General features: G+C 41.1%; 3 protein-coding genes and 1 pseudogene across 9 annotated transcripts in view; 2 read left to right on the forward strand and 2 right to left on the reverse strand.

The window, feature by feature from the left end:
• The first annotated feature begins 5890 nt into the window (after positions 1–5890).
• SHISAL2A (shisa like 2A) lies at positions 5891–29434 on the forward strand. The gene is given in 4 exon segments (XM_057710906.1): positions 5891–6072; positions 12165–12304; positions 29185–29312; positions 29314–29434. Coding segments are annotated over 4 exon segments (540 nt in total). The 3' UTR covers positions 29404–29434.
• Positions 27055–70031, reverse strand: LOC130838143 (cytochrome c oxidase assembly factor 7). Of its 2 annotated transcripts, XR_009049631.1 has the most exons (5): positions 69857–70031; positions 66286–66426; positions 52256–53798; positions 45044–45102; positions 27055–27351 (listed from the first exon to the last, which is right to left on the reverse strand). XR_009049631.1 is itself a non-coding variant. In XM_057710900.1 (3 exons), exons 1-3 carry the CDS (start codon positions 69960–69962, stop codon positions 53350–53352), a joined length of 696 nt encoding a protein of 231 aa, XP_057566883.1. In that variant the 5' UTR covers positions 69963–70031; the 3' UTR covers positions 50029–53349. The 2 variants fall into 2 exon arrangements, 1 of the variants encoding a protein (XP_057566883.1); XM_057710900.1 differs by lacking the exons at positions 27055–27351; positions 45044–45102 and having other exon boundaries at positions 50029–53798.
• Positions 70032–76137: 6106 nt separating this feature from the next.
• Positions 76138–78832, reverse strand: LOC130859517 (serine/arginine repetitive matrix protein 1-like; annotated as a pseudogene).
• A 21166-nt stretch (positions 78833–99998) lies between these two features.
• ZYG11B (zyg-11 family member B, cell cycle regulator) overlaps positions 99999–144179 on the forward strand; it is a 73066-nt gene continuing 28885 nt past the window's right edge. For 3 of the 6 annotated variants that reach the window (XM_057710920.1, XM_057710924.1, XM_057710930.1), the window contains exons 1-6: positions 99999–100196; positions 126126–126291; positions 130062–130816; positions 138442–138582; positions 140608–140784; positions 141721–141785. In XM_057710920.1, coding sequence (XP_057566903.1) covers positions 100167–100196; positions 126126–126291; positions 130062–130816; positions 138442–138582; positions 140608–140784; positions 141721–141785 — 1334 coding nt within the window. In that variant the 5' untranslated portion in view covers positions 99999–100166. Of the gene's footprint in view, positions 100197–118468; positions 118582–119479; positions 119554–126125; positions 126292–128318; positions 128376–130061; positions 130817–138441; positions 138583–140607; positions 140785–141720; positions 141786–144179 lie in introns of those variants that run through there. The other 3 variants (XM_057710947.1, XM_057710938.1, XM_057710934.1) reach the window with 3 other exon arrangements.

A 144179-nucleotide genomic window follows, 5' to 3' on the forward strand; every position in this document is an offset into this window, starting at 1 on the left:
AAAGGAAGGAACTACTCCTAAATGCAACAATTTCTGTGTATCTCAAAGGCACTGTGCTGAGCAAAAGAGGTCAGGCACAAAAGAGGACATACTATCAGATTCCATTAAGACAAAAATTCAAGAATAGGTAGAACTAATTTATAGGGAGGGAGAGCAGAGCAGTGGTTGTCTAAGGCAAGGCTAGGTGTGGGGAGGAGGGCTGACTGCAAAGGAGCATAAGGGATGGTGACAGGTGATGGAAATGTGCTGTATCATGACTGTGGTTGTAGTTACATGAGTATAAAGTCACTAAGATGCACACTTTTACTGTTTGTAAAATATACCTCAGAAAAATTAATTTTAAAAGGAAAAAATCTCAAGAGAAACAGCTTTGTATAGTAATAAAAGAAATTGGAAGGAATCTAAACTTTGAAGAAAATGGGTAATAAATCATCATATATTCATTAAGTGGAAAACTATATAGCAGTAAAAATGAATGAGCCAGATTGAGCATATACATCAATATAGACAAAACTCAAAAACATAAGACTGAGGGACTTCCCTGATTGTCCAGTGGGTAAGACTCCATGCTCCCAATGTAGGGGGCTTGGTTTCAATCGCTGGTCTGGGAACTAGATCCTGCATGCATGCTGCAACTAAGACCTGGCGCAGCCAAGATAAAGAAGCAAACAAACAAACAAATAAAGCAATAATTCCTAATAATAATAATAATGAATGAATGAAAAAAAGCAGGCTCCACAAGATTACATGCAGTGTGATGCTATTTTTTTTAAGATGTAATCACATGTAAAGCAATTCCATACATTGTTCGAAGATCCATACATATGTGATAAATGCATGAATAAGAGCATGGGAATAATAAACACCAAACTCAAGAGAATAGTTATGTGGGGGGGAGGCGAGCAGGGAGGAGTATGGAGGGCGGGAGGTGGGGCATCAAACAGGATTGATCAAGTTTTTATTTCTTAAATTTGAGTAGAGAGTACATGGATGGTTCTTGTATTATTCTTTATGTTGTTTGTGTGTTTTAAAGATTTCGTAGGAAAACAAACAAACAGCAAACTAATGAAAATCGAAACCCAAAGAGTGACCACCTAGAGTTGGCAGAGAGCCTAGCTGGTATCAGGGGATCTGAGCCTAGGTCAGGTTTGTCCCTGGATTTCACATTCCATCGTGGCAAAGTGACTTCTCTCAGGATGAGATGCAAGAGCCTCATTCTGGAAAAGAAAGGAAAAAATCCGTCTTGAGCATCAGGGGAGTGGGCTTGCGAGGAACTGGCACTTTCACTTAATGCACGTGGGAGTCCTTTCTTTGCTTCCCCAGCTGCGGTGACCTGCAAACTGGCACCGGAGCCGGGTCGGGAATGGGGGGAGCCATAGGGGAGGGGGTCGGGCGGGCACAGATGGAGGCAGTAGAGCAAGGGGAGAGGGGGTGCTCCGTGGTGTCCAGGGCCCAAGGACTCTGGGCAGACCACCCAGTGAGTGAAATGAGTCCTCACCACGGGGGTCGTGCCTGGGTTTTCGGCCTGCGTGGACTCCTGTGGACTTCCGTCACTGAGCTGCGTGGTCCTCGACAGCAAGGGGCGTTTCTTTCCAGACCCCGGAGGACCGGGCTTAGGAGCAAGGCTGCCAGGTCTAGAGCTCACTGTTTTGAGAACCAGGCAGAAGGGGCTCACCAGTTGCCAGGCTTCCTGCTCTTCCATCTTCACTACTCCCCTAATGCAGAGAGGGAGAGCGACCGGCCTAAGGTCACAGCGCAGGTAACTAGAACTTATTACTTGTATATCCTTGGGCAAGTTACTTAACCTCTCTGGGTCCAATTTTCCGGTGGGTAGAGTGGGTGCAAAATTGTGCGCATATGTGTGTATCTGGAAGACTCCATACCAAAGTATTAGATATTTCTATGTGGTGAGGTTATAGGTGGGGTGATTGTCATTTTTTCTTTTGGTTTATCTATATTTTTTTTAAGATTTATTATTTATTTATTTATTTTAAAATGTTTTTATTTTTGGCTGCGTTGGGTCTTCGTTGTTGGGGCTTTCTCTAGTTGAGGCAAGCAGGGGCTACTCTTCATTGCAGTGCACAGCCTTCTCAGTGTGGTGGCTTCTTTTGTTGCAGAGCACAGGTTCTAGGCCCGCGGGCTTCAGTAGCTGCAGCACATGGGCTCTGTAGTTGTGGCTTGTGGGCTCTAGAGTACAGACTCAGTAGTTGTGGTGCATGGGCTTAGTTGCTCCACAGCAAATGGGATCTTCCCGGACTAGGGATCAAACCAGTGTCCCCTGCATTGGCAGGCAGATTCTTAACCACTTCACCACCAGGGAAGTCCCTATATTTTCTAGTTTGTTGTTTTATAATGAATATGTGTATAGTTATTTCATTATTATTTTTATTAAGAGAGCAACACTTCACAGAGTTATGAGGATTGAAGGAGACTATGAAAAGCACAGAACACAATTTCCAGTTCACAGTGTGTTCTCCATAAATGTGAGTTCTCCCTGCTCACTCTTCCCTCCTACACTTTCCTTCCCTTCTGGTTGGAGACTCTGGTCCCCAGACCTCAGGTCAGGAGGAAGGAGTGGTGATAAAGGACTCTGACTGTTTACTAGCTGTGTGGCTTTGGATAAATGACTTGACCTCTCTGAGTCTCAGTTACCTTGTCTGTAGAATGGGAGAAAAACACCAACCTCAAAGGAAGTTTTCAAGGACAACATGACATATAAGATGGGAAACTGCCCGGCACATACTAGGTCTGCAGTAAGTGTCTGTAGGAAGAAACATGACACACGTGATGAAGGAACAGGCATTAGAGTAGGTTCTAGACCGGAACAGGTAGAAGATTTTAGCATAGATTCCAAAGAATGGCCCAAGGGGTCCATACATAGAGTTCAGCATGGGAGAGGTCTGGGAACTTGTACTGAAAAAAATTACATCCTTGTTTTCACTACCTCTAAGTCAAATTTAGCATTTCCTTCTATCATGCATGCAAGCAACAAATCACAGTAGTATTAGCAGAACCTGTGACTTTGTCCCCAATAAAAATCATAGTTAGTTTTGTATTGCATTACAGTAGCAATGTCTTTGAAATACTGTTTACACTCATTCACCACCTCAAAGTTACAATAGTTAATAGACATATCTCTATATCTTATTATTTAATATGTTAAAAAAGAACTAATTCACAAAATAACTATTTTGATAATGATTCTACATAACTGGTATCCTTTGTAACCCTAAGTAATTTACTTTTTGTAGTTAAAAATATTCTTCTGAATAGGGGACCATAGTCTTCATCAGACTGCCAGAGAGGACCCTTGGCTGGACAGACATGGGTACTAGTCCTGCCTGGGCCATTTGCTGCTTTGTGACATTGGGCTTGTTATTTCTCTCAGGGGCACAATCATCCCTGCTTGGCTCACTCCACAGGGTTTCTGGAGGAACAAATTAATTCTTGGCTGGAAAAGGGCTTTGGAAACTCTTGGCAGCTCCCCAGTTTTGCCAAAAGCCAGAGCAGAGTGCTTTGTACCTCATAGCGGAATTTCAAGTCTCCAAGAGACCTCACTCCTTTCCACAGGACTCTACCCTTCCTCTTTACTGCCCATCTGATAAAGAGGCCAAAGTGCACCTCCATTAGAGTAGTCATCCAGTTCCCAGTTTGCAGAGATTCGCAGTTGGGGGGAGGAATTTTCTGGAGGATAATAACAATTCCGTCCAGTTTTCATATTTGACCTAACAGTGACTCTTGAAGACACTACCCCCTCAAAACTCTTCCCTTCTCCTCCAGATGATGATCCCTCTGTGGCCATGGTCCCTGCATTTCCCCTTTCACTGCCCTGTCCTGTGATCACCTGTCTGACTCCCCCATTATACTGTGTTTCTCAAGGGCAGACCCAGATCTGATCTCTCTCAGGGGCCCCAGAGGCCAGGTCAATGGCAAGGCACACATCAGCATCTGAGGAGCTGGCCTGGATGAAGGAAAGGAACTTGAAGCACAGAGAGAAAAAGCAGAGAAGGGGTAGAGCTAGGGCTTGAGCCCAGATCCCCTGATGCCCGTGATTTATCCCCTATACACTGAAAGCAAGGGATGGAGGAACTGGGGACTCCCAAGGCATCACATTAGCTATTTCCTACTCTACCCATTGCTGTGAAAAATGAGAAGAGGCAAAGATTTTGTAATCTTGAGTGAGACCCTGCCCATCTGTACAGTGGGAGCTGTCAGATTCAGTGGCTTTCAAACCTTTTTGACCTGACTCAAAATAAGAAATGCATTTTACATTGTGATCTGGACCACAATATATACAGACATATGTAACTGAAACAAACGTCCTATGAAAGAATACTTAGCTTTGCTATTTGCAGTGCAGTTTTTCTATTCCATTAAAAAAATTTTTTTTCTGCTAGCTGTAACTCAATAACTGATTACATGACCCATAGGTCCTTTTCAGACCCAGCACTCTGTGATTGGCTGAATGGGAATCATTGACAACTAAAGTTCAGCAGTCTCTAGCCCTGATTCAGTGTAATTGGGCCAAACTGTGCACCTCGCAGAGCCTGGGTTTCCCCAATGTACCCTGAGAGGACAGACAGGCCATCTCCAAAGGCTTCAAATAGTTCCTTAAGAATGTGGTCCTCTCAACTGTAAAATAGTCAGTGGGAAGTTGTTGTATAACAAAGGGAGTCCAACTCGAGGATGGAAGATGCCTTAGAGGACTGGGGCAGGGAGGGTGGGGGGGACTCGAGGGGGGGGCGTCAAGGAAGGGAGGGAATATGGGGATATGTGTATAAAAACAGTTGATTGAACCTGGTGTACCCCCCCCAAAAATAATAATAATAATAATAAAAAAAAAAAAAAAAAAAAAAGAATGTGGTCCTCTGATCCTAGTGAGAACACTGACCTTGTGATCTGGAAATGACTGTGTGAGAATGGAGAGGTGTGCTGGCTTTGCTCCCTGGTGGATGGAGTTACCATCAGGACATCCACTAGCTGCCTTGTCCTAGGCCAGTGTGGCAGGGAGTAGTGAACAGGGGAGTGCGAACACGTCAGTGCATGAGCTACCTGCTCAGGGAAAGGAAGTGGCAGGCAAGGAAGCCACTTCCTTTTTGAGAACCACAGAAAGAGCAAGGGCTTGGGAACAAGACAGACCCCCCCCTTAAAATCCCATGGGCTTAAGAGCCCTGGAAAATGATTTTCATCTGACCCTTAGCTCTCATTTATAAAATGAGTTTGAAAATCCCTGGTCCTCTGGGTTGTTGTGAAGGTTAAGTGAAGTCGTGTATTAATCACCCCCATACTGACCCTCCTGTGGGGTCGATGGCAGGTCCCTTGTCTGTGTCCTGCACTAGCCTGGAACTGCCCCGAGATTCCCAGCGTCCCGCACAGCGCCTAGCACCGTGGCTGGTGCTCAGCGCAGGTGTGGAAACCAAACCGGTGGCTTCGATTCCCGCTCTGGACACGGGCTGCCTCTCAGAGCACCCAGAGCCCTGGTGCATAAACTGGGAACTTAGTGGGGCCGGTGGGGGACGCGGGCAGAGCCGCTGGCGGCTCCCCCCTCCCGGCTCCGCGGGTCGCCCCCCGCCCCGCGCTCCAGCGCCGGCTCCCGCCCGCCTTCCCGCCGCGCTCCACTCCCACCGCTGCTCGGCCCTCCTCCCTCCCTCTCCCTCCTCCATCTCCCCTCCTGCCGAGCCCTGTCCGCGTACCTGGTCGCCTCTCTCGGGCCTCGGGGACTCTGGGTCTCTCACCTCTGCGTCTCCACGCCCCTCGCTGTGTCTTTCTCCGTCTCTGCGTCCATCTCTGCCTCTCTGTGTGTCTCTCTCGGGCTCAGTTCTCTGCGTCCGGCCGTCTCTCGCCAGCCGTCTGGCGGCCCGCGGAGGCGGCGGGCCGGGCGCGGGGCGCGATGAGCGGCGCCTGCACGAGCTACGTGAGCGCCGAGCGGGAGGTGGTGCGCGGCTTCAGCTGCCCGCGGCCCGGGGGCGAGGCGGCCGCCGTCTTCTGTTGCGGCTTCCGCGACCACAAGTACTGCTGCGACGACCCGCACAGCTTCTTCCCCTACGAGCACAGCTACATGTGGTGGCTCAGGTACCGGCCCTGGCCCTAACCCCACCTAGAACGCACTCCAGTCTTAGACTGCTTGCTCCATCCTCGGCCCAACCGCGTGCTAAACCCTCAGCCCTCATCCGAGTGCCCACCCCAACGTCAACACCGACCCCCACCCAGCATTTACTCCCTCGGGGTCTCGCCCTGTCACCCGGCTCCCCCTGCAGCCACTTCTCTGCTCCATCCCCCCATTTTGACGCAACCATTACTCAGATCCATCCTTGAATCTCACCCCAACTCCACCCTGAAAAACCTTCACTTCATCCCCACTCCAAACGTCGTCGTCATCCACCACCCTCAACCCAACCTCAAATTACATAAAACCTCCACCCTAACAGCAAACTCCCATCTTGCAACATTCACAGGATACCCAAACCCCTCGCTTATCCAAGTACCCACCAGGGCCCCCTTCCTAATATCATCAGCCTCATCCCTGACCTTACCCTCTCCCCAACAGTGATCCCAGCGCTTACTCGATCAGCAGCCCCAACCTCCCCCTCAGTCCTCCCTGCAACCCCACCTCAGCTCTCCTTCCTCACCCTGACTCCAAACATTATCTAGATCTACATTCAAACTTTACTCTCATATTTAGTCATTCTTTCAGCCACCCCTTCCTGAGAACTTAGCAATACCAGGCCTTGTGGTGAGTTCCAAGCTAAGGCAAAGACCAAAGATTCAGAGTTGCCTCCAAGTTCATCATGAGATGATGACAGAATGCCACAGCAGAAACCAGATCGGTGAAATCTGGGTGAATCCCCACCCACAGGACCTCAGTTTCCCCACTAATTCAGAGGTGGTTAGGCCAGTGCTGACATCCTGGAACCTAAGTTTGGGGCTGAGAGAGCAATAGGTTTCAATCTCTCTGGGTTTCCAAAGGCCTTACCCAGAAAGTAGGACCTGATCCTGAGCCTGCTGTGGGAAACAGGCATCAACAAAAATGGAGTGGGCCATCTCAGTAAACAGTGATCTCCCTGTCCCTGGAGGTATGTGACCTGAGGCTGCCTGCCCTCTGGGTGGGAAAGGACAGTCTGCCTCTAAAACTTCTCTGAGCCTTTGTCTTGTCATCTATCAGATGGGGAGGATGATTTCTGACTAGGGCATGGACCAAATGAGATCAAGAGGTAAAATCAACTTGGCATATGCCACTAACAATCACAGATATTACTGCTTTTTCTAGACTGCTCAATCTGTAATTCTATAGGATTTTCAGATGGCCAGGTTTTCAGATCCTGCACATTTGGCTTCTGTTACCTGGGGAATTATATTCTTTTATTCTCTTCATCCATATTTTCATTCATTCATTATAGCCTTTGCTTTGTGCCAGGTGCTTTGCTAGGCACTAGACACACAAATCAATGATTCCCTCCCTGAGAAGCTCACAGTCCATTTGAAGAGATATGACATGCATCTAAAGTATAGCAATGGAGTATTGAAGACCCCCTGTGTACTTAGTACTGAGCTGAGTACTGAAATATGACAGTGCCTCCCTCCCTTTGAGGTATGGAAATGATGTGGAGCTTTGGGGCTGGTTAGAACCTGGTCCAAACTTTGGCTCTGTCACTTATTAGGTATGTGAATTTGGACAAATTATCTCTGAGTCTCTTGTCATCTTTGAAATGACAATAGCAATACCTGTCTCATGGAATTGTTGTGAGGATTAAGTGGAATAATGCACGTGAAAGTGACTAGTGCATAGAGTAAGCGCTCAACAAAAGGGAGTTCCCTTTCCCTGGTTCATAGGTGGGGAAATTGAAGCTCAGAATATGAAAGAGAATTGTCATGGTAGACTGAGATTTAAAGAACATTACCTAACACCATCCAAGAGCTGGATGTATTCACACATTCACAACCCTGGCATGTCTTCTCTCCATTTTACAGATGAGAAAACTTGAAAGAGGTTAAGTTACTATCTTAGAGTGCCCCAATGAGAGGAAGTGGCAGAACTGGGATGAAAACTCAGGCCTGTCTGGTCCCAAGCCCAGGCTTGACCTGCTGCACAAATGTCTAAATCTAGCCTGGCTCTCCTAACCTGTTCTACTCAGATCACTTGAAAAGACACTGACCCTCTGCTGTCTTCTTGGCACTGTTGTAGCACTTGGAGGCACAGAGGTGAGTAAACCCCTCAGCGCCCAGCCAGGATCCCATCCCTCTACTAACACCCCCTTCCCTATACACCCCTTGTGGTCCCTCTCCTTGCCTTGGACCCTCTTAAGGCATAGAGAGCTTTAGTGGCTCAGACAATGAGGTAGAGGGCTGGATGGGGTGACCTCTGAGGTCACATTGCAGGTTGTGTGCCTCCATTCAGTGACCCCAAGGGCAGCTGAAAGGTTCTAGCCTGCAGGGCTGACTCTTCCTCGGTGTGGATATAACATGATTCACAAACATCACAGACAATTGCAAAATGGAGGAGAGGAACTGGGGCTCTCAGGACATTAGGTGATCAGTATACTCCAAACCCTGAAACAACCCTACTGGCATGTTCCTGTCAGAGCCCCACTATTGCTGGGTGAAGACCTTGTTTTGTTCTGGACTCCATTTGGCCCTTTTCATGAAAGCTGGCCCTTAAAAACAAAAAAATCAGCAGGTAAACACTGTTTCCTTGGCTAGTGCTCAAGGAGAATTGCTGTCTTTAAAAGCATGTCTCAAATGAAGACTCCCTGTGGGAAGCAGCTGGTGCTATCACATCTGGTCGACTTTCCAAACATCCTTTATCCTTAGTTCTGTTTTTTATCAGGATGTGAGCCAAAGGCAGCAGCCTTGCTGGAGGGCAGAATTGGCGGCCAGGCACTGTATATACACCATCTCATTTAATCGTTATGGACGCCTGGTGAGATAGTAACTTTTATGAATGAAGAAAATGAAGATCAAAATGAAGGTGAAGGATTTTTCAGCTTATATGTGAGAGAACCAGGATTCAGACTTAGAACTGTCTAACTCAAAAACCCTAATGAATGTTAGACCACCCCTCTAGTTCTTTCCTAGACATCGCAGTGGGTTACCTATCTTTCAGAGTCATAGATCTGTGAAATCCTAGAAGGCTATCGGCTCTTCAATCCAATTTCCCACCACAGGCAGGAATCTCTAACTTCACTGAAAGGTGGATTCATCCAGGTCTTGTGCAAACCTGTCCAATAATAGGCAACTTACCACCTCTTGAGGTAGTACATTCACCATGGGACAATTCTGATCATTTGAAGTGCATCTTATACTAAGTACAGATTTTCCCCTTGGACCCTCCCCCGTTGTTCCCAGCTCTGTCCTTGGGAGCTGGTTCCTCTGTCCCCAGACAGACCATCAGAGCAGTGCCCATTACCTGACTGACTGCTGATCTGAAATATATCCCTCCAGCTCTCTCATCCACTCCTCAAAGGATCCTACTTTTAGAGGTGTTTTTTTTCCCGCCAGGTGCCCATAGATGTTCCTTGTAAAGGGTATGGTCCCAACCTGAGCACAAGTCCTCCAGATAACAGCCTTATAAATAGTGAGTAGATTTCAAGAAAGGAAGTAGTATTTAGATACTAAACTAAAAAGTACTAAACTAGTACTAAATAACTAAAAAGTACTACATGCTCAATGTGTACCATGTGGAAAGGACAGGAGAAACAAAAAAAAAGTAAAGCAATCATGGGAGATCCAGTGTCTTAGCTTGGGTTCCCCAGAAAACTTGGAAACAAGGATTTGAGGGCGAGTAGTTTATGTGACAAGTGATCCTAGAAAATACTCGTACAGAGTGGCGAAGTGAGATGGAAAGGGAAAGGAGCTAATGATGGTGTGTTACCAAGCAAGTCACCACCAAGGGCCACAAGCACTTAAACTGTTGAACTCTGCCAGCCAGTGTAGATAGAACATATATCTCAGAATCATCCCACCTGAGGGCCAGGAAGCTGGGTATTTACATACCAATTTCTGTCAGTCATTGGCTGTGTGCTGGTGGTACAAGGGAGACATTAATCTTCCTGTACTTCTAACCTGTTCAATATGCAGACAGAGACTCTTCTGGGCCCAGGGAAGCCCTCAGATGAAGAAATACATATGTGGGCATTTGAAACCCTGGCCAGAATATTCCACAATTGTAAGACCCAATGGGACATGGACAGGACATCCACAGCCTGTGCTACACCCGTTAGCATTTTAGTGTATTTCTATCCAAACTTACCTATGTTATGTCATGTATGTATACGTTATTTTATTTTTTTTAAGTTAGGGCTACGCTCTATATTTAGTAGTGGGTCCTGCTTTTTTACTTAACATTATCTCATCAGAATTTATCCTTGATTTTAAATATTTTTTAAAAACACGTTTTTCGTGGCTCTATACTATTCCCCTGCAAGGATATCCAATAATTTATTTAGCCTTGGGAAAACAGACCCACCAAAGCTCTAAGGCATTTCTGTTTAGTGGAAATTAGCCATCAGCTAGCTGGGAGTGAAAACCAACAGAAGTGGCAAAGGCAGGAATAGGGGGCTGGGGTCAGGGTTGCGGGGTGGGCGGGAAAGCAGCAGAAGGAGTCGCAGGCAGAAAGGGCACACAAACAAACCTAACCCCTACTCTTGGGAGAACATCCCGCAGTGTCTGACACAAAGTAGGTGCTCAATATTAGTTACTAACCGCCTACTGTGTGCTGGGGCTTGTACAAGGAGAGAACAAAGCCAGTTAAATATGGTCTCAGTCTGCCTACGAGGAACACAAGAGGAGTGTGTTGAACTACTCTGCACCAAGAATATTGCATATATCATTCATCCTCACTACCACCTGTGAGGTGCTGTGTTTTGATCATTCTCACTTTTCAGACAAAGCAGCTGAGGCTCAAAAGGCTAAAGAATTTCATCAAGATCTCACATCGAAGTTACAGCCTACTTTTCCATAGTTGTATAGTTGCAAACTTTTCCAGACCTCTTTCCTTGTCTTTCCCACCCAAGTTCTTTTCTTTATCTCTTCCTTTTATTTCCTTGTCTTCCCCAACTCTCCCTCTAAAACCCTGAAGTTGTCTTACCCCATAACTTCAATTCTTGCCTCCATCACTATTGAAAAAAAGACAAGTCTAGATGAGATGAAATGGCCTGTTTTGCCTAAAACTTGTTAAAATTCCAGTGAGAAGTTGAAAATGAGATTAATCTGTCAGCAGCTGTCTCCTTCTATTTTTCAGGACCACTTTTAAAAACAGGAGCGTGTGCACACACACACACACACACACACACACACACACACACACACACACATAAAAGATCTCACATCAAGTTAGTTACAGAAGACCTGGGTCCTAAACCAGGTGGGTCTGTAAGAGTTCCAAAGCTCTTTGTTCTTTCCCTACCACATTGGGCTAAATGACCAAATAGAAAGTGCTAAAGGCCCTGAGTAAGGTGTCCTGGCTGGGTGGGCCTCACCTAGGAGTAGAAAGGAGAGAGAAAGAGGACCAAAGAAAGCATTGAGAAGGAGACATTTGAGATGGGCCTTCAAGGACAGGTAAAATTCTGATGTGGGGAGATGATGGGAGGGATCATGTGAAACAGGAAAGACAGTGGCCCCCCAGACGACCCAGAAGGTGGTTGTCTGGAGACCAGGTAACTAAGGTCTGACGTGGGGCAGAGGCAGTGAGGTTGGGGGGTGAGGGACCAGTAGCAGGGAGGTGTTCTAGATGCGGAGTCTAGATGATCCACTAGAGACTGGGTCAGAAATTACTTTGAGGCTGGAAGGACAGCTGGTGTTGAACTAAGATCTGCTATGTGTCTTGATTTTTAAGAAACAGCAGTGTGGGAAGGGCTTTTTAAGATCATCTGTAATTTCTTGGGGTAGGAGCAGGTTGAGAAAAGGAGAGGAGAAGAAAGGGGACACATACTGGGTCCCACCTACATGGTGACACTGAGCCATGTCAAGTTATGTATGGGGTAGGTACTTGCCACGTAGCTGATGTTCTTTCCCATGCTTAGGCCCACAAAGCCTGTTTAAGGCAAGTAGAGACAGAACAACACTTAAGGTTGGCTGATTCCTATAACACCTACAGTGCTTCTCCTGTAACATGCTGCTTCCCGAGGCCTTTCCTGACACTCTGCTCCCCTATGGTTTTCTCTCCCCAGCATCGGCGCTCTTGTGGGCCTGTCCATAGCGGCAGTGGTCCTCCTGGCCTTCATTGTCACCGCCTGTGTGCTTTGTTGCCTGTTCATCCGCTCAAAGCCCCACACAAAGTTGGACCCAGGCTTAAGCTTACAGACTACAGGTAAGAAAGAGGGCACGTGATTTCCTTGTATTCAGCAGGTTAGCACCTTTCCAGAGGGGAGATATTTAGAAATGATGTTTGGAACTGTTGCCTCTTGAGTGTTTCTGGAATATTCTGGAGCTGCAGCACATTTCTCAGGAGGTTTCATTATATGAACATGTCCATCCCAGACTCTTCCATGTGCTCATTGTTAATCAAAATAGTTTGATATAGTCAGCATCCTATTTGTTACAGGAAGATATTATTAAACATCCTACAATATATAGGACAGCACCCTACAATAAAGAATTATCTGACCCAGAATGTCAATAGTGCTGATGTTGAGAAACCCTAGAATAGAGACTCCAGGAACAGAGTAATTAAAATAACATGAACAAAATGTTTAATTTTAAAAATAAGGGAAATATTGGCAAATTTGCCTACATCAAATACAAATAGACATCAAATACAAATATTACAAAAGACACCACACATAAAGTTAAAAAAACAAGTAGTGGACTGCAAAGATATAAATATAAATACACACACACGGTCAATCCTTATTATTCACAGATTCAATGTTTGTGAATTTGCCTACTTGCTAGAATTAATTTGTAACCTCAAAAATCAATACTTTCAGTGTTTTTGAGGTCATCTGCAGATGTGGATGAGCACAGAGCAACAAAAACATTTGAGTTGCCCTATCACACACATTCCCAGCTGAGGTTGGACAAAGCCATGCTCTGCCTTCTTGTTTCAGCTCTCAGGCTTGTTAATGTGTCCTTTTTGAGGTGTATTTAGCGCCATGTTTTTGCATTTTTATGATTTTTGTTGGCAATTTTGCTGTTGAAAATGACCCCCAAATTTAGTGCTGAAGTGCTGTCTAGTATTCCTCTGCACAAAAAGGCTGTCGTGTGCCTTGTGGAAAAAATACATGTGTCCGACACACTTCGTTCAGACAGGAGTTATAAGGCCGTCGGCCATGAGTGAAATGTTAATGAATTAGCAATATATATTAAATAAAGTGTGTTTAAACAGAAACACACACAAAACAAAGTTATATATTGATTGGTTGACAAAAATGTGACCAGAGACTCACAGGAACCTAACTTTGTATTTCTCCAAGAAGCAATGATTCAGTATTCGCTAATTCAGTGTTTGTGGTGACTTTTTAGAATACAACTACAGCAAATAATGAGAATCAACTGTATATAAAATAGAGACAGGATTGATATCCAGAACATATAAGCACACCTTTGAACAAATGAGAAAACCATAATCCACTAAAAGATACAAATACCCAACACACATGAAAAGATGCTCAACCTTACTAATAATCAGGAGAATGCACTTTAAGAATGACATACCTTTTTTAAAAATGATTACATTGGCAAAAATCCAAAAATGGATCACATTAATAGTGAGAAGGTTACGTGGGAGGAATGGATACTCTCATATACCACTGGTAAGAATAAATTGGTAAAACCACTTTGTTGAGCAATTTGGCACTATCCATTTAAACTAAAAATGTATATACCCTATAACTTAGTAATTCTACTTTTCTAATTATCTGCCTTAGAGATATAGTTGCACTAGGAGAGGACTTGTAAAGATGGGTCCCATGACAGCTTGTCACACTGGAAACAAACTAAATGTCCATCAGTAGAGGAATAATAAAATATGATACTGCTGTTAAAAGGAATAAATTAGCTCTAAATAGACCATCTCATTTGCTTTTCACAATACCCAGGCAGAGTACAGATCTTATTACTATCCATTTTACAGATAAGGAAACTGAGACCTAAGCCACCTAGTGAGTGAGTGACAGAGCTAACTCCACCTCCACCTTCCTTCCTCTCTTTATCCCTGTGCTGAGAAAGGGAAGTCACTACCTTATGCCAGATACCATTTGAAACTTTACATGCACTATCTTGTCTAATTTTCCAAACTACCCCAGAGAGGTAGGTGTTATTATCATCCATGTTATAAATGTGAAAACTAGGTTTCAGAGAGGTTAGATGACTTGCCCAAGGGGTCATGGTTCGTAAATTGCGGAGCTGGATTCAAAGATGTGTGTTTTTCTGCCTCCAAAGTCTTACTCTTTCTACCTCACGAGGCCAGTGTGTGGGGTGCTCCCGCTTGTGCCCTGCTCCCCTCATCTCTCCCCACCCCGCAGCCTTTCTAACTTATGGGAACACAGTTCACCCGTTGGTCCTGTGAATGATAACCACCCTCCTGCTTTTCACTGTTCAGCCATCAGCTAGATTATTTGATTTTTCGGTCACCAGGGTTTGACACAGCTTGTGTTCCTGCTTTTTGCTTCTTATTTTTAAGATGGAAAATGCACTTCCTGAGTGTTTACTAAATGACAGCTTTCGGCTCTCTCTGCCTTTTGCCCAGACTCAGCTCTTAGTTCCTCCCTTTCTTCTTCATTAAGTGCAGTCCTCTCCTTCCTCTGAACCCACAGCATCCACCCAGGAGCCTCTTGTCCCTTCTGCATCTGAGATGTTTACAGGCCTCTACCTTACACTCATCGGAGCTTTGCCTCTTATACAGACTTTCATCTGTTTCTGTCTTCCTCTCCAGTAGGACATTTAGAGAGATCATTAATCCCACTTTACAGGAGAGGAACTCAAGGCTCAGCCAGGGGAAGTGAATTGGCCAAGTCTACACAGCTAATGAGCATATGTTGCTGGGATGTCAACCCTGATCTCCCAACTCTAAAGCTCACAATCACTGCACACTGTACCTTGGGTCCTGCTCTCTGAGACTTGGGGCAAGGGCGTGGTGGGGAGTGCCTTGACGAGAGCAGAGTGGAAATAGAACAGAGTTTCTGAAAATAAGCTCCTTCTGCTGCCCAGGTGTTCTGTACTGTCCCATCACCCCCACCCTCCCCCATCTCCCAAACTTGGGATGCAATAAAGAGCGTAACTTTCTTATTCTCGTACTTTGTGAGGAGCTAGCTTGATCAGAACGCCGACCAAGTTCCTACTTTTGTGCTAGGCACTATGCCAAGGACTTTATTTACTTATTTTTATTTATTATTTGGGTGCATTGGGTCTCTGTTGCTACACACAGGCTTTCTCTAGTTGCGGCAAGTGGGGGCTACTCTGTTGCGGTGCGTGGGCTTCTCACTGCAGTGGCTTCTCTTGTTGCAGGGCATGGGCTCTAGGCGCGAGGGCTTCAGTGCTTGTAGTGCATGGACTCAGTAGTTGTGGCACACAGGCTTAGTTGCTCCATGGCATGTGGGATCTTCCCGGACCAGGGATCCAACCCATGTCGCCTGCATTGGCAGGCGGATTCCTAACCATTGCACCACCAGGGAAGTCCTATGCCAAGGACTTTAAACATATTATCTCATTTAACCTGTTCAACTACTATATCAGGTGGTTATTATTAACCCTATTTTGCAGGTGAGATGAGCAAGTGTGGAATTGATTTCCAACCTAGGTATGTCTAATAAGAGACAAAATATTGGGGGGAATAAAAGAGTTCAGTTCTCATTCTCCTCTGAAAAGTGTTGGTGGGGATATCATTAATCAGTTATTCTCACTGACTCACAGGGCTCCTAGAAATCAAACCTGATGTTCTCTCTGCATCAGTGGGTAGCCAAGGCCCAGAAAGTGACAGTCATATCCCATCCCAGCCAACTGGCCAAGGTTTTGCCTCCTGAGTCAAAGATCTTTTCCTGAAGCAGGCCCTCTCACCTTCCAGGAAAGGATCCACTTCCTCAGAGCCCACTGCTTTCTAATTAACCACACTTGGGGAGATGGTACCTATGACCCAAACAAGCCCCAGTGATGGGTCAGTCTTGACTCATCTCCAAGCAGGGAGAGGATCTGAGGACTCCTTTCCTGACTGGTCACCACAGGCTAAGACCCCAGGCAGTGGGGGGACTGGCTGAAAGGTCCCCAGAGAAAGATGTCAGAGAACCTGACTGTAATCCTGCCTTTGTCACTCTTATTGTGTGGCCTTAGGCAAGTCACTTCTCTCTGGGCCTTCATTTACTCTGTAAAATGTGTGCAAAAATACCCACTAAGAAAGTTTGTAAAACTAGAGGTGATGCTACTTAATCTCCGATATGTGGTAGGCTTTTAAAAATGAGTAACCTTCATTTTTATATGTTAGTCTTCTCAAACTGCCTGTTAATATCTCAAATATAGGAATTATGTCTTTTTTTTACATACAATAAATGCATATATTTAAAGTGTACAATTTGATTTTTTTTTTCTTATTAGTAATGTATATATGCCAATTCCAATTTCCCAATTCATTCCCCCCCCAACTCCCCCCCCTTTCCCCAGTTGGTGTCCATATGTTTGTTCTCTATATCTGTGTCTCTATTTCTGCCTTGCAAACCAGTTGATTTGTACCATTTTTCTATACCCTGCATATGTGTTAATATACAATATTTGTTTTCCTTTTTACAGCTGAGTAATATTCCATTGTATATATGTACCACATCTTCTTTATCCATTCCTCTGTTGATGGACATTTAGGTTGCTTCCATGTCCTGGCTATTGTAAATAGTGCTGCAATGAACATTGGAGTGCGTGTGAGGAACTATGTCTTAAATGTCTTTGTATCCCTAACACCTAGCAGAGTTCCTAACCTATACTAAGGGTATGCTTGCTCTGTGAAAAGAGCCCAAGCTTTGGAATCAAGCAAAATAGAAAGTGTATCCTGGATCCAATACTTAATAGCTATGTCAGTGTCAACCTTCTTTGTCTGGGCCTCAGTTATTTACCTATAACATGGAATAATAACACCCACCTCAGAGAGTTGTTAGGGGAATTGGATAAGATTGTTGTACCAGCATGTTTTAGCCAAACATGAATCTTCTTCTTGTAACTTGAAACTTTAACTTTTTATATTTGCCTTTAGGCATCTTTCTCTCCAAGTGCCTTTTGGCTAGCACCTTTATGCGGTGGAATTCCCTCCCCCAGGCTTCAGGCACCCGGGCTGAAGCACTTTAATGATTCTCATTACATATTAGCTAGAAGAAGAGGCAGAAATATGTGTACTCAAGAGTTGGACCACTGCTTATTCTGCTGGTTTCCCTGGAAGGCTAGGGTTGTGGAATTGAAGGCCCTGGGATACACATGTGAGGGAATCCCTGGGATCTGGGAGAATTAGTCATATAAAAAAAGACATGGTGGGTCTACGAGTTCAGTATGAACCTGCATTATGATGCATCTGCCAAAAACAAAGGGGGTGGTGAATGGAATCTTAGGTTACATTAACAGAATTGTAGAGTCTGGAAGCGAGAGAATGATGGTCCTTCTTTACTCCCAATTGAATAGAACACATCAGCCATCACATCTCAGAGGTAACATTTTAGCATCCACTCCACAGGTTCCCAAATGTGAGTTCCAAATATATCACCCAAGCATTCTCAAATATAGCAATGAGGATTCTTGAGCAATTTCCAATATTTCAAAGGTTTTACCAGGACCAAGTTTCTTTGCTTTGAGCTAGAATTATATTAGTCCAAGGAGGGTAATTAACATGGGCTCTTTCCTGCTAATCAGAACTCTTTGACTAATAGGAAATGGAGGAGGAAAATAAAAGATAATAAAAGCAGCCCATTATACAGACAGAATCCTTTACAATTTGGAATTCAAGGGGGGAAAAGATATAGAAAAACGAGGCTAGCCGTAGCTTCTAAACCATATTATAGAACAGTAACAGAGATCCTGAGAGGAGAAGGGGTTAGCCCAAGGTAACACAATGATTAAATATCAGAATGAGGATCCGAGCCAAGGTTTTATAGCTCCTAGAAGTCCAAGGATTCCCCCTGAGCCCTAACTGTCTGCTGCTCAGAGCCCCACAATTTAAGAGGAACTTTGACCAGTCAGAAGGTGATCAGAGGCGGGTGACCAGCTTGGTCTGAGAACCAGAGTATGTGAGTATCAGCTGAAGAGCTGGGGACATTTGGCCTTGAGCAAAGGAGTCTCACAGCCTAGGGCCTGAGGTCTCTGCAAGGCTGTCCTGGGGCACAAGGAAGAGATATTTTGTGAGAAGCTAGAGAACAGAGTTGGGATCGGTGATGGAAACCATAGCGAGGCAATAAAGCTCGGTCTTTCTTAGAATAAGACCTGAAGTACCTTCATTACTGCGGGCTGTATTTGGTTCATCAATTGTAACTCTTGGTTTGAAAAAAAAAAGAGCACCCTCAAGCCTGGAAGGTAACCAGGAAAAGGCTAAATGTGGGATTCAGTGAAGGAGATTCTTGCATTGAATAGAAGATTGAATTAAGTCCCTGTACCAAATGGAATGCCTTAAAATGCATTAAATAATAACAAAGGATCTTAAATAACAAAGGATCCCAAAGAATCTACAAAGCATACACACAGATGCACAAAACAATCTCCTAGACCTAATAAGTGTACTTAGCAAGGTCATAGTATGTAAGGTCAGAACCAAATGTCAATTGTATTTATATATGTCAGCAACAAACAACTGAAGACCAAAATTTTAAATATATCATCTATAGTCACTGAAAAAAATTAAATGCCAGGTATAAAACTAACAAAACATGTACACAGTCTACACGATAAAAACTACAAAATGCTAATGAAGAAAATCAAAGACGACAAATAAATGGAGAGACATACTGTCATGAACTGGAAGACACAACATAGCAAAGATAAAAACTTTATCAAAGAGCTCTTTGATATATACCAAAGAGAGCATCAGCTCTTTGGTATGTATTGACAAACTGATTCTAAGATTTATATGGAAAGACAAAGGAACTAGAATAGCTAAAATAATATTGAAAGACATAAAGTTGGAGGAAATCAACTACTAGATTTTAAGACTTATTATAGAGCAACAGTAATCAGGACAGTGTGGTACTGGAGGAGGGACAGACACATAGATCCCAAGATAGAGTCCAGAAATAGACCCACATCATACATCTGTCCGACAAATTTTTGACAAATGTATAAAAGCAATTCAATGGGGGAAGGATAGTCTTTTCAATAAATGGTGTTAGAACAACTGGACTTCCATAGGTTAAAAAAAAAAAACTGTTACTTAAACCTCATACTTTATATAAAAATTAACTCAAAATAAGTCATAGATCAAAATGTAAACTATACAACTATAAAAATTTTAGAAGAAAACAGGAGAAAATATTCATGAGCTGGGGTTAGGCAAAGAATTCTTAGCAAAGGCCTCAAAAGCACAACTCATTAAAAAAAAATACATTGGTCATTGGTCCAGATCAAAATTCAAAATATTTGTGCTGATAAAGACCCTATTAAGAGGATTAAAAGAAAAGCCCCCAAATACAAAGAAGGAAGGAAGGAGGGAGAAAGGAAGAAAAAGGAAGGAAGGAAGGAAGGAAGGAAGGAAGGAAGGAAGGAAGGAAGGAAGGCAGGCAATCCCAACTGGGGAATAATATTCACATATCTGACAAAGGACTTTTACCCAGAACATATAAAGAATCCCCTAAACTCAACATTAAGAAAACAAACAATCCTGTTAGAAAATGATCAAAAGACTTGAAGAGATACTTCACTGAAGAGGATATACAGATAGCGAAAAAGTACATGAAAATATGTTTCACCTTCATTAGCCAGTAAGGAGACACATATTAAAGCCACAATGAGATTCCACTTCTCATCTCTTAGAAGACCAAAGACACTGACAATGGCAAGTGAGGACATGGAGCGGCTGGATCTCTTATACACTGCTGGTGGGAGTTAAAATGGTTTAGCCACTTGGGAAGACAGTTTGGTGTTTTCATAAAGTTAAACATACTTACTATATGTTAGTTTCCTATGGCCACTTCCTATGGCCAAATTACCACAAACTTGGTGGCTTAACTTAATAGATACATATTCTCTCACAGTTCTGGGGCCAGAAATTCAAAATCAGTTTTGCGGAGCTGAAATCAAAGGCTCCATGGACCCCTTCTGCCACCTCAGGATGCTGGAAGAATGGCTATACTGAATATTCGTCTAATCCAATACTTGGACATTAGTCTGAGGCTTGGACAGTCTTCTATAAACACCTCTATCACCAGGACAAGCAACCCCAAAAGCTTGGACAACCATGAGGAAACAAAGAAACACCATGCAGGCAAAGGAGCAGGAAAAAAACCCACAAGACCAAATAAATGAGGAGGAAATAGGAAAAATGCCTGAAAAAGAATTTAGAGTAATGATAGTAAAAATGATACAAAATCTCGATAACAAATTAGAGAAAGTACAAGAAACAGTTCATAAGAACTCAGAAAAACAAACAGCAATGGATAACAAAATAACTGAAATTAAAAATACTCTAGATGCTCTAACCAGCAGAATGACTGAGGCAGAAGAACGAATAAGTGAGTTGGAAGATAGAATGGAAGAAATAAACGCCACAGAGCAGGAAAAAGATAAAAAAATAAAAAGACTAGAAGACAGCCTCAGAAACCTCAGTGATAACCTTAAACGTACCAACATTCGAATTATAGGCATCCCAGAAGAAGAAGAAAACAAGAAAGGGTCTGTGAAAATATTTGAAGAGGTTCTAGTGGAAAACTTCCCCAACATGGGAAAGGAAATAATGAACCAAGTCCAAGAAGCACAGAGAGTCCCATACAGAATAAACCCAAGGAGAAATACACCAAGACACATATTAATCAAACTAACGACAATTCAACACAAAGAAAAAATATTAAAAGCAGCAAGAGAAAAGCAACAAACAACATATAAGGGAAAACCCATCAGGATAACAGCTGACCTTTCTACAGAAACTCTGCAGGCCAGAAGGGAATGGCAGGATATACTGAAAGTCCTGAAAGAGAGAAACCTACAGCCAAGAATACTTTACCCAGCAAGAATCTCATTCAGATTTGAGGGAGAAATCAAAAGCTTTCCAGACAAGCAAAAGTTAAGAGAATTCAGCACCACCAAACCAGCCTTACAACAAGTGCTAAAGGAACTTCTCTAAGTAGGAAACACAAGAAAAGGAAAACACCTACAAATACAAACCCAAAACAATGAAGAAAATGGTCATTGGAACACACATGTCAATAATCACTTTAAATGTAAATGGATTAAATGCTCCAACCAAAAGACACAGACTGGCTGAATGGATACAAAAACAAGACCCTTCTATATGCTGCCTACAAGAAACCCACTTCAGACCAAGGGATACATATAGACTGAAAGTGAAGGGATGGAAGAAGATATTCCATGCAAATGGAAGTCAAAAGAAAGCTGGAGTAGCAATACTCATATCAGACAAATTAGACTTGAAAGTAAAGACTATTAAAAGAGACAAGGAAGGGCACTACATAATGATCAAGGGATCCATCCAAGAAGAACATATCACAATGGTAAATATCTATGCCCCCAATATAGGAGCACCTCAATACATAAGGCAAATGCTAACAGCTATAAAAGGGGACATCGACAGTAACACAATTATAGTGGGAGACTTGAACACCCCACTTACATCAATGGACAGATCATCCAAACAGAAAATAAATAAAGACACACAAGCTTTAAATGACACATTAGACCATCTTGACTTCATTGATATTTATAGGACATTCCATCCAAAAACGACAGACTACACTTTCTTCTCAAGTGCACACGGAACATTTTCCAGGATAGATCACATCTTGGGTCACAAATCAAACCTCAGCAAATTCAAGAAAATTGAAATCATATCAAGCATCTTCTCAGACCACAACGCCATGAGACTAGATATCAATTACAGGAAAAAAACTGCAAAAAATACAAACACATGGAGGCTAAACAATTCACTATTAAACAACCAAGGAATCACTACAGAAATCAAAGAGGAAATCAAAAAGTATCTAGAAACAAATGACAACGAAAACACAACAACCCAAAACCTATGGGACGCAGCAAAAGCAGTTCTAAGAGGGAAGTTTATAGCAATACAGTCCTACCTTAAGAAACAAGAAAATGATCGAATAAACAACCTAACCTTACACCTCAAACAACTAGAGAAAGAAGAACAAAGAAACCCCAAAGTGAGCAGAAGGAAAGAAATCATAAAGATCAGAGCAGAAATAAATGAAAAAGAAAGGAAGGAAACCATAAGAAAAATAAATAAAACTAAAAGCTGGTTCTTTGAGAAGATTAACAAAATTGATAAACCATTAGCCAGACTCATCAAGAAAAAAAGGGAGAAGATGCAAATCAACAGAATTAGAAATGAAAAAGGAGAAGTCACAACGGACACCTCAGAAATACAAAACATCATGAGAGACTACTACAAGCAACTATATGCCAATCAATTGGATAACCTGGAAGAAATGGATACATTCTTAGAAAAATACAATCTTCCAAGACTGAACCAGGAAGAAATAGAAACCATGAACAGACCAATCACAAGTACAGAAATTGAGGCAGTGATTAAAAATCTCCCAACACACAAAAGCCCAGGACCAGATGGATTCACAGGCGAATTCTATCAAACATTTCGAGAAGAGTTAACACCTATCCTTCTCAAACTCTTCCAAAATATTGCAGAAGGCGGAGCACTCCCAAACTCATTCTATGAGGCTACCATCACCCTGATACCAAAACCAGGCAAAGATGTCACAAAAAAAGAAAACTACAGACCAATATCACTGATGAATATAGATGCAAAAATCCTCAACAAAATACTAGCTAACAGACTGCAACAGCACATTAAAAAAATCATACACCACGATCAAGTGGGGTTTATCCCTGGGATGCAAGGATTCTTCAATATACGCAAATCAATCAACGTGATACATCATATCAACAAATTGAAGGATAAAAACCATATGATCATTTCAATAGATGCAGAAAAAGCTTTTGACAAAGTTCAACATCCATTTATGATAAAAGCTCTCCAGAAAATGGGCATAGAAGGAAATTACCTCAACATCATAAAAGCCATATATGACAAACCAAAAGCCAACATTGTTCTTAATGGAGAAAAACTGGAAGAATTCCCTCTAAGAACAGGAACAAGACAAGGGTGTCCACTCTCACCACTGTTATTCAACATAGTTTTGGAAGTGTTAGCCACAGCAATCAGAGAAGAAAAAGAAATTAAAGGAATCCAAATTGGAAAAGAAGAAGTAAAATTGTCACTCTTTGCAGATGACATGATACTATATATAGAAAACCCTAAAGACTCTACCAGAAAACTGCTAGCACTCATTGATGAGTTTAGTAAAGTAGCAGGATACAAAATTAATGCACAGAAATCTCTTGCATTCCTATACACTAACAACGGAAGAGCAGAAAGAGAAATTAAGGAAACTCTCCCATTCACCATTGCAACCAAAAGAATAAAATACCTAGGAATAAACCTGCCTAAGGAGGCAAAAGATCTGTATGCAGAAAACTTTAAGACATTGATGAAAGAAATCAAAGATGACATAAACAGATGGAGGGATATACCATGTTCCTGGATTGGAAGAATCAACATCGTGAAAATGACTGTACTACCCAAAGCAATTTACAGATTTAATGCAATCCCGATCAGATTACCAATGGCATTTTTCACAGAACTAGAGCAAGAAATCTTACGATTTGTATGGAAACGCAAAAGACCCCGAATAGCCAAAGCAATCTTGAGAAGGAAAAATGGAGTTGGTGGAATCAGGCTTCCTGACTTCAAACTATACTACAAGGCCATAGTGATCAAGACAGTATGGTACTGGCACAAAAATAGAAAGGAAGATCAATGGAACAGAATAGAGAACTCAGAAGTAAGCCCAAACACATATGGGCACCTTATCTTTGACAAAGGAGGCACGAGTATACAATGGAAAAAAGACAGCCTCTTCAATAAGTGGTGCTGGGAAAATTGGACAGCAACATGTCAAAGAATGAAATTAGAACACTTCCTAACACCATACACAAAAATAAACTCCAAATGGATTAAAGACCTACATATAAGGCCAGACACTATCAAACTCCTAGAGGAAAACATAGGCAGAACACTCTTTGACATACATCAAAGCAACATCCTTTTTGACCCACCTCCTAGAATCATGGAAATAAAATCAAGAATAAACGAATGGGACCTCATGAAACTTAAAAGCTTTTGCACAGCAAAAGAAACCATAAACAAGACTAAAAGGCAACCCTCAGAATGGGAAAAAATAATTGCCTATGAAACAACGGACAAAGGATTAACCTCCAAAATATACAAGCAGCTCATGCAGCTTCATACCAAAAAAGCAAATAACCCAATCCACAAATGGGCAGAAGACCTAAATAGACACTTCTCCAAAGAAGACATACAGATGGCCAACAAACACATGAAAAGATGCTCAACATCACTCATCATCAGAGAAATGCAAGTCAAAGCCACAATGAGGTATCACCTCACACCAATCAGAATGGCCATCATCACAAAGTCTGGAAACAACAAATGTTGGAGAGGGTGTGGAGAAAAGGGAACTCTACTGCACTGTTGGTGGGACTGCAAGTTGGTACAGCCACTATGGAAAACAATTTGGAGGTTCCTTAAAAAACTACAAATAGAACTACCATATGATCCAGTCATCCCACTCCTGGGCATATACCCAAAGAAAACCATAATCCCAAAAGAAACTTGTACCATAATGTTTATTGCAGCACTCTTTACAATAGCCAGGACATGGAAGCAACCTAAATGCCCATCAACAAATGAATGGATACAGAAGATGTGGCATATATATACAATGGAATATTACTCAGCTCTAAAAAGGGATGAGATGGAGCTATATGTAATGAGGTGGATAGAACTACAATCTGTCATACAGAGTGAAGTAAGTCAGAAAGAGAAAGACAAATATTGTATGCTAACTCACATATACGGAATCTAAAAATGGTACTGATGAACTCAGTGACAAGAACAGGGAAGCAGATACAGGGAATGGACTGGAGAACTCGAGGTATGGGAGGGGGCGGGGGGTGAAGGGGAAACTGAGAAGAAGCGGGAGAGTAGTACAGACATATATATACTACCAACTGTAAAATAGTGGGAAGTTGTTGTATAACAAAGGGAGTCCAACTCGAGGATGGAAGATGGCTTAGAGGACTGGGGCAGGGAGGGTGGGGGGGAATCGAGGGGGGGGCGTCAAGGAAGGGAGGGAATATGGGGATATGTGTATAAAAACAGTTGATTGAACCTGGTGTACCCCCCAAAAAAATAAAATAAAATAAAATAAAATAAAAAAAAAAAAAAAAAAAAAAAGGCTCCATGGGCGAGTCTCTTCCTTGCCTCTTCCAGTTTCTTTTCTGGTGAATGCCAGCATTCCTTTGCTTATTGTTTTAGCATTCCCATCTCTACCTCTGTCTTTACATCACTGTCTGTGTCTGTCTCCCTCTGGCTTTCTCTTATAAGAACACTTGTGATGGCATATTGGGCCCGTCCAGATAATTGAGGATAATTTTATCTCAAAAGCCTTAATTTCACATCTGCAAAAACCATATAAGGTGACATTCACAGGTTCCAGAGATTGAGACCTGATATCTTTGGGGGTCACCGTTCAATCCACTTTACCATACAAAACAGCGATCACACACCTAAGTTATCTTAGGGAAATAAAAATGTGTGTCTGCACAAAAACCTATATACAAATATTCATAGCAACTTTATTTTCTTTATTTACTTATTTTTTTACTGCTTAATTATAGCTCTTTATTTTTAGCTGCTGAACTGCCAAAACAGTGTGGCCATTTTCAAGGGCAAGGGAAGGGGAATAACCAGTGTATTTTTGTTGTATGTGATGGAATATTTTGCTGCGTATGCATCAGTAAATTACAACATATTTTGTACACAAACACATAAAAATGTAAGTTTTGGCATGAGCAGCTTCATTTTTAATAGACAAAAACTGAAAACAACCCAGATGTTCTTCAGTGGGCAAATGGTACAACCATACAGTGGGATATAAGCAGCCATAAAAACGAATGAACTGCCAATACACAGGACAACTTGAGTGGACTGCGAGGGTATTCAACAGTGTGGAAGAAGCCCATCTCAAAAGGTTGTGCCCTGCCGTAATTCCATCTATATAACACTTCTTAAATGACAAAATTACAGTGTGGAGAAGGGGTTCGTGGTTACCAGAGTCAGGTTTAGGAGGAAGGTATGACTATAAAGGGGTAGCATGAGGAAGTTTCTGTGTGGTAATGGAACAGGCCTTTATCCTGATTGTGGCAGTGCTTATATAAATCTATACATGTGATAAGCTTTCATAGTACTATACACCAAAGGAAAGTCCATATAAAAAAATGGGTAGAATTGAATAGGATCTGAGGTTTAATCAATTGCACTATATCAGTATCAGTCTCCTAGTTTTGAAATTACTCCATGGTTTTGTAAGATGTTCTCATTGGGGAATGCTGGGTGAAGGGTACAATGGAACTCTCTACTATTTTTGTAACTTTTGGTGAGTCTTAAGTTATTAAAAATAGAAAGTTCAAAACAAAACAACAATGGAAATTTATCGTCTCTGTAGATGAGAAGACCAAAAGTAGGGTGCGCTTTAGGAATGCTTTCAATATAAGTTCACAATGTCCTCAGCCTTACAGCTCTGTGCTCTAAGATTCTCTCAGCACTGCCCTCTATCTTGTGTTGGCTTTCTCTTCAGACTGACTTTTCCCATGGTAGTAAATTGGCTGCCAGCAGTCCATAGGACTGTGTGCTTTTTGTTCCCATCTAGCCAGGAGGAGAAAGAGGGAGCTATCTCTTCCTTTGGGCGGGGGCGGGGGGGGGGGGGAAGGCCTGAGCTCTGCTCTGATTGGACCACCTCAGGTCATGTGCCCACCCCAAACCAATCACTGTACCCAGGGAAATGCTATGCTCTGATTGCCCATCCCTGTAGCAAAGGGACAGGATTTCTTGATGGGCTCAGGTCAGTCAGGCTCCACTCCTGGAGCAGAAATGGGGCCAATCCTACCCAAATATAATTGCCATTACTGGGTGGGAAGAGGTGGAATGGATGCTGTGTAGCCAACTCCAATGTCCTGTACAGCCTCCTTCTTGAAATTCACTCTTCCCTTGGTTTCAGAGGTGCCATTCATCCTTGGTTTCTTCCATCAATGGTCTTAAAGCATAGGAGTTTTCTAGACAAAGAAGATATAAAATATCATTCCAGACAGAAGAAATAGTAAAAATAGAGACCCAGAAAAGTGAAGGAATGGACCCATTCAGGGAACAATGAAATTTTGGTGTAATAAAGCATAGAGTTCTTTTTTTCTTTTTTTTCATCTTTATTGGAGTATAATTGCTTTACAATGTTGTTAGTTTCTGCTGTGCAACAAAGTGAATCAGCTGTATGTTATACATATATCCCCATATTCCCTCCCTCCTAAACCTCCCTCCCACCCTCCCTATCCCACCCCTCTAGGTCATCACAAAGCATCGAGTTGATCTCGCTGTGCTCTGCAGCAGCTTCCCACTAGCCATTTATTTTACATTTGGTTGTATATATGTCAATGCTACTCTCTCATTTCGTCCCAGCTTCCCCTCCCCACCCCTGCCTGTATCCTCAAGTTCGTTCTCTGTGTCTGTATCTCTATTCCTGCCCTGCCACTAGGTTCATCAGTACCATTTTTCTAGATTCCATATATATGCATTAGCATATGGTATTTGTTTTTCTCTTTCTGACTTACTTCACTCTGTATGACAGACTCTAGGTCCGTCCACCTCACTGCAAATAACTCAGTTCCGTTCCTTTTTATGGCTGAGTAATATTCCATTGTATATATGTGCCACATCTTCTTTATCCATTCATCTGTTGATGGACAATTAGGTTGCTTCCATGTCCTGGCTATTGTAAATAGTTCTGCAATGAATATTGTGGTGCATGTATCTTTTTGAACTATGGTGTTCTCAGGGTGTATGCCCAGTAGTGGGATGAGGGAAGAGTAGCAGTAAAAAAGTTAGAGAAGGTATGGGGCTACTACATGAAGAACCTTGAATGCCACCTCAAGGATCACAGCTAATGGGAAGACATTGAATGCTTTTGAGAAAAAGCAGTACATGGACTCGACCTTAGAAAGATCTCCCTGGCTATAGCCTGGAGGATGGTCTGGAGGGGGCCTAACTAAAGGCTGTTTTGTCTGGGCAGAAGAAAATGAAAGCCTGACCTAGTATGGTGGTGTTGAGGATGGAGAGAATGGGTGGACACGGCAGATGGTGATTTGGTAGAATCAAGAGGACCTGCCGAATTGCTTGACTTTGGAAAGAGTAGGGGGAGAAAGTGTGACAGTTGACTCACATTTCTGGGTTGAAACCTTGATACACATTTTATCCAAAAAGACAAGAATGCTTAATTGTGTCAAATGTTCCCGATAAGCCAAGGGAGACAATGACTTATAAGTAACCATGAGATTTAGTGACAAAAAGTTTTAAGTTCTGTTGAGGGCAGAAACCAAGGAGGTTGCAGCAGAATAAGTCATGAATGGGAAGTGGGAAATAATAAGGCTAAGTGAGCTTCCTATCAAGATCAGGTGTAAAAGGAGGAGAGGATAAGTCAGTAGATGAAGGGAGTCATGAAATCTATTCTTAAAGCAGAGCATAATATATGTTTTTAAAATTTCCAGCACTTCCCTGCAGGCTAGCTGTGTGGTAAGCCTGTATCTTCATCTATAAAATAATTTTTTAATAGTACCTACCACATAGGTTTATGGTGAAGGTGAAGTCTTCACCTCTCCTAACTATTGTTTATCGTCTATCTCCCCCATTAAATTTTAAGTTCGTGAGAGACATCGACAGCTCCTAGTTCATGATGTGGTATATGGATAATGAATATTTGTTAAATAATGATGCATTTAAGACTCTGAGCACAATCCTGCCCAAGGTAAGCACTCAGGGAAATTCAGCACGTACATGATTCTGATGGAAGGGAAGGGCTGCAGGAGGACGCCCCATGCCCTTGGCTTGCTGTCTTCCAGACCCTGACGAGGTACCCCCTGACTGCCAAGGTGGGAATTCAGTGGCGGTGCCAAGAGGGAGCCCTCTCGGGCAGAGTCACCCCTTGCTGAACCCATGGCTGGACTGCAATGAGGAGCAGGCTACGGACCCCCAAACGCCTCCTCCAGCACTGCTTCATGGCTACAGTGACCGCCGGTGACATTCTGGGCAGCCCTAGGAGGCCCCAGTCCCCAGTCTAGACCCAGCCCCATAAGCAACCAATAAACGTCTCTACACCATCCTCTTCTGGAGTCTCTCATTTTGGTGGGGATAATCAAAGGGACTTTGGAACCTAGCGGGATACATGAGGGCTTTTCCTAGCAAACCCACTCAGGTCCTACTGTGGACCCCGTTATAGTGCTCTGCCTGCCCCACTGTGGGCCAAAGGGACATGGGTCCCCAGTAAAATGGTCATAACAACTCTGTGCGATCAGCGAGAAACCTGGGGCCTGTGGAGACTCAGAGGAGCCCCTCACCTAACCTGGGGAGTCAGAGTATTCTGACTTGGTCTTTCTGCCACAGAGCAGATGGACTTAGGAAACCCAGGGAAGATGACCAGGACGCAGAAGCAGGTGACTCCTGCCCCTCCGGCAGCTCTGCGTCGCTCCTGGAGTGAGTCCCTTGCCAAAGAACAGAATGAGAGGGTGTGTAGCGTACAGACACAGGGCCCAGCCATGTTTAATATCATTCAGTTCCTCACGTGAATGAAAGAGTTCGTGATCAAGTGATGGGGAACGAATGGTTAATAGGCTCCACGGTGTGGCCTTGACAAAGTCCCTTAGTCTCTCTGAGCCTCAGGTCCCTTGCAGGGTTATGATGAGTGTTCAATGAGATGATGGATACGAACTCTCTTCCTAAACATGAAAGTGCTACAAAAACTTAAAAAATTACAGGTGAGTGTTTTTCCATGTAACATAGTGATTAAAAGCAGGGACTCTGGAGCCAAATGCCTGGTTCAAATCCTGTCCCTGCACTTACTTGCTGAGTAACATTCGTGCCTAATCATCTGTACAAGCAGGGATAACAGTAATATCTACTTCATAAGGTTTGGGGGAGGATTAAATGACTTAGTCCGTGCAAAGTATCAATACTTAGGACAATGTTGGCAAATGGAAAGCATTGTGTTAGCTATTATTATTGGGTTTTTTAAAATGTCATTAGTCTGATAGCAAAAAAATCTTAGGGCAGGATGCTGACCGCTGCCCCTCTCTCTCAGTTGCTTTCCTTATCTTAATTTTGGCAATGATTTTAGACTTTGCCTTGGGGGTGCAAGGCAAGGATGGGGAGACTCAGTAGCCACTGAAAGCAGTTCTTGACATTTCTGACAGTGACATGACCTGCTGCTGGATTTGGCAACAGTGAAATGGTCACTCTTCGATATCTGTGCATGGGGCCTGAACCAGCCAAGGGCATATGATGGGCAGGGAGGCAGGGCGAGTCACCCTCAGATGTGCCCTAGGCTGCAAATCAAGGGACCTCGGTTCTGGTCTTGCTTTATTTGTGGTCTTGTGTGTGTGTGTGTGTGTGTGTGTGTGTGTGTGTGTGTGTGTGTTATATCCAGCACTCTAAACCCAGTACCTTTGTCCCCTTATTGCACATTCTGTGGTGTCTATCTTGTGCAGGTTACCAGAAACAACAGGGAATCAGCCACAGCTCCCCCTCAAGGGAGCTGTGGGGTTCATATGGAGGGTGAGGCGGACATACAAAACGGCAGTGGGCCCAGTGGTAGCCCTTCAAGCAGCTTGAGGGAGGAATAGGTGATGTCTGAGCTGAATCATCAAAGATGAGTCAAAGTTTCCAGGTGAGACAGTCAGAAGAAATTATGGCCACAGTACAACCTGTTCAAAAACAGTGAGAGAGAGCCTAGCACAGCCCAAGTTATTTGTTGTAGAGAGAGCTTAGGGTACGTGTCTGTGTGTGTGTGTGTGTGTGTGTGTGTGTGTGTGTGTGTGTGTGTCCCCATGTGTGTGTCTGTGTGGTGGGAATGGGTGATAGGTGGGAGGTTTAGTCCCTGATGCTCTGTGTGACCTTTCACCGGACAGATCCTGTCTCTCCTTGGTATCTCCATTAGGAAAATTCAATTTTTCTCAGAACATTTTCCTGCTGGCCTTTTGGCAGGTTACAAGGTTACAAGGAAGAATCCTATAAAGACCTTATTTTTAGGCTGCTCAGGGTCTGTTAGGGGGAGATGAGCTGTAAATTCTAAAAACTCAAGTGGCCATCAGTGGCCTACGACCCTGGTTCTCAAACGTCAGCTGCATCAGAATCAGCTGGAGGGCTTGTTTAAAACACAGGCTAGCTGTGCTCCCCCTCCCCTGCCCCACTCTGCCCTCAGAGTACCGATTGGGTAGGTCTGGAGTGAGTCCCCAGAATTTGCATTTCTAACTAGTTCCAGGGGATGCTGATGCTGCTGGTCTGGGACCACACTTTGAGCTTGACTGGCCAGGAAGAACAAAGAGAATTCAGAGCTGGGTAGGCTAGGAGGAGACCTCACACTGAGCAGGGCCGAAGGCCTGGTAGAATTTCCCCAGCCGGAGCCTGTGTGGATGGGATGGGGATAGGTGGAAAATAGATTTCTGTGCTGCCTCTGCTGACCTATGCATCCCAGGCCGCATAAAGCTCCTCCCCATTGCCCGTGTTCAGTTTCCCTCATTTCAATTCAATCAGCCCCTAGAGCTGGCTCACACTGGGGCTGGCTGGCCTCAGTCGGAAACAAACTGCCCCACCTGCGAAGCAGGAACCCCCTCCCCCAGGGCAGCCGAGGAAGAAGGAAGCTGGGTGGGCTGACGCACAGACAGAAATAGCCTGAGCTCATCGCTGCTCCCGAGCACACATCGACCAGCAATTATTTCTTGTAAATTGATTTCCTGGTTATGTTCAGAACATGTGCGTGCCTGCCTGAGAACAAACACTCAGAGGGCACAGGGTGGAGGTGGCTCACTGGGGAGGGGGCTCCAGATGGGGTGGAGCCCAAGTCTGAATCTTTGGCCGAGAATTAGGGAAGTGTTGATTCTTAGAACTTGGAAATATTAGAACCTTCCGGTCGCCTTTATAGCACTCCTGTGAGGTGGTTTTCCACCCCTCCTCAAACATGCACATTTGTTTGTTCCTTCAACATTGATTGACAATGATTGCCAGCATCTGGGCTAAATGAAGTCCCAGTCCTCATCCTCAAGGAGTTCATGGCTATGGTGTCTACAAGAGATCCCTAACCCAGCCAAAGGCTTCAGGAAAGGCTTACTAGAGGAAGTGATGCCCGAATTAACTCTTGAAGGACTCACTGATGGGGGAAAGGGAGTCTGTGGTACAAGATGGAGAAGAGAATTCAAGGCAGAGGGAACTGATACACAGAGACCCAGAGCTAAGAGACAGCATCTGATGACTTCAAGGAACAATCAGGAGTTGAGTCTGGTGAACAGTGCAGTCAAGGTGAGGGGTGGTGAGAGATGAAGCTGGAGGGGTATAAGGGCCAGGTCCTGAAGCCTTTGCCACATCAATGGGCTTGGGCTTCATCCTGCAGGCAAGGGGGAGCCATGGGAAAGGATTTAAAGCACTGGAAGCAACCCAGCACCTTGTGTGATAGCTTTTTATGCTTTTTATGACACTGAAGTGAAATCTGCCACCCAGGAGCTCTGCTTTTGGGAGCTATTCAACAGCTGCCCCTTTGGTTCCTGAAACGTCAGGACAGTGATGGATCATGTGCCCACAAGAAAGGGCTCAAGCTCTGGACATCTCTCCTTTTGTCAGGAGGAGGACATTCCACTGTCATTTGAGACACTGCTCCTCCTGGTCTCGGTCCAGTTAGTTCAGGGGCCAGAGTATAGGCAACTGAGGACCAGGGCACAGGCCGGAGCCCAGGGGAGCAACGTGCCTTGCTCTGTTCCAGAGACCTGGGAGGCTCTCACGTGCGGAGCATTCAGAAGGGTACTCACAGGGTCAAGGCCATCCAGAGTGCGTGGTCCACTCAAGGAGTGGGTTTTTTGTTTGTTTGTTTGTGTTTTTGCCACACCGTGTGGCATGTAGGATCTTAGTTCCCCCACCAGGGACTGACCCGAGCCCCCTGCATTGGAAGCACGGAGTCTTAACCACTGGACCACCAGGGAAGTCCCAGGGAGTGTTGACTGAGGATATGCTGTGAGCCCAGCACTGTGACAAGCCCTAAGGAATAGACAAGGGCAGTCCTGCCCTTAGGGAATTACTCACTAGGGATGAAAAGTAGGTTTGACCCATGAAACCCCTAGAGAGCAATGAGATTTCATTAGCAAATGCCAGGCTGTGGGGTAAAAGGCCATTAGAGTTGCAGAGTCTTAAAACAGGAGAAAAGAAGTACTCTGGACACCTCTGTGGAGGAAGAGGGGGTTGAAATTGACCTTGATGGACCATGGCAATATTTGAAGGGTCTCAGTGAGGTAGAGGAAGGATTCTATAATGTCAACTTTATAAAGTGAGTACCACTTGTGGCTCCAAGGGCTTTGGACAAGTAGACCATTCACCAGCCCCACCCCCAGCCATAGTCGTTCAACAAACTACACTTAATATGTTTTTTGTGCCTTGCCCTGAGCTCTAGAAACAAAGAAATGAATTATTATCATAATTCCTGCTCTTGGGGAGTTCTCAGGCTATTGTGGGGGAGATTGATAGGTTAATACACAATTATAATAGTTTGGAAAGTGCTATGATTTCTTTATTCATTCATCAGTTGAAAGATGGCTTACCACTAAGATAGGTTATACAAACCTACATGGCATAACATTGGTGCAATGTAACTTTGCCACCCCTCCCATCAAGCAGTGGAATGTATTTTCCCACCCGTTGTTTCTGTGCTGACTTTGCGACTTGCTTTGACAAACAGCAAGTGGCAGAAGTGACACTGTGCTATTTTGAGTCTAGGCCTCAAAAGACCTTGCAGCTTCCTCTCTCACCCTCTTGGAATGCAGTGCCACCATGTAAGGAAGTCTGGGCTAGCCTGCTGGCCACTGAGAACATATGTGAGCTCTCCCCTGAGACCCCCCCAGGCCAACCAACTCCAGCTGAGCTACCAGATAACTGCAACTACCGAGTGACCCACGGTGAGATCAGCAGAAGAATCACCAGCTAAGCCCAGCCCAAAGTGCCAATCCACAGACTCATTAGCAAATAAATGGTTATTGTTTTAAGCCATATGTTTTGGGGTAGTCTGTAACACCGTGATACATTATTGGTATAGTTCTTTTCACATATTTCATTACAATTATGAATATACCTGTCTTCTCCATGTTTTGGTAAGCTCCTCATTAGAGGAAAGAAACGTCTTCATGCTATCTTCTGTTTGCCACTCCAGACCCACTCTCCATATCGTAGGAGGATGGTTTCTATGGTTTACATTAAGGCACTACTGCTGTGCCCTTTGGATTCTGGTAGGGTTTGGTCAACTAAAGTCCCAGCAGAGTATAAATTCCCCTAGCTTCCTCCCTGAAATTGCATCATGGGCTGCCTGCATCTCTATACAAAAGACATAGCTCCTGTCAGGCTGCCCTTACAAAACCTCTCTTTGACTCCAGATTCTTGTAATTGCTCCTTCCTTGCTCCGTTAGGCGTAAGGGTAGTAACTAGTGCCCTAACATTACTTGCCCTGGAGTATTGCCCTATTCCTTGTCCCTGTGTTACATAATCACTTTATTAAGCTCTTCCCAAATTACCCAATATAAGAAATGCCATCTATTTCCTCCTGACACCATGATTGATACTCTTACTAATCTATCCCAGCTGCCACCTAGCTCATGTTATATGCTCAATAAATGTCGTTTGGTGAAGGAATAAAGATTCCAAGGGATCTGCTGTTAGAGTTATACTTTGGTCAGAAAGACTTGGGTCTGAATCGCGCCTCTGTGGCTTCCTAGCTGTGTGGCTGTGGGTAAATTTCTTCACTCCTCTGAGCCTCAGTTTCCTCATGTGTTAAATAACAAATAGCAACACTGCAGGATTGCTGCTCAGATTACATTGATAATGTTTGTAAAACCTGTGGATCACAGTAAATGATAAATATGGCTTTGGTGAGGAGGCAGGAAGGATTTCATAATCATTTTCCCATTTGATCCTCACTACACCACTATGAAGATCACTATCCCCATATTTTTTTTAGCAAAGTAAGACCAGGGAAGAAAAACAAGCTGCCCAAGGCCACACACTGACCTGGAGATAGAGTCAGAATTTAAATCCAGGTCTCTGACTCCCAGTTCAGTACTGTTTTTGCCATACCAGGTGAGGAAGAGGCATGACCTCAACACACCTCCCATCCTATAAGCCAGCTGGGAAAGAAAACAAAAGCAAAGTGGGCCCTCCTAGGAGAAGCCAGCAGGGGCCACGTGCCCCACCCTCTCCTTCAAAATAATTTTTTAAGCTTTTCCAAGAAAAGTCTTGGCCCCGCTGCCTGCCTTGCTGCCCAGCAGGAGCCTTGAGAATGAAATTGTCCTTCTGGAGACTGGGGATGGGAAGAAATCATGCTTGGCTGGGAAGCTCCAGGACATGAATGCAGGGTATTTTGCAGGGCAGCTCAAAGCACAAGAGTCCTCTCCTTCACCTGCGCCCACTTGGGCACCCCTTTCCCTCATCCAGGGCTTCCTCCTCCAGCAAGACTTCAGGCTCCAGTGAGTGAGCCCTTCTCTGAACTATCACAGTACCTGGCACACAGTAGGTGCTCTTTAAACCTTTTGGAACAAAAGAATGAATGTGTCCATTTCCACAAACATTCATTCCACAAATACCAGATGTCCCCTCTGTGCCTCCCCATATGTTGGGGTGGGGGACCCAGAGACAAATCAGCCCATGGCTCCACAGACTGCATGACCCTCATCTTGGTATCCACCATCACCGGTGTGTTTGCTAATAGTATGCGCAAACACTGCTAGAGCTCAAAGCGCCCTTAGGAGTCTACCCTTTCAACTGTCTCATTGTATAGACGAGAGATCAAGGTTCAGAGAAACAGCATTCTGGTACAGAGAAGAGCACAGATCAGAGGTCAGGACATCTGGGTTCGAATGCCCGCCGTGCCAGTGACTTGCTGGCGACTGTCGACCTCTCTCTGGACCTATTCTCCGTGTCTGTAACAGGAGGCGAGAAGCGAAGTGAACTCGGCCCAGAGAGCTGTTCGAGTGCAGAGCTCGGTCTCCGGGAGGGCCTTTCTCCAGGGAGGAGGGAGCTTTCTTTGTGAAACCTTCATTTTCAAAACCTCCTGCTCTGGGTTCCCAAGCCCCGCCTCCTCTCCGGGCTGCCTTGCGTTACCATGGAGATCGTAAGCCCCTCGCAGCTCCCTGCTGTTCCGCACCCTTCCCCCTCCAGGCTCTCTTTAAGCTGTTTCTCCGGAGACTGCAGATCTCCCCCAGGGTTGATAAACTCCCGAACGTTCTTTCCCAAGACAGGAATTATTATCCCCATTTGAAATCGGGGAAAACTGAGACCCAGAGAAGGGCAGGGATTTGCCCCAGGTTACCAGCAGCCTGTTACTGGCAGAATCATAAACACAGCTTTGCTCCGCGAGGCGCACCCCTTCCTCACCACAACCACCTCTCTGTGTGGCCTTATGTGCTCCTATGCAGGGAGGTTTGTTTTCCCTGTTTTCTTCTTTCTGCATTTTCGGTAGTTTAACTTTTTATTCTAAGGAGATCAGAACATGTCCTGACTAAACCTAGAGTGATTTGAAGTTCAGTCTTTACATTAGTGACTTTAAATCTATTCTTGGATATGTTGTTTAAGTCCTTTGTTCACTGAAAATAGTGCTGGATGATAAAACCTGCCAAAAAGCTATGGCAGAATGTACCAGCCCTGATTATGCTGACGCAACAAGGATAATCACATTTTAGAGCACTGCAGTATGCCAGAATGCATTAAGAAAAAATGGTACATGACCGTGCAGAATTTACACAACAAACGCCCCAAAATTTGGACACGTTATACCAAGTAGTTAAAAGTGTTTTCACAACTCTTGAAGACAAGGGTATCAAAACTTTGGCATATGAAAAATAGAATTCATTCCGCAAAGCTGGATTCCAGTCCCAACTGGCTCATTTTGATCTGCACATTACTTAACCTGAAGGTAGAATACCACCCACTCCAGTGTGATGAAATGACGTGAAAGGACCTTGGAAATTGTGATATGTTCAACAGATGTTATTTATTGTTATTACAAGAAAGTTGGAGAAGGATCTCCTAAATTTTTCCCAAGGGTCTCCAATTGTCAAACGATTAGGTTCCAAAATTTTCTATGACTAACATATGTGATGCTAAAGTCTATGATTGTAGACTCCTGAGCCTGATTCTAATCCCAGAACCTTGTGAGTCTGACATTCTCTGATTCCATACACGTGTGAAGTCAAGGTCTGAAGGCCAGGGCAGGACAGAGACCCAGGTCAGCAGCATGGTCCTAGGCCCCTGCGGCAGAGCAGCTGTCCCTGCTGTCCACCTTCTTGGCTCACCCAGGGAGCCTTAGCCTAATTCCCATCAGACCTGTCTTCAGCTCATCAGCCTTCCTCCAGCCAGCTTTTGTTGGCGCCTCATTGCCTATATCATCCATATTCATCACGCATTTTCTCCCATTAGATCCAATTAAGCCATTTTGCCAACACTGCAGGAATCAAAACCTCCCTTGATGAGTAGCCCAGCAGAGGAGGCCCCAATTTAGGATGACTCCACCTCCCACCTCCCCACCGCCACCCTGTACCCCAAACACCCTGATTCCCTTGCACCCCAGATCAACACAGTGGCTTAAGGAGCATTCCTTTCTGTAGGTTCTGGTACATGACGTTCCCTCCCTGCTGGCCTCACAGGCAGCTTCTGACTCACCCCAGGTCGCTCATGTACCAGGTATCCACGTATTCACAAGGGGCTGCTTCACAGGATGCAGCAGCATATGTACATGTAACTTCACATGCGTGGATACCACCAGAACACAAGTCCTGGCTGCAAACTTGAGACCTGAATTCCAGGCCACTACTATTTACAGGGTTACCATGAGGTAGTACCTTCCTCTCTATCTAAAGAAAGGATTCTGATTCTGTGGGCCTCATGGGTTGTTTTGAGGCTTTTGAACCAGTGTATCAACAATAAACTGTTCAACAATGTGTGATGGGAAGTGATCTACAAATACACTGTACCACTAAGATGTTCATGGTCAGTCCCATACCAGCACTGCTGCCTTGCTGTGTGACCTCAGGCAGGTTATTTTACTTTTTTTTTTTTTTGGGGGGGGGGGGTGGCACGGGGGAGTGTTTTTTTGGCCACACCACATGGCTTGTGGGATCTTAGTTCCCCAACCAGGGATCGAACCCATGTCCCTCTGCAGTGGAAGTGTGTAGTCCTAACCACTGGACCGCCAGGGAATTTTCTTAATTTACTTCTCTGAACCTTAGTTTCTGTGTGTGTGTGTGTGTGTGTGTGTGTGTGTGTAATTTTTTTGAGTGCTTACTATATGCTAGGCACTGTGTCTGGCATGTTACATGATTTACTCCATACCAGTTAAGATTCTCAGTTGCAAACAATTGAAACCATCTCTGGAAAAACTAAGCAAAAATGAGCTTTTTCAAAAAGCTACTGGATGGCTCACTGAAACGACGGGGAGACTGAAAAGCTAGACATGAATCGGGGTAGCTAGGCACAGCCGAAGTCCTGCCATAGGAACTGTTCAGTACAGACTCCACCCCAGGCCACACAGTCTCCTGTTGCTCACCACTGCAATGCTGGGCTCTGGTCCCCACTGCAGCCTCCTCCTGAAGTAAGCTCTGCGTGTCCTCACCCCTCTAATTCCCATCAGACTCAAGGCCCAGCTGGGGCACCAACCTGGCCCAGCCCAGACCCACAGGGGTCAGGGGAAGAGCAGCTGCCCCCTTCAACTTCCATGTAGCTTGGAATTCTTCCGAATAGGCAAAGAGTTTGGATGCTGAACAGCCGAAAGCAGTCAGTGTCCACTACAGCCTTCAGCAACCTTGAGTCAGGTAATATGACACTTGACAAATGAAGAGACTAAGTCTCTGAAGGGTTTATTTACTGGTCACCCAGGTAATAAGTGGGTACACTAACACCCACCTGTAGGAATGGAAGAAACAAATTGACTGTGGGTAGTTAGCAAAGATTAATTCCCCTTGCCTCCTCAGCCATGGGGAAGGCTTTCAAAACCTTGTTCATATTCCCTGTGGCTCTGGAGCTGTCCCCTAACTTTCTGGCTACATGCATAATTGTAATTTATCCCCAGAGACTGCTGTGCAGACAGATCATCATCACCACTACCACCACCACCATCATCGTAGTGCTTTTATTTTTTTAAAATTTATTTCTTTATTTATTGGCTGCATCCGGTCTTTGTTGTGTGCAGGTTTTCTCTAGTTGGGGGGTGAGTAGGGGCTACTCTTCATTGCAGTGTGCGGGCTTCTCACTGTGGTGGCTTCTCTTATTGCAGAGCATGGGCTCTAGAGCGCAGGCTTAGTAGTTGTGGCTCACGGGCTTAGCTGCGCCTCGGCATGTGGGATCTTCCTGGACCAGCGATTGAACCCGTGTCCCCTGCATTGGCAGGCGGATTCTTAACCACTGTGCCACCAGGGAAGTCCCCATCATAGTGCTTGTAGCTCATTGGAGCCTCACAAAGCCCTGGGAGGTAGGTATTACCCCACTTTACCAAACGAGAAAACTGGGGCTCAGAGAGGTTTGTGTCCCAAGCTCACAAAACAAGTCAGAATCGAAGTCATGTCTAGGTCTCCTCTCCAGAGTCTGCTCTGTCACATGGCCTCTATTCAAAGGAACAGGCTGAAAGCAGAACATCGAGGATTCAACAGAGACACAGAATTGTCAGGGCAGGAAGAGGCCTTAGCAATCTTCGCATCCTTTCCCTCTTTTCACTGATGGCAAAGCTGAAGCCTAGAGAGAGGATGTGCCCTCCCCAACCTCACACAGTGCCATCTATGAAGCCTCATTCAAGAGCCAGGAATTGAATGCAGTTCCTTTGCCTCCCAGTTTAGTGAGCATTCCCCACGCCACTATGGAGCTCATTTTAAAGTTGATGTAACTGAGATGGACAGCAGGCAAGTACGTGGCCCACCCAGCTGCTGGGATGAGGACCTGGCTAAGGTGTGGGCTCAGAAGAAAGGGCATGGCAGCAGGATGGCTGGGAGGTAGGAGGCTTTGTGCCTCCATAATATCCTGTTCTCTCATAATCAGGACATGTCTCCAGGCATTAAGAGCCAATTATCTTCTCCTGGTTGGAAATGACTGCAAGAGACTTAAATTTGTCAGTAATTGGAATAGCTGAGGAGAGGAGTCTGAAGGCAATAGATTAGACCTGGACAGATCAAACTTGTGGGCCTAAAGAAATGGACAGTCTGCAATCATTAGCACCTTGATCTGAGGCCCACAACTAGATGCTAGAGAATTTCCATGTGCTTTGGCCCTTGAGGCAGCCTTCCTACCATACAGATGTCCCCCAACTGCATCCTGACTCCAGAGTCAGCTCAGACAGCACTCCTCTGGAACATTTTTTAACTTCCACAGCCCCTACAACTTCCCTATGCTGTGCAGCCCTCACCACACTAGGTTGTCATTGTTTGTGCTGGTCTCCTCTGTTACAGACTGTCAACTCCAGGGCACAGACAGGTCCGCCATTGAGGGACCTTAGCAAACGTTAGCTAATTAAATGGATGCTTGGAGAAAAGGAGAGAACATCTAAGCATCCAGCCCTCACCCAACTCCTCCATTTCCAATCTGAACTTCAGGCTAAGGGCAGCAGTCTCTGTCCTAACCCAATTCTTGTATTTGGCCTTTAGGTCAGGTTCCTTTCGTAATGAAGTCTCAACTTACTCTGACCTAGCTTCCCCTGCTCATGACCAGCTCCAAGGATCCTAAGCTGCCTTCAGCTTAACATCCCCAGAAGCTGAACTCTAGCCCCGAGAGGCCCATCTGCAGGTGGTCCACTGGCCAGCAGCTTGGCATGCCCTAGAGTAGCCATAAACTGGGCATGTCCTCTGAGCAGCCTCTGAGACAAGGACTTGAAGACACAGAAATGGAAAAGGTGGTCTACTGGGGTCCTGAGCCTGCAAAGTATTTGAGATGTATCTCAAAGGAGAATAGGCAAAGTCAGAAAGGAATAGGCATCTCAGTGTGAAACTGACAGAAGCCCATGAGCCAGCCTGGTGCCCATTAGTGCAAGGCTCCAGCAACCAGTCTTCACTGGGCTCTTATAGGGCACTGAGTAGGAGATGTGGGAGATTTAGAGGCTGAATCTAAAAGATAGAAGCCCAACCCTAAGGTACAACTAAGCAAGGAGGATGCCAGGTCATCTAGAAGGAGGTGTTCTACGAACCCAGTCACATGAACATTCCAGAAATACTAATATTCTCATACACTAATATCCCAGCACACCACATTCTTTCACCTTGCCATTCCATTACGTGGGGCACTCTACTCCACCAACATTCCTCTCTCTGCCATTCCAATGTTCTGCCCTACCAACATTCCTCCATACCATCACTTTACTCCAACATTTTAAAATACTATTATGTACTACAATTGAAACTTTCAACCTTCCAAATTCCTTTGACTAAAAGCATTTATTTATTCTTGGTTCACGTATACCAATGGCTCTTAATATTTTGAGGAATACACACTTCTTTGAAAAATTAAAATCCATGGCTCCTTCTCCCCAGGAAAAAAAAATGTATGTACACATAAATTTTGCAGATCATTGCAGATTTTCAATGACTATCGGCAAGGTTCATAGACTCTAAATTAAGAACTGTTTAATTTTACCCTATCTTAATCCAGAAAGACATTTACGTAAAACAAAATCAAGTTTAAGATAGGACAAGATAAGTTTGAGAAAAACAAAACAGAGACAAAATGGAGCCTGGAATGATGGAAAAGTACAGAACATAGTGACCAGCACAGCTAAATATGCGTCCCACTTATTTAGCTCTAGGACTTCCAGTGGCCAAGGCAAAAAGGGAAACCTGTTCACTTACACAGTTCACTGTGTGCATGGGATAAAAACAAACCACTTGCTCCTTAGGAGACATACAACTATTCTTGGTATGAAGATCAGACAAGAAGTTCTCCTTAGAGCCTCGTAAAGAATGATAGAATGGACCATGACCTCAATATGGCTTTCACAGAGCCCCAGAGATGTGTTATGTGATAGAGAGACCAAGTTGGTCCGGTTTGCCTGGGACTTGCTTGGTTTTAGCACTGAAAGTCTCACGTCCCAGGAATCCTTTAGTCCCAGGCAGACTGAGATGGTTGGTCATTTATTTGTGAGTTAAAGTTCAGTCAAAGGTTACCTGGGCTAAAGTTCTACAAAATTGTGTGCAGTCAAAATTATCCTTGGAAAGCCTTTCAATCACCCACCAAGTAGGAGTACAGAACCATCTCTCAACAGCACAGCCAATTTGTCCTCTAGCAGTGGAACAGACTGCTGTTTCTTTAGGGAGGTTTCTGATGAAGAGACTGGCTTGCCTGGAGGCAAGAAATACTAGAATCACACTCAGTGTGGCAAAATGAGCACAGACTGTGGATTGTACAAGGCATGTAGGAACTGATACCAACAGAAGGGACAGCAGATTTACCTGTCCCATGACACACGCATCCTGCGGCATATGCTGAGTGAGTGAAATATTTAATATATTACTGGGCTTTCTTTTTCCGTCTCTCTTTTTATTCATAGCAAGTAAAATTTTATTTCTGTAAGTTAAATAAAAACAGTGCCCACCTCACTGGGTTTAATATTACACAAGTTAATATTTACAAAGCACTTAAAACAGTACCTGACACAGAGTGAGTGTTTGCTTTTATTATTAATATAGATACGGTGGCACTCCACTGTGTGTCCTACAGCAATCCGGAATATAAGCTCATGGCAATTTGGAAAAAAGATACACTGTTGCAGGGGTGAGTTTTAGGGCCCCAGCCCTATGCAGGTTGGAACTTTCTAAACTTCTAGAGGAACTGAGGACTGCCTGCCTTCAGACAATCCTCTCTGAGCACTGGTTCTGAATCCAAGATCTTAAGTGTGAGTGGCAGTGAACACTGGTGAGGGCCTTGCCCCTTTCAGTCCACTCCTTGCCTTAGAAGATCCCCAAATACACCCAGACAGCAGGAACACACCAAGCTCCACCATGGGCCAGACTGCACACTGCTCTCATGCAGTCTGCTCTGGTCCTAGGGCAGGTAGCCCTGGCTGGCTGGGATCTATTCAGAGGCCTGCACAATGCAAGATGATCTGCAGATGTGAGAGACCAGGGTCAGTACACAGTGGTGCTAAATTCAGAGTCCAGAGGGATGATAAGACTGGAGCTTGGGTAGTGCCCATAGGGAGGGAAGGAGGAAGCACCTAGGCAATTAATTCAGAAGGCATAGAGCAGGCCTTACTTGATATTTAATTATGTGGAGGTCAACAATTGGTAAGAAATCCCAAGACAGCTGGGTTCCTGAATCCTCCTCCAGCAAAGCACACACTTCCCAGAGGCTTAGCATCTCAGAGATGAAAGAAATAATGACTAATTGATTAATCTAACAAAGAGTAGTTACCTACTCTGGCCTAAGCATTGGTCATGAAGTCTGACTCCTAAGGTGGAAGGTGAAACTTCCTTGACTGCTGGCCAACGAAGTTTACATATCTATTAAATGGGAATAATGCTAAATAATACCTATACCACAGGAGTGTCTTGAAGATTAAATAAAGCAATAACTGACAAACACTTAGATACAAGTATACGTCAAACACTGTCCTAAGTGTTTTCCATGAGTGAACTCATTTAATAACAATAATGCCAGGAGGTAGGTATCATTCTTATCACCATGTTCCAGATGATGAAACGGACACAGAGAGGTCAGTTAAGTTGCTCCAAGTCACACAGCTAATAAGTGGTGGAGCCAGAATTGAAAGAAGGCAGTCTGGCTCCAGAGCCTGCGTTCTCCACCACCCTGCTATCCTCTATGTTTTCAGTGCAGTACTTAGCACAACGCTTTGCACACTGTAAGCATCCAGTCGATGTTAGCTGCCAGTATTATGATTATATTTTTAACAGTTTAATAGAGGTATGCTTTATATATTGGGGTTATAATTTGACTAGTAGAGAAGTCTTTCTCACACTGAGCTGAAATCCCCCTCAGATCATGCCTCTTCTCTGCGGGTTCCTGTTGCACCCCCAGAACCTCCGTAGAGCCTGTCTTTCCCTTGTCCAGTTACAGCCTCTTAGTGATTTGCAGTCACAGGTCAGACCTGTTATGGGGGAACTTGGTCTGGCCTCCTTCCTGTCTGTTGGTGACTCAGCCATTCGCCCATAGGATTGACAAGCCTCTGACAAGTCCCAGGACCACTGCAGGTCAGGGGCAGCTGCCTCCCACCGCAGAGCACAGCACCTACACAAATAAACTACAAAATATGTGGGGTCCAGTGGATTAAAAATGAAAATGCAGGGCCTTTTGTTCAAAAATTTTTAAGAACTTCAAGACGGTGACGGCCGAGCATGAAACTGAGCACAGGGCCCTGTGCGAATGCGCGGTGGCACACCTGTAACTCTGGCCCTGAACAGCACCCCACAGCTTCAGCTCAACACCCCACCCCACCCTCAGGCAGTCCTACCTTGTGCTCATGCGGAGGCAGGGCCTGGGGAGCTCCTGGCACACTTGAGAAACACAGGAAGCATCTGGCACCAAGAGAGAGCCCACTTGGGCTCTGGAGTCTATCAACTAGCTAAAAGCCTAACCTGAACCTCACTGGCTCTAAGACTCAGTCTTCCCCCCTCCCTTCTTGGCTCCTTTGTCAGAGATGCCCTCTGGGATTAGTGGATGGTGGTACAAACACCGGACTAGAAATCTGGAACTTACCACTGCCTTGCTAGACAACTGGAGGCAGTTCATGGCCTCTTCGGTGTCAGTTTCTTTACCTATTAAATTAAATGGTTAAATTCAGTATCAAATAAAATGTTTTTTCACTGAGCACTGACCAGGTAAGTTCACATTATAATCATATCATTAAACTAACTACTTATTATTTGTCAGACACCATTACGTTACCAGACGTATTACACCACTGTACATTCCTCCATTTAATCCCCATGACAATCCTATGAGGTATTTTCCAGAACTCTAGAATATAAACTTGACAGGGGTGGTGATTTTTGTCTGCTTTTTTCATTGATGTATCCCCAGCTGCTAGAACAATGCCTGGCACACAGTAGGTGCTCAAAAGCTATTTGTGGAACAAATGAATGAGGAAACAGGCTCAGAGAGGCAGTGATGTGATTTGTGCAAGGTCTCATCATTAGGAAGCGCCAGAGAGGATTTTAATCCTGCCTGGCTCCAAAGTCTAGGCTTATGCTTATTCACCTGCCATGTGGGTGTGCTTCTCATTTCATAGATGAGGAAATAGGCTCAGGTGAATGGGGATTTCTGCTGCCTCTCAAATACTGTGTTTCTAAGTACATGGGCCCCATTTTGCAGGAATAACATCACTTTGAAAGCTGATGTCATTTGTTTCCTCTGCCCAGGACTCTTCTGGGGTCCAGAGAGTACTCTTCTCTTCTCACAGAAGCAGGATCACTGGCAAAGGCTTACCAGGCTCAAATCCTACCCTGCTGCATACTCACTGTGACTTTGGGCAAGTTCTCAATATCTTTGAGCCCCAATTTCTTCATCTGTAAAATGGGCCCCATACTTCCCAGACCTCCCTCCAAGGACGTCCCCTCCTTCAGGAGGTGCCCTGCACACAGTGGGCCTTAATAGACGTGGTTTTTATTACCTCACCCCAGAGCAGTCCAAGGTCAAAGCTTGCTGCCGCTAATGGCCGGAGTCTGGTGGAGCCTCCTGGAACCTGATCAGAGGCCACTGGCTTGGGGAGAGTAGGGTCAGCTGCTATTCTTGGAGTTGATGGAACCCAGCCAGGTTTCAAGTTCCCTCAGGGAGTCCTAACCCAGGCAGCTCGGCTGGTCATGTGAGCAGTGAGCTCTGACCTCAGCATGTTCTCCTGGGCCCTCCACATGGCCCAGGCTGGAGAGAACCCTGGGGCACAGAGTGTGCTGCAGCGAGACCACGTCCTCCTGAAGCTGACCTCAGCCTTTTAACTATGTTCATTAGCATCTACTCGGTGCCCAGGAGGGTGCTATTTGGGGAATCTCCCAGAGACTGCAAAGGATTTTCAACATCTGGATGACAGGCAGCCTTAGACAGAGGAAAGAGGGATTAGGAGACAGGCTGGACTAACTTTTAGCCCCAGCAGCACTACTTTCTGGGTCTGTGTGTCTTTTTGCAAGCCACTTTGTGTATCTGGGCTTCAGTTTGTCTAAAAAATGGTGAGAATAAAAACTTCCTTGGAGAGTTGTTGACAGGATGAGAGAGCATCTGGCACATAGCAGATGCTCAGTAAATGATCATTATTTAGACTGTGAGCACATAAATGATAGGAAACTTATCAGATTCAGCTATGACTCCAGTGCCCAACCTAGGACCCAGCCAAGAGGACACTCTCAGTGTTGGCTGAATGAATAATGAATTACAGAGGCATTAAATGGAAACATCTCCTGGGTCTCCCAACCTTTACCACACTCACACCCCCATCCCCACCCCAAACCCCAGGGAGAATGAGTCACCTCTATGTCAACCCTGACAGGTGAGCATCCCTTGGCTTGCACACTCCTATGATAGGAAGTTCACCTCTTCCAATGTCTTTCCATTCTGTCAAGTAAAAAGTTCTTCCTTCTACTCAAACTTCTATGAACTGAAGTCGGCTTCCTTGCAGCCTCCATCCACTGAGCCTAGTTTTGCTCTCTGGAGCTGTATGGAATAAGCCTAGTTCAACTTCCAGAAGAGAATCCCTCAGTGACTTATTACACAATTAGAATGTGCCAGGCATTGAGCTAAGCACCTCACTTACTTTATCTTGTTTAACCCTTTAACCCACATATTAACCCTGAAAAGTATTATCCCTATTTCAGAGATGAAGAAAATGAGGCTCAGAGAGGTATCATAACACATTTGTATGTGACAGAGAAATGATTTAAATCCAGATCCTTCTCCAAAACACTACCTTTCCAATGCTCAATGGACTCACTGGAAGATAAGATTTATTCCCAGAGTCCCTTCCCTTCCCTTTCCTTCAGTAAAGATTTATTTGGTGCCTTATCTGTGAGGTCCTGATCTAGGCCCTGGGAATAGAGATGAGTCAGACAAAATCCATGTGCTTCACACACTTACAGCCTGTTCCACACCATGTGAAATGAACTACAGTGAGAAGCACAAGCATTGTCAGAGCACCACACACCTTGGGGGTCCAGGAGGGCTTCCTGGAGGAAGTGACATCTGGGCTGAGTTTTGAAGGGCTATCAGGAGTTGGCCAGGCTTGTCTCAAGTTGGGCAAGAAAGCAAGATGTTTTCGTGGAACTAGCGCGCAAAGCGCTGAAGCTGTGCAGCCCAGACTGCCCGGGGGTACTGATGCCAAGAAGCTTCGACTATATACCACTTGAGTGGGTGCATAAGAATATCCCGGGATTTGCTTATTTAAAATTCTGATTTTCAGGAATTCCCTGGTGGTCTAGTGGTTAGGACTCTGTGCTTCCACTGCAGGGGCCTGGGTCTGATCCCTGGTCAGGCAACTAAGATACTGCAAGCTGCATGGCACAGACAAAAAAAAAAATCCAATTTTCTTTTAGTATGTCTAAGTGGACCCAAGAATCTCTATTTTAAGTAGGTGCCCTAAGAGATTGAGGAGTAGGGGGTCAACACTGCTGTAAGGGATAAGAAGTCTTTGAAAGATTTCAAAGAGGATAAAATGCTGTCTTTGGAATCTGATAGACTAACCAGGGAGACAAGAAAATAAGTAATTATAATTAGGAGCAAAGATCATTAACTCTTAGAATTCAAGAAAGATATTCTTAGTATTCCAAGAAAAAAGTGTGGCATATTTGGGCTTGTGATTCTTTAGCCATGAGAATATTAATACTGGTTTGCTGGCATTAAGTTACTGAGCATGTACTTTAGGGTGTCAGGGTGGCCCTGTGTTGGGTCCTTTTCCTTCATTGTTTCAAAAACTTTAAAAAAAAAAAATTTATTTATTTATTTATTTGGCTGGGCCTGGTCTTAGTTGCTACACACAGGATCTTCGTTGCCGTGTGCGGGATCTTTGCAGCATGCAGGATCTAGTTCCCTAACCAGGGATAGAACCTGGGCCCCCTGAGTTGGGAGTGCAGAGTCTTAACCACTGGACCACCAGGGAAATCCCCTAAATGTTCTTTTTTTTTTTTTTTAAAAGACATCTTCTTGAATAGAATCCAAGAAGGAGTACCAATCCATTCATGTGCCAGCTCCAGCTTAGACAGGAGATTTCTTGATAAGCAGTTAGTTTCAAAACCAGTACAGCCCTGTGGCTTACACCAGTTCTTGGATGTGCAGAGGAGCCTGAGCCTGATTTGTCTTAGGGTGGTTGGGAGGCTAAGATGCCATGCTATGCTGTTCATCTCAGCAAGCAGCCACTGATGGCCTAGATGTGCCCAGGCTCAAGTCCTTGTTCTCCAGGAACTTAGAGTCCTGTTGGACGTGGAGACCATAAATACACAAATAACACAGTGTGATTAGCTCTGTGACAGATGGAAACTCGGGACACTAGTGGGCAGAGAAAGCCTCCATCCTGGCCTGGGGGTGAAGGAAATGCTTCCAGAACCTTAAAAAATGAAGGGCATTCTACTTAAAAGGTAGAAGGGCATTCCAGAGGAACCAGCAAAACAAAAAGCATGGCAGTAAAAAAAAAAAAAAACCAGCCTGGGTATTTCTGTTTTTATTTTTGTGGGGCGGGCAGGAACAGGAGGGGGTAAAGCAGAAACTACAAGCAGTTCCCTGTTGCAGAAGCTTGTTAGGAACAAGATGGGGCTAAATACGGAGAAGGGACTGTATCATGGGGGTGGGGAGACTTATATGTTGGGGAAAGAATTTTGGCCTTTCCCCTTTAGACAGTGGGGAGGCCTGATTTATAAACTGTAACACAATCACCATTCCTCAAGCCTGGGGAGGGGCACCAGCTGGGAATAGTTTCCACTCTGGGCCCCCAGCAGGTGCAAGTCTTCTCAGTGACTCTCTCTCCACTGAGGCAGCAGAGAAGGGAGGAGGCAGGAGGCAGGCCCCACCCCCACCTCCTCACCAGGCCTGCCTCCTGCAGCTGTTTTATGCCCTGTATACCCCTAGAGAGCTGAGGCCCATCAGCTCCCTGGATATGAAAAGAATGGCTGCAAAGGCAGCCTGTTATAAAACCTAGACTACCTCACAAGCTAACATTGCCACCTGGAGAGAGAACAATCATCTAATTGTAAAATCTGGTCCCATAAAAATGTTTTTAAAGAAATAGTTATCATTCTATGATAAGAGCTACTATTTAATCTTCCTAACAACCCTACTAGAAGGCATTGTTACCCCCATGTGAGAGGTGACAAAATTGAGACCCAGAAGGTCGGGTAACTTGCCCAGGGTCACATAGCCAATAAAAAGCAAAACCCATATTGGAACCCAGGTTAAGACCTTTAGACCTAAGAACTGGAAAGAGTCTGGTGCTCCCAAGCTTAACACAGAATTCAAAATAAGAGATTTAAACTGCAAAATTAATGTCGGGAAGCCAATGCAGCCCGAAGTGATTACTTAATGCTTTTTAAATACATAAAATTATTTTGTAATTTGTATTTTCTCATTCTTTAACACTCACGCTTAGTAATTCTTTGAGTAAGCCAGAGTTGCCCACATCCGTAGGGTCTGAAGTCTAGGCATTTTCCCTCTGCCATGCTGCCTCTCACAAAACTTTTCAAGAAATTTCATCAAACTTTGACAAATTAAAATATAAAGTATTTCAAAATTTTATTTTAAATTAGCAAACAGCTCAAAAAAGCTTTTTTGTTCCCATCTTGATCTCACAGGCTCCAAATCAATATGGATGGCTCCCCTATCCATCTATACGCTCAGGCTAAAAATGTGGGTTTTTTTTTAACCCCATGCTTGACTCCACCCTCCTCGTATTCCTCTTTAATCCATTTTCCACACTACAGAGATCTAATTTCCAAATGTGATCATTTCATTCTCCCGCTCAAAACCCATCAGTGACGCAGCATGACCAACAAGATAAAACCCAAATCTCAAGCCCCCCCACCCCACCTCCCCCTGCCTCTCTAGGACTCCTGATTCCTTTCTTTCTCACAGCACCAAGTGCTACACTGTGAGACTTTAATGAGAATACTAACGAGAACACAAACCACCCATCAACTATGGAACTTCTTCCCCATTAGACCACCCAGCCCAAGCCTGGGACGGAGGAAAAATGTTGGAAATAGTTGCCTGCTGGCCAACAGACAGACTAATGATCTTGCTTGCTGAGACCAGAGTGTGAAAACCCATTTTCAAACCTTGCCTCAGAGGTTGCACAAAAGTGAGAAACTCAACCATGCTGGCTCTTATGAACCTACTCCTTCCCATAGCAACCTGTGTATGAAATGGCCTTGGCCTCTGCTGGACAGTATATTATTATTCTTTGCATTTTAATAGACTTTGTGAAACATAACATTTGGACACTGTTAATGCTCACTCCATCGTTCCCAGCCCCATCTCAGTGTGTGATCCAAGGAAGGCTGGCACCACGGGTCCCAGGCAGGAACTGGTCCATAAAAATAACCCAGCACGTCTGACACCAAAAATCAAGTTAACTTAATTCTTCAAGATTACAAAACCCATTATTCAATTGAAAAGATGTGATTCTTAAAAAAAATGGTTAAACAACAACACTATTGGGCCAAAGTATGCTGGAAGGTGATTAATAGATAGCGAGGGATAACTGTTTCTTCTGCTGTGTACCAAACTGCATTTCATGAGAACATATTACTTTTAGAATCAAAAACTTAAAATCCTGCATTAAAAAAAAATGTTTACAGCTTTTTAAAAATTGTGGTAAAATATACATTAACATAAAATTTATCACCATAGGGACTTCCCTGGTGGACCAGTAGTTAAGAATCAGTCTTGCAATGCAGGGGATGCAGGTTCGATCCCTGGTTGGGGAACTAAGATCCCATATGCCTCGGGGCAACTAAGCTCATGTGCCACAACTAGAGAGCCTGTGTGCCACAATTACAGAGCCCCACACACTCTGGAGCCAATGCACCACAACTAGAGAGAAGCCCACACCACAACCAGAGAGATGCCTGTATACTACAACAAAGAACCCATGTGCCGCAACTAAGACCCGATGCAGCCAGGAAAAAAAAATGTATCATCTTAACCATGTCAAAATATACAGTTTGGTAGTGTTAAGTGTATTCACATTTTTGTGCAGCTTAATCTCCAGAACTTTTTCATCTTGCAAAATTTAAACACTATTATTCATTAAAGAACTCCCCACTTCCCCCTCTCCCCCCAACATGTGGCAACCACCATTCTACTTTCAGTTCATGAGTTTAGGTATTTATAAGATAAGAATACCTCATCTAAGTGGAATCATACAGTATTTCTTTTTGTGACTGGCTTATTTTACTTAGCATAATGTCTTCAAGGTTCATCCATTTCATAGCATGTGTCAGAATTTCCTTCCTTTCAAAGCTGAATAACATTCCATTTGTATGCATGTACATTTTGTTTCTCTATTCACCCATCTATAAACATTTGGGTTGCTTCCACCCTTTGGCTTTTGTGAATGCTGCTATGAACATGGGTGTCCAAATATTTCTTGGAGACCCTGCTATCAATTCTTTTGGATATATACCCAGAAGTGAAATTACTGGACCAAATGGTAATTCAATGTTTAATTTTTTGAGGAACCACCATATTGTTTTCCAAAGTGGCTGCACCATTTTACACGCCCACCAACAATGTATAAGGCTTTCAATTTCTCCATATCCTCTCCAAGACACATTACTTTTTTTTTTCTTTCTGATAATAGCCATCCTAAGAGGTGTGAGGTAATTATCTCATTGTGGTTTTGATTTGCATTTCCCTAATGACTGGTGATGTCGAGAATTTTCTCATATGCTTATTGGTCTACACAACTAAAGTTTCTTTGCATTTTAAAAATAAACTCACTTTTTAAAACTTCTCTGCTCTTGGGAAAGTCTCTCTCTTCTATCAACTTGAGAAGCAAGCAGGCTGTGCTTACAAGTACCTTCATCCATACAGTATGCGTTCCTTCTAGAACAGCTGCAAAACTGAAAGCCCAAAAACATTAAGTGATGACAGAAATAACGATCATGTCACCAGCAGGAAAATGACAAGCTCGCCCCCTAGCGTCAAGTAAGGAAGAGAATAGAAAAAGCAAACATGAAGAACATAATCTCTAACCTACCAAGACTCTGGAGTGAACACTAATAACACAAACTACTAATCAATCAAAATAGTTCATTCACAGGTACAGTTAAGAAGGTTCAGTTCTGAAGGACAAAATGTATCACCAAGCCCTTGCTTACAAAACCCTAGCTCAAGTTACCTTATTAGCAGTCCCAGATGAGTGGCCGGGGGATGTTAATTTTTAACATGTGAATGCCTCCACTAAAGGAAGGCTTATGTTTTATCCTCTTTGGCAACCCTGAAGCATAATGACCTTTAACTTTTACATCAAACATAACTCCAAATCTCTGAATGTGTTGAAAGATTTGACTCTAAAGGCAAAAAAGAAACCCACACCAATGATTATGTAAGTCAGAGGGTGGCAGTCATGATTATTTAACTGTTCTTAGTTCCTTAAACCCTCTATTATACAAATCAAGATACTTTCTGATTTTTTAAGCCCTCCCAACTAAAATAATGATGGTGATGGTGATGATGATGTTTGATTCTTTCAGGCCCTGTGGCTGCTAATTTTTCCAACTCCCTGCTCTGTCCCTCCTTCCCACCCCCACAATCTCTACGGCTCACTGGTTTGCTTTTTTTCATAGAACTGCAGAGTTTGAGAACCAAGATCCCATAAATGTGGATCACACTAGATAGAGGAATATTGACTGAAATAAGCATCTCAGACTACATCCCAGTAGGTGACACTCTGGGGCACTGGGTCTACGTAATCAGAGTTACTGATATTAAATTCCAAGTCTTTCTGCTCCAGCAGGTTGACCTCCAAGGGCTGCATCAGAAATAGGAGGTGCCAGCCTCAAGCTGTCTGTTGCCTAGGAGGGTGAGCCACACTACCCAAACATTAAAGGCTGGACATTTTTCTGCTGTTCCTTGTGCAGCTGCCGGGCCCGGTTTTTTAGCTCTTCAGCCTTTGCTTCGTCCTTATCAACACCATCCCCCAGCTTGTACATGCGGCTGGCATTGGCACAGGCCCAGACATGGCCCAGGTCACAGGCTTTCATTGAGTATTTGCATGCCAGGCCCATGTCCTTGGGAAAGCCTGGGGCGCCCTGCAGGAACATGGCACTGAGGTTGAAGCAGCTAGAGGCATAGCTGCCATCACAGGCCCTTGTGTAGTAGTCTCTGGCCCTCTCCAGATCAGGCTGGCCATCCTCATTGACTTGTCCATCATGTGCCAGGAGACCAACGTTGTGGCATGCCTCCATGGACTTCCTTCCCGGCTTCTCACATGCCATCAGAAAGCAGCTGGAGGCAGCTTTCAGATCCTGGGTTAGTCCACCTGGGAGGAAGGAAAAAAAAGTCAACCCAAGCCAGGGCAGAACCTGAATGTCTCAGGCCAAAGCCAGGGAGCAAATCCTGAATAAAGTTTATATACTTTGAGCTAAGGCAGCATGAAAAGAAGATGGTCTGGTATAGTGCACACACCTTCCAGCTTTTTTAGCCATGGAATCTTCTGTTCAAATGGTATCCTACAAGGAAGCCTAAACAGGTAAAAAGGGTGAAATGATAATATCTACCTCTGGGGTAAACAGCAAGATCATGGCATCTTATAAGCACTTCATTAATTGTTAATTTTAATATATACTAAATGTATATTATTTGCCAATTAATATGCTAGGTTCTAAGTACTGTCCCTGCCCTTGTGAATCTTGCCGCCTAATGAGACAGGCATTAAACAACCACACAAATAAATGTATGATTATAAGTGTGACAAGCATACGGAGAAAAAGTACAGAATGCTATGAGAATGTTTCAGGGCTCTGAACTAGGAGGAGAGGTCAAGAAAAGCTTCCCCAAAGAAGGGACATTTGAGCTGTGATATAATGGAAAAAAGAAGGAAAATAAAATAAAATACGGAGTGAAAAAAAAAAAAAAAAACCAGAACAGAAAAGAAAAAGGCAAAGACAACTGCTCCAGGCAGCAGGAAAAGGATTCAAAGAGAAAAGGAGCCCGTGTGGCTAGAACCCAGAAGTCACTAAGGAAGGGAGGCTGGAGAGGCAGGCAGGGGCCAGACATGGAGTGTCTGATGGGTCTCCTTAAGGACCCTGCACTTAATCCTAGGAGCAATGGGAAACTGCTAATGGATATTTTAAGGAGAGACAGTAACAGGGCTCACTTTTTTCTTTAGTTTTGCTCTCTTTTTTTAAATTTTCTTTCTTTTTTTTTTAAAGTGGAACATTTCAAATCTCCCATTCTCAAAAAGAGAAACATTTTAAGTATCTCAACATTAGTTTTTTGTTTTTATTTTTTTTTAATTTACTTATTTATTAGCTGTGCTGGGTCTTTGTTGCTGCGTGCGGGCTTTCTCTAGTTGTGGTGAGCAGGGGCTACTCTTCATTGTGGTGTGTGAGCGTCTCACTGTGGTGGCTTCTCCTGTTGCGAAGCACCAGATCTAGGTGTGCAGGCTTCAGCAGTTGTGGCACACAGACACAGTGGTTGTGACTTGAAGCTCTAGAGCACAGGCTCAGTAGTTGTGGTGCAGGGGCTTAGCTGCTCTGCAGCATGTGGGATCGTCCCGGACCTGGGACTGAACCCTTGTCCGCTGAATTGGCAGGCGGATTCTTAACTGCTGTGCCACCAGGGAAGTCCCTCAAGATTCGTTTTTAAAGAAGCCACTCCACAGAAATAGAGACACAGATGTAGAGAACAAACATATGGACACCAAGTGGGGGAGAGGGGTGGGGGGAGGGGGGTGGTTAGGGTGGGATGAATTGGGAGATTGGGATTGCCATATATACATTACTATGTATAAAACAGATGACTAACAAAAAAATATCAAATTGTACACTTCAAATATATGCAGTTTACTGTATGTCAATTATATTTCAATAAAATTCTTTTTAAAAGAAAAAAAATAAAGAAGCCACTCTAAATATACCACCTAGAAATAACCAGCATTATCATGAGAAGAACACCATTCCAGTCATCTTTACAGCATGTGTTCAGGTTAAATGTTTGCTGGCTGAATGGACAGCTAGATAGAAGCACAGCTGACCCTCGAACGATACGGGGGTTAGGGGTGCCCACTCTCCACACAGTCAAAAATCCAAGAATACACTTAAGAGTCAGTGCTCCCTAAACGTGGCTCCTCTGCATCTGCAGATGAAGCCAACAGAGGATTGTGCAGTACTACCATATTACTGATTACTGAGAAAAATCCACCTGTAAGTGGACCTGCATCGTCCAAACCTGTGTTATTCAAGGGTCAGCTGTAATTCAAAGGACTGGATTGTCATAAAAAATTTAACTTTGATTTTACTTGCAATTATTGTTAAGACAACCAAACTGAAGTGAAACTGAAGAAACTAACTTCATATGAATATTTTTTTTAACGCATACAATTTGATATTTTTTTCTTATTAGTAATGTATATATGGCAATCCCATTCTCCCAATTCATCCCACCCCAATCCACACCCCCCCCGCCCCCGCTCCTCTTTCCCCATCTGTTTGTTCTCTACATCTGGGTCTCTATTTCTGCCTTGCAAACTTGTTGATCTGTACCATTTTTCTATAGTCCACATATATGTGTTAATATACGATATTTGTTTTTCTCTTTCTGACTCACTTCACTCTGTATGACAGTTTCTAGGTCCATCCACGACTCTACAAATGTCCCAATTTCGTTCCTTTTTACAGCTGAGTAGTATTGCATCGTATATATGTAGCACATCTTCTTTATCCATTCATCTGTTGATGGACATTTAGGTTGCTTCCATGTCCTGGCTATTGTAAATAGTGCTGCAATGAACATTGGAGTGCATGTCTTTTTGCATGATGGTGTTCTGTGGTTATATGCCCAGTAGTGGCATTGCTGGGTCATATGGTAACTCTATTTTTAGTTTTGCCAGGAACCTCCATACTGTTCTCCACAGTGGCTGTATCAATTTACATTCCCACCAACAGTGCAAGAGAGCTCCCCTTTCTCCACACCCTCTCCAACACTTACTGCTTGTAGATTTTCTGATGATGCCCATTCTAACCGGTGTGAGGTGATACCTCATTGTAGATTTGCATTTCTCTAATAATTAGGGATGTTGAGCAGCTTTTCATGTGCCTCTTGGCCATCTGTATGTCTTCTTTGGAGAAATGCCTATTTAGGTCTTCTGCCCATTTTTTGATTGGGTTGTTTGTTTTTTTGATAATGAGCTGCATGAACTGTTTATATACTTTCGAGATTAATCCTTTGTCTGTTGATTCGTTTGCAAATATTTTCTCCCATTCTGAGGGTTGTCTTTTTGTCTTGTGTATCATTTCCTTTGCTGTGCAAAAGCTTATAAGTTTCCTTAGGTCCCACTTACTTATTTTTATTTCCATTACTCTAGGAGGTGGGTCAAAAAAGATCTTGCTGTGATTTATGTCAAAGTGTTTTACCTATGTTTTCCTCTAGGAGTTTTATAGTGTCTGGCCTTACATTTAGGTCTTTAATCCATTTTGAGTTTATTTTTGTGTTTGGTGTTGAGTGTTCTAATTTCATTCTTTTCCATGTAGCTGTCCAGTTTTCTGAGCACCACTTATTGAAGAGGCTGTCTCCATATCCTCGCCTCCTTTGTCATAGATTAGTTGATCATAGTTTATCTCTGGGCTTTCTCTCCTGTTCCATTGATCTATATTTCTGTTTTTGTGCCAGTACCACACTGTCTTGACTACTGTAGCTTTGTAGTCTGAAGTCAGGGAGTCTGATTCCTTCAGCTCTGATATTTTCCCTCAAGATTGCTTTGGCTATTTGGGATCTTTTGTGTCTCTATACAAATTTTAGGATTTTTTGTTCTATTTATGGAAAAAATGCCATTGGTAATTTGATAGGGATTGCATTGAATCTGTAGATTGCTTTGGGTAGTATAGTTATTTTCACAATGTTGATTCTTCCAATCCCAGAACACGGTGTCTCTCTCCATCTGCTTGTGTTGCCTTTAATTTCTTTCATTAGTGTCTTATAGTTTTCTGAGTACAGGTCTTTTACCTCCTCAGTTAGGTTTATTCCTAGGTATTTTATTCTTTTGGTTGCAATGATGAATGGGATTGTTTCCTTAATTTCTTTCTGATCTTTCATTGTTAGTGTAGAAATGCAAGAGATTTCTGTGTGTTAATTTGTATCCTGCAACTTTACCAAATTCATTGATTAGCTCAAGTAGTTTTCTGGTGGCATCTTTAGGATTTTCTACGAATAGTATGTTATCTGCGAACAGGGACAGTTTTACTTCTTTTCCAATTTGGATTCCTTTTATTTCTTTTTCTTCTCTGACTGCTGTGGCAAGAACTTCCAAAACTATGTTGAATAGAAGTGGAGAAAGTGGACATTCTTGTCTTGTTCCTGATCTTAGAGGGAATGCTTTCAGTTTTTCACCATTGAGAAGGATGTTTGCTGTGGGTTTATCGTATATGGCCTTTATTATGTTGAGGTAGATTCCCTCTATGCCCACCTTCTGGAGAGTTATCGTAGATGGGTGCTGAATTTTGTCAAAAGCTTTTTCTGCATCTATTGAGATGATCATGTGGTTTTTATCCATTTGTTAATATGGTGTAACACATTGATTTGCGTATATTGAAGAACCCTTGCATTCCAGGGATAAACCCCACTTGATCATGTTGTATGATCTTTTTAATGTGTTGGATTCTGTTTGCTGGTATTTTGTTGAGGATTTTTGCATCTAAATTCATCAGTGATATTGGTCTGCAATTTTCTGTTTTTGTAGTATTCTTGCCTGGTTTTGGTATCAGGGTGATGGTGGCCTCATAGAATGAGTTTGTGGGTGTTCCTTCCTCTGTAATTTTTTGGAAGAGTTTGAGAAGGATGGGTGTTAGCTCTTCTCTAAATGTTTGATAAAAATTCACCCGTGAAGCCATTTGGTTCTGGACTTTTGTTTGCTGGAAGATTTTTAATCACCGTTTCAATTTCATTACTTGTGATTGGTCTGTTCATATTTTCTATTTCTTCCTGATTCAGTCTTGGAAGGCTATACCTTTCTAAGAATCTGTCCATTTCATCCAGGTTGTCCATTTTATTGGCATATAGTTGCTTGTAGTAGTCTCTTATGGTGCTTTTTATTTCCATGGTGTCTGCTGTAACTTCTGTTTCATTTCTGATTTTATTGATTTGAGTCCTTTCCCTCTTTTTCCTGATGAGTCCTGCTAGAGGTTTATCAATTTTATCTTCTCAAAGAACCAGCTTTTAGTTTTATTGATTTTTGCTATTGTTTTCTTTGTTTCTATTTCATTTATTTCTGCTCTGATCTTTATGATTTCTGTCTACTAACTCTGGGTTTTGTTTGCTCTTCTTCAGTTTCTTTAGGTGTAAGGTTAGATTGTTTATTTGGGATTTTTCTTGTTTCTTGAGGTAGGATTGTATTGCTATAAACTTCCCTCTTAGAACTGCTTTTGCTGCATCCCATAAGTTTTGGATCGTTGTGTTTTTGTTGTCATTTGTTTCCAGGTATTTTTTGATTTCCTCTTTGATTTCTTCAGTGATCTCTTGGTTATTTAGTAGTGTATTGTTTAGCCTCCATGTGTTTGTGTTTTTTACAGTTTTTTTCCTGTAATTGATTTCTAATCTCATAGTGCTGCGGTTGGAAAAGATGCTTGATAAATATGATTTCAATTTTCTTAAATTTACTGAGGCTTGATTTGTGACCCAAAATGTGATCTATCCTGGATAATATTCCACGTGCACTTGAGAAGAATGTGTAATCTGCTGTTTTTGGATGTAATGTCCTATAGAATATCTATTAAGTCTAGCTGGTTTATTGTGTCATTTAAAGCTTGTGTTTCCTTATTAATTTTCTGTGTGGATGATCTGTCCATTGGTGTAAGTGGGGTGTTAAAGTCCCCCACTATGATTGTGTTACTGTCAATTTCCTCTTTCATAGTTGTTAGCATTTGCCTTATGTATTGAGGTGCTCCTATACTGGGTGCATATATAATTGTTATCTCCTCTTCTTGGATTGATCCTTTGATCATCATGTACTGCCCTTTCTTGTCTCTTGTAACATTTGTTATTTTAAAGTCTATTTTATCTGATATGAGTATCACTACTCCAGCTTTCTTTTGATTTCCATTTGCATAGAATATCTTTTTCCATCCCCTGAATATTTCAACAGAGAAATTTCCTAAATGAGCCCCTAGAGTTACAGAGTATTAAAAATATTAAAAGGTTAGAGTCACTGTTTTTATTTTTTTAACCAAATTTCAGACAGTATTGACTCATGAGAATGTTGTCACCTCACATTTCTACCCACCTCTCTTCTCCCACATTCTACTTTTTGTTAGATATATTATTTCAACTTAGGGAGACACAGAACACAGTGGTTAATGAAGCCTGGGCTCTGTAGCCAGAAAACCTAGGCTCCAGTCCTGGCTCCATTACTTGCTGGTAGTGTGATCTCAGACAAGTTACTTAAACTCTACAAAGCCTCAGTTTTCCTTATGTGTAAAATAAGCACAATAGTATCCATATTCTGTAGTGTATCATTACAAAGAGCTCAGTACACAGTAAGTGCTCAGTAAATGCTGTAAAGGTTTACATTATCAATATTTACATTCTATTAGTAACCCTAATTAGCCCAATATTCATTCTAAATGAGATTGTGCTCATCACCAGTCTTTTCATCAGAGCTTCTCCATTCCTGAATTATTTCTCTTGATTCACCTATTTACTGGTTATCAATAGATTTTTTTCCAGAAAAGTGTATAGATTCTACAACCTCTAAATTCCTTCAGTTTTGAGAATTCCTTCTTGCCAATGTTCTATTTAAACAGTATATAGTTACATCTTGATTTTATATCCAGCTTGACAAATCTTTTACTGGATTGTTTACTTAGATTTTATGCATTATTGATATAGCTGGGTTTAAGTCTACAGTCTTACTTGTTTCCCATTTGTCCCAAATGTTTTTTGTTTCTTTTTTCCCTTTCTTACAATTCTGCTGAATTGTATGTTTCTAGCAGCCCATTTCATTCTCACCATCGGCTTTTTCATAATACTTCTTTTTATCAGTGGTTTATCTAGTGATAATACTGTGTATCCTTAACTTAATCACAATCTACCAAGAATTAATATTACACTTCACATATAATGTAAGAATCTTACAGTAGTACACTTTCATTTACCACATTTCTATCCATTGTACTATTGCTGTCAAGTTTTACTTCTAAATATATTACTTTTTTGTTTGGCTTCTATATAGTGTAAGCCCTATAGTATAGTATGCATTACTATTATTTGTGCTGCAGTCTTTTAAAGACATTAAGAAATGAGGGAAAAAGTCATATATTTACATGTATATTCTAGTGTGCTTTCTTCTTCTGTATGGATCCTAGTTTCCATTTTTTATCATTTTCCTTCAATCCAACTGTTCTTAACTTTTCTTGCAGTGCAGGTCTGCTAGTGACTCATTCACTCAACTTCTGTTTATCTGAAAATGAATTTATTTCATTTATTTATTTATTTGGCCACACCATGAGGCTTGTGGGATCTTAGTTTCCTGACCAGGGATTGAACCCAGCCCCTTGGCATTAAGAGTGTGGAGTCCTAGCCATTGAATTGCCAGGGAATTCCTTATCTTCATTTTAAAAAAACATTTTCACTAAAGTAGAACTCGAGTTTACAGTTTTTTCTTTCAGCACTTAAAAGCTGTTGTTCTTTTGTCTTAAATTACTTCTGATGAGAAGTCAGTGATTATTCTCACCAATGTTCCCTTCAATGTGTCTTTTTCTCTGACTGCTTTTAAGATTTTCTCTTTATCTTTGGCTTTCAACAAATGGTAATAATATGTCTAGGTGCAATTTCATTGGTTATCCTGCTTGCATTCACTAAGCTTCATGGATCTGTGATCCATGAAGTGATATTTTTCATCAAATTTGGAAATTTTACACTGTTATTTCTTCAAATACTTTTTCGTGACCCAATCTCTTCTCTTTCTGGATCCCAATACATGCTATGTTAGATTAAGGGATATTGAACCCCATAGGTTGAGGCTCTGTGTTGTTGTTGCTGTTATGCTTTTTCTCTCTCAGTGCTTCAGTTTACATAACATCTACCATCCTGTCAAGTTCACTGATGTTTCAGATTTACTTATTATTTCCTTCTGATGTGTCCAATTTGCTATTAAGCCTGTCCAGTGAATTTTTTGTTTCAGATATTATGTTTTTCAATTGCAGGATTTCATTTGGTTCTTTCTAACAGTTTCAATTTCTGTGATGAGATGTCCCATCTGTTCATTTGTGTCCATCTTTTATTTGAACGCTTTAATAAATTTATTTTCCTTGTTGAAAAATATTTGACTGTTAATTCTAACATCCCTGTCACATCTGGGTCTGTTTCTATTGACTGCTTTTTTCTGTTTAGTAATTTCTTACTTTACACTGGACTTTGTAGATGATACTTTGTTCACTCTGGGTTTTGTTGTATTCATTTAAAGACTGTTATACTCTGGTTTCTCTTCAGATCACATAAATCTTTCACCTTTTACTACAGACTGTTTTGTTCTGGCAGGTAACTAATTCACTGGTGAATCAGCCTGATCCTTCTGAGACTTGTTTCTAAGTTTTGGAACCTTTCTACAGTCTCAGTTGAATGTCTATGGTATTCATTGAGGTCTCTCCATTCTGGGTTGTGGGATTCAAACAACTCTCAACACAGTGAAACCTCTAGTCTCTTTTCAGGTCACAGCTCCCCAACAGCTTTTCACTGCAAGGCTTCTCAGAGTCTCCCTATGCATGTGCAGCTTAATGTTGAGCCAAAGACTTAAGAGCACCCCTATGTGGATATCTGGAGCTCCTTATCTGTGTAGCTCCTTCTTCTCTGGTATCCTGTCCTGCAAACTCCAGGAGCCTCAGTGGCCAGAAACTCTGACCTCTGCCTCATCAGTTCAGCAAGACTATCATACTCTACTTGGCTCCCACCTCTTTGTGCCTAGTCTGAAAAGCACCTCTAGGCAGAAAGCCAAAGCAATCATGCATAGGGCTCATCCTGTGTATTCCCCTTTTCTCAGGGATCACAGTACTGCACTGCCTATTTTCCAATGTCTGAAAACAGTTGCTTCATATATTTTATTGAACCCATGGTTTATATCCTTAAAAGTTCATTTTAGTTGCCTTATGGAAAGAAGGTTAGAGACCTGCATTAATGAAGCAGGAGAGGAAGGTGGCTTGGATAAATATGGCAGCAGGAAAGGGAGAGACAGGACAGATCTGAGACATTTTAGAGCTAAACTCGCCATGAGCTACTAGATAGTGAGAGATACCACCTGCTAAAATGGAAGACAACAGGGGTGTAATATTTGGGAGAAAAAGAAATCAATTAAGAATTCCAATTAGATTTGTTAAGTATGAGATGGCTGTAAGAACTTCAAGTCAAATTTTCTAGTAAACAGTCAACTATATGCAGTTTGGGTGGAGATAAAGGTTTGTTTGCAATTATCATCACTAACCTATCATCCATTGTTGCCACATCCTAGAGACCACCACTATTAATTTTTGGTGTATTTCCTCCTTGTACCTTTTCAATGTAGTTTGGTCTTGTTTTTACATGTTGTAATCATAAGTGTTCTTCATTTCCCATTACAAACCCTTCTTAATATGTTTTATTAAGAATATTTCATCAAAGTGATATATCAGAGTTACTTTCCACTTCCTTTCTTAAGACATTTAAATGGCTTCACAAAAATAGTTCAAAGCTGATTTCATTGATGAAAACATCTGGGCAAAACATTCCTTGGGTCACTCAGTGTCCAATCCAAAGTAACCTCTGCAGCAACCAATACAAACCAGACCTGTTCACATTGATAGAATGTTTTATAATTTAACAAAGCAGTCACATGTGAGCTCATTTGATGCTCAGAAAAATCCTATGAATAAGGTATGAGCTGATGTTATTACTCCAATTTTGTCACTGAGGTATTTGTAGCTCAGGGAAAGAAAAACCTTGCCTGATGCCACAGTGTCAATTAGTACCCAGGATGAAAAGTGACCTCTCACACTTTCCCCTGCCCCAAGCTATCCTTGATAAAAAGGAGAGTTATTAGCCAGTCTTTGTCAAGAAAGGACACTGGGTATGTTTTTAGAACAGAAGGCAAATTCTTAGGCTCAGAACTAGGCAAGGGGTTCAACAGTATTGGCTTTTAGACATGGCAGGGCCCGAGGTCTGCTAAACAACAATCCAAAAGGGTCTGAGTAGCAAAGATCAGCTAACGGGATCTCCTGTGACCACACTGGACCTGGAGGGAATTATTTAACAATGTCAGTTTAGCAGAGGATTTAGTATTATTCTCCGAACACCCTGTATTCTTTCACCTGCTCACCTGCTCTCTATTCTAAAGAGAAGGTATAACTCTATTCTACCTCCATCAAACAAAATCCGCTCAGTCCTTTAAGAACCAGTTTCGGGACTTCCCTTCTGGTGCAGTGGTTAAGAATCTGCCTGCCAATGCAGTGGACATGGATTTGATCCCTGCTCCAGGAAGATCCCACATGCCACTGAGCAACTAAGCCCGTGAGCCACAACTACTGAGCCTGTGTTCAAGAGCCTGCACACCACAACTACTAAGCCCGTGTGCTACAACTACTGAACCCCGTGCGCCTACAGCCTGTGCTTTGCAACAAGAGAAGCCATCACAATGAGAAGTCCACACACTGCAATGAAGAGTAGCCCCCACTGGCCGCAACTAGGGAAAGCCTACATGCAGCAACGAAGACCCAACACAGCCAAAAAGTAAATAATTAAAAATAAGAACCAGTTTCAATGCCTCCTCCTCTCAGGACGCTGATGATGACATGCTCCCAGAACTGAACCCCCAAAATACTTTACATGTCTCTCTATGAAGATACTTATCAAGCTCTCCCAGGTTAAGAGGTATTTCTTCCCTGGGGAGAGGGTGAAAAAAAAGATTTCTTCCCCCACACTGCTCCACCTTTGCTTCACTGTACATAGTAAGTACTAAAAGTTTGATCAACAAAGGAGCATTTAAGAAAAAAAAAGTCTCAGTGCACAATCATTAATCACATGTTTGTCTAAGAGAAGGGAAAATAATTGCACAACCTCCAGAACCTCTTTGTTCTCCTTAATTCAATAAGGAACTCAAAGTCCTTGTGGGAAATATAGCAAAGTATGATATAAAGACAAAAGGAACCCAAAACTTTACCAAGACACAAATTCAGAGACTAAACAGCTAGAAACATTTTTATTTTGCACAGTGTATTACGTAGCTGAGTTCACATCATACATAATTTTGCGTTCAGCTTTCTTCACTGAACATTATATCATAAACTTTTCCTGATGTCAACAAAAATTATTTACAAACATTTAATGGACTATGTAACATTTCAGCTGATGGAAGTTAACATTATTTACTTAACTAAACTACTACTGGTGGCACACAGATTTTTTAAAAATAGTTAATATAATGCAGTTATATATTACTTATAAATTATAAGTTAATGAAAATAAAATTCTGCCAGATAGATAATGCTGGTATCTTTGCATTTCCAGTTATTTCCTTAGGAAAAGATACTAGGAGAATTACTAGGCCAAAGAAATGCCCCTCTGCTCAAGCAAGGGAACCAGATATTTCTGTTAATGCTAACCTTTCTTCAAATTTGAGACTATCACAGACCCCATGTCCCATGTGAAGGCAGAAAGAGCCCACACAGTTCCACAGACTTAAAGACATCCTCTTCATCAAACTTTCAATGAACATACTTCTAACCAGGCTTTACTGGGAACAAAGGATGAATGAATCATATCATCTTCAAGAAGCTCATGATCTAGTGGGCAAAAAAGGAGCAGCCTGTCTAAGGTCATATTTCCTACTTGTGGTGGTTTTAAAATATGCCCATAAATTCTTCCTCCAACAGGTGGAATTAAGTTTTCTCCAATTAGTTTAGGCTAATCTTACTTACTCACTTCTAATAAACAGAATGGGGTAGAAACGAAAAAGTGTGTGACTTCCAAGGGTATATTATAAAAGACACTGTGGATTCCATCTTGCTCCCTCTTTTGGATCACTTACTCTGGAGGAAGCCAGATGCCATGTCACCAAGACACACAAGAGATCCATGTGACAAGGAACTGAGGTCTCCTAACAACACCTGGCAAGGAACAGAAGCCTTCACCAACAGCCATGTGAGTGAGCCAGCTTAGAATTGGAAACTCCAGTTCCAGTCAAAACTTCAAAGGACTACAGCCCTGGCTCCCTGGCTAATGTCTTGACTGCAACCTCACTGAGACACCCTGAGGCACACAGCTCAGCCACTCCCAAATTCCTGACCCACAGAAACCATGTGAAATGATAGGTTTGTTGGGATATTTTGTTATTTAGCAATAGATAAATACTACTCAATACCAACTGCAATTAGGTCATGAGGAGAAAAGACAGATGAAAAGGAATTAATTATTGGTCCCTTGCTCTGTGCCAGGCACATGCTGATGCCTTTACTTACATTACCCTACTTAATCCTCACAACAACCCTATGAAGCAAGTACTATTTTTCTCTCCATATTACAGGTGATATAACTGACGCACAGAGTTAATGTGACTGGCTAAAGGTCCCACTACTTGCAAATAGCATTCTCTACAGTCTGCCTAACTTGAAAGGCTGTGCTCGTCCCTCCATCACTTTGCTAAACTCTTGACCCCAAATTTTCCTACAGCATGTTTTCCCAATGCCTGTGAGGACCCTTCTGTAAAGAGGGCTCAGTATGAGCCTCAGGATGTGATGTCAGCACTACCATCAATGATAAGGACCAAAGAAAGCAAGCCCCCCCCCTCTTACCTTTCCCAGTCACATAATAGGCCCCCAGTTTGTAGCAGCTATCACTGTGTTTGTTCTCTTCACAGTTGAACTTCAACACCTTGGCAGCCTCTTCAAAATTCTTCTGGATCCCTTCCAAATAGTCCACCAACCGATAGCAACCTGTGAAGAAAGGGCAAAAGCTGTCGTTCAAGTCTGGGGCAGTGGGGTGGGTCCAGGTGTGGCAGGCCAGATGTACCTTTTATTTAGGACCAGCCTCTCTCCTCCTGAGGTGTGGCAAGGTGTCCTCACCAAGAAGAATGCAGGTAGTGTTCAGCCACTCCTACAAATGGCACTGTCCGCCCTCAGCCTGGGACTGAGCAATGTGCAGACTGGGAAGACCATGGCCCCTGCATTGGCTCTAATGCTCACCAGCCCTTCTGCTCCCTGTCAGCAAGGACCAAAGACCCACTGGCTTCCATGATGAAATTTTTCTAGCTTTGGAACTTCTCAGGAAGTTCAGTAGTAAAACACTGAGAACCAACAGGGTCCATGGGCTAGTCTCCATAGTGGCAAGAAAGGAGTGCTTTGATGACTATACCTTAATCTTTGGCTAGGCTGGGTACATGAAGAAGAAAAAGTCAAAATGGCAGCTACCAAAGGAGTTGGAAATAGACTCCCTCTCCTTGGCAGTCTCTAGTCCCAGCAAGCCTCTCCTTAACATCTCTCCCCTGTCCCTTTTCTTCATCAACAGTAACACCCATCTCTCATTCATTTTCATTCAATGAATATTTGAGCATCTATCTGCATCAATGTATGAGACAATGCTTTAGCTGCTGGGAATACAGTCACTTGGCCTCCTAAAATTTCAGTTCTAGAGGAGGAAATACAATAAATAAATAAGTAGGTTAACAAGATGCAGTCAAATCTTAATAAACACTATGACAAATAAAACAGGATGATAAGATAGTTCATTGTGCATGTTGGGGGAATGGTTGACCTAGACTTGGCAATCAGGGAGGGCCTCACTGAGGACTTCAATGTGTGAATTGCGATGTGAATAATGAGAATGAACTAACTATTTAAAGACAATGAGGGACTTCCTAGGTGGCGCAGTGGTTAAGAATCCATCTGCCAATGCAGGGGACACAGGTTCGATCCCTGCCCCAGGAAGATCCCACATGCCTTGGAGCAACTAAGCCCATGGGCCACACTATTGAGCCTGCACTTTAGAGCCCGTGAGCCACAACTATTGAGCCCATGTGCCGAAACCACTGAAGCCCAAGCACCTAGAGCCCATGCTCCGCAATGAGAGAAGCCACAACAATGAGGAGCCCACGCACCACAATGAAGAGTAGCCCCTGCTAGCTGCAACTAGAGAAAGCCCTTGTGCAGCAATGAAGACCCAACACAGCCAATAAATAAATTTATAAAAAAAAATAAAGACAGTGAAGGCTTCCCTGCTGGCGCAGTGGTTAAGAATCCGCCTGCCAATGCAGGGGCACGGGTTCGAGCCCTGGACTGGGAAGATCCCACAGGCCACAGAGCAACTAAGCCTGTGTTCCACAACTACTGAGCCTGAGCTCTAGAGCCTGTGAGCCACAACTGTTGAGCCCACATGCCACAACTACTGAAGCACACATGCCTAGAGCCTATGCTCTGCAAGAAGCGAAGCCACCAAAATAAGAAGCCCATGCACTGCAATGAAGAGTAGCCCCTGCTCTCCACAACTACAGAAAGCCTGTGTGCAGCAACAAAGACCCAATGCAGCCAATAAAATAAAAATAAATAAAGACAATGAAATGGGAAAGAGGTAGAAAGTCTCAGGCACAAGGAACAGTATATAAAAAGGACCCAAAAGAGGGAATAAGCTTGGCACAAAGAAGATAAATGTGGCTGCATCCAGGAGGAAAGGGGCAAGAAATAAGAAGAAGGCAGGGACTAATCACAGAGCCTTGTAGAAGAGAGGAAGAAATTGGGATTTTATTCCAAGTCAATGGCAAACCACTGGAGGGTTTTAAGATGGGAAGTGATATGATTCAATCTGCATTTTTAAAAGGTCATTCTAGCATATATGTTTGTGTGTGTCCGGATGGATATGGAGGAAGTTAAGTGTGAGGGGACACACTCCAACACTGATAATAACAAAAATGTGTTATTTTGTCATTTAAAAATCTAATAAACAAAATTAAAATGTAAATATGTTTGTGACTAGAGAACAGATTTTAAGGGAGTGAGGGTGCAAATGGAGAGTCAAGTTAGAAGGCTGCTTCAGTAACCCAGGTGAGAAATGATGATTTTGAAGAGTACTATAGAAGTAGCTATAGTAACTACAGCCTCCTCTCAGGCTCTCCTTCTAAAGTGCCACAGCCTGCCCTTCTTATATGCCGACCCTCCCCTACTTCACTGCTGGATACATCTCCAGAGTACAAAAACATGAATGGCTCTCCACTGTCTACAGAATAAAGTCTAAATGCCTTTCCTTAGCATTCAAGGTCTGACACAGTGCGGCCCAAGGTCCCTCATCAATCTTATTTTTGTCTACATTCTGGCTTCAACCTTCCAAAAGAGCATTTTCTTCTCTCCCTCTGCTCCATTTAATCAACACTACTTGCCTATCCCTCCTGACCTCTTCCAGAAGTCTTCCCCGACCATTCTGTTCCTCAGTGACTCCAACTCCTGTGAATTCTCCCTATACTTAGGACATGGAGCAGCCCTCAAAGAACCACCCTGGGTTCTTTTTAAGCCATCATACTGCAGAGCAACTCTGTGTAGTTGGTCAGCTTCAAGCTGGACTGCAAGCTATTTGAAAGTAGGGCCAGTGCCATTTTTTCCGCCTTTATGAAAAAGTAGGAAGAAGAAAACCACCCAAAGGTACTGGCTGCTAGGGGTGGCCCCTTCTAGACATCAGCATCCACCCACACAATGAAGTCAACTCAATGTTCCCAGAACACACGGGGCACATTCATGCCTCAGAGGCTTTTCACTAGCCGTTATCTCTGCCTGGCACGGATCCCCCTTACCTTCCTCGACACTTTGTTCATATGCCACTTTCTCCATGATTCTCCCTGACCACTCGATTCAAATTGCCCTCCTGAACTCCGGATACCTCTCAGTCAGTTCTTTTTCCCACTGCACTTACTACCTTCTCACACACGGTTTCATTTATTTTCTTATGTTTATTGTCCAATACCCCCCACTAGCACGCAAGCTCCACGAGAACAGGGTATTTTATCCGTTCATCGATGTAGCCTCAGTCCCTCTACTCCAAATGTCCCAGCCCTTCTCTTCCTTCCCGCCCTCCTCCAGGCTCGGTGCCGGCAGAGTATGCCCCCAATGCGAGCCCCGCAAGTCGTCGAGGAACCCAACCCGCCCCTCCCCAACACACACACACACACACACACACACACACACACACACACACACACACACACACACACACACACACACACACACACACACACACACACGGCAGCCAGCGTCCCACAGCCCCCACGCCTACAGCCCGTGACCCCTTCCAGATCCCCTCAGAGGTCGCGCGCGTGACCCGCCCCGCCCCCGCGCCTGCGCCCTGGGCCCCACGTGTCCTTAAGGCCGTGCAGGCGGCGCTCACCGTCTGGGTCCTTCTCGCGGTAGCACTGGTAGTTGCACTCCACCTCCATGTTCTCCAGAAAGGACTTCACCTGCTCCTCATCCTGGAAGTCCACCACGCCCGCCATGGCTCTCGCTCGCCCAGCCAAAATCACCCCGCCGCTCTGCCCCTGGCCGCGCCGCCCGTGGGCCCCACGGTCACGTGAGCCGGCGGAGGGGCGGGGCCTGGGAGGGGCTTGCCGCTGAGGTCGGCGCGCGCGCAAGGCAAAGTTCCCGGAGCCTAGGCATTTTGTCCGCGCTGTTAGTCTTTGGCCGTCCGGTCTATTCCTCTGGTCAGCACACTCGTAAAAGTGGTAGCCGTCTTTCTGCAGCACTTTATTTGTGACAGCCTTGTGGTCTTAATGCTTCTCTGCCTGCAGGCATTTATCCCTTCAGCTATCCATTCTTTCGTTAATTCGGTATTCCCTAAGCGCCTCTGTGTGCATCGCCAAGTGCTTGGTTTTAGTAATACAACAGCTAGAAAGTATGGTCCCTGCCTTTAAAGAGCTTTCAGTTTAGTAGGAAGGCATTTGTTTATTCATTCAGCAAGTATTTTGAGCACCTACTATGTGCCAGGTGTAGCTGGACAAACCGGTGTTCATAAGTCTGTACAAGTGCGGTGAAAAGTGTGGTTCATCTCTGTTTTCCTCCCAGACCTACCCTCACCTCCAACATGAATGACCTAAGGAATGAATGGCTATGGAAGATGATAACCAGAACACAGTAGCTACGCTGGTTGCAGTAACAATACTGTTATAAAAGCTAATACCTAAACAGTGATGAACTTTGTTCCAGACTCTATTCTAAGAGCTTTATACTAATTCTCATTTAATTCTCATGGCACTCATTTGACCCTATGGGGTAGGAATTATTGTTATCCCCATTCTCCTGATAAGGAAACTGAGGTACACAGAGGTTAAGTAACTTTCCAAGGTCACACAGGAAGTGAAAGAGTTTTACCGGAAACCATTTTTAAATAAAAGAATGAGGTACAAGAGGAACATGTCAAAGATATGGAAAAGAGAAGAGGAACTTCAGCTGGTTTTTGCTTTTTCTCCTGCTCAGAATCATTGGTTCCATAAAGCCTAGACTGAAAACTCTGCAAAGACAGTCAGTTCCTATTCATTTCTGAGTCCCAGCCAGTCCTCGTCTAGAGCCCTCAGTGGAGCTCAATCCGTGGTTTCCCATCACCTATAGCAATGCTTCCCAAATGGCTCCACTACTAACCTATCCCTAATGACATCAGAGAGTGGACTACTTCCAACTGCTTCCTAATTGGAGAGCAGCTTACTGCACCTGGGAAATGTCTTTGAAATCCAAGTTTTATTTTAAAAGTTCGTATGATTTTACATTCAATTTCATAATACATCTTAGCTTACCACATTCCAGTTGCTATGTCACATTTACTAGTGGTTTCTCAAACCCCTGGTCATCTTCAGAGATCCCTCAGTACACGTGTCAGATAAAGAATTCCTGATCTTCGATTTTGAGTTCACCTTCCTTCGCCTGGCCTCCAAGACCCTGTACCGTCTGACTCTAGTGTCATCTCCTGCCTCTCTTCCCCCATACCACACCCAACTTTCTGTTCTCTGTATCAGTCTCAGGTTTGTGTCCCTGTTTACTATGGCTCTTTTTTTCTTATTATTTTTATCTTATTTATTTTATTTTTGGCTGCATTGGGCTTCATTGCTGCGCTCAGGCTTTCTCTAGTTGTGGCGATCAGGGGCTACTCTTTGTCTCGGTGCACAGGCTTCTCATTGAGGTGGTTTCTCTTCTAGAGCATGAGCTCTAGGTGCAACTTCCATAGTTGTGGTATGTGGGCTCAGTAGTTGTGGCTCCTGGGCTCTAGAGAGCAGGCTCAGTAGTTGTGGGACACGGGCTTAGTTGCTCCAGGGCATGTGGGCTCTTCCTAGAACAGGGATCAAACCCATGTCCCCTGCATTGGCAGGTGGATTCTTAACCACTGCGCCACCAGGGGATCCCTAGTATTGCTCTTGATGCTTGGACTATCCTTCTCAAATCAGAGACCTTCTCTGTACAGTCTTCCCAGATGAAACAACCATACACTCCTAAAGTAGATTTAGATGCTCTTACTTCACTGTTCCACCCCACTTGGTCTATTCTGATATAATGTATTTGGAGATGACTGGCTTTAGAGGGCAGACAGATCTCAGTCAGAATCCATGTCCCATGTTTACTAAATTATGACCTTGACCTAATCACATTTGTGAGCATGATTCCTCTTCTGTAAATGAAGATCCCTCGTATGGCTGTCAGTAGGACTAAAATTTCATGTATGCATTATGCTTAGCACAGTGCCTAGTTCACAGTCATTCCTGTTCTACAAATGTTTCTTGTCAAACCCCAAAAGGCATGAAAGTCTGTGTCCTCCACCAGAATGTGAGCTCTATGTCCCGCTGGTCACAGGACTAAAAATAGAGCAGAACTTGGTGAGAGTGATATAAATAACTAAAGTCAGGGACTGGGCCACAAATGTGTAATACTCTTCCCTTAATCATATTTGCTGATTGAACTGCATTGAAATGAGACAATCTGAGCAGTAGAGGGCGATAGAGTTGAGGAAAAGGTGGAAGAGAGGGGGGGCCAAATATGAAGTCACATATTTTTAAATGAAATTTAAGGTCATCAAATGGGTAGCCAGCTTCTTTTTTTTCAGTCCTGTCCTTATCTCTGTAGTTTTATTCCCCTCTATTCTTATAAATGTTTGCATTTACTTTAAAAAAGTATTTATTTTAACTATTCAAGTGGTACATGAATATATTCTTATTGTAAATTATCTCATGTTTTTCCCCAATAACCCTTTTTTTAATAGGTCTGATATTTTGGGACTTCCCTGGTGGTCCAGTGGTAAAGAGTCCACCTTCTGGGACTTCCTAGGTGGCGCAGTGGTAAAGAATCTGCCTGACAAGGCAGGGGACATGGGTTCGAGCCCTGCCCTGGGAAGATTCCACATGCCACGGAGCAACTAAGCCCATGCGCCACAACTATTGAGCCTGTGCTCCAGAGCCTGTGAGCCACAACTACTGAGCCCATGTGCTGCAACTATTGAAGCCCACGCACCTAGGGCCCGTGCTCCACAACAAGAGAAGCCACTACAATGAGGAGCCTGCACACCACAATGAAGAGTAGCCCCCGCTCTCAGGAACTAGAGAAAGCCTGTGTGCAGCAACGAAGACCCAATGCCGCCAATAAATAAATAAAATAAATAAATTTATTAATAAAAAAAAAAGAGTCCACCTTCCAATGCAGGCGACACGGGTTGGATCCCTGGTGGGGCAACTAAGCCTGTGTGCCACAACTACTGAGCCTGTGCATCTCAGCTAGATAGCCTGTGTGCCGCAAACTACAGAGCCCACGCACTCTGAAGCCAGTGCAGTACAACTAGAGAGAAAAAACCTGCATGCCACAACTAAAGAGAAGCCCACGCGCTGCAACAAACAGCCTGCCCACATGCTGCAATGAAAGATCTCACATGCCGTGACTAAGACCCAACACAGCCAAAATTAAATACATAAATAATAAAATATTAAAAAATAGATCTGACATTTTATTTTATTTTATATAGGATAAGTATTTTATTTATTTATTTATTTATTTGTTGGCCGCACTGTGCTGCATGTGGGATCTTAGTTCTCCAACCAGGGATCGAACCCATGCCCCCTGCAGTGGAAGCGCAGAGTCTTAAACACTGGGCCACCAAGGAAGCCCCAATAACCCTTTTTGATAAGCATGATACAGCTTACAGACTGTTGCAGAGAAATTGAAAGTCCAAGAACTTAAGTGATTTACCCTCAAACACACAGCGAGAGGACCAGGAGAAATTCCAAGAGGACTAGGCCTCTTGGAATCCTAGCAACTATCCCAGATCCTGGAGGGAAGAATTCAAGAGCATTATAGTGATCACTTCCTGACTCCAGACTTAGATTCAACTAATAATATTAATCAGTCACTAATTATGAGTTTAGTGCTTTAGATATATTACCTCTTTTATTCTTCACAACATTACACTTCATTCGTTCAACAAACATTTCCTGGATGTTTAATAATGACTAGGGCTTAAGGGGTGCAAAATTAAAGAGTGCAAGATTACAAGAAGCACATGCAATTCTTAAAAGAGGAAAAGCACTCATCAATAAATATATGGTGAGATGTTCCTCCTAATGATTAGAGGAAGGCAAAGTTAAAACACTGTAATATTTATCTCTTAGATCATCAAAGATTGGCATCCTATGTTTTAAGGGGGCTGAGAAACCAGCATTCCCATACACTGTTGGTAGGAATATAGATTGATGCCTCCTCTTTGGAGAGCAATTTGGTAATATGTATGTATGTACGTATGTATGTATGTATGTATGTATTTTTTAAAAATTAATTAATTTTTTTGGTTGTGCTGGGTCTTCGTTGCTGTACAGGGGCTTTTGGGGGGTGGGAGAAAATATTTGCAAACCGTCTATTCCACAATGGACTTGTATCCAGAACATATAGAGAACACCTACAGCTCAACAATAAGAAGATAACATTTAAGAAAATGGGCATTATATTTGAGAAGACATTTCACCAAAGAAGACATGTGGATAGGTAATGAGCACACAAAAACATACCCAGCATGAGGATATGTAAATAAAAATCCACAATAAAATAACCTTACAAAATTAGTAGAATGGCTGTAATCAAGAAGACAAATAATACCAAGCGTTGATGAGGATTAAAAAAAAAAAACTGAAACCCTTGTATATTTTTGGTCAAAATGCAAAATGCTGCAGTCATTTTGTATTTTTGTTTGTTTGAATTTCACTTTGTTTAAGGACACTTAAAATGAGATTTACCCTCTTAACAAATTTTTAAGTGTACTAATATATTATTGTTGACTATGGATACAGTGTACAGTGTTGTACAGCAGATTTCTAAGAGCTTGTTAATCTTGCTTAACTGAAACTTTATGCCCTTGATTAGTAACTCCCAGTTTCCCCTTCTGCCCAGCCCCTGGCAACCATCATTCTTCTCTTTGATTCTATGAATTTGACAATTTTAGATACCTCATATAAGTGGAATTATGCAGTATTTATCTTTTTGTAACTAGTTCATTTTGCTTAGCATAATGTCCTCAAGGTTCATCCATGTTGTAACATATTGCAGAATTTCCTTCTCTTTTAAGGCAGAGTAGTATCCCATGTGTGTGTATATATATATGTACATATATATATACACACACACACCATAGTTTTTTTATCCATTCACCTGTCAATGACATTTAAGTTGTTTCCACATCTTGGTTACTTTTTTTTTTTTTCAAGATTTTTTTGATGTGGACCATTTTTTTTTAATTTAGAAATTTATTCTGTTTAATCCACAAGCTTTATATAGCTTTAGTTTAAAAAACAAAAACAAAACAAAACAGTGAAAACAAGGCACTGTTTCAAAGTCTGGGCCCTTCCAGCTTTCCAAACACAAGAGCTCTGAAAGTTGTATATACCAATCAGAAGAACAAGACAAAATTAGGAATGGAGCCACAACATTTCATAAAACAAAATTTTATATAACTGAAGGATCCTTCCTGGGACTAGTTCATTGCCTTTATTAAAAAAAAAAAAAAGAATGAAATTCCAGTGTTCCAAATCAACTTGTCACACATCAATATAAACCCACAGTGTTTATGGCAAACAACATGCTTTCATTTTTCTATCTCATCCTAGAGCTCGAATCCTGATTCATTTCAGCAGAGACTCCACAGGCATCAAGAAAGATTGTGGCATTAAAATATTCATTTATACTTTTGTGGTAGTTCAACAGTGGTCTTATTTCTGGGCAAGCTTGCAAACCATACAAGGTTGGAAGCATCATAACTTAAATGGCTGCTAAGACTCAAATGAGAAAAAAGGAAAAAAAGAAAAAGTAGAAAGAAAAACCTCTGGGAATAGCCAGGGCATTTAAAGGAACCATAAGAATGCCAACAATATTTAAACCCCATTTTTTAAAAAGGGGATTTTTTTTTTTTTTGGCTTAAACTATTTCACTCTAAATGAATTTATGTCAGCTGTCAATGAAAGAATGTCACTAATACACTGTGGACACCTTTTGCAATGTAAATTCCATGCTCTTTTTTTTTTTTTTTTACATGATGAACTTCAACCTAGCAATTATTACAAAAAATGTTATAGTCTAAAGCTCAAACACATTTTAGTAATTTTGAAATTGAATTGCGTACAAACCAAATAAAATTTACATCATAACAAACATTTCCACCTAGGACTGTGGGGACACTTGAGCCTTCCGCATTGATCTCAGGGCCTTTTCATGCAGGTGATTTTCTAAGTTATCAAGGTTATCTTCAGCCTGACTCAGTCTCCTTCTTTAGGCTCTGGCTCTGCTTCTGGTTCTTCCTGTGCTGATGTGGTTGTGGGAGCAGCAACGGCTGCAGGAGTTACAGCAACTGCAGCAGCTGCAGCTACAACCTTTTCCTTCTTGTGTTTTTTGTGCTTCTTGTGCTTATCCTTTTTGTGTTTCTTATGCTTTTTCTTCTTTTTCTTTCCACCTCCTTCTGGGTCTGAATTCCTTGCTGGTGATGGGTTTGGTGTTGGGCTTTTAGCCTTTTTAACCGGTACTGCTGGGGACCAGTTGATAGAGGGCGACTGATACTGAAAAGGGGATGGAGGTGCTGGGGGGGTTTTCACTGCTGGTTCAGCAGATCCCGAGACAGATCGAGAAGATGAGACCCTCCTTGCTGACTGAGGTCTTGGTGAGGCAGCTTTTTTTGTCTTTTTGGGTTCCGGAGTCCTGGAGACTCTCCTAACGGGCCTAGAACTTGGAGATGGGGCCTGCCTTCTCTGGGGCGATGATGATGCTCCTCTTTGAACAGTTGGAGGACCTGAGGAGGTCCGAGGAGCTCGAGGCCGTGGTGAGGGCGAACCCCGTTTGTTTGGTTATAGTGACTGAGCCTCCCGGGTAGATCGGCTCGGGGAAGACCCTTTCCTATGCTTTGATGACAACGAAGGAGAACGTCTCTTGGTGATGGGGGAGCTTCTTTGTTTGGGAGGTGGCGAACTGGAGACCCGACGCTATGGTGGTGGAGATGGTGAGGCCCTTCACTTAGGAGGGGGTGAAGCCGTTCTCCTCTTTGGAGGCGGAGAAGGAGAGTATCTCCTCTGTACTGGAGGAGAGTATCTTTTTGGGGAAGGTGAGCGACGACGTGGGGGAGGAGGAGTCCTTCGCCGTGGTGGTGGTGTAGGAGACCTGCATCGACGAGGCGGAGGAGCAGGAGAAGGAGAATGTCGCCTTCTGGCAGGCGGTGGGCAGGGACTTCTCCTCCGTCTACCGCGAGGGGAAGTCGCTTTCTGGCGCTTTCGAGGTGATGGAGAGGCACCCCGGGAAGGGGAATGTCTCCGCCCCTGCCTACCTCACCATTCTTCACGTGGGACCTTTTGCGTCGCTCATCTTCTAAGGAAAAGGAGGAGCCAGAATCGGATGAAGACTGCTGGGTCTGTCGTCTATATTGGCGTCTCTGCTGCACAGAATCTGCCGCAGCCATTTTGCCACCTTTATCTTCCGACTCAGATAACTCTACTTTTCTAGGCTTGGGTGCTGGTGAAGGGGACTCTCTTTCCTCAGTACCTTTATGTTTTGTCACTTTACCTGAAGTTCTCCCTGGAGAGACAGAAACACGACTTTTCCTTGTACGGTCTGACTGCCGGGGTGTTGGGGAATGACGGGTTTCTGGCGGTGGAGTTGCTGGAGGTGATGGCCTATGCCTTCGCCTCGGAGAACTTGCTGAAGAAGATAACCTACGAGTTTTTCGAGGAGGGCTGGATGTCCTCTTTGGAGGCTTCTTTGGTGGTGACCGGGAACGAGACGAATAAGATGACGAGCTTCTCCCAGACAAGGATGCCGATGAATGCCTTCTTCGTCTGACTGGAGATCTACTCCTTCTATGCTTTGGAGGAGGAGGCATTGGTCTCGGTGGAGTTCTTCTTCGAGGAGACGGCCGTCTTCCTGGGCTTGGCCGTCTTCTAGGGCTTGGCCGTCTTCTAGGTGGGTATGATCTTGGTCAGGATCTACAGCGCCTTCTCGGTCGAGTATGAGAAGGAGAGCGAGAACGCGTCCGGGATCTTGACTTGGAACGCGACCGACATCTTGGTCGAGTCTTCTTTTCTGTTTCCTTTTTGGAGTTTTTCTCCGGAGAAGGTTCTTTAGGCTCTGGTACTGGTTCAGGCTTGGAACTTTCAGGATGTCACTTGTAGAAGTGGCCTCTTGTACTGAAGGTTCTTTTACTTTCACTGATGGCTCTGGGAGCTCCCGAGTTTTTTCCTTCTTTGGGGAAGGACTCCGGCTCTTGGTTCTGTGACCGGGAGATCGAGAATGACTGCGCTTTCTCTCTCTCCCGACAGGGGACGATGGTCTTCCAGGTGAAGGAGATCTGGATTTGCATCTTCTTGGGCTTCGAGACCGTTCCCTTTTTTCTCTGCTGCTTTCTTTTTCTTCCTTATCCCTCTTATCCTTGTCTTCATCTTTCTTTTTCATAGATGCCAACTTTTCCTGTTCAATCTGTCTCTGTGTTATTTCTTCTTTCTTCAGTTCTAGGAAGGCAGAAGGGATTCCAGCGATGTTTTCTTGTGCACTTAAGAGCAGGGGCCACAGTTCTCCCATAAATTCTCTAGCATTTTTTCCCATTCAAAAACCCAGTCAGGTTGATTTGCATCATTTTGGCGTCTGGATTCTTCACGTCCAGCTGGTTGAAAATAAACTCAATCACAACATCATCTTTAAACCCAAGGATTTCCGTTGCTCGTTTTGTTATCCAAGGCTTTATAACCTCCAAATTTACTTTGCTCATGTCCACCTTTTTTTCTAGGCATTCTGCGAATTTCACCTGCTTCAGTAGCTGCTTCTGTTTGTTGCTGAACCGATTATCCTGTTCTGCACTTGTTCCCCAGAAGAATCCCGCCTTCAACTTGCTGCCTCGCAGGGGGATCGCTCCCTATCCCGAGGTGCACTGCGTCCCCGTGATGGAGAGCGAGGACTTTTTTTTTTTTTTAAGTCTTTATTGAATTTGTCACAATATTGCTTCTGTTTTATGTTTTGGTTTTTTGGCCATGAGGCATGTGGGATCTTAGCTGCCTGACCAGGGATCAAACCCGCACCCCATTCATTGGAAGGCGAAGTCTTAACCACTGGACGGCCAGGGAAGTCCTCCATCATGGTTACTCTTGTGGAACCAAACTAAAATGAGTCTCTTATGTCAGGGACAAAATGGAGATGGTCAATACAAGCACACAAGGAAAACTTAACCTTACAGGAATTTACAGCTCTTCTCAAAAATTAGCAGAGGACACCACCCAATCCTCAAACACCAAGTCTGTTCATACAATTTCTAGACTTTGTTCCCCTGACTCAGCTACCCTGATCCAAATAAGAAAGAAAACCACTAGGCAACCGATCAGCTGAAAAGAAACCAAATAACTTCCACATTTACTCCATAAAAATTCCTTGGTCTGTGAGCAACTCAGAATTCATTGCTCCTTGTAGCCTTGAGTTTCCTGGCTTGCGTATGTTTAAATTTGGGGGGAATCTCCATACTGTTTTCATAGTGGCTGCACAATTTTGTATTCCCATCAACAGTGTGCAAGGTTTCCAATTTCTCCATGTCCTCAGTATCACTTGTTTTTTGGTTTTTTGATAATAGCTCTCCTGTCAAGTGTGACGTAATATCTCATTGTAGTTCTGATTTGCATTTTCCTGATGATTGGTGACTTCTGGGGCATCTTTTCATATACCTGTTGACACATCTTCTTCGGAGAAATGTCCACTCAAGTAGTTAACTCATTTTTAGCTCATGTTATTAGTTTTTTGCTATTGAGATGTAGGACTTCCCTGCATATCCGGGAGATTAACCCCTTATCAGATATCTGGTTTACAAACATTCCCTCCCATTCCGTAGGTTGCTTTTCATTCTGTTGACTGTTTTCTTTGCTGTGCAGATACATTTTAGTTTGATGTAGTACCAAGTGTTTATTTCTGTTTTTGTTGCCTATGCTTTTGATGTCATTAAAATGTGCTTACAGGGAATTCCTTGGTGATCCAGTGGTTTCGACTCCATCCTTTCACTGCCGGAGCGGGGTGGGGGTGGGGGTGGGGTGGTTGATCCTTGTTGGGGGAACTAAGATATTCCAAGTGATGCGGTATCATTCGCCGCCCCCAGCCCAAATGTGCTTACAGTTTTAACCCAGAAATTCAACTTCCAAAAATGTATCCTACAGAAATTCTTATACAAATAAATATTTGATGCAGTTTTTGTTGTTGTTACTGCTGCTGGTTTTATAGTAGAAACAACAAATGTCCAAGAATAAGGGCTTTGAATACAATGTAGACATTTTTTAAAAAAGAGAGAGAAATAGGTCTTCTTATACCAACATTGAAAGATGTTCAAATATAGTTAAATGGGGAAAAAAGTTGTATAGAATAACTTAATTTTTGAAACAAAAGTTATCTTTTGTATATTCATAAGAAAAAAAAAAACCTGAGAGAAAATACACTAAACTGTTAATAGTTAACTGTGGGCTGGGAAGAAGAGAGGGAATAGTGTACAAGCGACTTCCGGTGTTTGTATTCTATTTTGAGTTTCATAATAGTTTTTGTAAGCAGACAAAACAGTAAAAGAAAATTTTAAGGAGATGATGTCTTTACTAGACATGTTCACTTTTGTGGGTCATTTCAGAGGTTTAATATCTGTTTTATAAGCGTGGTTCAGAGAAGTAAAGTGATTCCTTCAAGGTCACAGAGCACACCAATTCTCTCCCAGAGGTCACTTGACAGTGAGCTGACAGGACCACCAGGTGTGGAGAGACGGGACCAATCACGTTTGCTGTGAGGTCACTTTGAAGGCCTGTGATTGGTGCTGGTGCCGAAGCTGAGCCGGCTGTCAGCAGCCTGAGCAGCTGCGGGTGGCAGGAGGCTCGGGGTGATTACGCCTTCTTGAGGTTGCTCTGGGGGCACCAGTTCTCTGTCCCCCACGGGTCCCCTGGGGACCCTCAGCATTGGGTGGATTAGCCGTGGAGACGCCCTGCCCTTCCTGTTGTGGCCAGTTAACCCCCCAAGCCCATGTCCGCATAGCCTGCAGCCTCTCTCCCTGCATCTCTCCCAGTGAGCACAGAGAAAGGTCAGTGACAGGTGCCAGTCTTTCTCAGACTCCCATTTCAGCTGTGGTGATTGCACATCACAAAGTCCGGCATGACCTGCCTTGCCTCGAGCCAACACAAGCAATCAGAGAAGGCTTCAAGCAACCTCTACTTCCCGGCCTGTCTTTGAGGCTCCCAGGCTGTGTTGCAAGCTGGAGAGGCCCCTGCTTTATAGAGAAAAAGAAGGGGAGGGGGGTGATCCAGAGAGAGGAATGGGTTTGGTCCAGAGCACACAGCAAATTAATGACAGAGTCACAGACCCTTCCTTCAGGACAGCAAATTGGATGGTAAACTTTCCAAATTTATCTTCACCTCCTCCTCACAAATACCCTCTCTCTTCTCTGCCTCTGGCTTCCTCTGTGTCTCATGCTCGTAAAACATCACCTGAAGCAGCAAGTTTTATCAAGAATGATAAGAGCTGATTCACTTTGGTGTACCTCAACAAAAATATTTTTCCTGTTTAAAAAAAAAAAAGAATGATAAGGACTTGAGAATCACACTAACCTTGGAATCCTACACTTGATGATATTTGTTTGTTTATTTATTTATTTATTTATTTTATTGGCTGTGTTGGGTCTTCGTTGCTGCACATGGGCTCTCTCCAGTTGTGGGGAGCAGGGGCCACTCCTCACTGCGGTGTGCAGGCTTCTCACTGCAGTGGCCTCCCCCGCCACAGAGCACGGGCTCTAGGCACATGGGCCTCAGCAGTTGCAGCACATGGGCTCAATAGTTGTGGCGCATGGGCCCAGCTGCTCCACGGCACGTGGTATCCTCCTGGGGCAGGGATCGAACCCATGTCCCCTGCACTGGCAGGCGGACTCCCACCCACTGCGCCACCTAGGAAGTCCCAAGAGACTTTTGAGGATTAATATAATTATGATAATATATAAAGCTTAGTACAACATGGGCACATATTAAGCATTCAGCAAATGGCAGCTATTATAAATGATGGAGAAAGCACTTTTAAGCAGTGAAATGCTCTATTAGATTAAGTTGTGGACTCCTCAGAACTGTGTGATTCATGCCCATCTCATCAAAATCTAACATAGGACCTTGTGCTGAGTAGGGCTTGGCAAACATTTGGTGAATGTATGTACAAAGTCAGAGATTAATGATATCTCCCTTATCTGAATGGGTTTCCTTTATAATCCTTTAGAGTTGACAGTTCAGGAATAAGGCATACCCTCATAAACCTTCCTCTCCCCCTATATTTGTATATTTCACTTGGTACAGTTACTGAAAGGTAATTTTCTCCACATTAACATGTTGTGATGGGTCTGAAATATTGTTGTATGATAAATCTGTACAGAGTAAATGAATGGATGTCAGAAGAAGCATAGAAATATACTGGAAAGCCCTGAAATAGGAATCAGGGGGCTTCAGTTCTAATTCCTGTTCTTCCATTTCTATAGTGCTTGGTCTTAGCTAAATCCATTTTCTTTTCAGATCCCCAGTCTCTTCATCTGTAAAATGGGGCTTACAATCCCTACCCCACTACCATGCTGGGAGTAGACAAACTAACTTTGATATTTAAGTTTTAAGGATATCTCACACAACTGTGAATGTGTTGTCTCCTCACCTTACTCTCAAGAAGAATTGCTGAAAGCAGTAAAGAAGATAATGTATATCTCTTTGCAAACCTTAAAACATTGTAAAAATTAAACAAGATACTATTTCAAATCAGATAATCTACAATTTATAGCATTTGGAAACATCTCCTAATCCTTGGAAACATCTCCTAATCCTTGCTACTGAAAGTGTGATCTGCAGCATTGGCACCATTTGAGATCTTAGTAGAAATGCAGACTCTTGGGCCCCACTCAGACCAACTAAACTGGAATCTTCATTTTAATAACATCCCCAGGTGATTCAAATGTACAATAGAGTTAGAGAAGCACTGCTCTAAATCAGACTCGTAGGACATACACATTGAAAAGATTTTGAAGGTCATCTTCAACTCCCTAATTTTACAGATGAGTACACTGGAGCTCTGGAATGAAAGGGACTGGTCTTTCTAAAAGGCAGATCTAACCATGTCACCTCCCACATTGGAAACCAGTGACTCCACATTGCCCACATCTTTAGCTCAGCAATTAAGGTCCTATTATCTGGCTGCTGCTGACCATGCCACTTGATACTTCCTCCCCACACAGACTAGACAAACCAATCACTCTGAACCGTGCCCCCCCCCCGCCCCGCCCCCAGCTCTGAACTCCTCAGGCTATTTTCTCTGTGTGGGCTGCCCTTCCCACTTCTTTCCAGCCTCTTGACACCAGCTCAGACTATGACACCCCCAGTCCTTGTTTAGGACACTTTCCTAACCTTTACTGGTTGACGGTGGGCACAGTTAGCCAACTGAGATCTCTTCCAGCTCCTGAAGCACTGTGGTCATTATCTATTTTTTTTTAAATAAATGTATTTATTTATTTATATATTGACTGCGTTGGGTCTTCGTTGCTGCACATGGGCTTTCTCTAGCTGCGGTGAGCAGGGGCTACTTTTCATTGTGGTGCGTGGGCTCCTCACTGTGGTGGTTTCTCTTGCTGTGGAGCACGGGCTGCAGGCGTGTGGGCTTCAGGCGTGTGGGCTTCAGTAGCCGGGGCACGCAGGCTCAATAGTTGTGGTGCACGGGCTTGGTTGCTACTCGGCATGTGTGATTTTCCTGGGGTAGGGATCAAACCCGTATTGCCTGCATTGGCAGGCAGATTCTTAACCACTGCGCCACCTAGGAATTCCCTCATTATCTATTTTTACATTACTTGTTTTACCAGACTGCGAGTTCCTTAAGGATGGAAACCGGGTCTCAGGTGTCAACACAGAGTCAGGCACTTTGTAAGAGCTCAATTTATCCCATGATCTCTATCCCAATGATCTCTATTGTGTCTGCCAGGTCTAACTTTCTGCATTTTTAGACTGAAACCCCAGAAAGCAGGGACTTGATATTCTCTTCCTTTTCCATCTCACTCATGAAGCTCCCTGTGCCTGAGGACAGTAGGCACTGATTTAACACCCAGGCTGACTGGTTCAGCTATTGCAATAGTAGCCACTTCCATGATGTGCCACACGACCTGGTTCACTGCAGCATGTTCAGGGAAGCCCAGGTGTCCCAGTGGGTTGCAATACCAAGGGTAGGGGAGGGATCAAGTTTCAGAATAAATCATTTCAACTCTGGGCTGAGATTTAGGGCCTTCTAAAAGTGCTTACAGAGAAGGGAACCCTCCTACACTCTTAGTTGGAATGTAAATTGGTACAGCCACTGTGGAAAACACTAAAAATAGAGTTACCATATGATCCAGCAATCCCATATCTGGGCATATATCTGGAGAAAACTATAATTCAAAAAGATATATACACCCCACTGTTCATTGCAGCACCATTTAATATAATAGCCAAGACATGGAAACAAACTAAATGCCCATCGGCAGCTGGATGGATTAAGAAGAGGTAGTATATTTACACAATGAAATATTACTCGGCCACAAAAAAAGAATGAAATAATGCCATTTGCAGCAACATGGATGGACCTAGAAATTATTATACTAAGTGAAGTAAGCCAGGAAGAGAAAGACAGATACCATATGATATCACTTATATGTGAAATCTAAAATATGACACAAATGACCTTATTTTTGAAACAGAAACACACTCACAGACATAGAAAAATTTATGGTGACCAAAGGGGATGGGGGTGGGAGAGGGATAAATTGGGAGTTTGAGATTAGCAGATACAAACTATTATATATAAAAGTAGATAAACAACAAGGTCCTACTGTATAGCACAGGGAACTATATTCAATATTCTGTAATAAACTATAATAGAAAATATGAAAAAGAATATGTGTATATATGTATAACTGAATCACTTTGCTGTACACCAGAAATTAACACAACATTGTAAATCAACTGTTCTTCAATTATAAAAGTAAAATAAAAAAATAAATGTACAAAATAAAACTATGTACTTTACAAAAATAAATAAAATAAAAAATAAAAACACTCATAAAATTTCAAGCCGTGTCCCAAAAGTCAATTCCTGAGGCCTCCTATCCCTGCATAAGAATGGATACAAGGTAGGTGCTCAGTACATGTTGATGAATGAATAAATGAATGAATGGGTAAATTGTTCTGGACTTCTAAATGCAACTGAATGCTCTCAAAAAAAAAAAAAAAAAGCAGCTGTGCTATAACCAAATGTCACATAGCATTAAAGATGAAGTATAAGTTCCTTACCTTGGCCAACAAGCTCTGGTGTAATCTGGCCCAGACTACCTTGACAACTTTGCCTCTTCCCCTCCCATACATACTCTTTTTGCCTCATCCCAAACGATTTGTAGACCCTGAATATGTCATCTGGTTTCATGCTCCAGTGCCTTTGCACGTGTTTCCCTATACCTAGAGTACTTTTCCCCCCATTAATATAGGTAATTCTTATTTGTCTTTCAAAGAGTAAGTTAAGCAGTACCTCTTTCTAGGAAGTCTGCTCTGACCCTTCTTCTGTGCTCTGGTAGGTGCCATGCTTCTTTTTATGAGAACAGTTCATATTCTTTAGCTGTTATCTACCTTTTTCCCCCAAAGACATGAGCACCTTGAGGACAGGGACTAGGTTTTATGTATTTCTGTTTCAGTGTCCATCGTACGACATGACAAAAAGGAGAGATATTTACTGGGCACATTATCCAGTGGAAAGAATGGAGAGTAAAAGAGTTACTGTTAGTCAGGAAATTTGCCACCCATAGAATTCCAGGTTTAAGAAGGGCTCTGCAAAGTCTCATTTAATATTTGTTGAAGAATAAATTATTTGCATGCCTATGGCCTCCGAGAAAAGGGCTAGGACAGTGAATAGTATATGACAGGTAAGGATGCCTGGGGAAGTGCAATTTTACCCCCCCCCCACCATGTACACAGTAGATGCATAAGTAGAAGGACATGGGCAAATGACCCTCTACAGAAGGGTACACTGGAGATAGGCCCAAGCAGTGGTTGGAGTGACTATCTCAAACTAACTGCTACTTTTTCCTTTCTCCTACCCTGCCCCCGCAGAGAGTAGCGGAAGGGTTAAAGACAAGAAAATGTGCACCCGAAGTATGATAGCTGGATCAGTTATCACAGCTGGGAATCAAATGAGTTCTATAACCTGGGGAAATTCACTCCTCTAAGCTTCAGTCTCCTCATTGTAAGGTAGGAATAATAATATCTAGCTAGCAGAATTGGCAGAAGGATTTTGCAATAATAGGTAATACTTATATAACACATGTCATGCCAAGTCCAGTTCTAATACATGTATATTATCGCATATTTTATATATGTATGTATATATACACATATATAGTAACTCAGTGAACCCTCACTAGAACTCTACGAGGTAAGTACAATTTTTATGCCAATTTTATAAATAAAGAAACTGAGACACAGAAACACCACGTAACTTTTCCAAGATCATATAGCTAGTAAGTATGGAGGCAGGAGTGAAACGCAGGCATATTGGCTTTCTCCAGAGTCTATGCTCTTAACAAGTACTGTACTCTACTTGCCTCTTCAGTAAGATAATTGTGTGAGAGTGAAGGTATCTGGCTCCTAATAGTACACAAGAAACAATGATAATAAGCAAAGTAATCCAGTACCTGTAGTTGATGAGATGGCATAAAATGGATTAATATTAAGAGGTACAATATTACCTCATCACTCTTTTAAAAAATGTCTTATCTTTAAATTATTACATACTCCTGCGATTCGAAGAAGGTTTTCTGTTTGAATAGTCTGGGCTATTTTAAGATGCCCTAAAGGTAAGCTGGCTTTGCCTTTTCCAGAGGAACTGGAACAAGTTCTTAGCACTTCAGCCAGAGGGCATTTGAGGGACATGAAGATCCCATGAAATTAATTCCTCCAGCCAGACCCTGAAGACAGAGACAAATTGAATCCAGGCAATGCTCTCAAAAAACTCACAACTAAATTGGGGAGGCAAACAAAAGAGACCATCTCAATATAGCACTGCTGTGGGGGGAAGCTCGTAAAGGACATATAACTTAATTATGGAGAGAGTGATCAGGAAAGGCCTTTCAGAGGCGGAGACACATGAATCTAGTATCAAAGGGCAAGAGGAAGAAATCAAGAAGGGGTTTCTTGGCAGAGGGAATGCTATGAACAAACGCACAGGGGCTTGAAACAGCACCATATATTCCAAGAACTGCAAGTAGTTCAGTATGGCTAGAGCAAAGCAGGAGACATGGAATGGCAGTGCCAAGACATAGGCAGAGGCCAGGTGGGGAAATGCCTCATTTGCTAAATTAAGGAGTTTAACCCTGATCTTATAGGTGATGTAGAGCCATTGACTCAAGTTTCAAACAAGAGTATAATATGGTTTAAAAGATAATCTTGGTAGCAGAAGGGGGTTAAGTTAGACGTTTAAGACTAGAGACAGCTTTTGAGCACATGAAAAGATACTCAATATCATTAGTCATTAGAGAAATGCAAATTAAAACCACAATGGATACCATTTCACACCCACTGGTTTGCCTATAACTAAAAAAGATGAACAACAAGAAGTATTGGCAAGGATGTGGGGAATTTGGAAGCCTTATTTACTGCTGGTAGGAGTGTAAAATGGTGCAGCTGCTTTGGAAAACAGTTTGGCAGGTCATCAAAAGTTAAATATAGAGTTACCATATGACCCAGCAATTCTACTCCTAGTTATATACTCAAGAGAAATGAAGACATACATTCACATAAACACTTTTACATGCAGTTTTATAGCAGTATTATCCATAATAGCCAAAAAGTGCAAACAATCCAAATGTCCATCAGCAGATAAATAGATAAACAGAATATGGTACGCTCATATGGAATACATAATGGAATACTAGTCAGCCATAAAAGGGAATGAAGTCCTGATACATGCTACAACATAGATAAGCCTTGAAAACATAATGCTAAGAGGAAGAAGCCAGACACAAAGAGCCACATATCATATGATTCCATTTATATGAAATGTCCAGAATAGCCAAGTCCATAGATATATAGATTAGTGGTTGCCAGGGGCTGGGTGTAGGAAGGAATAGGGATTGATTGCTATTGAGTACAGGTCTCTGGAATTAGTGGTGATGGTTATACAAGTTTTTGAATATACTAAAAGCCACTGAACTGTATAAAAAAGGGTAAGTTTTATGGCATGTGAATTATTAAAAAAAAAAAAGACTGGTGGCAGAGTGACCAGTGAGGTTATTGAAATGGCCTAAGCAGCAGACTTCAAAGAGGGGAATCTACACCCCTGTAGGTTCATGAAGACTTTCCAGGGGCCACACAAGCATAAATAATTTCCACACCCCCAACTTTTATATGTACATTCTTTGCTAAAACTAATCTTCCTGATAATGTGCCTTTTATTTCTCCTCTTTCACAATAGCTTTTCTCTCATCTTCAAAGGAAAGATATGCCACTGATCTATCTTGACTATTACTATGAGAGTATTGCCCTGGGAGTAAAAATGTCTGGAGCATCATTGAAAGGATGATTTGAATATACAGGGCTTCTGATGGAGAGTCCCAGGACAGCAAAGTAAGAGTATTCAGTAAGCAGTGATTAAACTGATAATAAAAATGTAAATGCCAAATTAAAAATGTATGAGGAAGACCATAGTTTCTTAAAATTCTTCTAGAGTGTACCAAAGGATATAGCCTAGAATTAGCTTTACCTTAGGATCCTCTGGGGTGATTAATGTTCAAAACTCCAGTTTTGCGGTACACCCAGGCAATGGAACATTATTTAACATTAAAAGAAATGAGCTATTGTCCTCGCCTGGTGGTGCAGTGGTAAAGAATCCGCCTGCCAAGGCAGGGGACACGGGTTCGAGCCCTGCTCTGGGAAGATTCCACATGTCACGGAGCAGCTAAGCCCAGTGTGCCACAACTATTGAGCCTGTGTTCTAGAGCCTGTGAGCCACAACTGTTGAAGCCCACTTGCCTAGAGCCCGTGCTCCACAGCAAGAGAAGGCACTACAACAAGGAGCCTGTGCACCACAATGAAGAGTAGCCCCCGCGCGCAGCAACTAGAGAAAGCCCATGTGCAGCAACGAAGACCCAATGCAGCCAAAAAAAAAAAAAAAAAAGAATCGACCTGCCAATGCAGGGGACATGGGTTCGATCCCTGGTCCGGGAAGGTCCCACATGCCTTGGAGCAACTAAGCCCGTGTGCCACAACTACTGCGTCTGTGTTCTAGAGCCCACAAGCCACAACTACTGAGCCCGAGCACCACAACTACTGAAGTCCTCATGCTCTAGGGCCCACGTGCTGCAACTACTGAAGCCTGTGCACCTAGAGCCCGTGGTCCACAACAAGAGAAGACACCACAATGAGAAACCCGCACACCGCAACGAAGAGTAGCCTCCGCTCACCACAAGTAGAGAAAGCCCGTGCACAGCAACAAAGACCCAACTAATGTAGCCAAAAAAAAATATTAATGAGCCATTAAGTCATGAAAAGACATGGAGGAAATGTAAATACTTATCACTTTTATCAAGTAAAAAAAGCCAACCTAAACTTATATATACTGTATGATTCCAACCATACAACATTCTGGAAAAGGTAAAACTGTGGAGACAGTAAAAAGATAAGTGGTTGTCAGGGGTTGAGGAGAGGGAAAGATAAATAGGGCACAGAGGATTTTTAGGGCAGTGAAACTACCCTGTACAATACTATAAGGGGGCATACATTTAATATCCATTTGTCCAAACCCATAGAATGTACAGCACCAAGAGCAAACCCTAACGTAAACTATGGACTTTTAGTGATTATGATGTGTCAATGTAGGTTCATCATTTATAACAAATGTACTACTCTGGTGTGGAACTTGATAACGGGTGAGGCGATGCATATGTAGAGGCAGTGGGTATTTGGGAAATCTCTGTACTTTTCTCTCAATTCTGCTGTGAATCTGAAACTTCCCTAAACAAATAAAGTCTTTAAAAAAAAATCTCCTATTCTGGAGGCCCATCCCAACCCAGATGAATCAGATTATTCAGGTGGTAAGCAAAGGACTTATAGTTTTGAAACCCTCCTAGGTCGTTCCAAAGCGAAGTCAGGGTTGAGAACCACATAGGCGCTGGTGATAGGCATATCAAGGAGGAGGGAACAGATCTGAGAAATCACCCATGGAATTCTTAGTCTGGGAAGGGCCTTACAAAGCCTCAATATTTGTTGAAGAATAAGTGGATAATTTACATATGACTCCATAGGAGCTAAATTGGTTGAATTTGGATGATTGCTTGGTTGCAAGAGGTGAAGGAGAGGAAGGTGTCAAGATGACCCCTAGATCACTCTTAAAAACTCATTTATGAGATTTCCCTGATGGTCCAGTGTTTAGAATCTGCCTTCCAATGCAGGGGACGTGAGTTTGATCCCTGGTCAGGGAACTAAGATCCCACATGCTGCGACGCAACTAAGCCCATGCGCTCTGGAGCCCAAGAACCACAACTAGAGAGCCCATGCACCGCAACTACTGAGCCCACACGCTCTAGAGGCCATGCACCACAGCTAGAGAGAAGCCCGTGCTCTGCAACTAAGACCTGACACAATCAAATAAATAAATAAATAAATAAATATTTTAGAAGAAAACCTCATTTGTGGGCATCTGTTCCTGAGATAGCAAGCACAAGAAGGGGAACAAGTTTTCAGGAAAGATAGGGAATTACTCTTTGAACCTGAGGCTATGAGATATCAGTGGGATATCCAAGTGGAGCCTGCATTTGACATTAGATGTGATGGCCTGGAGCTCAGGAGAAAGATTTGGGAGAAAAATATTTAGGCTCATCAGAATAGACGGCTGGCCTCTCTCCTTGTCTGCATAAAGCCATTGGAGAGTTTGTCACCATTCAAGAAAAGCATAGTGAGTACAAAGATAGAGGTTGTAATGCATGTGTAGGATGTTTTCAGACTTCACACATGAAGGAATTTTGAGTTTGACAAGGTTCAGGGTGCAGCCATGGGAGTGGGTGGCTGAAGTGGAAGGGAGAGTCATTAGAACTGAGGACGTCAAGGAGTAGAGAGGCCACAGAGCTGGATGGGTCATTAAGGTAAATGTTGAAGTCACCCAAGTTGTTGTAGGATTGCAACAGCCTAGGAGCTCTCAAACTTTAGTGCGCATCAGAATCAGTTGAAAGCCTTGATAAAGCATAGATTTTTGGGTCCCACACCCAGAGCTTCTGATTTAGTTGGTCTCAGCAGCCCAAGAATTTGCATTTATAACAAGTTTCCAGGTGAGGCTGATACTGGTGTCTGAGGACCACACTTTGACACTTACTGCAATGGAGTGAAGACTGGGTCAGGTCTCCAAGGTCTTCTATGAATGTGTTTAGTTGGTGAGAGCAATGAAGAGGGAGCAAAGCAGCCCTAAACAGTTGATTTAGAATGTGGCTGTGACACTTGGAAACTTCACCTGATGGTCAGTTTTTTGCCCATCTTGGGTGCCTATTTCTCCCTACCATCTATACCAGAAGTTTGGTCAGCCTTCATCTTCCCGCCTCAGTTTAAAGTTTTAACCTCTGCGTCCTAGGGCTTTGATTACTTGTTTGAATCAAACAAATGCATGGAACACAATTCACCTTGATGTTTGAATCAGAAATAGCTAGTGACACCTTTATTCTAAAACCAGCAACTTCAAGGGAAAAAAAGAAGACTGAACTGCCAAACTGCTTTCTAATCCCAGAAGTTTCACTATGTGTTGGGGAATGAGGAAAAGAAAAGGAAAAGAAGACACTATAGGACTTCCCTGGTGGTCCAATGGTTAAGACTCCGTGCTCCCAATGCAAGGGGTGTGGGTTGGAACCCTGGTCAGGGAATTAAGATCCCACATGTCACGCAGCCAAAAAAACCAAACAAAACCAAAACAAACCCAAAACACTACAGGGGCCATTTATAGATTAAGTGAATAATAACCAGCATAGTTCTCAAATTAATGCTCTTTCTCACAATAAACATGTTTTGTGCCTTTATGCAACTCTCTAAAACATATTTTACAAGCTTTAGAAGTTAATCTTATCTATTCACATTAAAGGTCAGGAAAATACAGGAAGGACTCATAATTTCTAATAAAAGAGAATAGTATGGAATTCCCTGGTCATCCAGTGGGTAGGACTCTACACTCTCACTGCTGAGGGCAGTTCAGTCCCTGGTTGGGGAACAGAGATCCCACAAGCTGAGCAGCAACCCTGAAAAAAAAAAAAAAGAGAAAGAGAGAAAATGTAATCTTACTGGTTAGTCACATAAGAAAGCTTACCTTACATCTTTGTACTTATAGGTCCAAGGACTGTGTTTCCTTTCTGAACAAAACCCTCTGTTCATTGTTCCTTTTCAATTAAGACAAGAAGATAACTTATTTTTAATCCACATTTCTCTTCTCTGGAGACATAATTTCTGATTCCACAGTCAGAAGGTCTCACCAGTTCCCCCATGAGGGCTTAGAGCCATCATGTGAAGAGGATTTCTTATGTACATTCACAATTTTCAGAGTTCCTGTGGCCCATTAAATATTACCTACTCTTTGTCCACCCTGGAGGCATAGGCATCTAGGAAAATCAAGACTCTGGCTAGGTAAGTTCGGAGCCAGAATGTTAGAAGTGGTAGAGGAACATTGGAAGTCACCCTTCCTGACCACTTATCCCCTCAGGACATTTTACACATTGAGCCCTAGAGAGAGAAGAGATTTGCCCAAGGCCTTAGCACCTCAGGGTTCCAAGTGGCCTTAAAGGTATCAAATCCTGTCTCCCCAGTGTCAGCACCAGGGACTGGATATCAACCCTTCCGATTCCTGGTACAGTGCTCCTCAGTCTCATCCTGAGAGTACTCTTGTGTCTCAGCAGCACAGAGAGCTATAAAATCCTTCTGTTTTTCTGCTCCCATCACCCTCATTTGCCTTCTGGCATCTGATAGAACAGTGGTCCCCAACCTTTTTGGCACCAGGGACCGGTTTCGTGGAAGACAATTTTTCCACGGATGGGGGTGAGGGTGGGGGGATGGTTCAGGCAATAACGCAAGCCATGGGGAGTGGCAGATGAAACTTCACTTAATTGCCCTCTGCTCACCTCCTGCTCTGCGAGGTGGGGAGGGGGGGTTGGGGACCCCTGTGATAGAAGATACTAGGAAGGAAAGATAGAGTGAGAGAGTGACTTTCCCAGTGTCACCAGTATCATCAGCATCTCCTAGTACAGGCTAGTGATGCAAAATCTTGAGCATCAACCCAGACCTAATGGATCGGAAACTCTGGCGGAGACACCTAGCAAACTGCTTTAACAAGTGCTCCAGCTGATTCTGATAGACACTAAAGTTTACAATGGATTATAGTAGAAAACTAATTCCATGTTAGAAAGACCTCCTGTTTACCAGGTCCTTCTTACCCTAGACAGAAATTCCGATTCTCTCTAAGGCTGTGAGAGGTAGTGGAATGAGCTCTCGGGCCAGAATTAGTTCTTACTTGGCTGACTTGTGAGGCTTCCTATCTCCACACCTGTGTGTTCTCATCTATTAAATGGGATAGTCACCACTTTTACCAGCCCCAGGGGATTGCTGTGAGGCTTGAATGTAAGGCTGGCTGATAAATTGCTTTCTAAAACACTGCTGTGACTTTGTAAGAGATTGCCAGAGTTAATATTTGGATTGCTACTTTCAGCCTGAAAAAATCCCTTTGATACTGCCTAGCTCTACACAGAGTAGCCAGCCCAGAAACTAGGGTGGACTTCTCTTAATAGGTAATGCTTAATGGAGACTTACGCCCTGAGTCTTGGGTTCTGATGAGTGGTTGGAATGGAGCTCAGCACCTCATGCTCAGCTGAAATGTCCTCATACTCAGTAAGTTTGTTTTCTCCTGTATTAAATTGTTAAGGAGGAACTTGTTTGTTTCTAACCGGGAGTCTTTTTCGTTATTTAACAGAGTAGTGCAAAAGATAGTAGACGTTTAGAATGGTCCCTTCCCTTAAAGATTCAGGGCATGGACCATTAAAAATAACAGGAACTCCTGCCTTGGAAATAAGTGAGTTGTACTGAAATTCCTGTTTCTTTGCTTTTGTCTTTTCCCATTTAACTTTCTTGAACCACTGACTTTCAGAATTAGAAGGAAATTGAACAATCATCAAATCCATTTAAATACTCATAAAAAAAAAAACTCATTATAGAATTCCTGTCTGTTATATCCCCAACATTTTGTCTATTGGCCCCTTTTTGTACACCTCTGGCGACCAACAGTTACTGCCTCACAAGCACACAGCCTATTCCCTGTGAGATAGTTCTTTTTTAAAAAATATTTATTTATTTGGCTGCATCATGTTTTAGTTGCAGTGTGTGGGCTTTTCTAGTTGTGGCATGTGGGCTCCAGAGAGTGCAAGCTCACTAGTTGCGGCTCTCAGGCTTAATTGCCCAACAGCATGTGGGATTTTAGGTCCCCAATCAGGGATCAAACCCAAGTCCCCTACATTGGAAGGCAGATTCTTAACCACTGGACCACCAGGGAAGTCCCCGTGGGAGTTAGTTCTTGCTCTTAGAATGTTCTTCCTTTTTTGAGCTGAACATCTACCTTCCAATAGTTTCCCATCCTCTCTTTGCCTCTAGCTTTGCCTTCTAGAGCAAAATGGAACAAATTGATGTTCTCCTCATAATAATAACAGTAACAGATATCATTTAAGAATAAAGGAATCTTCCAAATTCTGTAAACAATTGACTTTCTGGAGAAATAAATTATTATAAACCCCGAATACCTTAGATTCAGCCTTGATTACAGTTAGAGACCAGAGGCCATAAGCTTCAATAGCAGGAATTTTTAAAGGATACAAGTTTTTGAAAGGGTGAAACACTCACTGAATTAACCATTAACTTCCCTTTACATAGATAAGAGGAAACAATGGCATATCATTATGTCATTTATCATTGAATTTAAGTTAAAGCTATACTTAGTCTGAATCTTTTCTCATGAAGTTGAATTTCTATGTTTATAAAAGGAACAGACCTTCCCAATAATATCAAAAGGCTTATTTTAATATTTTAATAGTTCCAAAGACTCTTGATTTGTAATCTTGAGATTACGAGTTGTTATAGGAAACTATGTCTGCTGTAGAAGTTGGTATTTGTTCACTTAAGTTATACACTCTGTTTGCCAAAGGAGGTTGATTATATTCGCCAAACATGATGAGTAACTACTGATCTAGTTCTGATTAACTCAACAATAATAAAAGATTGTACAGATCTCTTAAAATTAGGAACATTGATGAAGTCATTTCTCATTGTAAAAGTGTTTTAGTTGTAAAATAAGTAAGCGGCTCTAAATCTTTTAAATTTTAATTATTTACTTTTAGAATAGGTAACTCATTCTCGTGATTGAAAAAATCATAAGACACAAAGGCTAGTCTATGAAGAATCTCTCTTCTGTCTCCTGCCATCCAGTTGTCCTTCCTAGCAGCAATCAGACAATTGATGATGTCAGTTTCTGTTAAATTCTTCCAGGGATATTTTCTGCATATATAAGCAATCATGAATAAATATTACCACCACTTCTTACAGGAACAATAGTATGCAATATACATTGTTTAGGACCTTCCTTTTTCACTTAATAGATCTTGAAGATCATTCTGTATCAAAGAACTTTCTTGTTCTTTTTTATGGCTGCCGAGTAAGTTTTGTAGGAATACACTGTTACTGTATTTAACCAGTTTATTAATAAACTGTATTAATGTTTATGAATAAACATTTAAGTTGTTTCCACTCTTGCTATTACAACAAAACTTGTACATAAGCTTGAGGATATGTGTAGATTAAATTTTTAAAAGTAGAGGGAATTCCCTGGCAGTCCAGTGGTTAGGACTCTGCACTTCCACTGCAGGAGGCATGGGTTGGATCCTTGGTGGGGGAAGTAAGATCCTGTATGCCGTGTGGCCAAAAATAAATAAATTTAAAAATTAATAATAAAAAATAAAATGTCCTCGGGACTTAAACATTCTAAAAGAAAAATTTTTTTTTAGAAGTAGGATTGCTAGATCAAAGGGAATGTGCATTTAAAAATTTGATAAATACCACCTGCGAACTGTCCTCCATAAAAGATCAAATTTACACTCCCACCAACAAAATACGAGAGTACCTGTTATAACCACCATCACCACCACCACCACACAGTGTCTTATCAGTCTTATAGATCCTTGTCAATCTGATAGGTGAAAAATAGTATTTCTAAGAAATTCTAATTTGCATTTCTCTTATCTTGGGCAAGAGTGAGCATTTAAGAACCATTTCTATTTTTTTTCTGTGAACTATTAGTTCAGGTCTTTTGCACTTTTTCCCCTTGGATTTTTGTTCTTATAGATGTCAACTCTGTTTATAAATATGAGTTATCCATTTTCCTATGATACAAAATGCAAATATCTATATAGATATAGATATAGATATAGTCATTTTCATCTGACTCTATTTATGGTGGCTTTTGCCTTACAGGTATTTTTTATTTCCATGTAGTTGAATTTATCAGCCTTTTATAACATCTAAATTTTGTTCTGTACTTTAAAAGACCTTCCTCACTTTGAGATTATAAAAACTCCCATGGTTCCTTCAAGAACTTTTTGGTTTCTTTTTTTTTTTTCTTTTTGGCACACGGGCTTAGTTGCTCCGCGGCATGTGGGATCTTCCTGGAGCAGGGATCGAACCCATGTCCTCTGCATTGGCAGGCGGATTCTTAACCACTGCCCCACCTAGGAAGCCCTCTTTTTTATTTTTAAAATTTTGATGTATTTGAAATTTCTCTTGGTGAACAGTGTGAGGTGTAGATCCAAGTTAAATTTTTCTAGATAGCTATCCAGTTATCTAACACCAAATGCAATGCCACATTTTTTTTAAAACTGATTTGTAATTTTACCTTTATTATGCAAAATTCTCATGTATATTTTTGGACTTTCTATTCTTTTTCACTGATTATAGGTCAACAGTGGCTGCATTCTTTCTTGATGGCAGAGTTCTGATTTTTTTATGGTGATTTTCCTCCACTACCACCAGATCCTCAGGGAAACTGATTCTCAGATTGGACACAGACAGTGAATCATTATTGGTCTAAGGTAATATTACCAGTCTTATTCCTTTTGCTATTTGTTGGTTTATTCATGGCCAGTAGACCGGAGGGGAACTCTATTGAATGTCTACTAGGAATAATAAAAATCTATTAGACATACAAAGGGGGATGTTTACAAGTTGGCAGTTGAATATATGTCTGAAATTCAGAAGAGAAGTCATGCATAGAGGTGTAATTTGGGGAATTATCACTAGATAGACCTACCTATAGTAATGTGATAGGATAAGATCATTAAGGAGTAAGTATAAGTGGAAAAGGTAAGAGGACAAAGTATTGAGCCCGGGGCACTGCAGTATTTAATGTTTGTTTTTGGCTTTTTTGGGCCCCCAACCAGGGATCAAACAGGCGCCCCCTGCAGTGGAAGCACAGAGTCTTTACCACTGGACCACCAGGGAATTCCTGGCACTGCAGTATTTAGAGGTCAGAGAAATGTGGAGAGACCAAGAGCAGCCAGTAAGACAGAAGAAGAATCAGGGGAGTGGAGTGTCATGGTAGGCAAGGAGGAATTGATCAGCTGTGTCTAGTGCTCTTGGTAGATCAAATAACATTGACAGTTGATGGTTGCGAGTAAATGGAAGTCACTGGTGACGTTGACAAGAGCGTTTCAGTAGAGTGATGGAGGTGAAAGCTCAACTGGACAGGGTCTCACAGGAAATGGGAAAAAGGAAGTGAAGACATCAAGTACAGTACAGGCCATCTTTGTGAGACATTTTGCTGTAAAAAAGATCAGAGAAATGGGGTAGTAGCTGGAGGGTCAAGTTCAGTCAAGAGGGGTTTTCTTTTGTTTTAAGATGGAGGAAATAAACTCATTTTGGTATGCCAAAGGGAAAGAAAAACAGAAAAATCATGATGTAGAAGAGAGGAGAATTGCTGGATAGATGTTTTTGAGAGAGTGAAATGGTAGGAACCTAGTGCTGTGCTACTCAAAGTGTGATCTGTATACTTGTGATGATCCACAAAAGTCTGTCACCAATTTGTGACAGAAATCAAGAGTAAATATTTAGAAACTTTTATAGCAATTTTGATGGAAAAATTTTATGTCTATTGGATCTAATAACAACAACGACAACAAAAAATCTGACTGGAGTAGTCAAATTCATAGAGACAGAAATTATTATATTACGGTGGTTGTCAGGATCTGGGGGGAGGAAGGAATGAGGAGCTATTTTTTAATGGGTACAGAGTTTGTTTTGCAGGATGACAAGAGGTCTGGAGCTGGAGGGTGGTTATGGTAGCACAACAATGTGAATGTACTTAATGCCACTGAACTGTACACTTAAGAATGGTTAGGAGGGTAAATAAAACTATATCTATATCTATCTCTATATCTAGGCTTGCATTTCGTATGTCTGTTTTTAAATTTAATTTTTCTAGTAATTAATTTTCATTGCATTTTATGACAATATAGGTTTATGGATAATTGGGGGGAGAAAAACAAGTCTTTTTGCACAGATAGTTTGAGAAGAATTGAGGGAGGTTTGACCTTAGCTAAAAGTCAAATTGTTTGTAGTAAGGAAAGGAAGGCAGAGTATAGGAACAGAGTCACAAGCAAAGCAGAATTATAGGTAGGTTGGAAGTCCTGGTGGAGGTGGGAACTTATCCATGTTCTCTTTTCTTTGCTTCATTCCACAGTAAATTGGAAGTGAAATTATCAGGTAAGTGAGAAGTGTTGGAAGTTCGAAGAGAAAGATATGAAATTGTTATCTAGTGGGGTAGGGGAGTGATGGAACTGGAGAAATGTGGTAGGATAGCCAAGCGTTAAGGGCTTATTTGACCATAATGATATCAAATGTAGGTGGAGGCCAGTCAGTATGATTTTGGATTTTTCTCCACTCTACCCCTTTTTGTTGCAGGTTTAGGATTAGTGTTTCCTCAGGTGAGTACAGGGAAAGGAAAGAAGGACTGAAGAAATGAAGCTGACTATCTAGGACTGATTTTCATAATGGACATAGAAGCTAAGCTGTTCACGAAAGGAAATGAGAACATAGGATAGAGTGAAGAATAGCGAAAAGGTAGTAGAGCAGTAGATTCTGAGTCTTGGTGGAGTGGAAGAATTTTTGCAGTTGGTTATTAGAGGAAGTGAGCTAGAAAGCAAGGAGGTTGAGCTGGGAGAGTTGGGTGATAAAAATTGAAGTTATAGATGGTTACAGTTATTGGAAATGAGAAGAGCTAAAGTATGAGCAAGGAAATAAGAGGTTGAGGCAAGGGTGATCCCTAGAGGAGAGGAACCTGAGAAGTTAGGGCATTGGAGGAATCATCTAAAAGAACTGAAATCACCAAGAAATATAACAATAGTAATGAATGACAACCATAAACACAAGGGTCTACAGGCCACGGAAACAAGTGACAGCTCTAATCTCCTGTCATTATGTATATTTAAAGCTCTCATTTTTTTTTTAAGCGCTTCGTTGGAAAATAATTGCTTTACACTCTTGTACCAGCTTTTGAGGTACACCAAAGTGAATCAGCTGTGTTTATATATATATCCCCATATCCCCTCCCTCCCACACTCCCTGGTCTGGCCCTCTGAGGCATCACCCATCATCGAGTTGACCTTCTTTTGTTATACAGCAACTTCCCACTAGCTATCTATTTTACAGTTGGTAGTGTATATACATTAAATCCCTTAATTTTAAAGCTCTTGTTATTTGAGGAAGTACGGCTCCTTTAAGGGCCTTGGAATGGGGGAAGCCAGAGATCGGGGGTGGGCGGGGGGCGGGGTGCCGGGGGCGTTGTTGTCGCCACTCCTCGGCCGAGTCTGCGCAGTGAGGGCGGAGGCGGGGCCAAACTCTAGCTCTACGGCGAGGGCGGGGCCCTGGGGGCGGAGTCTGCGCGCTGGGTCGGGCTGCGGCTGCAGCTGCTGCAGCTGCTGCACTTACAGGTTCAGAGGCAGGGAGGCCGAGGCCTGGGCCAAGCCCGGAGCCGCCGCTCGTCGGAGCCTCCTGGAGCCCCCGCGCAGGCTCAGCCTGGGGGCGGGCTTAGGCCCGGCCCGCCGCGGACCCCAGGACAGAGGCTGCATGCCCGAGGACCAGGCCGGCACAGCCATGGTGAGGGAGCGAGGCCTGCCTGAGCCGCAGCCGCCCGCCACCCTGGCCCCCGCGGCCCTGCCCCCCCAGCTCTGATGCCCCGTCTGCCCCTGCCTTTACCTCCCCACCTTGTTCCCTCCCCCTCGGTGACCGGCAGCTTCTAACCCTTGGTCCCCGGCCATCTGCTGGGATGACACCCCCCCCCATCTGTCTCCGGTCGGTGACACCCTTTTTTTAATCACTCCCAGTGACAGCCTCTTTCGCGTTCCCCTTTGCCTACTCCTCCTTGTCCTTTAACCCGACCTTCCTTTTCTCCTCTACCATTTTGCCTTGTTCTCTCTTTTGGGATCTCTACGCCTTCCTTCTTTTTCCTCTCTCTTTTTCTCTCCTGCTCTTTGCTGTCGCTTCCGATTCCCTTTCACCATTTTATCTTCACTGCCCTCTCCTCTCTGTATCCTTTCTCCCCTTCGTCCTCCACCATCCACATTTCCTCCCCCCCTTATCGGATGTCCTCTCTTCCCCGCTCTCACAGCTGTCCCCATTTCCTTCTGCGGGATTCAAAGGTCTAAGCAGGAACAGTTTGAGGGCGATTGCTTCCCAGGAGCTGTAGGGCGGGCAGATAGAGGGTCGCAGGCTTCTTTCTTTTCTTTATTGTGGAGGGAAGGGGGAGATTGGAGGTATTGGAGAGAGCCTCAAAGCCTTGTTACCTAATGTCACTGCAAAACCTGAGCGATAGTGTGTTTTGGAGTGACGGGTGAGGCATGGGGTGAGGGCCGGCATGCATACTATGGCCTTATAAGATATCTAGCCTCTTGACAAAAGTAACTTAAAATGTTTTAAAATGCATTTTTATTTTGAGCATCTTTTAATGTGGAGGTACAATTTGGGAAATTTAAAAATATTTATTTACAGGCTTTACTATTACTCAGAACAAATGGTTTGTTTTTGTTTGGAGGCAGAGACCAGAGCACCTGGAGACCGAAAATCAGCTTGGCAGTCAGATTGTGACAGTTTCTTTAATACCTTCTATTATCTTCATTTATTTTGCTTTTAGTTGGGAGAGCCCTACGTTTGCAAATTTCCTCTCTCCTTCCATTTCTCTATCTTCCTGTTTGAAGCTTCAGTGAGTTTTTCATTGAGTTGGGTTACACATGGTTTGCAGTTCAATTAATGAGCCCATTGCTCCACCATATGCAGCAACCTAAATTTTGGTCTCTGGGAGGAATAAGACATTCTAGTCAAAACTAAGTCCTGGTAATTATGTTCTCCTAGGAGGTTAGTTAATTTTTATTTTTTCCCCATCTGTTTTTTGGAAAGTGGTTTATTATAAAGTCATTTAATCTGTGAACTTTCCCTAACTAACTGACTCTGCATTTTTAGCTTGTCATTCTCCAGTGTCTGCCTCCATAACCTTTCACATTCACAACTCATCACACTGTCATTGTATGTTAGCCTGTTACTTCCCCTGAAATGCGAGTTTGTCTAGGTGGTGACTATACCTTACTTAACTCCTGTTATTCCCAGTGCCCAGGCCAAGTGGGTGCTTGAATGATTTCACTTTATGGTCTCATTTTCCTATCTGACAAATATGAGCTTGAACTGAAATTTGAGGCATCTAGTGGACTACACAGCAAGAGTGAGTATGAGAATCTTATTTTTGGTGCAAATAGGAAAGTTAGTAAGATGTGGTGATCTTCTTTACAAAATAAAGAGCTATTCCATCAAATGGCTAGATTTTTCTAAGTGTTAGCCTTCCTACTGAGAATGAATGTATGAGTACAGAGGGAGAAGTTATGAACTCCTTTTAGGGTATTTAGGATCCAAAAGTGCCATTTGAGCTGAGCCTGAAAGGTGAATAGGATTTATATAGATAATTTTGGGTAGGGGAAGATTGCTTTCTTGTGAATGTGAGTAGAAAGTAATTAGGATGTATTGTAGGTAGCAGAATTACCTTTATGTGGCATGAAGAAGGCAGGAATGAGGATGCGTAGTAGAAAATGAGAGTAGAAAGATATATTAGACATGGTTATGGTTTAGAGTTTGTCTCCAACTAACTGGATTTTTCCTTGTTAAAACACATACACACAGTGTAAAAGTATATATATGGGAGAGGTGAAGAGAAAGCAAAATATTAGCTTATTATGAGCTAAGAATGATTTGTTAAGGCTATTTTTAAAAATTTCCTTGTGTAATAGTGCAGTAGATACTCAATGAATAGAACCAAACATTATTATAAAGCTTTGTATTTTATATTTTTCAAAATTTTCGTTGTTATGTTGTGTTTTGAATTGTTGACATGTCTAAGACAGGGGTTCTCAAACTTTACCATGAATCAGAATCACCTGGAAGGCTTGTGGTCTGTCACTTCCAGAGTTTGATTTATTAGGTCTGGAGTAGGGCCTGAGAGTTTGCATTTCTAACAAGCACCCATGTTGTGCTGGTTTTCCTGATCTATGAACCACACTTTGAGAACCACTGGTCTAAGATGTAGTCCTTATTATTCATCTGACAAATTTGTTGGACTGCCATTGACTGTTGACATTGAGGACATTACAAATAATAAAACAGATGTGGGCTCTGCCTTTTTGTATTTTTTTGTCTGTGGACAATATAGCATCAAGCAAGAAGAGTAATTATAAATGTGAAGAGTGCTAAAAAAGGAAAAGTGGTAGGATCATGGTATGAGATAGTTAGGGATGGCTTCCCAGAGGATCTTACTTTCAGGAAGAAACCTAAAGAGTTAAATTACAGGAGTTGGGTTGTGGAAAACCGAATGGAAGGAATAGCACATGCAAATGACCTGTGATAGTACTCTCTCTTGGCTTCATATCCTGGAGTTCTTAGCTCAAGGAAGTCAGGGAAACCCCAACTGCCCTACCTACTCATCAAAAAAAACTCCAAAACAACCCTAAGTCACACACCTCATTATGTAACTCTTTCATAGAATACACATCAATCGTAATTTTATATTTCTTGCTATGATTTTTCGTTTGATGTCTGTCTCTACCCCCAGACTATAAAAATCATTGATATAGAAGTGGCTTTTGACGAGCTTCTAAGGGCCAGGTGATATTTTAGGCATTGCGGTTAGAGTAGTTTAAAAGAAAAAGACCTGGTCCTTGGGGTAAGGAAGATAGACAATAAACAAATATATAATGAGATTAGTTATAAATGCTAAGAAGAAATAAATCAGGGTCAGGTATAAAATGATATATATTTGTGTGGCAACTATTTTAAACAGTATGATTAGGCAGCCACACTAATAGCTAATATTTATTGAACATGACTATGTAGGCCCTGTTTTAAGTGCTTCACATATTTTATCTCACTTAATCCTCATAGCAACCCAGTAAGGTAAGTATTATCTCTTTGAAGGTAGAGACTGTGTTTGTTTGGCTCATATTGTATCTTTAACACCTACATAGTGCCTGGTGCATAACAGATGCTTAATAAATATTTGTTGGATGGATGACTTTGGGGAGGATCAGAAAGTCAGGGAGGGTTTGTTGAGAAGGGACATTTGAATTGAAGTTTTAACTTGTGGGGTTTTATTAGCTAAGAGTTTGGGAAGGAAAGCCATTCTTGGCAAAGGGACTAGCTTGAGCATAGAAGCTGAAATCAAAGAAGGCATGATGTATACTGAGAAATGTGTGACTCTAGCATTAAGGGTGTGATAAGATGCAAGACTAGGGTCAAATAATGGAGGACCTTGAATCATAGGCTTAGGAGTTTGGGCCTTATTGTAAAAACCTTGGGTACCTTGAAAGATGTGAAGGAATTATCATAAGAGATTTTGAGGATGATCACCCTAAGTCAATATGAGACATGATTTGGAGTGTTGCGCTAGTCTGGGTGGAAAGGAAGTGTGTGACCTTTCACCCTAACCTTGTGGTGATGGTGGTGGTGGTGATGATTTAAATTGGAGGGAGGAGAATATAGGAAAATGAAATAGGAAGATCTGGCACACCACTTTTTGGCGAAGTGACTTTTCCACAGTGGCATTACTAAGGACTAACAGCTTTGCAGTTTTGCTCTCTGGGCCTCAGTTTTCATATATGCTGCCTTTAGGGGTTTATGAATATATGACAACAAGGTAAATTTACCATACCAAAGTCTTTTATTTACAAACAGTAAGTCTTCCAAAGGTCATGTGTTAGGTCATATAGAGGGAGAATCTGCACTTCCCAACCTTATTTAATTGTTTAAAATAGTTTTTTTGTGATATGAGAAAGGAATAATTTTAAGTAAAATATATTTTATTTTTAAATTGTATATATAGGTTATTTAATAATATACTGAACAAAATACCTTAAAACAAATTTCAGCCTTTCCTGTTCAAAAAATGACATTAACATAAGATAAAGCATATTTTTAAATGAATATATATTAGTGTAGATTGAAATTAATTATGCTTATGGCATCACAATAGATGAGAACTGACTTTTTAACCTTAAATTAGTAATTCTTGCTTTTTTAAAAATTAATTTTTATTGGACTGTAGCTGATTTATTTATTTTTTAAAAAATAAATTTATTTATTTATTTATTTAATTGGTTGTGCTGGGTCTTCATTGCTGCACACGGGCTTTCTCTAGTTGTGGCGAGCAGGGCCTACTCTTCATTGTGGTGCATGGGCTCCTCATTGTGGTGGCCTCTCTTGTTGTGGAGCACAGGCTCTAGGTGCGTAGGCTTTAGTAGTTGTGGCACACGGGTTCAATAGTTGTGGCTCATGGGCTCTAGAGCGCAGGCTCAATAGTTGTGGTGCACAGGCTTAGTTGCTCTGAGGCATGTGGGATCTTCCTGGGGCAGGGATTGAACCCGTGTCCCCTGCATTGGCAGGCAGGTTCTTAACCACTGTGCCACCTAGGAAGTCCTGGACTATAGTTGACTTATAATGTGGTGTTAGTTTCTACTGTACAGAAAAGTGAATCAGTTATACATATACATATATCCACTCTTTCTTAGATTTCTTTCCCATATAGGGTCATTACAGAGTATTGAGTAGAGTTCCCTGGGCTATATAGTAGGTCCTTATTAGTTATCTTTTTTATATACAGTAGTGTGTATATGTTAGTCCCAATCTCCCAATTTATCCCTCCCCCTGCTTACCCCATTGTAACCATAAGTTTGTTTTCTGCATCTGTGACTCTGTTTCTCTTTTGTAAATAAGTTCATTTGTACCCTTTTTGTTTTAGATTCTACATATAAGCGATATCATATGATATTTGTCTTTCTCTGACTTCACTCAGTATGACAAACTCTGGGTCCATCCATGTTGCTGCAAGTGGCATTATTTTGTTCTTTTTTATGGCTAATATTCCATTTTATATATGTACCACATCTTCTTTATCTATTCCTCTGTCAGTGGATACTTAGGTTGCTTCCATGTTCTGGTTTTTGTAAATAGTGCTGCAGTGAACATTGGGGTGCATGTATCTTTTTTTTTTTTTTGAGTATAATTGCTTTACAATGTTGTGTTAGTTTCTGCTGAACAATGGAGTGAATCAGCTATATGATACATATATCCCCTCCCTCTTGGACCTCCCTCCCACCCACCCCCATCCCACCCATCTAGGTCATCATAGAGCACCGAGCTGATTTCCCTGTGCTATACTGCTGGTTCCTACTAGCTATTTTACACATGGTAGTGTATTTATGTCAGACCTAATCTCCCAATTCATCCCACCCCCCTCTTCCCCCACTGTGTCCACATGTTTGTTCTCTGTTCCTGCTCTGGACCTAGAGTTTGTCATACAGAGTGAAATAAGCCACAAAGAGAAAAACAAATATCATATAGTAACACATATATGTGGAATCTAGAAAAATGGTACAGATGCATGTATTTTTTTGAATTATGGTTTTCTCCAGATATATGCCCAGGAGTGAGATTGCTGGATCATATAGTAATTCTATTTTTAGTTTTTAAAGAACTGCCATCCTGTTCTACATAGTGGCTGTACCAATTTACATTCCCACCAGCAGTGTAGGAGGGTTCCCTTTTCTCTACACCCTCTCCAGCATGTATTGTTTGTAGAATTTTTGGTGATGGCTGTTCTGACTGCTGTGAGGTGATACCTCATTGTAGTTTTGATTTGCATTTCTCTAATAATTACTGATGTTGAGCATCTTTTCATATGCTTTTTTGGCTATCTGTATGTGTTGTTTGGAGAAATGTCTTTTTAGATCTTCTACCCATTTTTTGATTGGATTATTTTGTTTTTTTGATTGAGCTGCATGAGCTGTTTTTATATTTTGGAGATTAATCGCTTGTCAGTTGCTCCATTTGCAAATATTTTCTTCCATTATGTGGGTTTTTTGTTTTCTTTATGGTTTCCTTTGCTGCACAAAAGCTTTTAAGTTTAATTAGGTCCCATTTGTTTATTTTTGTTTTTAATTTCATTACTCTAGGAGGTGAATCAATAAAAATCAGTAGGTTTTTATGATTTTTCTGTTTTATTTCTAAATGGCAAAATAACAAGAATGGTTCTAGGCTGCTACTGGCATGCTTGTCTCCACAAATAAAACATTAGAGGTCTGGATAGTTTATTTCTAATGTTGAAAATCCAAATTGGATATAACTATCATCACATTTCTTTTTTTAATACTAAAAAAAATACTGAGATATCTTGATGTACCATTTAAGAATCCTGGTAAGATAAATGCACTCATTTACTCTTATTTCATCATCAGTGCAGTTATGTGTCCTGTCTTTAACCAACAGTTCGTTAGAAGAATAAAAATAATTTAAAATTGTTATGTTGTTCAGTGTTCAGATGAAGTTATAACAACTGAGTGACTATAATATGATGAACCAGTTTCCTAATTTTCACTAATTAACAAATGTTCAATAGATAAGTTTTTGGATACTCTCAACTATTGTTTTTAAAGGAGAAAAGTTTAAATAATTATTTTATTAGATGGTCAAAAATATACAGATTGATGTCTATATGTGTATGTGAGTCAGTTTGCTGTACAGCAGAGATTGGTACAGCATTGTAAATTAACTATACTTAAATTAAAAAAATTTTTAAATATACAAAGCAAAATAGATATCAGTGTTGAATTTAATGATTGAGCCAGCCGTTGAAATAGGAAATGCTGGCTAGAACACTACTTTTTTCATAGGTTTTAAAGCTAATCCTTAAAAACACACAACCAGTGAATAGCAGAAGTAGTCATTATTTGCAATAGAATAAAAGACATTTTTACTGCTAATAATGAAAATGGGAAACTAATGTTAAAACAAAATTCTTGAATGCTGGGACATTTATTTAGAGAGTATGATCTCATACATTTAGTGAGCACACAGTGTATCAGATGATGCACTAATTAATCTTCACAGTTCCTTGAGGTTGATGATGTTTTCTTATTGCACAGTTAAGAAAACTGAGGCTTTGAGAAATCAGGTTACTTTCCTATGGTCATATACCTAATAAGTGACAGAACAGGATTCAAGCACAGGTTTCTCCAGTCCCCAAGCCTGTGCTATTTCAAACACCTTCTCTGGACTCTATGAGATTGTAGGAATCTAAACTGAATTCAGACATTTAAAATATTTGTACCATTGTTTCCATTATAAAAGTAATTCATATTTATTGAAAGAAAATTGGTCAAAGGGTGTGTATAATTTTATGGTTCTTGATCCATATTGCCAAATCGTCTTTCTACAAAGCATTTGGATGTTGGTGGCATTCTGTCTTTAGCATTTAGATACCTTTTTGATATTGAAAAGCTTGAGACACATGATAGGAATATACTTTTAGAGTATATCAATTGGGGGGAAAAAACCAAAAGGGTGGTAGAAATAAAGTATTATTTAAAAATGATACTGCAGTCTTTCTAATAGCATCTATTGTGCACTGAAAGTATACACTTCAAGGTATTATGTATAGAACATACTTGGTATGCATGTAAATTTGTGGACGCTTCACTTAAGGAACTTAAGGAACCTGCAGTTTAGGCCCTGCTAGTTTACAGTGGTCTTACAGGGCTGCTGCAGCCACACAGGTTGTACCGTACAACTCAGGTGGCAACTGTACATATGGTTAGCAGTGGGTCTACAGAGATCTGCATCCTACCTACATGGCAGCATCTGGCACATAGCGGGGGCTCAGCAAATAATTTTCCATAGTATACTAGGATTCTTAAGATCTGATTCTTTAATGAACTAATCATTTTATGAGAAAAAGTCTTTGCCATTTACGCTCAGTAATACTGAGCACACATGCGGTTTATCATGCCTCTAGTTTTGCTTATACTGTTCCTTTAGCCTAGAACGCTGTCCCTGTTTTGATTGTTTAACCATCAAGTGTCCCCTTAAACCCTACTTCCTTTGTGAAGCCTGCATTTACCCTCAGGCAGCCTTGGATTCCTGCTTCCTATATGCCCCCGCTGTACACTGTATGTGCTTTGGTTGCAGCAGTTACCCTGTGGTGGTGGTATTTTTGTTAATGAGGCTGGCTGTCTCTCCAGATTAGGAGCTCTCTGAGGGTAAGAACAGAATTGTGTTTTTTCAGCTTCATGTTTTAAGCACTTGGCATAATACCTGAGACATAGTAAGTAGGTAACTATTTGTTCAATGAAAGAATGTGTGTACTTTGTAGAGAATTGCATAAGGTGATGTTAACTGAGATGTGAGTCATGAAAAAGGGGAAAAAGAGGTGAACAGTCTGTACAGGTCCTGTGAGGGGGAAAAAGAGTTTTGATGGATAAATAATTTTGGATCAGGTGGTTTCTCTTACTAGCATAAGTGGTACTTTTGACCTAGGATAAATGTTTCTGTCCAGAAGAGTTCATCAGGAAGAGCTGGGGAAGAAGCCAAGTGATTTCAAGATGAATTGCAAAGCCATATCCCTTTGCATAAACATGTGCAAATTATTTGTCTATAATCTGTGGAGGTATCCTTTCAGAGAATAGAATATTTAAGTACAGATAGTAAAGAGTTAGTTACTGGTATATGTAGAGGGGTGGTTAATTATTTAAACATTTTCTTAGCTCTATGTAAAGATCTTTTTTCTTTTTTTCTTTTTTCCTATCTCCAGTTCTCCCTTGAATAAACACTTTTCTTAGCTCTTGAAAGCATCTTAATGCCTGCTCAGTGTCATATTCTCCTTTCCTAAGGGCATTTAAAAAAATATTTCAATGTTCTTGGCTATGTAATATGTTATTTTCTTTTCATAGGCCTTGTAACCTCTGGCAAATCTTTTCAGCTCTCAGTGCCTCCGTTTTTAAATCTCTAAAGTGAAAAGGTTGTATTAAATTCTCTCTGTGGTCCCGTCCACCTATTAAAAAAAATATAGTATGATTCTAGCATGTTAAAGGTAAATATTTTAGGAATTTCCCTAGTGGCGCAGTGGTTAAGACTCTGCACTCATGATACAGAGGGCCTGGGTTTGATCCCTGGTCAGGGAACTAGATCCACATGCATGCTGCAACTAAGGAACCTGTCTGCCACAACTAAGGAGCACGACTGCTGCAACTAAGACCAGGTGCAACCAAATTAAATAAATAAATAAATAAATAAATAAATAAATAAATATCTTTAAAAAAAGGTAAATATTTTAATAAAGTAGTTACATTCTATAATATTACCTTTAGTACTATGGAATCAGGGCAGGCTGATTTGTGTTTTAATTTTGTGTGAACTTGAGCTCTTACCTCCATTAATGTATTACCCAACTTTTCACACCAGAAACCCCTCATTCCATTATGTTAATATTTTCATGGTGCTTTAGTATTTTAAAGGCATTTTCATACCCCATTTATTCCTCACTGCCATTTTGTGAGGTAGTCAAGATAGAGGTTTAGCATCAGTTTTACCGATAAGAAAACTGAGAAGTTAATTCGTTTGCCTAAGGTCACACAGCTATTAAGTAGCAGAGCCAGGACTGAAGGCAAGCCCAGTGCCCTTTCCGTTATTAACCTGGCTTCTCTGTTTAGCATATTGTATTTCAAAACTAATGCTAGTAGTTAAGAGGAAAATAATGCTAAAGTACCTCTTAGTGATTCCTATGATCTGCTCATCTGCTCAGTGATTACTGACCTGAATTTTTGTTTTGTTTCTTAGAATAGCTTTATTACATGAGCTAAGATAGAAGAGAAGGGGATTTATTTACCTTTGCAGGCCTTGATCATTTTTAGATAGAAATCTAGCTCTTTGCCCTTTAACACACAGCCATTTGCCACACTGCCCAAGCCGTGAAATGATACATGAAAAGAAGCTTGCCTTACCTGCATTCTTATTTGGTGTCTAGGGATCTCTGAAGAGTAGTTGGTGGTTTTCTTTTTTTTTTGGTTATTGTTTTTTTTCTGGTCATGCCACATGGCATGTAGGATCTTAGTTCCCTAGCCAGGAATTGAACCCATGCCCCCTGCAGTGGAAGCACAGAGTCCTAACCACTGTACCACCAGGGAATTCCCTAGTTGGTGGTTTTTCTTGTTGTTGTTGTTGTTGTTTTTAGTTGGTGGTTTTTTAAAAAGAAAAATAACTCCCCTCAGTCCATGCCAAATAATTCAAAAGATCTGTACCCTTGAGCACAATATATCTGTGCCTTTGGTATTACCTTCTTGACCTTCTTCCTCATTTGTAAAATGATTGTATTTGGAGACAGAGAAAGTAAAGGGATTAGATCATATCTGAGGTTACATTAGGTATTTATTCCTGGAAGTCTAACTTGGTTGAATCAGTAGTAGAAAATACAAGGGAAAAAGAAAACCCCATAAACTACAAAGGGATTTCCCATGGAGTACTACTAAAATGAGGAGTCAAATCTTGTTTCAATATCTGAAGTTTCTTATATCCATGAACTCAAATGACACTTGTCTGCTTTTCAATCCCACTGTTTAATTTCAGGGCTAGTCTTGGGACTTAGTATTTCTCTCTGGACATATATAGTCTCTTTCTCTAGGAGCAAGTAAGTATTTTAAATACACCTAATAATAAATTTGTGCTTGACTGCTCATTTATTCATTAAGTAAACATTTAGTGCCTATTATGTAGTAGGCATTGTTGTTGGCTCTGGGAATATAGCAGTGAAAAAAACATAGTGTTTGTTCTATGGAGTTTATATTGTATAGCAATAGCTAACATTTACTGAGCATTTAATATATGCCAGTCACTGTTCTAAGTGTCTTACACCTAAAATTTATTTAATTCTGACAACAATCCTGTGATGTAGGTACTGTTATTGTCTGTATTTTACAGATCAGGAAACTGAGGTATGGGGAGATTAAGTACTTATGCCTAAAGTTACATCGTTTTTTAAGTGGTGAAACTGGCATTTTAACCCAGGCAGTCTGACTCCTAAACCCATACTTTTTACCACAGTATTACATAGTCCTTCAGAGAGATGTCAGTAAAAAATTTATTTCTAATACTGAAATTGTCAAGTTTGTAATCTTTGTAGTCATCTGGTTTCTGGTCCAATCTTTAGGAAAAAATCATCCAGGGATTAAAAAAAAAAAAAAAAAAAAGGAGCACTGTCAGAGCCATTGTCTTCTGTTGGCGGATCTGTCCTATGAGCCTTTCAGACAGAAGAGATTTTGAGCCTGATTCATATGAGTCATATGAGACAACTACATAAAGCCGGGACCCTAACACCTAACAAAATGTCCACACTGTTGGTGACAATGTAGACTAAAAAATATCTGCATGATGGTGTAGGGAAACAAAGCACCTTATTTGTCTTGACATGGTCTCTGGATGGGAAAGATCTCTCTTGAGAATTTATAATCATGAACCTTCTGCCCTATGTGTCTGAAACTTGAATTTATATAACTTGTGCAAGATCATGGCTATTATGTGGGAAGGGAACATTTACTGAGTAATTACAGTGTCAGGCATTGTGCTGGGGACTTTAAACACACTTTCTCACTTCATCCTGACAATAGCATCATGAGATAAATACTAATAATATCCCCATTCTACAAAGGACAGGACTGAGGATCAGAAAAGCTAGATAATTTGCAGTATAACACCACTGAATTCAAATCCAGGTCCAGTATTCTTCCTACTAAGCACAATGCCTTTGGAAGCATCACTTCATTTTTGTGCCTCAGCTTCTTTAACAGTAAAATGAAATTTGTAATATTTTTTCTTTTACTTCATAAGGTTATTATGGGTATCAAAGAAATAAAGGATGTGGGTTTGCTTTGTTTACTGTAAGCTATTGTTACTGACATCATCCATAAAGTATATTTTTCCTTTTAATTAACCAAAAGAGAGACCTCATTATTCAGCAGTTTTGAAGTCCACAAGGTCTGTCTTGAGAAATTAAGGCAATCTTAATACTTTTTGTGTCAGATGTTTCCTGAAGTAGTTTCATGAGAAGAAATAAAATGAATTTTGAGATGTTACCATCTAGTAACTTACTAGTTCATTCAACAAATAATTTATTGGATGCATTTTTTGGGACTTTAGTTTCCAAATGTAAAAGATGCCTGATTAAAAAAAAATGCCTGATCTATGAAGATCTATTTCACTTTTTATCATACCAGCAACAGTAGAAGCCCCAGTCTCCTCCAACAGTAGACTACAATTTCAGTGTGTAGTCAGTTCCCAGTGTCCCCCACTTCCCCACTTGCTAGAAATGGGTAGGGCACTGCTCAGAATGCTGACATGCTTCTTTGCCATGACCCTGGCAATATAATCACAGAATGAAACTTTTAAATATATAAAACAAAGCAACTGACAAATTATATGACTAAGTCACAGGGAAGTGACTGAGTATGCCTTTAGCTGAGTATTGCATAGATGACTAAATACTTCAGGGAAGGAGGGTATAAGAAAGAAAATTGAAAATTAAGGAAGACTGGGCTTCCCTGGTGGCACAGTGGTTAAGAATCTGCCTGCCAATTCAGGGGGCACAGGTTCGAGCCCTGGTCCGGGAAGATCCCACCTGCCTTGGAGCAACTAAGCCTGTGCGCCACAACTACTGAGCCTACGCTCTAGAGCCATTGAGCCACAACTATTGAGCCCACGCACTGCAGATACTGAAGCCTGTGTGCCTAGAGCCTGTGCTCCACAAGAGAAGCTACCGCAATAAGAAGCCTGCGCACTGAAATGAAGAGGAGCCCCTGCTCTCCACAACTATAGAAAGCCTGCGTGCAGCAACCAAGACCCAATGCAGCCAATAAATAAAAATAAATATTTTTTAAAAATTAAGGAAGATTAAAAGAAAGATATGAGGGACTTCCCTGGTTGTCCAGTGGTTAAGAATCTGCCTTCCAATGCAGGGGATGTGGGTTCGATCCCTGGTCGGGAAACTAAGATCCCACATGCCCTGGGGCAGCTAAGCCGACGCGACACTACTAGGGAAGCCCAGCATGTTGCAACGAAGATACTGTGTGCTGCAACTAAGACCCAACGCAGCCAAATAAAGAAATAAATATTAAAAAGAAAAGAAAAGAAAAAGAGAGCCATGAGAACGTTAGGAAGAGCTATTAGTATCAATGTGATTCCTCAAAGACTCTTTATGAAGAAGTCTGTCTGATCCTTGGAAGTGTTGCAAAGCTCCTACTACATATGTACAATACAAATGTAGCCTGTTGGAATTCCTGTAATTTCTTGAAAGAGCTTTGTGATCAGTGCCTCAGCAATGTTGTCTTGAGTTGGTGGCAGTTTTTTTTATCGTTACTAGTTTTGTATCTTAATTATGAATTATTGATTTAACTTTATTATTAATCTAGTGTGTAGTGATATATATTTGCAATAACTTTTGACATAAAATTTTCCAAATTTAGACTTTGACAATGTATTGTTATGCAAATAGGAAACATCCATTTTCTTGTTTTAAAGCAGATTTCTATAAAATTCCCTTGTAGTGATACTTTTTGTTAATACCATTTTCCACTGGAACTTGAGAACCAAGAAGGATGGGTAGGCTGTGAGGTTTTTTGCCCCACTTAAGTGGGCCATAGACAAAAAGCATCTGAGAACTACTAACTTTCCTTGAGTTCATAGTCTTGAGGGGGAGATGGCCATCTAAACAAATAAAAGTTATATAGTGGATAATTGTAACAGAGCTATACACAAAATGTGGTGTGATTATATCTGTGTTTTGGGATGTGAGGGACAGCTTCATGGGGGAGTGCACATATGTACTGGCTCTTGTAGTGTGAGTAGGAATTTGATAGATGGACAGGTAGGGAAGGGAACTCTATGCAGAGGGGACAGCATATATGAAGAAAGGGAGGCATGCCCACCTCTGGTAACATTCCTTCTCTGAACCTCAGCTTCCTCAACAAAAATAATCTCTTTTCTCCTCACTTCATAGAGTCATAATGATTGTTTTGAAAAGGCTTTATAAATTGAAGTGCTAGATAGATGTTTAATGATGAAGGTTCTCATTATTACTTTTTTTTCTTTTCTTCAACATTTGAAAACCTTCTGTGTGAAAGCCCTATGTAGTGTCATCTCAAGAACTCTCCTAATCTCCTTTCAGTCTGGTTGTTCATTTCCTTAATGTTCTTTGTTTTTTATTTTTTGTTTTTTCTTTTGTTATTCCTTCAGGGTTCTGCTTTGTGGCATCTAAAGACAGAAGCAGAAGAGAAGATATATGTGTATATACCTAGCTTAAATAGCAGGAGAAATTCTTTAATTGCTTGAGTATAAATATAAACCATTTAAGCTGTGATCCATGTAGTTTAGTCTCAGAGCAGTGTCATAATCCATGGAACATAACCCTGCAGCCAAAAAGTCATTTTGTAATAATTCAAAGTCTTTATTTGCAAATTTTGGAACATCGTGAAATAGAATAGAGTTCACAGATATGCTGCTTAAAATTCCCTTTTTAGGGCTTCCTAGGTGGCGCAGTGGTTGGGAATCCGCCTGCCAATGTAGAGGACATGAGTTCAATCCCTGCTCCAGGAAGATCCCACATGCCGCGGAGCAACTAAGCCCGTGTGCCCAAAAAAAAAAAAAAAATTCCCTTTTTATTTCCTATCTACATCCCTTTATACATTATAGCTGTTCCCCTGCCTTTCCCCTGAAAACCCTCCCAAGACTCCCTTTCCAACCCAGTCCATCATTAGATGGCAAAACCTCTGGGGAATGTAAGACTGGAAAAGGGTATAGGAGTGGTGGTGAGAAGTTACATTACGGCCAATTTAGGAAAAATGGAAGTGTGGGTATATGTGTGTGTGTGAGTATAAATACACAAGTACATGTTTTCATTTAAAAGTAAGATAATTTTATTGAGTCTAATAAAAAATGTCTGTTCTTAAGTAGTTTGAATACATATAGTATTGAAAAGTATGGCTATCATTGATAAAATTGACACTGGGGACTTCCTAGGTGGTGCAGTGGGTAAGAATCTGCCTGCCAATGCAGGGGACATGGGTTCGATCCCTGCCCCAGGAGGATACCACATGCCGCAGAGCAGCTGGGCCCGTGCACCACAACTGCTGAGCCTGTGTGCTCTGGAGCCCGTGAGCCACAACTATTGAGCCCATGTGCTCTGGAGCCCGTGAGCCACAACTATTGAGCCCATGTGCTGCAACTGCTGAGGCCCACGCGCCTAGAGCCCATGCTCTACAAGAGAGGCCACGGCAATGAGAGGCCTGCGCACCGCAATGAGGAGTAGCCCCCGCTTGCCACAACTAGAGAAAGCCCGTGTGCAGCAACGAAGACCCAACACAGCCAATAAAATAAATAAGTAAATAAATAAATAAATAAATAAATTTATAAAAAAAAAATTGACACTGATTTTTGGTTATCTTGTAATATTTGAAAAGCAGCAACAGGAACGCAGCTTTTTTTTTTACATTTCCACAAAATTTTACTTTTGTCTTTTTTCATTTTTAATAATTTGGTATACTTAGAAGACCATATGAAACATTTATGAAAGCCATGGAACATAATAAACAAATATCTAAAAACCAGCATCCAACGTAAGAAATAGACGATAACCACTGCCATTTTTTCCCTTGTGTGCCCCATTCTTCTGTGCCACTTCCACCCACACCCAAAGTATCCAAGGTATCCACTATCCATTTTTTTTTTTGCGATGCCGAGCAGCATGTGGGATCTTAGTTCCCCAACCAGGGATTGAACCTGTGCCCCCTGCATTGGAAGCGTGGAGTCTTAAACTGCTGTACCTCCAGGGAAGTCCTTTTTCATTTTAAATCTTTCCCTTGGTCTTCTCTGTAGATTTACTGTAACATTGTTTAGTTTAGAGGTAGCTTTATAATCTTCTGAAATAACTTTTCAGGCAATATCATTTCCTATGCCTGTATAGATGTTTAATTGAAATCCTACTGCATATACAGTTTTTATTTAGCTTAGATTAATTTTATTCTTAGCATTTTACTGTCTTTAAAAGTTATTCAGAAACATACACATTGCTGTGTGATTACTTATAGAGTTGATATACCATAATTTCCTCCCTATTTTAGACATTTGTATATGTGGGTTTATTTTGGGGGGGGTCAGAAAAACTGTGATTAATCTCTCTGTGTAAATACCGTTGTTAATATCTCTGATACTTCCCTTTTCTTGTTTCTCTGGATTTTTTTTTTTTTGTAAATTCTTAGAAGAAGTACTGGATCCAGAGACTGGGTGTTTTTAAGATTGTAATTAAGTCTTTTATATCCAGGAAAATTGTGCCCATTTATACTTTGACCAGCAGTATTTGAGAGGACCAATCTGGGTACACTTGATTTTAATGATTCACAACGTCAGGATTACATCCTGTTTCAGAAAACGCTGTGTTAACCAAAAAAATCAAATAAAGGACTGTGTTGATTCTTTTTTAACCAAAAAAAAATCAAATAAAGGACTGTGCTGTTCTTTCAGACTGATGTTGTATTTTCTGTTGTCCATAGGATATTTTTTCAGCCATTGTTCACAGACCGTGACATCCTGCCTGCTGTACATTTGATAGTTAATTACAGGGCTTAGTTATCGCTTCTGATTACTTCCCCTGAGAATTTATCTATTCTTACGACTCAGCCGTCACCAGTAGGGGGTGATATTTAAATCAGTATATTCAGCTCATTTCTTTCACAGAAACATTATTAGTTCCTTTCCGGTACGCGCTTAAGCAGACAGACTCTCCATGGCCATAACAAATTCCCCTGAAGAAATAATTCCTTGGCTTGTCTTCTTATCAGTCTTGTCAATGAAATCATGGAAGTATTAATTACTATTTCATTTTTATTTTTATTTTCTAACTTTTTATCTTAATTTCAGACTTATAAAAAGTTGCAAAAATAACACAAAGAATTCTCATGTAGACATTCACCCAAATTCCCCAAATGTTAGCATTTTATCGCATGTGCTTAACTGTGCTCTTTCTACACACACGCACGCACACACATTTACCCCTCGTTAAGTACTACTTCATATCATGGGGGTTTTGTTTTTTATTTTTTTTAATCTCAACTTCTTCCTCCACCCTTTTCCTTCCTTCATCTGAGGGGGCTACATGGGGTAGGAAAAAGGGGCATGGTATTTGGAATTAAACACCTTGGTTCAAGGCCCAGTCATGCCACATTTTTAACTAGATGAACTTGGGTACACTGTTCTTTCTGATCTCCAGTATCCCCATATACAAAATGGTGTCTATTATGCCAGCTCCACAGGACTGTTGTGAGGGCTAAATGAACTAGTGTATGTCAAAAGTATGCTATATGAATGCTGGTCAGTCCTTCAGAGAACACTTGCGTATCTAGCAGAGTGCCAGGTGTGCTAGGTACAGGGAATTCAGAAAAAATCATCACCTATTTCCTATTTGGTCATTTACTGCATTTTGTCAATTCTTCCTTCAAATTATGTTTCACTTTTGATTTTTTCCATTTTCTTTGCTTCTACCCTAATCCATAGCATTATCACCTCATGTGTAAGTCACTGTAACAACCAGCTGGTCCCCAAGTTGTTTTTTGGCATTTATGTCACACTAATAATTGTTCCGAGATATGGTGCAATATAGTGGAAAAGATGCGGACTTCATAATCAGTAGATCTAGGTCTGCATCTTTGCCCTGCTTCTTACAAATACTGTGACTGTGGGCAAATATCTTTACCACTATTCTAATTTGAACTCATTCTTTTTTTCTTTTAATAGGTAAATATCAGGGAGTGTGCTGGCTGCTAAGGATATACAGAAAGGGTTTATATGTTCCTTGAACTTGAACAGCATCATCGTCTAGTGGGGGAGACAGATGAGTCATAAATAATTATGGTGTAACATAGAATTATAAAAGAAAACTGGCTTTGGAGTTCGATATAAAGGGCAGCTTATGTAGTGGTAAAAGCACAGACAACTCTAGAATCAGATTGCCTGGAGTCTAATCCTGGCGCTAGCACTTATTAGCTGTATCATCTTGGGCAAATTAATAACCCCCTTAAAGCCTCACAGTCTTCATCTTCATAGGATGGGGATACTGATGGAACTTACAGAATTTTAATAAGTAAGTGAAATTATATCTGTAATGTACTTAGCATAGTTTATTGCACATAGCACATAGCATATATTAACAAATAATGAGCCCAATAATTATGATTATGATATTATTATAGTATAGTGGTTTAAGAGCCTAAAAATATAAGCTTTGGCCTCATTTTTGAGTTCCAGTTTATCAACATGCTGGCCATGTGTATATGGGGAAGATATTTAACCTAAACCTCAGTTTCCTCATTAAAATGCATATTGTAGTGGTGCTTGATTCATAGAATCTAGAAATTGAAAGAGCTCATGTATTTAAAGAACTCTGAACCAGGATCTGAGACATAGTGTTTCATGAATGATAGCTCTTGTAATTTTTATTCTTGCTCTGCCATCTGCTGGCTCTTTTATCTTTCACCGTAATCTTTCTGAGCCTCAGTTTACCTACTTTGTTCAGAACAAGGTTGTTTTGAAGATTGCAAGTTGCTGGATTAGTGCCTGGCACCACACAGCTGTCACTCAGTACATAATAGCTAATAGTTAATGGTGCAAATTAATTTCCCAGGTGCGGAGAGTCAAATTAATTCTGCCCTGGAAATTAGGAAGGACATTGTAGAACTAGAGAGGTTTTACTAAATGTTGAAGGATGTTTGAGATTTTGCCACATAGAAGGACTAATCTAAAAAAGGCCAAGAGGTGTGAAAGTACCTGTTAGAGTGCTTAGGAAGTGATGGTAAGTAGTAAGTTGCTTTAGGGAACGCTCAGCTTAGTGTATCTAGTAGGTAGCATGTTGGAGGGAGAAGGGAACAGTGGAAAAGGAAGCTAGAAAGGAAGGTTGGAGCCAGTTAGTAAAATGTTTTGAATACCTTGCTAAAATGTTTACACTTTATAATTTAGGTCTCTGTTTTTCCAATTTCCAACAGTGGAGGAAACCAAATTTGCTATGAGATAGAAAAGGGAATTACTGGAAACCAGTTTTACAAACAAGGATTTCTTGGTAATCTTGTTTTATCTTAAAATTCATGCAGTGTTTGCCTTTTACATAATACATTTGTTCAGTGCAAAAATATTTATTTACTGGTTACATGACTTGATTCCCTCTCCTCCAACCTCCTATACTCCCATCCCCTCAAATATTCTTTGAGTGTGTTTGATATTTTAAAATGTGCCAAGCTAATACTGTAGCTTTAGTCCCCTGGCACACCTCTGCTGGGAACCCCTTGAGAGTGTTCGCAGCATGAGAACTGTGGTTATAGATGATATGGAACCTTTGAAGTTTTTTTAGGAGAGTGATAGGATAAAAGCTATGCAGTGAAGAGCTGGGTTGGTCCAGACTGAGTAGAAGTCATTTCAAGTAATTAAAAAGAACTTTCCTATTTGTTCTTCCTAGAGAAATTGTTTAGTCTTTGAACTGTGTGGATTACCATTTGATCCAAGTGAAATCAGACTTGACCTCCTCTTCCTCCTGCCTTTTTTTTTTTTTTTTTAATATTTATTTATTTATTTAGGCTGCGCTGGGTCTTAGTTGTGGCACGCAGGATCTTTCTTGCAGCATGTGGGGTCTTTAGTTGTGGCGTGTGGACTTCTTAGTTGTGGCATGTGGACTCTTAGTTGCATCATGCATGTGGGATCTAGTTCCCTGACCAGGGATCCAACTGGGGCCCCCTGTGTTGGGAGCTTGGAGTCTTACCCACTGGATCGCTGGGGAAGTCGCCCCTCCTGCTTTTTTTAGTAGGAGCTTTGTTTTTACTTTGCCTGGGGTATGCCTAATTGTTAAAGGGAAAAATCTCTCTGAGCAGGAACTTCCAAGAGATGAATTGTTTAGACACAGAATTCTAGCTTCTGCTTTATCCTTTCTTTGTTAGTCCTCCTGTGCTGCTGCTGCTGTTTGTTTAAAAATAAAGGGAATTCCCTGCTTGTCCAGTGGTTCGGACTTGGCGCTTTCACTGCCGTGGCCTGGGTTCAGGCCCTGATTGGGGAACTAAGATCCTGCTGGCCATGGTGCGGCCAATAGTAATAATAATAATAATGATAAAATAGGAAATACTGACCTCTCAATACTTCTGTTTTAGCTTTAAGTACTGGAATTTGGGGAATCACAGATGGCAGTATAGTTTTGGAGCAGATCTCAGATAACCTGAGTACAGTTCTAGTTCTGTCACTGGCTTGATATATAACCTCTCTGTTGTTCTTTAAATGGAGATCATTATCTTTATTCACATCACAGAACTTTGAGTATCAGGTGAGATAACATATTTAGAACTTGTGTATAAAGTTGAAAAGGGAGTATATTATGGTGGTTAAGGGTATAGTCTCTTGGAGCTACATTTCCTGAGTTTGAATCCTGGCTCTGACCCTTACAAGCTGTGTGTGTTTCCAGACACATTGCCCTCATTCTAAGTTCTTTGGTTTGTGTTTTATCTCACTGAATCCTCACAACAACTTTATAAAGTAGGTATTATTATTACCTGCATTATAAGATGAGAAAACTGAGGAGCAGAAAGGTTAGGTAACTTGTGTAATGTCACACAGTTAGCAAAAGAAAAGTTGGGATTTGCACTCTAACTCCATAGCCCAGCTAATTAACTATTAGGCATGTGTACTTCCCAATAGAAGAGCAGTTAACTAGAAAAGACTTATGCTTACTAATAGGAGTTAACAGAGATAAGGGGAAATTTTCTTTCAAAAGGAAAAATGTGTGGGGTCCAAAAACCTGTTTTTGTTTGTGAACATATTTTATCAGTTGGAAAAAAAATTTTTTTAGAATGATTAACTAAATATTCTAAATGTCCATACATTACTACCTGGGTTTGTTCTGTTAAATTGACTTCTAAAAATTATGTACTCAGAAGGTTTATATGTCTCCCCTCTGATAGTTACCCAACTTTCATTTATTTTCTCTTTTGTAAAATAAATAGATTATTTTGAAACTTACCAACTGAGGTCAAAGGGCAGCTTGTTTCATCTGGGTGATGAATTTTAGACACTTAGAAAGAAAGATGGTATAATGAAGAGTAGAAAAAGAAGAAAGAATTCCTACTTGCAACAAAGGAAAGAAGACAGGATAGGCAAAATTCTACGATGCAGAAGTTGAATTTGAAGAATTACTTCCTCTGAACTTTTTCTTATGTGTCCTAGCTACAACTAGCTTGAGAGGAGACAGATATATAATCTTTGTTACAGGTAGTCCTGTGCCCAGGTAAAAATAAAATGTTTTACTAACATGGAAGAAAAGAAGAACAAGTTTTAGGGTTGGCAGCTCACAGTCTCTACTACATTGGGCCAGTCATTTAACTTTGGTGAAGTCTGTTTCCTCATCTTATAAAATAATGTCTTTGTTGTCCATCTTACTCAGTTATTACAATATCAGATGTGTAAGTGCTTTGTAAACTGTAAAGTACAATATCAATGTGAAAGTGCTTTGTAAACTGTAAAGTACATAACTATTTTAATAACTTTTTAATTATAGAAATCACATGGAATATAGAAAGTTTGGTTTATTCACATAAGAAAACTGAGAGCAAATCACCCAGAGTTAATTACTGTTAACATTTTGATATATTTGCTTCAGTCTTGTATTTATAGTTAAAATATAAACTATTTTTATGACAGTTTTATTGAGATATAATTCACATACCATTCAATTCACACATTTAAAGTGTACTCAATTCAGTGGTTTTTAATATACTTATAGTTGTACAACTATAACCACAATCAATTTCAGAATATTTTCATCTCAAAAAAAGAAGCCCTGTACCCATTTGCATTTAATTCTCATTTTCCTACAACACTTCCTCCCCCCATCCCACCCCAGCTCTAGGCATCCACTAATCTTCTTTCTGTCTGTATAGATTTGCCTATTCTGGACATTCCATATAAATGGAATTATACAGTATGTGGTCTTTTGTGACTGGCTTCTTTCACTTAGCGTAATGTTTTCGAGATCCATCCATGGTATATGATGTATCAGGATTCCTTTTTTTTGCTGAATAGTATTCCATGGTGTAGTTATACCATATTTTGTTTATCCATTCATAAGTTGATGGATATTGGGTTGTTTCCACTTTTTATCTATTATGAATAATGCTTTTATAAACATTCATGTACAAGTTTTTGTATAACTTATGTTTTCATATCTCTTAGGTATATACTTAGTGGAATTGCTAGGTTATGTGGTAATTGCTAGATTATTTTCCAAAGTGGCTGTACCATTTTACATTCCCACCAGTAAGGTACAAGAGTTCCAGTTTCTCCACATCTTTACCAACACTTGTAATTATCTGTCTTTTTGATTATAGCCATCATAGTAAGTGTGAAGTATTATTTCATTGTGACTTTGGCTTGCATTTTTCTTTTTTTAAAAATAAATTTATTTACTTATTTGTTGGCTGTGTTGGGTCTTTGTTGCTGCACGTGGGCTTTTTCTAGTTGCGGAGAGTGGGGGCTACTCTTTATTGTGGTGTGTGGGCTCCTCATTTTGGTGGCTTCTCTTGTTGCGGAGCATGGGCTCTAAGGCGCATGGGCTTCAGTAGTTGTGGCACAGGGGCTCAATAGTTGTGGCTCTAGAGCACAGGCTCAGTAGTTGTGGTGCACAGGGTTAGTTGCTCCGAGGAATGTGGAATCTTCCTGGAGCAGGGATTCAGCTCATGTCCCCTGCATTGGCAGGTGGATTCTTAACCACTTGTGCCAGCTTGGAAGTCCCTTGACTTGCATTTTTCTGATAACTAATGATGTTGAGCATCATTATGTGATTGTTGGTCATTTATATTTCTTTGGAGAAATGTCCATTCAGACCTTTGCCTATCTTTGAGTTGTCTTTTTATAATTGAGTTGTAAGAATTATTTGTATATTCTAGATACAAATCCCTTATTAGATACATGATTTGCAAATATTTTTTTCCATTTTCTGGGTTTTCTTTTCACTTTCTTGATGATGACCTTTGAAGCACAAAAGTTTTTTGTTTTTATGAAGTCTAGTTTATATATATATATTTTTTGGTTGTTTGTGCTTTTGATGTCATATATAAGAAATCATTTACCAGTTATACCAAACATTGGTATACTTCTTCAAGTCAGGAAGAAGTATACCAATGTTTTCTTCTAAGAGCTTAATAGTTTTGGCTCTTACATTTGAGTCTTTGATCCATTTGTGTTAATTTTTGTATGTGATATGAGGTAGGACCCCATGTTCATCCTTTTGCATGTAGATGTCCAGTTGTCCCAGTACCATTTGTTGAAAAGCCTGTTCTTTTTCCCATTGAATTGTCTTGGCATCCTTGTTGAAGTGAACTGACCATAAATGTAAGAGTTTATTTCTGGACTTTCAGTTCTATTTCATTGACCTATATGTCTGTCCTTATACAAGTACAATAGGGTTTTGATTACTGTAGCTTTGTTAGTACGCTTTAAAACTGACAAGTGTGAGTCTTCCGACTTTGTTATTCTTTTCAGAGATTGTTTCAGTTATTCTAGGTCCATTGTATTTCCATATGAATTTTAGGATCAGTTTGTTAATTTTGGCAAAAAAGGAAGCTGGCATTTTGATAGGGATTGTATTGAATCTGTAGATCAATTTAACAATATTAAATATTCTGATCCATGAATATGAATCTTTACATTTATTTAGGTCTTCTTTAATTTTTTAATTTTACACTTATTTTGTTAAATTTACACCTAAGTATTTTATTCTTTTCAATGCTATTTTAAATGGAATTGTTTCCTTAATTTCATTTTCATATTTTTCATTGTAAGTGAACAGAAATATAGATATTTTTATGTTGATCTTATATCCTGTAACCATGATGAACTTGGTTTTGTTTTTCCTTTTTTAGATCTGATAGTTTTTTTGGTGTGAATTCTTTAGGATTTTCTTTTACAAAATTATGTTACCGGCAAATAGAGATAGTTTTACTTTTCCTTTCTAGTCTGTATGCTTTTTCTTTCTTTCTTTCTTTCTTTCTTTCTTTTTTTGCCTAATTCTAACACCTTCAGTACAATGTTGAATTGAAGTGGTGAGAGCAGATTTCTTTGTCTTATTCCTGATTTTAGGGGAAAAATATTCAGTTTCAACATTAAGAATGATCCTAACTGGATTTTTCATGGATGACCTTTTTCAGGTTGAGGAAGTTCTATAAACTATATTTTTTAAAACTTACCTTGTATTATGAGTATTTTTCTATTTGATTAATATATCTTTGAATTATAATTTTTTAATGGTTCCATATTATTCAGCCATTAAAATGTCACATGTGTAGTATAATAGGGCTAAGAATTGTGTTCCTGGGTCAGTTTTTTAAAAATTAATTAATAGATTAATTTATTGGCTGCATTGGGTCTTCATTGCTGTGCGCAGGCTTTCTCTAGTTGCGGTGAGTGGGAGCTACTCTTCCTTGTGGCGTGTGGGCTTCTCATTGTGGTGGCTTCTGTTGTTGCAGAGCACAGGCTCTAGGCGCTCGAGCTTCAGTAGTTGTGGCAGGCAGGCTCAATAGTTGTGGTTCGTGGGCTCTAGAGAGCAGGCTCAGAAGTTATGGCACCTTGGCTTAGTTGCTGTGTGACATGTGGGATCTTCCCCGACCAGGGATCAAACCCATGTCCCCTGCATTGGCAGGCAGATTCTTAACCACTGTGCCACCAGGGAGGTCCCTTCTGGTTCAGTTTTTAATTTGAAGCTACACTTTGTCACTTACTATGTGTAGAATACTGAGAAAGATGTTACTTTTCTGAGCCAGTTTTCAGTTATGCAAAAATGAAGATAATCCTTCACTACTTTGTAAAGTAGGGGTGAAGAATAAATGAAATAAAGGATAATTCATAGTAAACACTCAGCAGAGTCATATAGAAAGCACCTAAAGGATGGTAGCTACTGTAATTATATCTTAGTTATATTATTGCTGGGGACACTTAGAGTGTTTGTTTCTATAATTAAAACCCTTATACTTAAATCTTTATGCTTATTTGATTAGTTCTTTATTCCTCAGATTGGAATAACTGGGTTAACCTTTTTCTTTTTTGAGGATAACACCTATAGCACATTCTTTTACAAAACTGATCATATTTGAACTATTAGGTTGGGATAGGAATTTTGTGGGAGATCAAGTTGGAAAGTAAATTGGGACTAGATTTTGGAAGGACTCAGGCATCATCAGTCTAACAATCTAAGAATTTTGTCTTTTGTCTTCAGACCCATTGAAGTCCATTGATGTTTTGAGCAATAGAGGGTCCTGGGTGGTAATTTAGGGAGATTAATCTGCTGTGCTTCTGGGGTCTTCCCTGACCATCGTTGACTAATTAGGGCACCCTGCTTTGTGCTTACACGACTACCCAATATATCCTCTATATTTAGCATTTAATAGACTTTATGTAAATATTTGTTTAAATGTTTCTCTTCTCCCGCTTCTTGAGAACATGGATCACATGTTGTATTCCCACTGCCTAACATGGTATCTAGCACATGGTAGACACTTGAATAAAAGTACTTGTTGAACAAGTAAATGAATATTTTGTTCTCTACTTTTCTGGAAACTAACTTGCTGGCTTTTGTTTTCCCTTTGTTTCTTCTGGGGATCCAAGGAGGAGGCATCTCCTTATTCCTTACTTGATATCTGCTTGAATTTCCTGACTACTCACCTTGAGAAGTTCTGCTCAGCAAGACAAGATGGAACACTATGTCTGCAGGAACCTGGAGTATTCCCGCAGGAGGTGGCTGATCGGCTGCTTCAGACCATGGCTTTTCATGGTGAGAGAGAGAGAGAGGGAACACGAATGCAGATAATGCATTCCAAGGAAGGGTGGGAGAAATAAAGCTGTAATTGAGGTATTTTGGAATAATTTAGGGAAGAAGATGTCTATATTCCTTGGTTTTCACTAAGCTGCTCAAGTCTGTAGTCTCTGAATTATTCCAATCTGCCAAAGGAACTGGGGTAAATTTCAATAAGTATTATCCATGTTAAAGTTAAACGTCACTTACAAAGCTGTGCAACAATTCAAGAGATTATGCTCGTGCTAGCATTTCTTTCTGGTCTCAATTTAATGATTACACTTAGCAAGTTCAATTTAAATTTTATATGTATAACTAGTCTTGTCAATCAAAAGAATAATTAACTAAAGTTTTAACTTTGCCAGATTCCTTTTGAAATATAGCTACTATGGGTTAATAATAGCAGCTAACATTTACTGAATGCTTATTATGTACCAGGGACTGTGGCAAATGCTTTATATGGATAAAATAATGAAAGTAGTTTTTAAGGTAAATGTAACTAAATAATTGTCCTCCAGACTAATGTCTTGGGGAGGCTATATGCTTGATCAAAATGTGTTTTCTACCTCTTTTTTCAAACTGCCTTCAGATGAGGAAAGTGAGGGTCAGAAAAACAATGTGCTGCCCCCATTCATGTTTCCCCAATGTGATTACCTGTCTTATTCACCGAAAAGTGTTCTGAATTATTTAATCACTTTGTAAAAATCATATCCACCTTCAAACAGTCAGGAGTGGATACTGCTAATAATATGCAAAAGAACAAATTGCCAATTCTTGTCACAATTTTAAAAAGTTGTTTGATAAATGTTTCTGTGTGTTTGAAAATTTTCATAATAAAATGGGAAAAAAGTTGTTCTATGAATGCTTTTTTTTTTTTTTTTTTGCTACACCGTGTGGCTTGTGGGATCCTAGTTCCCTGACCAGGGATCAAATCCAGGCCCCCAGCAGCAAGAGCATGGAGTCCTAACCACTGGACCACCAGGGAATTCCCTATGAAAGCTTTTAAAATTGATAATATATTTTTTCTAATGATTTTAGAAAATAATTTATTTACATTTAAAAATTTATACTTATTTACCCAATTCAAAGTATTAATGATATTGGTAGCAGTCCTTATTAAAATAAGCCTGATAGTAAAGAGTTTTACTTATTTGGTTCTGTGATTCTCTTGTCATAATCTTCACTCATTGTATCTGTTGTCTCAATGCTAAAAATCTTCTAGGAAATGTGTATATAAGAGCTAGGCATCAGAATAAGAATTTTACCATCTAATGATAATGCTATTTAGGTATTATGAATATAATATCTAACTATTAGCTATTATGAATATAATATCTACTATTATGAATATTATAATGCTGTAATCATCCACGTACAGGTCTTATGTGAACATAAGTTTTAATTTCTTTGTGATAAATACCCAGGAGTGCTACTGATTGGCCCTATGGTAGTGCACGTTTAGGTTTTAAAAAACTGCCAAACTTTTTCCAGAGTGGCGGTGCCATTTTACACTCCTGCCAATATAAGACAAACTCAGTTTCTCTGCATACTTGCCAGCATTTGGTGTTATTACTATTTTTTTTATTTGAGTCATTTCGATAGGTGTGTAGCTATTATATCTTCAGAAACTTTTTCAACCCTGCCTTATTTCTCCTCTCTTTCTGGGGCAAATAGCTCTGTTCAATTTTTTTTAGTCTATTTTTTTTTCTTGTTCTTTTGGGTTTGAGTAATTTCTATTTTTGTATCTTTTAGTTCACTGATTCTTTCCTCTGTTTCTTCTGTTGTTGAGCCCAACAGTATTGTATTTTTCTGTTGTTGAGCCCAACATTATTGTATTTTTCAATTCTAAAATTTCCCTTTGGTTCTTCTATATATCTTCTATTTCTTTTTGAGGCTTTTTTGTTTTCTATTTGGTTCAAGCACGTTTGTAATTGCACACTTAAGCATTTTTATGATGGTTCCTTTAAGATCTTCATCAAATAATTTTAACATTTCTGTTATTTCAGTGTTGACATCTATAGATTGTCTTTTTTCAGTTTGAGATCATACTGGTCCTTTGTATGGTGAGTGAATTTTTATTGAAATCTGGACATTTTGGATATTATGTTATGAGACTACTGTTTTAGTTTGTGTCTCTGACACCACTCTAGCAGTGGAAGGTGGAGGCACTGCCTTGTTATAGCCAGCTTGGGGTAAACATTCTGGTTTGCCACTTGACTTCTGTTGACACCCAAGACTTGGGGCTCCTTATTACTGCTGTGCAGGGAATTGGAGTTCTGGTTTCTCACTAGGTTTCTCCTGATACTGCCCTAGCGGAAAGTGGTGTGAGTACCTCATTTCTCTTCCTCAGTTGGCCTCCACTGATAGCATGTTGGGGTGAGGTGACTTCATTACTTACTGTTGGGCAGTGATGAAGTCTTGACTCTCCACTAGGCCTCCTTTGACACCACCCCAGCACAGAGGGGAGGAGCACCTCATTACCACCAGATGGACGTGAAAGTCCTGGCTCCCTACTTAGCCTTCTCTAACACTTCCCTGTGGGGAGATTGGGACAACTAGTTGCAGCAAGATTGAAAGTCTAGGTTCCCCTCCTGGCATTTGCTGGTGTGGGTGAGGATGTGGCCACAGTTTTTTCTCCGGTGTTTGATGGAAGTAAAGTTAGTTATTATCTAAAAGTTGCCTGCTTTGCTAGGCTGCTCCTTTCTTGCTACTTTGGCTACAGTGAGCAGATTTTTGGGGGGAGCTATTTTTGTGTGTGTTTGTTGGTATTTCCCAAGTGCTGACTTCTTCAACTTTAAGTCTGGGATGTATGGTGCAAGGGAAAAACCCAGGAACTCCAACATACTGTTCTTTGTGTCCCAAGATACCTAGCTGGTCTGCTTTCTTCTCTTTATCTTTAGTGTGATCTAGCCTCATTTCTTGTCCCTTCCCATCTCCATACTTAAATCTCCAGAAGTGTACCATATTCTCACTCATATCTAGGTTTTCCCTTGTATTCTTTTCCCCCACTTTACCAGGGAAACACCTTATAGCTCTAGCTGTTTCTTATGTTCAAGCAGTGTAGAACTACTTGTCATTTTCTAACTGTGTGATGGGCTTTCACATCTCTAAGGCTGTTTTTTTTCCCATATTTTAAATTGAGATTTGACACATTATATTAGTTTCAGGTGTACAGTGTAATGATGTGTCACGTGTATTCTAAGGCTTTGTTGATGCTGTTCATTCTTCCTTTAATTCCCCTCACCTTCTTTCTCCATCTTTGAATTTTTCCTTCATCCTTGAAGGACTTTCTCAGAGCTCACCTCTTCCATGGAGTCTTTTTCAGATCTCCAGGCATGGTGGATTACTTCCGTTTCTTTGCATTCGTGATATGTTGTACTTGGCTCTGGTATGCTGTTGGCTAGATCTAGGCACACAGCCCCATCCAAATCCAAGGGTAGGTTGGGAAACGTAGTTGTCCACGTGTCCAGGAAGGGGAGGAGAACCAGGTGTTAGTAAATATCAGTAACGTGTACCACAGTCCTGATTCTGCCGTGTGCTATTTCTGTGCTCTTGGAAGGCCACTTTTTTGAACCCCAGTTTACTCATCTATAAATTGTAGATAATCATATTCTTACCTCACTGAATTGTTTTGTTTATGAAATGAAGTATTGTTACATGGGAGTGCTTTGGAAATGTAAATTATGCTGGAAATTTTAGCTATCCTGTAACCATTTTTTGAAGTTAAAGTGCTGCTTGTTTTTTCGTAGGTCTCCTGAATGATGCAACTGTAGGTATTTTTAGGGGCAACCAGATGCGCTTAAAACGAGCTTGCATTCGCAAAGCCAAGATCTCTGCTGTTGCGTTCCGAAAAGCCTTCTGCCACCACAAGTTAGTGGAACTTGATGCCACAGGTGTGAATGCTGACATCACAATTACAGACATTATCAGTGGGCTTGGCAGTAACAAATGGATCCAGCAAAATCTCCAGTGCCTAGTGCTGAACTCATTAACTCTCTCCCTCGAAGATCCTTATGAGCGGTGCTTCAGCCGGCTTTCTGGCCTTCGAGCATTAAGCATCACCAACGTTCTCTTTTACAATGAAGACCTGGCTGAAGTTGCCTCGTTGCCAAGATTAGAGAGCCTGGATATTTCTAACACCTCGATCACAGACATCACGGCTCTGCTTGCCTGCAAAGACCGACTCAAGTCTCTAACCATGCATCACTTGAAATGTTTAAAAATGACAACTACCCAGATACTGGATGTTGTTCGGGAACTAAGACATCTGAATCATCTTGATATTTCAGATGATAAACAGTTTACATCAGACATAGCTCTTCGATTACTAGAACAAAAGGACATCCTGCCCAACCTCGTCTCCCTGGATGTTTCTGGCAGGAAGCATGTGACAGATAAAGCTGTTGAAGCCTTTATACAACAACGGCCCAGCATGCAGTTTGTAGGTTTGCTGGCCACTGATGCTGGCTACTCTGAATTCCTCACAGGAGAGGGACATTTGAAGGTTAGACTTTAAAAATATATTCCTTTGTCAGGCTGACCAATGTTTTAGTTTAGTCCCTCACAGGCGAAGGACATTTAAGGTTAGACTTTAAAAATACATTCCTTTGTCAGGCTGACCAATGAAATAGGACGTTATATAGTGGAAAGGCCTTGCTTTAGACTTACAGAGTCCTACTTAAAATCCTAGCTACTTGCTTCATGACCCAGAGCTATGATGTAACTTTTTTGAATTTGCATTTATTTATAAAATAGATATGTTTCCTACCGTGCAGAATTCTTCTGAAGATTGATAATTATATACGTAAAGTACAAGTCATATAGTGGGCCCTGGATAAATGATAGTTCTCACGATGATAATGTTTAGATATTTTGAATGACTTAAACATACCATTCCTAAAGGATCACTTCAAAGAAACTAGGGATGCTCCGTGTTGAGTTGAGTGTCTAATGGGAGAGCAAGTTCTCTGAGGAGATCTCTATTGTAGAAACGGTAGAATTTTGCTTTTCTTAAGGTTTCTCATGCCTGATGGTTTAAATTCAGTTTAGGAAACATCTGTTGGGCTTGGTACAGCTTGGGATTTAAAGATGAAAAGAATATAGGATTTGCCTCCAAGGAGCCTGATAGTAGTAGTGATGTTATGATCACAAATAACTATAAAGCCAAGGATCAGTATAGTTGCTGTTAGAGAGTAGGAGAAATTTTTTCTAGCTGGAGAATTTGGACTTGACAGAGAGAAGGTGTAATCTGAATCAGACTTTGAAGGATAGAATTGTAGCAAGTTTAAGGAAAACTAGTATTTTTCTAACATATGTTGTATCCTATAGATGCTTTATATTGTTTATGCTAATATCTATAGATAGGTATTAACTCCATTTTATAGGTGAGAAACAGAGTCATAGAAATTATATGATTTATTATTAGTTAGAACCAGTGTTTGGATCTGCATCTGTCTAATTCCAGAGCCCCATTTTTTTCCCCTACTACTTACACCACGTAAGCAGAAGCATCACTTGATCCTACCTGGGGCAGAGTCAGGGATGGCCTGGAAGTGAATATTGTGACCAAAATGGCAAGATGTCTTTTTTGAGCAATCACTATTTTATTTATTTTTTTATTGAAGTATAGTTGATTCACAGTGTGGTGTTAGTTTCTGGTGTACAGCAAAGTGATTTTTTTTCATATTCTTTTCCATTATGTTTTATTACAGGATATTGAATATAGTTCCCTGTGCTATATAATAGGACCTTGTTATTTATCTATTTTATATATAGTAGTTTGTATCTGCTAATCCCAAACTCTTAATTTATCCTTCCCCTTCCCTACCCTCTTTCCCCTTTGGAAACCATAAGTTTGCTTTCCATGTCTTTGAGTCTGTTTCTCTTTTATAAATAAGTTCACTTGTATCATATTTTAGGTTCCACATATAAGTGATATATGGTATTTGTCTGTCTGACTTACTTCACTTAGTATGATAATCTCTAGGTCCATCCATGTTGCTGAAAATGGCAATATTTCATTCTTTTTTTGTGGCTGAATAGTATTTCATTGTATATATATAACCCATCTTCTTTATCCATTTGTCTGTTGATGGATGTTTAGATTGCTTCCATATCTTGGCTATTGTAAATAGTGCTTCTATGAACATTGGGGTGCATGTATCTTTTCAAAGTACAGTTTTCTCCAGATATATGCCCAGGAGTGGGATTGCTGGATCATGTGGTAACTCTAGTTTTAGTTTTTTAAGGAACCTCTATACTGTTTTCCATAGTGACTGCACCAATTTACATTCCTACCAACAGTGTAGGAGGGTTCCTTTTTTTGAGCAACCATTATTGATCTCAAAAAAGGAGAAGGAAAGGTTAGTTATAAACATCTTAAAGCATTTCAGTTCTTAGATTATTTGTAAATTTAGACTTTAAAAAATAGAATGTAGGAAATTATTTTGAGTCACTCTTTTTTATTCATTCATTCAATAAATATTTCATCAAGTGCCTCTGTGCACTGTGTACTGTGCTGGACACGGGGATTTAATGGTGAGGCGAAACAGGCATGATCTTGCCCTCATGGAGCTTATAATTTAGTGAGGGAGTCAGACAATGAAGTGTCATATGCCATGGGTGTATGCTTTATATATATTTATATTTCATATACATATATTAATAATATATAATATGCAGCATATTTATGCTTTAAACTGCATAGTGCTAAGACTCTAGAAGATATACAGTACTATATTTGAGAATGTTTAACAGAGAGACTCGACTTAGTTTCAGGCTTCTCTGAGGACTTGATGAATGAGTGAAGATCTTATGGATGAGTAGCTTGGTAGAGAAAATTCCAGGCAGCGAGAGTAATATATGCAAAAGATGTGTGGTAGGAAGGAGCGTGGTACGTCTGAGGAACTGCAAGAAGGCCACTGTGGCTACAGTTCCAGGGTAGGAAGTTGCAGAACAATGAGATGAGGCTGGAGAAGTAGGTGCCAGGGCCAGATTTGGCAAGGTCACATGAACCAAGTGCAGGGCAGCAGCAACTGTGAGGAACTTACATAACAACTCGTTATGGAACAAGATAGATTTCTAGCACAGGGCTTGTTGGTGAAGGAAGCATGAAAATGTAAATTACTATTTTAGTGTTACTTAACTGCCTAAGAAGCGGGTCAGATAGCAAAGAACTGTAAAAATCAAAGGGGAAGAAATCTCTGTGTACTGAGAGTTTAGGAAGGATTTCCCAGAAGAGGTGAGCTTGACCTGTGTCCTGAAGAAGGAAGGGAATGTGTCTCTAGTACACCACACTAAATAATCTTCTCAAGGCAAAGATCTTCTGCTAGTTGTGATTCTTAAGCAATACAATTTTTGCTGATTGTTCTCACCACCAACAGACCCTAGAGTGAATTAGCCAAAGTATTTCAGTTGAGGCTAGTAGGACATCTGTATTCCCCAATGCCTTTGTGAAACAAGTTTGATTTCACAAGTGGAACTGTTATTACTTTGAAATCTTGGCTCTAGGAAACACCTACTTTATTTGCTATTATCTAGTTTCCACTTCTGTAAACACTGAAGCAGTGATTCTCAACATTGACTGTAGTTAAAATTACCTGGAGTGTAATTATTTGAGATGATGGATATGTTAACTAACCATATCATGGTAATCATTCTGCAATATTTACATGTATCAAATCATCATTAAACTTACATGATGTATTTGTCATATATATGTATAATGTTATATATCTTGATAAAGCTGGAAAACATTTTTAATTAAAAAATATATTGTCTGAGGAATGTGAGCGATTAAATCAGAACCACAGGGAGGTGGGACCAAGGCATCAGTATTTTTTAAAGCTCCTTGGGTGATTGTAATATGCAGCCAAAGTGGAGAATCATTGTTTTAAAATAATTTTTAAAAAATAGAGATCATTGGAATTTTGCCCTTTATTCAGCTATATACAAAAATTGATGTTTCTTTTAAATTGTGTTTGACTACTAATTTGAGAGCTGAAAAATGTTAAGGTCATGTTAAGGGAAGAGAGCTGAGATTGCTCTGTCTCCTTTTTTTAGAATTTTCCAAGTTAGCAAACTTGATGAAAACGTTGTCTGAAATGATTGTCTTAGTATTGTGATGCTTTAAATTAGTTTAGGTTGACGGTTTTGGCTTTACATGCCTCAGTTTTTTAGACTACACTAACGGATGCACGAAATAGAGACAGTGTGACTCCCCAGTATTCCTTATGAAGCATTATATGGTATTCTTAGTGGGTGGTTATAAGAACAAAAGGTTTGTTTTTCCACTTTCATATACGTTATTTATTTTGCTCTCTTGACTGTGAGGGAGGCATTGTCCTCAGCAGAAGTGTATGGCTTTCTTAAGGGTCACAACCAGCCAATGGGCCTGGTAAGTGTCCTTTCTACTGCATCTCATTGCCTATATTTAAGAATCTTAGTTCTTTTCTTTCCTCTCAGTTTCTAGTCCCAACACAGAGGATTTTCTTAACATAGAATTTCCAACTCTGTCATCCTGTTTCCCTACTCAATTTGCTTGTGTGTAACCGTCAGTTTCCTGAAGCTTCCACTTCTCCACAATTAGCATTATGTTTTTTGGCTGCCTCATTCCTAGATTCTGGGGTTATTTACCAAGCTGTGGTTCTTAGTTCCTGAGAATCACTGGTTGTGTGCTAAACCTAATGTTCTCAGTCTTCATTTTATTTGGTCTAAAGTGGCATTTGACACAGTTGATCTTGTCCTCCTTGAAATACTTTTTTTTCTACTGCATCTCATTGCCTGTATTTAAGAATCTTAGTTCTTTCCTTTCCTCTCAGTTTCTAGTCCCAACACAAGGATTTTCTTAACATAGAATTACCAACTCTGTCATCCTGTTTCCCTACTCAATTTGCTTGTGTGTAACCATCAGTTTCCTGAAGCTTCCACTTCTCCACAATTAGGATTCTTATGTTTTTTGGCTGCCTCATTCCTAGATTCTGGGGTTATTTACCGAGCTGTGGTTCTTCGTTCCTGAGAATCACTGGTTGTGTGCTAAACCTAATATTCTCAGTCTTCATTTTATTTGATCTAAAGTGGCATTTGACACAGTTGATCTTGTCCTCCTTGAAATACTTTTTTTTACTCAGCTTCTAGGATATCAGACTTGTCTTATTTTTCCCCTACTTTTTCGATTTACCCTCAATTTCCATTATTGGTTCTTCCTAATCTCCCAGGCCCTAAACCCATATGATGATGACTCCTAAATTTATATCTCTAGCCTAGACTTCTCCCTTGAACTAAGATTCCTATATTAAACTGCAGTAACCAACATTCAGTGAAGTTACATATAAATTTTTTTAAGCAAAGGAGTTGATCCACTTAAAAAAAAACTAAGTACTTTTTAAAGATGTCTGAGCTAGTGCCTCTGCTCTTGAGGAACTCTAGTCTAGTGGAGAGGAGACAGACCAACTTAAAACAGCTTTAATCCATTGTGAGAAATGCTATAATAGAGTTATGTACTGAGTGCTACAAGAAAGTTTTTCCTTAGAATATATATTTTAGTTTTAATCTATATATTAAATATTAATAAGGCTTAATTTAGTGGTTAAGGACATTTTCTCTGTTTTAAATTATTTGCATAAACTAGTATATACAGACGCTTGTTTAGTTTGTTTTGTTGGTTTCGTTTCTTTTTTTTAATCTAGCATATTAGATCGATTGAACTGAAGATGCATATAGTTTAAAGAGCCATCTTGCTTGATTTGAGGGTTTATCACCGGCTAAAGACTTGTTGATCACTGAATAAACATATAGGCAATGAAATTGGTTTAGCGTATTTACATTCCAGTAACAAAAGTTCTTTAATTTTATACTTAAAGGTAACTTGAAGTTATGTTTCATATAAGATAATATAAAGCTGTTGGAGTCAACCAAATGTGGACTGATGAAGTCTCACGAAGATTATTGTTAATATGTTTTCCCTCTTACAGTCTTTTTTATCTCACATAATAGTTCAGTGTCTTTCCAAATCTTAAGAAAATCTAAGAAAAAGTTCATGGTGATTCAAAAACAACTGAACACTTGGAAAATTTTTATTATTCAATAACTGCTTATATATGTGAATACATAGTCAAGATCAATGTTTATGTGTGTATGTTATACATAAATAACTTAAAAAGCATTTTGTAAGAAACTGCCACTGTTATTTGTACAATCTTAGAAATGCTCGATGTGTGCCTCTGTGTCACTTGGTACACATCTGTACTGTAGTCTAATTCTTATTAGATCTTTGTAGCATATCCTATCAATGGTTGAAATGTCAGCCGTAATACAGCCCTTCATTTCCTCAAAGCAGCATGTTCCCACCTGAATACTCTAGGTTCATATAAAACCTAGTTACTGAGTAATATATTTTAAAAGTAATTTTTTTGGTGTTACCTTTTATAATGGTACTGCCAAAAAAAAAGACAGTCTTCCACCTTAATGAGAAGATTATATCTCTCTGGACAGCAGGGTTTTGGGGTGTTTTGGGGGTTTTTTTTTGCATTTTTTTTTACCTTTTTGTAAAATAAGACAGATACAAAGACCATAAATAACAAATGTGTACCTTAATGAGTGAAAATAAGGTGAACACACTTGAAACCGTCACTCAGGTTAGTAAATAGAACTTGTCAGCTACAAGATGATCGCAACTCCCTCCTTCCCCACAGAACTAATCTCTGCCCTGACTTTAATGGTAATCATGTCCTTGCTCTTTTACTTTTATGACCCAACTGTTTACCTCTAGGCACTTAGTTAATCTTACCCATTTTTTCAAAATTATATGTCTTTTGAGTATCTTTTGTAAGTACCCTCTCCATTCCTTTCTTTTCCTTATAATTTGTGTATTAAAGAATCCAGCCCTTTGATTTGTAGAGTTTCCCTCAATCTGGGTTTTCTTGATTGTATGCTTGGGGTGCATATTTCACTGACTGTATTTTCTGCAAATTGGTAGCTGGATTTAGAGACTTAATCAAACTCATGTTTGATCCCTTTGGCAGGACCCTTAGGTTTTGTGCTCTTTCATTAAGGAAGTACATATAATGTCTGGTTGTTTTTCTTTCTATGATTTTTAGCAGTTGTTGACACTCAACACCTAGTTCCATTAATTCATTGGGAATCCTGATGATATTCTGGTAATTTCTTTTTTACTTATTAATCGGATTACTTTTCTAAAAAGCCACTTCCTATATATACATTTGGTTACCAAATGGTATATGAACCACAGTTAAAGATAAGTATATTAACCTGTGTAAATGGGAAATTCCTAGATAACTTGCTTTTGAACAGAACCTCTTGATGCTGAATGGGAGCTTGATAAATCTGGGAAAATTAATTAGTACATTTATTTGATAAGTATTTATTGAATGCTTATTCTGAGCCACACACAGTGCTACCTGTTGGGGTACAGGAGTGAATAGGTCAGTCTACTAGGGGGATTATGATAATGGCTATGAAGGAGATGTTTCAGGGAGATCTGATTTAGATTGGTGGGTCAGAGAGGGCCTCTCTAAAGAAGTGTCATTTAACTTGAAATGGAAAGGATGAATAGAAATTAGGTAGAGAAAGAGAGGAAGATTTCAGTCAGAGAGGATATTATATTTAGTAGCCTTTTCTTGGGAAAGAGCTTGGCTTATTGAAAGATCAGAGAGAAAGGCCACTGTAGGGTGCGGAGGAGGGATAGATTGGGAGTTTGGGATTGACATGTACACTGCTATAAAAATAAAAAAAAGAAAGAAAGAAAGGCCACTGTAGTTATAACATTGTGAGTTAGGGGGAGAGGGTACCTTAAGAGGCAGTAGGAGCCTAATCATGTGTAGTAAGACCTTATAAACAGTGTTAAATATCTTGAGATTTCTTTTAGGTACAGTATAGAAAATTTTATCCATAGACTTATAGTAGGGTCTGAGCCTATCTAATATACATCTCTTTAGCATATGTACCCCTCCATAGGATGACTTTTCTGAATGGGTTGGAAAGTAATCATTCTCATTTGTTTCAAGCTTTACATAGCTACCCTAGACACCATCCACACAAATGATGTTTGGATAGAGACAGTTAGAGGGTTGAAAAGAATCCTAAAAGCTCATCTTCTGGCTGTGTTCAAAGGTGTCTGGAGAAGCCAATGAAACTCAGATTGCAGAAGCATTGAAGCGGTACAGTGAACGGGCATTCTTTGTCCGCGAAGCTCTATTTCACCTTTTTAGCCTCACTCATGTGATGGAAAAAACAAAGCCAGAAATTTTAAAGGTAAGAATAAGAAACTGCATATAAGAAATCTGAAATTATCTTCCTAGATAGGTGATGGTTTTGTGAAGAAAATTAGTGAAAATTTGCATTTAGACTTTGGCTTTTTGTAATGGGATTGATAATGTGTAATTTCAGTTATGCTCCATACGTGAGAATGAGAGGAGATAGCTGCAAAATGTTACTGAAATTTTATAGTCATCTCATTTAAGCAATATAAATGCCTTCAAGTTCATATTTAACTTATCTAAAACCAGTAATCAGTGTGGTATCTTTTCACCCGCTGTAGCAGAAAATGGAATATATGACTGGAATCAGGACACTGCTTTGTCCTGATATAGTAGCCCTGTATTGCTTCCATATAGGCCTTTTAAAGAAATACAATATTGGAATTTTATAAGGTACTTTTCTATTCTATTTATGAACCTCCTGTGCTTTTGTAACTAATCTGTTATCCAATTAAGATATTTTAACCAAGACAGCTTTTGAAGGGCAAGAAAGGAGGATTCTTAATTTTGCTGATTGCTTAGGGCATTGTTTGTCGGAATGTGGTCCTCTGTCCGCCAGAAGTCTGGGATATTGCTTATTTTATTGCTTATTTTAAAAAGCCTATTTGTGAACTTCACTCCAAGAAATTTAGATTCAGTAGGGCTGGGTGAGGTACAGTAATCTGCATTTTAATAATCCCCTAAGATAATCCTTATGCACATTCAAATTAGAAACCAGTGAGTATAGGACTGTGTTATATTTGGTACCTCATTTAGTGGGCACAACAATCCCAAGAGATAAGTTTTATCTTCTATTTTACAGATTATGTATCTGAGGGTCTGTGAGGTTAAGTAACAGTAAGTTAGTGGCAGAGTCAGAAATTACTTAACCTTGCGGTTTCTTAAATTTTCAGAATGGGGTGTTTGGATAGGAACCAGTAACATTTAAGTCCTAAGATGTTACCTGCAATATCTGTCATCTCCTGTGTACATACTAGAGGATATTGGCACTTGGTATATGCATCATTATTTTTTGGTTTTGGTTACTGGGAACCTGAGTAACAATGGACCAGACCTCTGGTCCTGATCTGAAATATTTACTCATTCATTCATTCAGAGAATGATGCAGAGAAATGTGATTTTTTTAAGGAGTTTTTGTTGCAAAGGGGAGCAAAGAAAAAGGGTGGTAGTTGGCCGAGGGAGTGTGTGGGGGCTTTTGGGGTGTTTTTTTGCATGGGAGAAAAAAATAGCCTGTTTGTATGCTAATATGAATGTTCTAGTACAGAATAAAAAACCTGATATAGGAGTGAGAGGGGAGAACAGCTGAAGCAGTGTCCTTGAGTAGATAGGAAGGGAAGAATAACTAGAGGGATTACCTTTAGAGAGGAGCCCCCAAAGGTCATTTATGTTACCAGGCAGGAGGACAGCATATGCACGTGTGTATGCTGGTAAAGAGGCACATGTGGAAGCAAGACTCTGAGTTCTTTTATAATTGCTTCAGTTTTCTCAGGGTTACTGGAAGCAAGGTCTTCAGTCAATAGTGAGGAATGGGGAGGATTTGTTGGGGATTGAGGAACAAGAGGAAAAGGAGAGAAGTAGTTATCTAGGCCAGAGGGAAGTGAGTGGATTTTATTGTACTCTAACTTTACCAGTGTTCTTAAGCAACTGAATGTTGGGATTTGAAAGTGAAGTTTGCTACTGGTTTACTCTATTCATGTCAGTAAGACTTTGTTTAGTGCTTAGCATACAACAGGCACTGAACTAGGTCTTGGAAATGCAAAGATGTTTTCCCTGAATAGAAAAAAAGATTCATTAGCCTTACAGAAAAATCTCTGGACATGAAGAGCTTGATACCTACCTTGACCAGGTGGGCAGGAACTAAATATTGGTGAGTAACTGCTATGTCCTAGGCTCTGCATGTGAGGATAAAAAAAATACTTAAGACAGCTTAGAAATTATTATAGATCAACAAAGTCATGTTGCTATATAAGGAGGGCTTATGTTTATAAGTTGGATTAAAAGAACTCATTTTTTTTTCCAGCTTGTGGTTACAGGAATGAGAAACCACCCTATGAATTTGCCAGTGCAACTTGCTGCAAGTGCCTGTGTGTTTAACTTAACCAAGCAGGACCTTGCTGCAGGAATGCCCGTCCGACTCCTGGCTGACGTGACCCATTTGCTGCTTAAAGCCATGGAACATTTTCCCAATCACCAGCAGGTAAGCATATGGGAGTTCCCATTCAAATAGTCCCTTTAGTGTCTCCTACCCATCTCACACCTCCATACAGTTCATTTTAGTAGACCAGGGCTGGAAATTCAAATGCCTTTGGAGGCTGTGAAGTAATAAATTTGTGGTGTGACTGAGTGCAGGACAACAGAGAAGTAGAAAACTAAAGGATGCATTCCTTGCCTAAAAGTATTTTAGTCCAAACGTTGAGGGAAATAATGTAAACCATGCAAAACATCTTGCACCTAGACCTTGAGTTAGTGATAATTTCAGCAAACAGGCACAGGCGTAGAGTTTCTGCTCTGAGCCAGGCACTGGTTCAGTACTCAAGTACTCAGTACTTAAGTACTGGGATAGAGAAATGAATAAGACATGGATTTTCTGTTTCTAGCAGTATAGGTAGACTACAGAACTTGTCCTCAGGATGAAAACTAAAAATGCTGCTTGAATTATATTTTTAACTCTTAGAATTTAACAGTGAGTTGGCAAGTTAGTAAAAAGTACTCAAAGACTCAAAACCAAGTAAAAATGGCAACCCAGATTGGTGAGTGGGTTATTAAAGCCAGCTTCTTTCATCGAGGGCAATTGCCAAACTAGATGAACTTTAGGCTTTGCTTTTCATGGATTCTGGAAGCTGAGTGGACAGAAGACAAAGCAGGACGGACCCAAAGGCCATCAGCAGGGAGGGAGATTAACTGGAGTTATCCTATTTATTACCCTATTTCTCATCTGTTAGAAAAGATTAAAAAACATATGCGAGTAAACTTACAGGGGTTCAGTGGAAATCAGTCTTTCAACAGTAGGTGGGCAGAATAAAGGTTTTAAGAAATAAGTGGTGTTTTATCAATTTTTTTGTAGAGTCTACCTCTGGCTAAAAAATTAAATCATATTTTATTCAGAATTTTTTTTCTCCCTTTGGTTCTTTAGTTACAGAAGAATTGCCTTCTTTCACTTTGCAGTGACCGAATTCTTCAGGATGTTCCATTTAACAGGCAAGTGATAGCACTAGAACTTAAAATGGGGCAAAATGGAATTTTAGAAATCTGTCTTGGGTCATTTCTTACCAGTTAGGATATTCCTGGTGTACAATTAGTCAAGTGGGTGGGACTGTGTGTTGCCTTATAGAATGCTAAAACGTCTTTTTCTAATTTAGTGCTTTGACATTCGTGATAGCAGATTGGCCCCATTTTCATAGCCCTTTGCATAAGAATTTATACTGATTATAGTTTTTAGACTATCTGCACAATATTGTGGGCTGAAGAAACTGAGGCATATAGAAATTCAGTGTCTTGCCTGTGGTTTGCGACTAGTAACTGCAAGGCTAGAAAGACTCAAGTCTTCTAGATCCAGTGTTCTTTGTATCATACCTCTTATTATTATTGTTATTTGATATTGAATTATAGAAGAAACTTTTTAAGCAGAGGTTGAGGGAGAACATATAGCTGGATTTCTGTAAGTATAAAGAGTTTCCTTATTTTCTAGGATGTGATTTGGGAGCTAAATAGGCTTTTTTTTTCATCTTACTATTTTAAAATATAATTTTTTAGTGATGGTATTCTGAAAAAGAAATTTATACTTTATGATTTAATGAGAAGTGTATTTCTCAAGTAGCAATTTTATTGTGATTTACTTTTATTTGGGTAACAGTACACTGTTATCTGGCATGGCTGAGGGAATGAAGTATTCCATTTACCATTTGAAATAAATAATTTGGATAAAAATATAACGCATGTAGATTGCTGATTTTATTTTATAAATATCTTGAGCATCTGTATTGATCACATGAAGTCATAGGTAGGAAAGATATAACCTCTTAAAGAAAATTATAAGCTGCCTCAGGAGTTGGCAAACTTTTTCTTAAAGGGCCAGGTAATAAATGTTCCAGGTTTGTGAGCCATAGGGTCTCTGTTGGACCTATTTAACTCTGCCCTTGTACCTCCAAAGCAGCCATAGACACTTTATAAACAAATGGGGAAAACCATGTTCCAATAAAACTTTAGAAAATAGCCAGCTGGGCCCACAGCTATAAAATCCCTCGAGGTAGGCTATCGTTTGCCCTTGATGTAGCCAGTGCCCTCTGCTAGAATTGAGCTTCTTTGGGGTAAGAGACGGTGATTGGTTAATCTTTGCCACTAGTACTTAGTACTTAAGTGGATATTTAATGGATGGATGGATGGATGAATTATGAGTATAAAAGAACAATCACTCATAGAAGAGGATGACAGAATGTACTGAGCCCCCAAGCAAGGAGAGAAAGATTTCATCTGCTTTGTGATCATTAAAGATTTCATGTTAGTGATGGCATTTAAGATAATAAAGATAACTAATGTATGAAGCACTTACCAGGCACTGTGCTAAGTGTTTTACATATGCTTACTCACTCCTTACAACAGTCCTATGAAATTGTTACTCTTGTAATCTTCATTTTACAGATGAGGAAACAGAGGCACAGAGAAGTTTAGTAACTTGCTCAAGGTGATAAGATAGTAAGTAGCAGAATTTAGAATTAAATCCAGACTGACTCCAGAGCTACTTTTTATATCCATGCCATATTGCCTTGAAAATGAAAGCTGTTTGAGTTGATTGTTTTGTGTTGTGGGAACTGCACAAATAAAGGCACAGAGGAAGTCAATACTAGTAAAAATTAACCTTTGTCAAATTTTGCTATGTGCCAAGTTCTGTACTAAGTCTTAAGCTTTATGTGTGATATCATATAATCCTCACAACAGTCCTATGGAATAGACTGTATTATTTTACAGACAAGAAAAACTGAAGTTCAGAGAGATTAAGGAAGTTGCCCAGGGTCCCAAAGTTAGTAAGTGGTGAAGGTGATATTTGAATCCAGGCTGATTCCAAAGTGTATGATGTTCTTAATGACCTGACTGCATTGCCTCACATGGTAAAATACTTTATTTTTATTGTCATTAACATTAGGTAGAGCTAGAATTCCAACCCCAAAATTCAAAGAACTTTGGAATCTGCTCTTAACTACCTGGCTATATTACCTCATAATTATGGGCATGTTTGGGGACTAATAAAGTTTCCACATATCATATCCTCTCTTTTCCTGCTTTATTTTTTTTCTCTATAGCATATGTCAGTACCTAAACATACCATATATTTTATTTATTTATTATCTGTCTTCCCCACTAGAATGTAAGCTCTTTGAGAGTAGAGATGTTCTTCTGTTTTGTTCACTACTCTGTCTCCAGCACCAAGAACAATATCTGGCACAAAACAGGAGTTCAATAAATGTTTGTGAGTGAATGAATGAATGTTCCCATTGTGCTAGGTACTGGGAGGAACCCAGAAAATACTTAAAATTATTTATATAGTATAGAAATCACTACAGAATAGAAATAAAGAATAGAAATATGTCATAATTC

The sequence above is a fragment of the Hippopotamus amphibius genome, chromosome 1 (genome assembly GCF_030028045.1).
Source record: "Hippopotamus amphibius kiboko isolate mHipAmp2 chromosome 1, mHipAmp2.hap2, whole genome shotgun sequence".
In the NCBI taxonomy this organism is placed as follows: domain Eukaryota; kingdom Metazoa; phylum Chordata; class Mammalia; order Artiodactyla; family Hippopotamidae; genus Hippopotamus; species Hippopotamus amphibius.

Coding starts and splice junctions, on each gene's coding strand:
- LOC130838143 (XM_057710900.1), bottom strand. CDS start 69,962: ATGGCGGGCGTGGTGGACTTCCAGGATGAGGAGCAGGTGAAGTCCTTT. Junction 66,427..69,856: donor CCGCGAGAAGGACCCAGACG/GTGAGCGCCGCC, acceptor CTTTCTTCACAG/GTTGCTATCGGTTGGTGGAC. Junction 53,799..66,285: donor CTATTATGTGACTGGGAAAG/GTAAGAGGGGGG, acceptor CCTTCCTCCCAG/GTGGACTAACCCAGGATCTG.